The sequence below is a fragment of the Eretmochelys imbricata genome, chromosome 10 (genome assembly GCF_965152235.1).
Source record: "Eretmochelys imbricata isolate rEreImb1 chromosome 10, rEreImb1.hap1, whole genome shotgun sequence".
Taxonomy (NCBI): domain Eukaryota; kingdom Metazoa; phylum Chordata; order Testudines; family Cheloniidae; genus Eretmochelys; species Eretmochelys imbricata.
In genome coordinates, this window is record NC_135581.1 from 32,447,239 (window position 1) to 32,587,112 (window position 139,874).

Genomic DNA, 139,874 nt, shown 5'->3' on the forward strand with positions numbered 1-139,874 from the left:
GGCTGTATTTGTACGATGGTGGTGCTGAGAGAGCCCAGCCGAGGTCAGGGCCCCATTGTGCCAAGTGCTGCACCCTCGTAGGGCGAGTCTCTGCCCCAAGGAGCTGAACAGATATAAGAGCCAGGGGATGGTGGAATAGAACATACCCCATGTCCACTGAGCAGGTCCTTTCTTACTCATCTGCTAATGGAGCAGCCCAGCAGGTATTGTAACACCTGTACGTGTGGGTGTATGTGTGGGTGCTTTCCCAGGCAACACTCGCACAGCAGCGTTCAATTATCTTTGACAAATACAGCAGACAAGACGCTGGCACGTCCCTGAGAAGGGAGGGGTGGCAGAAGGCTGTCAGTCTGGCACTGCGTAGTGCTGGCTGGCCATCTAGTACAGGCCCAGACGACATTTGAGACCAAGGTTCCTGGTGGGGGTTCCTGACCAATGCCTGCCCTTGATGCTTGCAAAGTGTGGGGCAGCCTATGCATATACAACACCCCAAAGGAAGGATGGGCTGTGCTTATGAGATGAGGCTGTGAGTCAGATCTCGCCCCCCAGCTCAGCTACAGATCTTGGGCAAGTCAATTACTCTCTGTGCGTGGTGACCCCCCATCTGTAACTGGGACAGATAATAATACCCATCTGCCTGAGCGACGGTCCTGGCTGGGCACAGCCAGAGCCCTGGGCCGTCATCAGGGCCATGTGTCAAGGATGTGGTTGGCTGAGGAATGGTCAGTGCCTGGGGAGATGGGGTGTGCTTTCTGTGCCCGCCTTGATCTACCAGCTACTGATGCCAGCCAGGCACAGTGATGGATGCCATAGGAATAATGGAGAGGGGCAGGTTAGATTTGATTGTGAGTCTAGGAGCCATGGTGAGTAAAGACTGTGGGTTACGTTGACTTTGGCCAGGCACCCTACACAACTGCTTGAGGGATTATGGTATCACCAGGTATCAGCATCCCCTGCCAATCAACCTCTCTGCTACCTCCCCCAGAAGGCATAGGCCCCGACTCCGTGGGTGCTCCGGGGCTGGAGCACCCACGAGGAAAAATTAGTGGGTGCTCTGCACCCACCGGCAGCCAAGCTCCCCTCCCCGCCCCACCTCACCTCTGCCTCCTCCCCTGAGTGTGCCGCATCCCTGCTCCTCTGCCTGCCTTCCAGTGCTTTCTGCCACCACTTTAGCTTTGAACGCAGGGGTGATGAAATGTTATTATCCTGGTTGTATGACTAAGAGGCAACAGAACTGTATTTATCATGCCTTGATTGAGGCTGTCACTCTAAATTAAGCAGGGGGTTGTGATGTTAAATGCAAGTGAAAGGCAGAGGGTGACGGGAACAGATGCTCTTAGGTGGTGGTGGGGATTTTGTGGAGGTAGTTTAGGTCACATTTGACCTCTCTCGCTCTCGAGTGTTTAAAGATAGAGTTGATCTGAATTAATTGAGTCTTTGTTTCTGCTAAGTGATCACTAGGGCTGAAATCACTGATGAGTAGGTCCAGGGGGCTGAACCTTAGACCTGTTGTGAAAGGCAGCATAGAGGCTGCACCAGCAGTCAGATTCCCTGCTGCCTGGTGAAATCATGAAGAACTGGGCTAAGTGGTGGAAACTCAGAACGTGGCATCGCAGCTAGACACAGGGGCAGCAGTGAGTGGCAGGTAGCAGCAGAGCCATTACCTGCCCCCTACCCCCATTAGTGGCGGGTGGTGAACCCATGCGAATGCTCCCCTGAATTCTGGGACTGCGCTGATCTGGGACAACCAGCTGTGAATGGGGTACAGCAGAGGGAAAGCGGACTGCTGTGTTAAAGGGATATTCGTCTGTCAGACTTCCCCACGGCAAGGTAGAAAACAGAGGCAAAGGATACGGCAGGGTGGGGGGTTACTTATTGTTTGCACACTTTTGACACACTGGTGCCGGGTTTCCCCAAATTCATGCAGAGTTCCCTCTCCCTATTAATAAACGTTTGCTTTGCCTCTTTACAGGCCCAGGAATGGGGGGGTTAGTTTTCCCAGATTTCTAGGTAGGGGCTTGAGCCAGATCTGGTTTTGTAATGTTAAGAGGAACCCCTAGATATTGAAACCAGCCCTTGTACGGACGACGGCAGACTCACCGGTGCGGCGCCTCCTGCTGGTTACCTCAGGAATTAGCTCAATTCGAGCGCTCAGAGCGCTCTCTGCTAGCCTGTGTCTTGCCCCCCTCAAAATCACCACCCTGGGGGTAGAGGAGCCTCTTGGCTTGGGCTCCCCAAAGCAGCTCCTCCAGGGCCATCCACCCCATCTCCGAAGTCTCCCAGACTCAGGGCATCTCCCGAGTGCGTGCCTCCACCTTCTGGTGGGCCTGTTCCGCTGCCTCCAGCCACGCTCACAGGTCAGCATCCCTCTGCCTCTCCACTTTTAGGGTCTGGGTCCATTTTGTGGCCTGCTCCTTGACCACCTGGGTCCCAGCCTCTTGCTGGGCCCACTCTATCTCAGTTTCTTTATTTGAGACCTGCCCAGCAACGGTCTGGGTCTCGATCTCCTGCTGGGTCCCCTTCATCCCAGTTGCTGCCTTGGCCACCTCCTGTTGGCATCCCATCAGCCAGTCAGCCATCATCACTGCGGCCTTGATCCTGTCCCCTTTTCACTCTTCCGGGCCTCCAGGCACCTTCTGCGGCCCCTCCGTTCCCTTGAGGGGGCAGTACCTCCTAATGTGGCTGATGCAGCTCTAGCAGGCTTCCCGCCTCCGTGGGTCTCTCGTGGTCCTTCTGGGGTCCCACCCTCTCACCCGGGCTGACTTGGATCCTCCGCTGCAGGCCTGGGCACGCCCATTGTACATGTCCACGTTGTCCGCAGGCCCAGAATGTCCTCGGCCCCCTGGGTTCCCTCCCCAGGCAGGCTGTCTTAGGGACTTGCCCCTGTCCCGGCTTGGGGTGAGGCGCCCTGCCCCCGTCCCAGTAGGGACAATCCTTTTTTAAATATCCATGCCTTGTACAGGCATAACAAGCACTACGTTCCACGCCCAGCCTCCGGGCCCTGGCGCTGGGCTTCTCCCATTGCTCCCTGCGGTGGCTCCTCCGGAACTTGGCAATAGTTCCAGTCCTGTCCCTGCCCCTCGTATAGGGGGTGACCATCTATGCCTACCTTCTCCACCACATGCAGCAGACTGCCGACTCACTGGTGCGGCGCCTCCTGCTGGTTGCCTCAGGAATTAGCTCAATTCCAACTCTCAGAGCACCCTTGTTGGATCATATTAAAGAAGTTCTGTATTAAAATCACAAATGAGTTTGATTCCCCATAGTTTAAATTCCAGGGTATTACTAATTAAGAGGTCTCTTGGTTTTTGGTACTGTTTCTCTCCCTCTATGTGTGAAACTTGCAAGCTGCTAATTGTGTTAGTACATTCTAACTGCTCTCAAAGCAATTCTTTGTAACAACAACTACTCACAGAGAGAGAGACTCAAAGCAATACTCTGTAACAATAGAAACAGCACCCAGAGACTCCCTGCCCTTTTGTTGTATTCATCTCGCTTTGTTAACAATTGTGATTAAAATAGAGATAGAGGATGTATGGGATGGATGCTTGGTGTGGATAATAACTGAATGATCAGGGAGGTGCCAGCCTAAGAATCCAGTGTCCATCGGCTGAAGAAGGCGTCAAGTGGAAATAATCAGAGGACCCCCGAAGGGCAGACTGGAATCCACCCAACAGCCTCAAGGACGGGAGAACCAAAGAACAAAATAACATCTGGCAGCACAGAGCTCTCAGAAATGTGCTATCTGCTGATTGATTCAGCAACAGCATGATGAAGCAATTCCCATAGACTGGCATAGGAAGAAATTCCCATAAAAATGGACTCTAGAAAGTGAGAACTTTGGGGTCTGATTCTGCAAACCAACTTCCAGGAGCATCAGATGTGCATCTGACGAGGCCCTGCTCCCTCCTCATGTCCAGTCCACCTGGCCAGTGGCTTGGCATGAGCAACTCTAAGGCTGGTAACTATGATAACAACCTTGCAGAACCTGTGTGTATGTATCTATCTGTGTGTGTGTGTGTCTGTGTGTATGTATGAATGAATGTGAATAAATATGAGATTGAATGGAATGTTATAGCTATAACTAACTGCTTACTATGAGTCTTTCTGTATTCACAATAAATGTGGCATTTTGCCTTTTCCCCTTTAATAAGATCCTGCTGGTTTTTATTTTATTGGTATTACACCCTCTGCTGGCCAGGGTCTTACCTGCTTCAGGCCTCTGTGTCCCTCCTGGACCCTGATGCCCCTTACCTCGGGGTTCTGCCCCCAGCAGTCCCCTCACCCAGGTCTCCCCCTCCCAAGGGAACTCCCTTCCCCTATACCCACCTTGCCTCAGTGGCTACTGCCAGTCATCATCTAGCCCCCTCTCACTGGGGCAAACTGCAGTCTGTGATGGCCACTCCTCACTGGCAAAGGGGTTGGACCAACTGCCTTTCCCTGTAGCACCAGTACCTCTTTAGGCCTTTACCAAGGCCTCAACCCGGGGAGTTGCCAGGCTGGAGCTCCCCAGCTCCTCTTGCTCTTCCCCAGCCATGCTCTGCTCTGCATCAGGTACCCTCTGTTCCCAGGCAGCTTGGCCCTTCCCACTCCAAGGCTGGAGCTCCTCCCTTAGCCATTTTCTCCTACCGCTGTGGCCTGATTAGGTGTGACCACAGCTATGGCCACTTCTCCAAGCAGCCTACCTTTTCTCCCAGGAGCAGGGGTGATTGCCCGCGACACCTTGGGGCTGTGACACCCCCTGGCACAAGGGCCTTTACCAAGGCCTCAACCCGGGGAGTTGCCAGGCTGGAGCTCCCCAGCTCCTCTTGCTCTTCCCCAGCCATGCTCTGCTCTGCATCAGGTACCCTCTGTTCCCAGGCAGCTTGGCCCTTCCCACTCCAAGGCTGGAGCTCCTCCCTTAGCCATTTTCTCCTACCGCTGTGGCCTGATTAGGTGTGACCACAGCTATGGCCACTTCTCCAAGCAGCCTACCTTTTCTCCCAGGAGCAGGGGTGATTGCCCGCGACACCTTGGGGCTGTGACACCCCCTGGCACAAGGGTTACGTGCAGCTGTCCAACTCTGCCGTAGCCAGATGTAAACAGTCTTCACTGCCACCTGGGGGCCAAGGGAGATGGAGCAGGAAACTTGTCCCAGTAACAAAGAGCATGGACATGGTAGAAAAGAAATGACTATTTTTCCCCCCGATTTTTTTTCCTGTAACAAGGAATGAAGCACGTAAGAACGGCCACACTGGGTCAGACCAATGGTCCAGCTAACAGTGGCCAATCCAGGTGCTTCAGAGGGAATGAACAGAGCAGGCAATCATCGAGTGATCCATCCCCTGTCGCCTACTCCAAGTTTTTGGCAAATAGAAGCTAGGGCAGAGGGGCAAACTATGGCCTGCGGGCCACATCCAGCCCATGGGACCGTCTTGCCCAGCCCTGGAGCTCATGGCCGGGGAGGTTAGCCCCCGGCCCCTCCCCTGCTGTTCCCCCTCCCCCAGCGGTGGGCAGCATGGCTGGCTCCGTCCGGGCAGCGGGACTGCGAGCTCCTGCCGCTCTGAGCGGCATGGTAAGGGGGCAGCGGTGGCACATGCGGTGGTGGGGGGGTGGGGTGGGTAGAGGGTCCCGGGGGGCAGTCAGGGGACAGGGAGCGGTTGGATGGGGTGGAGGTTCTGGGGTGAGGCAGTCAGGGGTTGGGGAACAGGGGGGGTTGGATAGGGCGTGAGAGTCCTGGGGGGCCTGTCAGGGGGCAGGGGTATGGATAGGGGTCGGGGCAGTCTGGGGACAGGGAGCGGGGGGTTGGATAGGGGGTAGGGTCCTGGAGGGCCTGTCAGGGGGCGGGGGTGTAGATAAGGGTCGGGACAGTCAGGGGACAGGGAGCAGGGGCGGGTTGGATGGGGGTGGCAGGGGTGCCGGGCGGGGGCGGTCAGGGGACAAGGAGCGGTGGGGGGGTTGGATGGGTTGGAGGTTCTGAGGGGGGAAGTCAGGGGGCGGGAAGTGAGTGGGGGCGGATAGGGGGCAGGGGCCAGACTATCTGGGGGGCACAGCCTTCCTTACCCGGCCCTCCATACAGTTTCGCACCTCGATGTGGCCCTCAGGCCAAAAAGTTTGCCCACCCCTGGGTTAGGGTTACTCAGAGCATGGGGTTGCATCCCTGCCCGTCCTGGCTCAGTGGGATATTTTGGTGCCTTATTTAATAAATTAGAAGAATCATTAATCGTGGTTTAATTTGTTCTAAAATAAAACATTTTGTAACACGGCAGTAAAACCCTAGCAGGTGTGTGGTCTCACACACACCCTGCACTAATGCACTCCATCTCCGAGATGCTAGGTACCCCCCCAAATAAACAGGATGCTCACAGCAGCCTAGATGGAGGTTGGCTTGATTCACTCAGGGCCGCCGCTGAGCTGTTCTGGGGGCTCTCCATGCATTGTGAGAGCTGAGTGACTGACTGCAATAGACAGAAGCGTTCCCACTACATGCCCACTGAGCCACGTGCCTCCCCCATCCCAAACCCTGTCCTGTTCCCACAGCCACAGTCTAGTCCCTTCCCTCCTGGGGCTGAGCTGTAGTCTTGCTGTTGCAGTAGCATTTGTTGAATAGGGATGCTGCTGTGAGCAGAAAAATGCCCCTCATTACAAAATCTGGCAGCTCAGATGGCAGAGGCCCTCAAGAGCATAAATGACCCCCCAAAAAACACTCTGAATCAGATACAGATGGATCCATTTGATTCTCCGGGCCCTTTGATTACATACTGATTGCATGTCATGGTATCAAATTGCAGATGACCAGCACTCCCCCTTATTATTCCATAGTATAGACATAGTGTCCTTAGAGTCATAGAATATCAGGGTTGGAAGGGACCTCAGGAGGTCATCTAGTCCTACCCCCTGCTTAAAGCAGGGCCAATCCCCAACTAAATCATCTAGTGCAGGTGGGGCTTATAAAAGGCAAGCCATAGACACAGAATAGAATCTCTTCCCCGAAGAGTTGCTAGGGCAATGCCCCAAGTCAGGATGGGACACCACAATGCAGGGTTAACGCTGTCCTGTAGGGAATGACTCCAGGTGAACAGACAGTTACAAGAACAGTCAGGTTCACAGAGTTCATGAAGGACAGGTAGCCCTCAATGGCTTTAGGTCACGGATGCAACCCCATGTTCTGGGTGTCCCTAAACCTCTGAGTGCCAGGTGTGGGGACTGGACAACAGGGGATGGATCACTCGATAATTGCCCTGCTCTGTTCATTCCCTCTGAAGCACCTGGCACCAGCCACTGTCTGAAGACAGGATCCCGAGCTAGATGGACCATTGGTCTGACCAAGTGTGGCCATTCTTACGCTCCATGTTAAGTGTTCAGAGCTCATGAGTCTGGCTTAAAAATCATGAGAGAGAGAAAATAATCAGTGGTGGGTTCTGTTTATTGGCCTGGTGGGGTTTGAGCGCTGAGAAGTCATTCACATCTTCCAGCTTTTAAACACATGCATGAAGGCTGGAACCTGGCTCTTTTAATGAAAGCCAAGAGTCTGCTATAATCACATGACTCTAAGAGCTAGGGCTTTATGAAAAACACCAGATATCATGCGACTCCAGAGTTGGCTTCTAGCCAATCATCAAGCACTTATAAAACTGCCCCTCATTCAGCCTATGTTAATTGCACATACCCATTGGTCACAAAATCAGCGCCGCCCCAGCCCTGTTGCCCAGCATAACGCTCCAGGATGCCCTGAGACCAAAGATTTCAAAGCTTACTAACTACATTGCATGAAGGGCATTCCCAATGGCATGGCATGGCATGGATATGCCAGTTATCCAGGTACCCAGTAAGTGATGCTGGTGGGCCATTCGATGCAGCACCTAGAGAGGTGGGTTTGTGACCAGCCATGAGGATGTGCCAGGAGCAGCAGGTAGATGCCAGGAGGCTGGTGTTTGGCTATAATCGTAGATGCTAAGGTTCATCCTGGGGAGCTCGTCTGAAGGCGTTGGCGCTGCAGCCAGCAGCAGCCAAAGGGAATATGAATGCGGTAGAGGTTGCTTTGCTGGTAGCTATGGGGGGGATGGAGCAAAGCAGGAGCAGGCGAGCCTCAGCGAGCCCTCAGAGTCACTTCCACCGGGAAATGGTCACTGACGGCCAGGGCCTGGACACAAAAGGGAGAAATCACAGAGCCTAAGTTGTGGGGCTGCTCAGCAGGCATCAGATACAGCTTGTCCATGACCTCGTGTCATGGCTCCTGTTGTCACATGAATCCTGGCAATTCCTGAGGTGCAGCAGGAGGCAGAATGGGCTAATGGACAGAGCATGTGTCTAGATCTGTTCTGTGCCCTGATACCGACTCATTGCATGGCCTTGGGCAAATCACCCAACCACTCCATGCCTCAGTGTCCCCACCTGTACAATGGGGATAACGCTGACCATCCCTATCACTGGGCTCTGCCAGGGTGAGTCAATTAATATTAATGAGGTGGTCTGAGATCCTCCTATGCAAGATGATTCATTGTCAAACGCAGGGTTCCCGTTAGCTCCCTGCCTTTGGGAAGGAGAGATCCCTAGGGGTCTGCATGGCTTTAGATGAGCTCCCAGGCGTGAGCTCCATCAGGAGTGTGAGTGCAAACCAGGGGAAGCCCGGCCTGCACTCATCCCATGGACATCGAGGCCAGTGGCACACGTTGAACAGGAGGCCAATGCCAGAATGAGCCAAGGCTCCCCCAGCTCCTCCCTCAAGCTCAGAGCCCTTTACAGAGGGGAAACTGAGGCACAGAGCAGCAAGACGAACTGGCCGTGCAATTCAAGCCTAAGGTTTAACCCTCTCCTGCCCTGCGCCTTGGGGAGTCATTCAGACCGGTGCAAAGAATGTGTAAAATGCTCCCAGCCTGAGCTGGCCTGGAGCGTGTTACCATAACTTCACACAGCCACTCTAACCAACCACACAAGGGGAAAGTCCTGGGTTATCAGGCCCTCAGCCTCTCGACGCCCCTTCCTGCGCCCTAGCCACTGGGCCACGCTGCCTACACAGTGCCCCCAAGAGCGTTGCCTCCTTCATGCAGTCTACACGCATGCAAAACACAGCCACAGTCCCCAGGGGAGATGGCCTCCCGAGGCGCTGAATGGTTCTGTGCAGCGAGCCCCCTGAGTGATGCCTGAGTGGTGGCATCCAATCACGTAAGAGCACAGATGCATGAGCTGCAGTGGACGGCACTGTCGAAGGGAGAGCCAAGACCTCAGTGTAATTTACCCTCTAATTCCCCAGCGCTGTGAAAGGAGCAGCCGGAGTCTCCTCTCTCACCTACACCCAGATGTGCCAACTTCTATTTTTCTCAAGGGGTGCTCCATCCCTGCTCTGCCCCGAAGCCCTGCCCCCATTCCATCCCTTCCCTCAAGGCCCCACCTTCACTTCACCTCTTCCCGCCCCAAGCCCCCCACCCACCTGCCACTCGCTGCTCTCCACTCTCCCCCAAGACCCTCCACCAGCTGCCAAACGGCTGTTTGGCTGCACCGCCTATCAGCTGTTTGGTGGCATCTCCGGATTAGTTGATTGGGGGCACTGCCGAACAGCTGTGGCTGGTGGGCGCTGAGCACCCACTATTTTTTTTCCATGGGTGGTCCAGCCCCGGAGCACCCATGGAGTCAGCACCTATGGTTATACCAGTTGACAGCTGGTCTGCCAAGAACAATGGTTACCCCAGGGAGAAAGCAGGATCAGGCCCGGGGTTTTAACCCATGGCAGGGGCTAACTGCAGGTGTAGGGATATTCTACACAATATCCATAAGAAAACAGCCACTAGCAAGCACTGGCAGGGGCGGAGCGAGCTGTACAGCATAGAGCCAACAGGACCCTCCAAGTGTAAATGCTGTGTCCTGGCCAGGAGGTGATGTAACCATGTCTAGGGCCCGTCATCCTACCCCTTGGGCAGTCAGTGACAGCCAAGTGTGTGGGAAAGGCTGCCCTGCAGATCCTGCACTCTTACTCTGCCCCGCATTCACTCTACACAAGATGTGGGACAATGGAGAATCAGGCCTGTAGGGTCTCCAGCCTCGTCTACACCCACAAGCGGTACCCCTTTTGCCCTCTAGTGTGGATGGAGTTAGACTGGTCTAAAGGAGCTTACCCCGGGATAGCTCTTCCCATCTGGGAAGGGGAACAAGCTATCCAGCCCCTTTATATTGGTATAACTGCATCCACACGAGTTCCTGCCCCTGTAACTATAGCAGTACCCCCCAAACCCACACAGTTATAGCAGGACAACACCTGTGTATAGAACAGGCCTTAGTGTAGCTGAGCTGGACTAGCCTTTAACCCTGGGAGACTCCCTGCAAAGCTTGATGCAGTGATCTCTGAGCTTGGCCCCAGTCCTGACCAGCTGCCGTTTGTCCCCTGGCTGGCTAGCAGCTATTGTCTCTGCTCACAGCTAGGTGCTCTGAGAGCACGCAGGCAGGTTGTCGGCTTCACTTACATCCTTGAGCTGCAGGTGGAAAGTCTCCTGGAAGTTGTTGACCTTGGCAGATTTGTCCACCGTACAGTGCTGCAGCTCAGAGCCACTCACCACGATCCTGTGACATGCCACAAGGGGCTAGGGTTAAACACTGCACTTCTCAGGCAGCTGGGCTTCAGGGTCACACCCTGCAGGGAATGCCCTCGCCCACCCCAGAGCCAGGCTGGAGCCCAGGGCCAACGATGGCAGCGCTGCTGGTGGGGTTCCTCACCAGCTTCCCTAAGTAGTGGAGCCAGGGAGAGTGCTGGGGGGAGCTGACAGGGTGGCTTGGTTTGTGCAGTCCTGGGGGAAAAATCCCTCTCCCCTGCAGCTAGACCCCCCGGGGCTCTCAGCCAGCTCCATCTGGTGTGGAAGCTGAGCTCAGTGGAGGCAGGTGACAGCTGAACGTGGGGCCAAGTTCCAGCGGCACCTGATTCCAGAACCTTCTGGAGAGAGCCGGGCTTCCTATTGCACCCGGGTGTGTGGGGAGCACACGCCCACAGCACAGCACAGGGCAATCAGGGTTAATAAGTGTCCTGGCTGGGCTACAGTGTCTCTCTGCAGTCTGGGCCAGAGGCTGTGGTTTTCCCCAGCTGAAGGGGTCTCTGAGTATTCCCAGATGTGGTCCTATGAGTGATGACCTTCTGTGCTAGGGCACTGCCCACCTGCGGTCCTCTCCTTGTCCCTTTTCATCCCCTCCCCGTCATTTGCTGTCCCCAGGGCTGGCACTGGCCGCATTAGGCTGTCTCTTGGGGCTGCTGTCATTCCTATCTCTGATGTGCCGTGGTGCTCACATGGTACCCTCCCGCCAGGTGACTGCATTGCTCAGGGACCGGCAGTCCCAGGGACCGAAACCCGCTACTGACTGGTAGAACAGGCACAGCCTGGGCAGAGGCAGCGCAGGCTCCCCCGACAGCCCACTGCCCATCTGCCTCAGCACCAGCCCAACCCCCAAGGGCTGATGGGGAGCCCACAGACCATGGAGCCCTGGGCTTCTCCGTATAGCTGCCAGGCACAGGCCCAGTAGCGGCACTGGGGATGATCAGCAGCAGCTCTCCTCACCGGTCGTAGGCGCAGTCTGTGTACGACACAGTGGTGTCTGCACTGTCTGGGATGAGCCACTGGAAGGCGTCGCTGGTTCGCAGGCGGATGGAAGGCCAGTCCTGCGGCCCGACGTAGGAGCAGTCGGCATTGAAGTCTCCCAGGAAGAGGATGTTCTGCCAAGGAAGTGCCAGGTCAGTGCGGGGGGCCCAGCCAGGCAAGAACCTCATGCACGGCAGCCTCCCTGAGCCCTTCGCTCTGGAGTGTCCCGGGCAGCCCTGCCAGTGCCACAAGCTGAGGTCTCGCTGGCTAACCACTGCTCTCCTTGGCTGTGGCTGTCTTTGTGGCTAAGGCAGGGGCAGGAGCTGATACATGGTGGTCTGGGGGTCTGTCACTCCCTCTGGCTATTCTGCTGGTTCCTTCTCTGAACGGGGCCGGGTGTCGTCTTCTCTGGGGCTGGGGTCATGAGGCTTTCCTTGTGCTCAGATACACCATGAGGTCCTGGCACCGCAGTGACCTGGGCCAGGGGGGCTGATGCTTCATCTGCAGAGCAGGGGCAACACAGGCAGGGCCCCCCATGCCTCCTGCTGATGTACCCAGCCCTGCCCTGGAGAGAGCAGCTCTAAGGAGGGAGCGCAGTGCAGGTGCCCAGGCTCTGGTGCCAAGACCACCCCTAGGGTGATGTGCTCTGTGCACCTCCCTGGCTCAATGTCATCAGGGAACAGCTGGCTTCAGTCACCACTGCCCTGGGCCCGATGCCAGCAGGTGAAAGGGCCTACAGCCCATTCCTGATTGATCGAGCCTTCGGCACATTGGGACTGTGCTGTCCAGGCTGAGCCGCAGAACCCCTCGATTTAGCTGGAAGCGGGTCCGAGATCCTCGTTCGCCATCCGTGTGATGAAGGGTGGAGACCCTGGCAGGGAAGCGGGAAGGAACCCGCACCTCCCCACCTTTGGGCACTCTGCGGCGAGGGTCCCAGAGGGGTTGTGTGGCTCTGAGGCCTATGGGCCGAGGGCTGAAGGGGTTGGGGGCAGTGCAGTTGGGCCTCTCTGCTCCACAGCTTTGTTTAACACAGATCAGTGTGTGGATATGGACGAAGGGAGATTCGCTTCCCCAGAGGCAAACCCTGCTGGTTAGCTCCTGGCTGTTCCCTCTGACCATTCCTGGTAACCTACACTGGCCCAGGCAGACAGAGCAGCTCTGCACAGGAAGTTGGGGGTCGGCATAAGTAATAGACTAGCCAGGACCTTCCACAGCCAAGTTAGCTGATGTCCCATCCTGGCAGCAGCAGCCTTACCCGAGACAAGCAGGGGAGGGAATGCCAGTGAGTTCATTCACACGGCAGGCACTGGGTTTGCATGTGGCTATATCTGCTTACGTCGGTCCCCCACTTGTTGATGACATCTAAGTAGACATCATAGAGGGCGTCGATCTCTGCCACAGCCTCACTGGGGGCCGTATGCAAGGGCACCAGCACGAATTCTGGCACCTCTGCCAAAGACACAAGTTACACAGCCAGCCATTTTCCATGAGCACACGGAGCCATCACCCATCCTCCCTGCTGTCTCTCTCTCACACACATCTGGGACTGTTCCACCCTGGGGTTCCCAAGACCATGCTCTCCGTATGGACACTTCCCCTCCCACTCAGAATCAGGCAGGACTGGGACTTGAACCAGGATCTCCTATTACTTGTGCTTACTCTATTGTCACTTGGCAGTTCCCACAGTGCTAGCAGCTCCAGTTGGCCATGCTGGCCTCCGCCAGAGAACCTCAGTCCTCCAGCTGGCAGAACACGGGGGGTCCTCACTGCTTCACTGCAACTATATAAACCCAGCACAGGAACAGGAAGATGTCTATGCTGCCAGGATCTCCCTGCTCAGGGCTGCTTCCCCTGGCATACCTGCTTCTGTTACCTGCTAATGAGCTCCTGGTAACCTGGCCCTGCCTGACCCCGGACCTTGGTTTGCTCTCTGGCCTGTTCTGGACGCTGACCTCCTGGTATCAGACTGGTCCTGACTCCCAATGCTTGCTCCAACCACTAGGTCAGGCTGCCCACATACCAGTCAGAATAACTCCCCAGAACCGGACCCAGCCCCACGCTCCCCCTATTGGATCTAGGCCTGTCCTGAGTTGAAGCATCATTCCCAAAGACTTTGCCGAACTCTCCATGGTAACGTTCCTTGTTCCCTGGTGGGAGGGGTCAGCGTGTGGGGGAGCAGGGGTTTCTCTAGCTAGATGCAGGATGGCCTGGGGTGCTGCTGCTCCCAGTGCCATGGGGCAGAGAGATCCCTGGGCCCCGCTTACCTGTGTAGGGGGAAGAAAACTTCACAATGAAGGGTTCCCTGCTGAAGGTGTCGCTCCCACAGGGCTCACAGCCGTCATCGTAGCAGTAACTGTCCACCACCGACACCACACCCGTCCTGCCGGGAGGAGAGATGGAATGACCACACGCAGTCAGGTGGCTCCACTCTGGGGTGGGCCCTGGTGCACCCAGGGTAGGATGGCCAGGTGTCCGGTTTTCTATCCGAAAGTCCAGTCAAAAAGGGGACCTGACAGAGTCCGGTCAGATCTACTGACCAGACACCTAATGTCCGGTTACTGTAGGCTGGATAGGAGCCAAGTCATCACCCACACCAGCCCCTATATGGCCAGGGCCACCTCCTACCTGCATCAGATGGCTGCAGCTCCAAGCACCAGCAAAGCAAGTGAGTCCCTCCTGAGCCGGTTAGAGGGGTTGGAGGGGAAATGCAGCAAGCGACAGGAGGGAGGGTGGAAGAAGAGTAGACAGGGGCAGGGTGTCAGCGGGAAGAGGCGTGGCAGGGGTGGGGCCTCGGGGAAGAGGCATGGCAGAGGTGGGGCCTCAGGGGAAGAGGTGGGGCAGGGTGTGGCCTCAGGGGAAGGGGCAGGGCTGGGGAGGTTCCGGTTTTTAAATGTTACCAAATTGGCAACCCTAGCCCAGGGACCTGCATGCAGAGAGCAGCAGTGGTTGGGCAGGAGGCGCTGTGGCTGTTTGCTGGATCCTTACCGGTAGATGAAGAGGTATTGCTCCTTGTAGGCACTCTGGCCCAGGGGCTCGCTGATCACATAGCTGTATGGCTGCAGAGAAGCCCTAGAGTGGGGGTGGCAGAAAAGCCGGCAGTGAGGTCCGTGCTGGAGCAGGGAGGGCCGTGTACACGTCCAGCACATCTCCCTGCTCCTGCACCACCTCCCACCATTCCCATCCCACCCCCAGCTGATCTCCCAGCTAGCATAGGTAGGAGTAACCCTGACTGCTTTACGGCTGAGACGTCTCCCTCCATGCAGGCCCCTTGCCACTCTGTTCCGGGAAGCCAGGTTTGTGGGGGAGGGGAGGGTGTCTCAGGGAGCATCATTCCCATGGGGCCCCTTCAATATGTAGGCTGGCTTGACATGAGTAATTGGACGTGGGTGAGGCCTCATTTCTTGGGAGACAGGATTAGGGAGGTAAGTGGAGCAGCAGGGTGGAACCAGACTGTCTGTGGTGGCTAAGATAAGGGGGGACCCTCAGGGAACCGCTGACAATGGACAAGATAACAATGGGTCAGCGAAGCCTGGAAGGTGAGCCAAGGTAAAGAGAAAGTTGTGCATGGACAGTGCATGTTGTACAGGGATTGGGTCCTCCAAAGGGAGCACACCCATCCCCCAACCAGTGCTTCAATGGCATGTGTACCTGTCTATAAAAACAGAGGGTTGCTGGATCACTTTGGATGGGTGGTACCGGTATGCCCGATCCTCACCCCTTCCACTTGAGTCTGATCAACTCAGCATAGCTTCGCTGCAGGCCCAACGAAGAGACCTGAGTGATGGGAGTGGAGTCGAACTGAGTTCTTGGGAAGCTGAGTGGAAGAGGTCTTGTGGGAACCCCTCTGCCACAGAGGTGCTGAGCACCTGTGACCACCGCCACATCAGGGACATCTGCAAGTGGCCTCAGCTCTCATACCAGAATCAGACCTCGCTGGTGTCATGTTACCCCTGGCCTGAGGCTGTCTGCTCCCTCTGCACTTCCCAAGCCCATTCCAGCCCTCTCCGCCCCTTTGACAGGCTTCTCCTGAGGGGTTGGTGGCCCTTGTCCCTTGTCACCAATTCAAACCTATATGGTAGGGCCCAGTTATGACCTCATACCGGTTTCACACTGGATGGCCTCCACTGGCTGTAATGGAGTTACCCCTCATTTATACCTGGGTACATGAGATCAGAATCAGTGTATACAGTCACTTTGCACTGGTGTAAACGGCTGCACAGGGGGCACAGCAGGAGAGCCCCAGGCCCCACGATTTTTGTCTGCCCTGTCAGCAAACACCCAATCTATTTTCGTAAGTAACCATTGGAATGTGGGGGGAGGGGAGGGGAGGGGCATCTCCTGTGATCTTCCTTCCCTGTTTCCTCTAGGCTCAGCTTGTCACCGCATCACACAGGCAGTGTCACGTGTGTGTCACACCTCGCCCCTCACGCACTACACCCCCCTCCTTTGGTGAGGCCATTCTCTCTTGTAAAGTGGGTGGTGTGGCACGTAGGGCTGCTGGCTGTCTCTGGGAGGCCCCCTGCACATTACAAAATGGGGGCGGTTGGCAAAAATCTACCCTGCGCACATTTGGTCAGAAGCCTAGGTAGCATTGGAGTCAGTGGTGTAAACTAGAGTAGCCACGAAGATGCTGTAATCCCAGGGGAAAGCAGCCATCCAGGGATCCCGCTCAATCCCAGCTTCTGGCCATGACCTGCTTAGTGTCTGCACCTTGCTGATGTCCTCAGTGAGTTCTGTGCTCCTCTGTTTGTGCTGTCTTTTGTATACAAGATTATTGCCCCGAAATATGCCACCCTGGTACCACTGTACCCCATGTCGTGCTCGCTTTGTGAGAATGGCGGCGTGTGGCGCCAGGCAGGGATGCCCAGGTCCCTTCACACGCGTGTGCCTTTCGGTGGTGAAAAGCTCCAGAGACCCACGAGGGTGTTTGTGATGGGGCATTTGTCCCATACTGGCCAGTAAGGAGAGGGGCTGTGAGGAGTGACCGATCAGGGACCGGCAGGCCCATATAAAAGAGCCGCAGAGCAGATCAGGGTCAGTATTGACTGGAATTTGAGGAGGGAGAACTGTGTCTGGAGGTGGCTGCAACCCAGTAGCACACGGGTGGGCAAACTTTTTGGCCCGAGGGCCACATCGGTATTGTGAAACTCTATGGAGGGCCAGGTAGGGAAGGCTGTGCCTCCCCAAAGGGCCTGGCCCCCGCCTCCTGTCCGCCTCCTCCCACTTCCTGCCCCCTGACTGCCCCCCTCAGAAGCCCTGACCCATCCAACCCCCCCTGCTCCTTGTCCCCTAACCGCCCCCCTGGAACCCCACCTCCTATCCAATCCCCCCTGCTGCCTGTCCCCTGACTGCCCTGACCCCTACCCACACCCTTGACAGGCCCCCTGGGACTCCCATGCCTATCCAACCCCCCTGTTCCCAATCCCCTGACTGCCCCTCAGAATCTCCTGCCCCTTATCCAACCCCCCTGCTGCCTGCCCCCTTACCATGCCGCTCAGAGCGACAGGTGTTCGCAGCCCCACCGTCTGGCCGGAGCCAGCCATGCTGCCCACGCTGCCTGGCAGAAACGGCAGGCCAGAGCACTGGCGGCGCACTGAGGCTATGGAGAAGGGGGTTCAGCGTGGGAGGGGCCGGGGGCTATCCTCCCCAGCCGGAGCTCAGGGGCCGGGTGTAGTTTGCCCACCTCTGCTGTAGCACCTTGGACACAGCAGTGCAGGCAGGAACCCGGGGAGAAGAGAAGGAGCTCCGGATAGGCTGGTGAGACTGAGGAAGGGGCTGTGGCCATGGGGAAGTGGCCCAGGGAAATGCAGTGATAGTAAAGGCAAAGGAATGCAGTAAGTAACTGTGGTGTGGAGGGACCCTGGGCTGGGACCCAGAGCAGTGGGTGGGCCTGGGTCCCTCCACTCGCCACTGGGGAAGTGGCAGAACTATTGAGGAGGTAAACCTCCCCCGGAAGCACGGAACCCAGATAGTGACATGGCCCGAGGGCTGAGCCACGAAGAGGATGCTGCGGTACCTGATGCTGCAAGAGGGGTTGCAGGTGGACTGCGGCTGAAGTGGTGGGGTGGGTGCAGACCGTGGATGGGGGTGTTGGCCTCAAGCTAATCCCCAGAGTGACCAGGAGGAGGTGCCAGACCAGCGGTGAGTGATGCGCCCTGTGACACTGTCACTGAGTCAGTTATGCCAGAGCCACCTGCAAAGCTCCAGCTCCAGCACTCCCTTCATCTAAACTGCTGTGGGCAGCCGTGGAACCTTCCCCGTATGGCTGGCTGGGTGCTGCACTCGAAGGAGCCTCGTTTATATCTGCTCTAAAACGCTCCAGACCACAGCAAGGTTTTAGGCTCCTCCCCTTCTTCCTCCCCCCCCCTTCCATGTAGGTTTGGAAAACACCTGTTGAGCTGATCCATCAGTCTCTGGACGGCACTCAGGTCAGAGTCACGGACCTCCTGCACCACAGTGATGTCGTACGTCTGCAAGATCTGGGGGAAACACAAAGCGCCGTGCTGTGAAGCCGAGCCTGGTGCAGGCTGCATGTGCAGTGCCTAACACCCCAGCTTCCCTTAGACATGCACAAATGCTGGGAAAATCGCTGAGAACACCCAGCAAAATCCCAGGCCACAGCCAGCCACCAGAAGGGTGGTGTCCCCAGGGCCGACATGCCCCTTCACACACCAGCTGAGCCAGGCATTTACCTATCTTCTGCTGCAGTGCACGAGCTGGGGGGAAGGAGCTGAGCCCTGGGGTGACTTAGATGGGGAAACAGAGGAGAACATGAGGAAATGGCAGCTTTCAGACTGAAGCTGTTCCAGAAGGGTTCAAAAATCAGCCAGCAGGATCCCAACACAGCAGTGATTGCACAAGATGAGTTTCACTGCCATGGGGAACGCCAGCCAGGCTGCCAGGGTTACCCTCTGTCTGTCTCTGAAAACACTGTGGAATCTGAAAAAAAAAAAAGGAGGACTTGTGGCACCTGAATCTGAAGTGGTGATAGATAGATAGATAGATCTAGATCAGGGGTCGGCCACCTTTTAGAAGCGGTGTGCCGAGTCTTCATTTATTCACTCTAATTTAAGGTTTTGCATGCCAGTAATACATTTTAACATTTTTAGAAGGTCTCTTTCTATAAGTCTATAATATATAACTAAACTATTGTTGTATGTGTAAAGTAAATAAGGTTTTTAAAATGTTTAAGAAGCTTCATTTAAAATTAAATTAAAATGCAGAGCCCCCCAGACCGGTGGCCAGGACCCGGGCAGTGTGAGCGCCACTGAAAATCAGCTTGCGTGCTGCCTTTGGCACATGTGCCATAGGTTGCCTACCCTTGATCTAGATAATGGTCCATCTAGCCCAGTATCCTTGTGCCAGATGCTTCAGAGGGAATGAACAGAACAGGGTAATTATTGAGTGATCTATCCCAGTTTCTGGCAGTCATCAGCCACATGGTCTCCTATAACACTGAGAAGTGAAACCAAGGTCCCAGATAGATAGATATGTAAGCAGGGGAATGGTCCCGCTATTGTGGGGAACTTTCCTGGCTTATACACTACCACGGTGAAATGGGCTAGCGAAAGGCTCTGAGTCCTCGCTCCCACTTCCTTTACCCAGAGGCCTGCCTGACCTCAAGGGCTCCCCTCCCACTCTCCTGGGTGTCAGAGTCCTCGTAACCCCAATAAGGCTGGGCCCAGGATTCCTGGGGGTCTCGACCCCCAACCTTGTTGTGGTCTCTTAGGGCAGGGGCTAGGATGTCCCCATTCCGGGGTGCTCTCTCTGCACCGGATGCTTCACTGATCATTACATATAGTTCAAAGCAAATACAGTTTATTAGACAGCCATCAATTTAAAAAAATAAGGAAAAAATGGGACAGGATAGAGGAAAACACATCACCCCACTCTGTGGCACGGGGACATAACAACCAGTGTCCCTGGAATGTCAGGGAAGTTCAGTCTGTTCCTCACAAGTCCCAGGCCATCTGCTCAGGCCCTGGCTGTGCTGCAGAGGTGCTGTGGGTCAGACACTTGCTCTGGCAGTGGCCACATGCCCTCAGGCTTTCTTCTTCCCAGCATCACCTCCACCCCGTCAGGGTTACGATCCCCCTCCCAGTGCAGCCTGCAAGGGGCATCTTGGCTGGGGGCGTCTCTCTGCGCTGGCCCCGCTGCCCAGGGTCCTCCTTGCTCTCCCCAGCTGCTCACCACACCCAGCTCTGGACTGCTCCAGGTCCAGCTCAGCTCCAGCTCCACTCTGCCTCAGCTCCAACTTCAGCTCCACTTTGCCTCAGCACTGCTGCTGCTGCTCTGCCTCCAGCTCCCTGGGCTGCTTCTCTGGCCCCTCTGGCTCTGAGTTCTTCCCACAGCACAGGCTGCTCTGTGGGCTGCTTCTGTGACTCTGCTCCCAGCACTGACTTGCTTCCTGGGCTGCTTTTCTGGTCCCTCTGGATCTGGCCCAGCTCTGCTCCCCAGCTGAGCTTGAGCCCCTGCTTTTTCCTTAGCTTGGCCCCACTCTGTCTGACCCAGGCAATTCCAGCTTACATGGAGGACAGGACTCCCCTGGCCTCCTGAGTCCCTGATTAGCCTGCCTGCCCTGTCAATCAGGCTGACCTGGAGCATTGGCCTCTCCCCATTGTTCCTGGGGTCTGTTAGTCTCAGGGTCTTGATCTCCCATCGACTGTTCCCAGTTCTTTTGGTACTGGGAGTGAGCCAGCCAAAACACCCCTACTGAGTTTGAATCAGGGGACAACAGTCCCATTACAGATAGATAGATCGATCTATTTATTTATTTAGGACCTTGGTTTCACTTCTCAGTGTTATAGGGGACCGTGTGGCTGATGACTGCCAGAAACTGGAATGGATCACTCAATAATTATCCTGTTCTGTTCATTCCCTCTGAAGCATCTGGCACCAGCTGCTATTGGAAGAGATTCACCATTAGCCTGATCCAGTGTGGCCATTCTTTTGTTCTGATAGACCATCTATGCCCATACATAACCATCCATTGATCTATCATCTCCTCACTTAGACCTTGGTTTTGCTTCTCAGTGTTATAGGGCACAGTGTGGCTGGAAAGTGTCTCCCTGAAGGGGTTCCTGGGCAGGGCTCAGATAGGCTGTCTCCACTTGTAACCAAGAGGTCTAGGGCATAAGCACCATGGAGGAGGAGTCACACTAACCAGCTTTACTATCTCTAAGCCAATCCTGCTGGAGTAAGCAGAGAAACAACCCAGCACTTGGCCCTTCATCACTTCCCTTTCAGTTGGGTTTCTAAGTAGCCTTCGGCCCAAGTGAAAGCATACTTTCCAGGCCCACAGAAAACACACTTCTGAGAGCCCCTGGGCCAGCTGTTTGATGGAGTCCAGGGTACCCCCAGCTCTCAAGAACTGCTGGTATGTGGGAACTCCCCCATACTCACATTCAAGATGATGCCTGTGATGGTTTCATTGGACAGCTTGCTGTCTCCAAAAGTCTTGATGTTGAAAGCGCAGATTCTCAGGGCAGCGGCTGTGTGCAGCAGGTAGGCCAGGGATAGCAAGGCCAGCGCCGGCCTCATGGCCCCCATCCTGCAGGGAGGAAGGGAAGCAAAGCCCCAAGGGATCGGCAGAGGTTAGTTACAGTAAGAACTGCCTCACCTGCCCCCAGTCACTGTGCCATGCAGCGATGTTACTCTGGCACAGGTAACAATCTTGAAAGCAGCCCCTGAGATCCCCCTTCCTCGGAGTTTGCCCTCACTGACATTCGCCCTTGAGACTCCCTGGATTCATCTTCCCAATGTCACTCAGCCCGAGAGAAAGGCTCGATTGTTTGGCAGAGGGATGGGGGCGGAGTGCAGGCTGATGCTGCAGGATCCTTCCCTGAAGCTGCTCATACTTCCGTGCTGTTCTCAGTTCACCTGTGCCACTGGATTAACACAGGGCCATTCCCTGAGAATCCTACACGGGTGAAATGCCCACTGAAATTCATGGAGCCAATCCTGATGCACCGACTCCAGTAAACCCAGCCTTACCCCCAGCACCCTATGCCAACACATCACTTCCACCTGCACAGCTGTCAGGGGAATGATTCCCCATGCTCCCATTGAAATATCTCACACGCTCATTCAAGGGTCATTGCTTTCAACACCTCTATAAGAGAGCTCCCTCCCCATGCACCCTTCTGTCCGGACAATTGGGTGGTACCTTCAGTAGAAGATCACCACTGTTTTGCTACCACCTTGTGCTGGCCCTTTGTTTGGTGTCCCAAGACACTAGATGGTACACGTGGTTCTTACACATAAAGGGTGAAGTCTTGGCTCCATTGAATCAATGGGAATTTTGCTATTGACTTCAGTGGGGCTAGGATTTCACCCAAGGGGTTTGTAAATATAAGAGAAATGCTACGTGCCCTTTTCTGCCCTCTTTATTCAGCTGCAGCTGTGCTACTGCAGTGGAGCTGCTTCCTACAGCGACGGAAGGGGGGTTTCCATCGCTGTAGGAAATCCACCTCTCTGCGCAGCCGTAGCTAGGGTGACGGAAGAAGTCTTCTGTTGTCCTAGCCATGTGTACACCGGGGATTGGGTCATCGTAGCCGCAGCACTCAGGGGTGTGAATTTCACACCCCATCCCACCCCCTTCTGAATGCTGTAGCTATACCGACCTAACTTTTCAGTACAAAACTTCCACTGAAGTAAGGAGGTCAGGATCAGGGCTTATAAGGAAGTACTATAATTCAGAGAACATAGATCTCCTCAACGACTGTTAATTGACTGGTTTACCCCTGCTGAAGATCTGGCCTTAGATACTGTCTGGTGGAGAAAAATCTGATCTCCAGAAAATTAGTTGGAACAGCCGAAGTCTACATCTGTAAGAAGGAAATGAAAGTGCAGCTTACCTTTGATGTCGCTCCGTATGCCCCACGGAGAGCAGAAGTCCCCCCAGCCCCTATTTATGAAAGTTTGTGAAGTCCTGACTTTGCCAAAGGAGGATTCCACTGTTTGCTCAAGGCCTGGTATAGGCTCCATATGGTCATTTTCATGAAAGCAAAGGTTTGCTTAGTGAAAAAATAGCTCTTCCTATCTGAGTTAACAATGATATCTCCAGCCCTGGGGTCCAATGTAACTCTAGGAAACGACGCTAATCAATAGCAACAGCCCTTGTGGTTGCGGAGAAAAACTTGAAAACACAAACCCAAAAGGCTCAAAAATCACAAAGTCAATAAAAAGAACCCAGATGGATTATTCTTTAAAAATCTCATGATTTTTAAGGCAATCTCATGAGATTTGGGGGCCTGACATATGATTTTTGAATATGTAGGATTGGCAATATCCCCATGGTCTGAATGAGCCAGGCTTTCTTCCTAATTCCCTGCTAAAGGTAGATAAGTGGAGTATTTCAATCGTTACCACATTGGTTCAACTATTATTGAAAAAGTTATCACTTCCCAAATATAACAAGATAAAGAGTGGGTTGCTTGGTTTAAACCAGAGACACAGAGTGAAACCAGCTCCATGGTACCCCATGGCTGGGAGCAAACCAAGGCCATGTTCATGTAAAAGAATTGTAATGTCTCAGGGGCCGGTAAGACACACAGAGGTGTGCACACTTCTTCCGAGTAGTGTCCAGGGAGAGAAGCAGTTGCCCTGGGCATTTTCAACACAGAGCTGAAGCCCTGAACTAGAACTCCATTTGGGAAAGCCTGATGCTGCCCCTGATACCCCTTTATGCCCCTAAACCCCAATCAACAACAAAGGAAATGAAATGTGTATATATAACACATCTTACCCCAAGCAGAGTTTTGACTCTGGAAAGGGAGAAGAGCCAGAGACTCCATAAAATCCAATAGGGACTTCACTATTGCTCCGTGGAAGGTGAAGGCAGGATAAAACACATGCTCATTTGTCTTTCCTTGTGATAAGCATTAACAGGAACTATGTTCATGCTGTCACTAAAATAAACTAAGAGAGTCTATCCCAACTTTAAGCATTCCTGACTCCTCCCAGGTTTTACCCCACTCCAGCAGTGAAATCCTGGCCCCATTGAAGAAGTCATTGGGAGTTTGGGCAGCTATTGAGCGGACTTGGGATTCCCAGCTGTTCCAGGGACAGGAAGAGGCAGCTGAGGAGGGGTTTTTCATCCCCTTCAGCTCCTACACAGAACTCAAGGGGCAGGTGCCTATCTGATCTACGGCACCCTTCTCAAGGGGCTCAATCTCCCCAGTCTCCTCTCCACCCACACCTGTAACTCCTATGGCTGCAGACCTAGAGCCCGGCTGCTTTAGGGTTGCCAACCCTCCAGGATTGTTCTGGAGTCTCCAGGAATTAAAAATTAATTTTTAATTAAAGGCTACCTCATGGGATGAAATCTCCATGAAATCTCCAGCCAACCCAAATTGGCAACCCTAGCCTGCTTACTCCCCAGTCCCTAGCCAGGACCCTCCAACCTTCCCAGTTGCTACTTTCCAGAGGAAGGGTGAATCTTTAGCCCCAAATGCCTCTTTGAGTGGCACTGTCAGCTAGAAGAAAAGGAGTACTTGTGGCACCTTAGAGACTAACAAATTTATTTGAGCATAAGCTTTCGTGAGCTACCGATGAAGTGAGCTATAGCTCACGAAAGCTTATGCTCAAATAAATTTGTTCGTCTCTAAGGTGCCACAAGTACTCCTTTTCTTTTTGTGGATACAGACTAACACGGCTGCTACTCTGAAACTGTCAGCTAGGGAGACCTCAGCCTCTATGGCCCATTTACAAATCTTCCCCTCTCAGATGATGGTCAGGAAAGAACCCATCTCCTGGAGGATGTGTCCATCTCCCCACCCAACCTCATTCCCTAGGCTCTGAGTAGTGGCAGGACCTGATTCTCCTTTCCCTCTGTGTTCTCATGCACACCAGTGTGAGTGGGAGCAGAGCAAGGCCCAGAGCCTCCCTGCTTGGTGCAGCTCCCCACAGCCCCACCACCTCGGGAGTGGGAGATGCCTCCAATAGCTGGACCACCCCCATGATTGCAGAATCTCTGAGGGCAGCAGCTGTGGAGGCTTGTCTGGGCTGGGGAGGTCAGTTATGCAACATGATGGAACTCATCTCCCCTGGGCTCTGCATGCTGCTTCTCTGCACTGCCCCGCCACATTACAGCTGTCCCCATGTTGCCTCTCCTTTGGTCACTGTGAGCGCTGCTCTGACTGGAGAAGCTGCTTTTATTTACATTCCTTTATCTACCAAGAGCTTTTCATCCTTGAAATGCAGCTGGTGAATTTCTCACAAGGGTGGGGTTGGATCCTCCCAGTGAGGGGCCTGGCAGCAGAGTAGAGCCAGGGCAGCAAGGAGTGCAGGCGGCAAGAGGTGGCAGAGCTGCTCTTTGCAACGTCAGGACGCTCTTTCCCAGTTCCACAGGTAGAATTCTGGCTGAGTCATGGGCTTCTGCTGCAGCAAGGCTCCCCTACATCCTCTTCACAACTCAGGCCAGGGCTTGAAAAAACCATCTGGCTCTTACTTCCCTTGCTCGCTGTTCACCATTGTTTCGCCTACCTTGAAAGGAGAATGTAAAATAGGATGCTGGGCTGTGATAGTGCCTGTGAAAACATGTGCCACTAGAGGGCACTGCATGCCGCCAGAAACAGCCAAGTGGGAAGAAAATCTTCCAACCATGCAGTGTCCAGAGGACATAGAGCCGGCTACTGGTGCTGGAGCGTCCAGGCAGCTGGAAACATTGGCTGTAAGCGGTATGAGCAGCTCCAGTAATTGCCATAGAATGTTAGTTTTGAATAATGATCGTGATACAGGACAACACAAAAATCTGCAGCCCTTTGAAAATGTGGGTGTAGCGTGGAATGAATTACATTGGATAAGTAACAAAGGGTCTGCTGTGCTGACTACAGTATTCACAGTCAGGTTTCATTCCATAAGCCTCCATTTTTAAAATGACTTGACTCTGCCACAGAGCTTCCATCCTGCCTCTTCTAGTGGAAGAGGAATCTGGGGACTTTGTTGCTGATTGAGGCCCGGCTTGTTGCAAAGTACACAGGGCTGTGATTATAATTTGAACCAGAGCCTTTCGTAGCTATGTTACTGATTCATATCCAGCCTGGGTCAACAGAGGATGATTTTCCAACACAAAGTTAACCATTTTGAACCTAATTATCACAGATAAGGATGAATTAATCATTGGACGGGAAGTTGGTGGTTACCACTGTCCAGTGACCATGACTGGATTACATTCAATATGGGCAAATGAAGGCCACTCCCAACTGGTCACTATATACTTTGTGCTTCAAGAGGGCTAATTTACCAAAGCAGAGGAAAATGATGAGCAAAGTTAACTGGGTAGAAAAATTTAGACAGAAAAATATAAATGAAATTTGAGAGTTCTGAGAGTGCTTTAAGAATTGTTTATTAGACGGCCAAAAAACAGTAGAGGACAACTTTGGCTAAAAACCCATCCCGATTCAGTGACAATGTAAAGACTGCAAGTAGAAATAAAAAAAGCAATATATAACAAAAGGAAAAAAGGGGAAATAGGGGTCACTATAAATTAGAAGTGTAGAAGATTGAAACAGGAAGCTAAAGTCATCAGGGGAAAAATTCATAGCTAACAGGGCTAAGAACAATAAGGACTTTCTAGGATTTCTTCCATTGCTGATATACTGTTAACAATGGTATAAACCCTGCAGACAGCTGTTCTGTCCCTACCACTCAGGAAGGCTTGACCCGCACACTCAGAGACTGTTTCAGGCCCTTTTTAAGGGTTTTGACTTTATTTCTTCTAATTAACACACTTCCACACATCAATAATCCTTTAACCCACAAAACCAGTTCTCTTGCAGGAGCCTTTCTACCCTCCACCAGTTTGATTACAGAGCTCCAAGGCCTGTCATATAAGCTAGCCAAATCCTTGCAACTCTCCACTCCCAGCTAAGCCACTTGCAGGCTTTTATAATCAGCTGATCCCTAGATGATCAGTCTCAGCTGGGAGGTAACTGATCCATCATAGGTGAGGCTTGGCCCAACTTCCTTTAAGGACCAGCTACCTGTGACAGGCCCATAATTACATGGAGATGATAAAGTTGATAATAATGTTGCAAAAAGGCAGATATGTTCAATAAATATTTCTGTTCTGTATTTGGAAAGAAGCAGGATGATGTGCTTGTATCACACAAAGATGATGAAGAACTTTTCCAGTCCATTAGTAACCAAGGAGGATATTAAACACTATCTATTCGTGATAAACATTTTTAAATCAGCAGGCCCAGGTATCTTGCACCTAAGAGTCCTAAAAGAGTTGGCTGAGGAGATCTCTGGCCTGCTGATGTTACTGTTTAATAAATCTTAGAATACTGAGAAAATTCCAATATTCAAAAAGGGCAAGTGGGATGAATCCAGTGGGCATGTACTCAGCACAGCTCAGCAGTGCCTCCATTTCCTGTGCTATTGCTGCTAGACTGCAATTTATACTCAGGCTAACTCAATGACAGTTAGCACAAGTATGTGTACACGAGCTGGGGATTGTAGTGTAAATCTAGCTTGTAGTGTAGATCTAACCTAAAAGTTGTTGCTGTGGGATGGGGTTGAAGATCTTGGTGTGGGTGGGAGGCAGGATCACCATCTCCAGGGACACATCCCCACCTCAGTGGTGCTAACATCTAACAAGCTTCCAGAAGGAAACTAGAAGAAATATTATGACAAGAGCATCCAGCAGTTACCTGCAAGTGAAAGAATGTTAGATACTTGAACAAAACCAAGGAGGACACTGGGTGCCCACTTATGAACTGCAATCTGACCCCTCAACTCCTGAGGTGTGTGAGCCTGGAAAGAGGCTGAGGGCCCCCAGCTAGGAATTCCACTGATGCACAGGGATTATCCAGACAGCATAGGCACAGGCCAGGGATGGGAAGGACCATTTCAGGGAGGCCAGAGCACTCTGCACTATAGTTATTCTGGCAGCAGTGCAGCCCCTATGGCTGGGCGGGGGGAAGCTGCTTGCTTTACTTCTGGCAATGGGTTCAGGCTAACTTCCTTGCCACCCTTCCTGGAGGTCTCAGTTTAGGGTGACCAGACAGCAAATTGAAAAATCGGGATGGGGGTGGGGGGGTAATAGGCCTATATAAGAAAAAGACCCAAAAATTGGGACTGTCCCTATAAAATCAGGACATCTGATCACCCTGTCTCACTTGGAGGGCTGTATTTAATTAACTGGCTGTATTGGTCTGCTGTTGTTCTTTTAGGTGGTACAATATTTCCTTTACATTTTCAAAAAGAGGAAAGCTGTATGAGCAACTACGGAAAAGCGTGTCTGTGGGCTTTGGCATGTAACACCTGGGCTGTGTGTCTGTGATGACTGAGGCAGGTTTGAGTATTATTTGCTTATTAACTAACAACAAGAAATATCTGATACAGTAAACACAGTGCTCTCATTATTATTTATTTGTCTTGTGGTCACACCTACAGGCCTCAAACCCACTGTGCTAGGAACTGTGTAAAAATATAACAAAGAGCCAGTTCCTATCCCAAAGAGCCTGCAATCCAAGCACTAATGGTGCTGTATCCTACCTTGACTAAATCCTCAAGCACCAGCTCTGAGCTGCAGGCTGTATACCACTTTTGCTACCACTGGATTTTGGGGTTGGGTGGGTGCCAGCCAATGTTCCTTCTAATTTTTGACAGGCCCAGTGCGCAAAAAATTTCTTCTGTGCAAATTTTTGTGTGTGCGGTGTTTTGCCGTGTGCATGCGGGGTTTAGGATCTGTGTGCGTGTGCACACTCGCACAGCTTAGGGGGAACAGTGGTGCCAGCCCAGACTACAGCATAAAAAGGGGCACTCCAAGGGCTTCTATAATTTAGGCTGGGCTGCGCTGGTGCCTAGGGGCCATTCCAGCAACTGAGATTAGCCAAAAGAAAAGGAGGACTTGTGGCACCTTAGAGACTAACCAATTTATTTGAGCATGAGCTTTCGTGAGCTACAGTTTGCAGCATCGCTCCAGCCACACCTCTGATGTGCTCCTGTGCTGACAAGGGGATGGCTCAGCCCTATGCCACTGGAGGAGTACACTAGCGGTATTCCCTGGGGGTTAGCTTAGTCGACTTTCATGGTGCAACGTAAAAGAACAGACCCTATGGTGCCTCAGGGTCTGCAGCTGGCTCCGGTCCCTGTGAGAGTCAGCAGGGAGCATGGCGCTGCAGTGCCCAGGGCTGGAGGTAACTTGACACACCCTGCTGCTCTGAACTCACACACACAAGGGGCACCAGCCCTTCCTAACGCCAACCTAGCACAGGGGAAATAAAGAGCAGTCTCTTACCAGCCCTCTGTGTGTCCCTCACTCACATTATAGCATGGCCCTGGCCCCCCCTCCCTGGCACCAACCCCTACACCCCTCTCCCCAGGGACACCCGCCCCACGTACCCCTTTCCCTTGGGCACCATCCCCACAGCCCTCCTCCTTCTCCCCTCCCCAGGCAATGGCCCCACAAGCCCCTCTCCCCCTGCCCACCAGCCCTACACACCCGCGGGCACGACCCCACAAACTCCTCCCCTCACCCCGCCCCTCTCGGGCGCCTCGCGCGCGCGGCCAGCAGGTGGCGCTGTGGGCGGATGGCCGCGCCCCATCCCCCTTTTTGGCCGGGCCGGGCCGCCGTGCCGCCCGCTCGCGTTGCACCGCCCTGGGCCGCGGAAGGCCTCGCCGCTTCCCCTCGCCTCAGCCCGGCCCCGCCGCGGAGGCCGCCCGGATATGCTCGCCTGAGCGGGCCCGGCAGGAGGTGCGGCCGGGAGCGGGTGCGCGCTCAGCTGGGCCCCGGACCGAGCCCCCCCAACCGCGCGGGGCCCCTGGCGCCGGGCCGGGCCTGGGGCGGCCTCGTGGCTTCCCGGGGGCTGCTAGTAGCCTCGACGGGGGAGGGGCACCTGGGGGGCCGGGGTGAGGAGGGGATTTGGGGGCAGGGGACGGAGAGAGGATGGGGGAGGGGCACCTGGGGGGCCGGGGTGAGGAGGGGATTTGGGGGCAGGGGACGGAGAGAGGATGGGGGAGGGGCACCTGGAGGGCCGGGGTGAGGAGGGGATTTGGGGGCAGGGGACGGAGAGAGGATGGGGGAGGGGCACCTGGGGGGCCGGGGTGAGGAGGGGATTTGAGGGCAGGGGACGGAGAGAGGATGGGGGAGGGGCACCTGGGGGGCCGGGGTGAGGAGGGGATTTGGGGGCAGGGGACGGAGAGAGGATGGGGGAGGGGCACCTGGGGGGCCGGGGTGAGGAGGGGATTTGGGGGCAGGGGACGGAGAGAGGATGGGGAGGGGCACCTGGGGGGCCGGGGTGAGGAGGGGATTTGGGGGCAGGGGACAGAGAGAGGATGGGGGAGGCGGCTGGGGTGAGGAGGGGATTTGGGGGCAGGGGATGGTGAGAGAATGGGGATGGGGCACCTGGGGGCTGGGATGAGGAGGGGGTTTGGGGGCAGGGGATACATGTGGGGAGGGGATTTGGGAGGCCTGGGGATAGGGAGGGGGCACCTGCGGGAGTGGGGAACAGCAGGTTTCGTGCCTGTTCTCCTTGCATGTGGGTGCATCACACATCCAACACCTGGACCTGTAACTGCCCAGCGAGCACAACATGGCTCTACCTTGTCTTAGCCTCCTACCCCACAGCTGGAGAGACAGTGCTGTGCTTGGCACCCCAGCAAACGACCTGAAGCAGTGGCACAGAAAGATTACAGGGGTTTTGTTGCGATTGGCCCTGACAATGGAGTGGGGGCTATGCCAGGACTTTCTGCAGTATCTGAGTTTTCATTTACCAGCAAGGTCCCTAGCCCTTGCAGTTACCCAGAAAACCTTCCAAACAGGGCTTGTGTGTAAGTGGCACTCTGATGTCATCTTGATGCTGCAGACAGGACTCCTGCCCTGGCCTGCTCCTGGGAGGTTTGCAGAAGCTAACATGACTGGTCAGTTTCATGGTGGCTGTCTAGAACTTTGTAGCAGTGAAACTCAAGAACCCGGTATATTTAATTCCAAAGCAGTTTGGGAAAGCGCTGAGCTGCAGAAAGAGCTCTGGAGCCACTGGTCTTGGTCTTGTCCCCCACACGCAGAGGCTTCAGGCTGCTAGGTGTCTGGTAAATTTTTCAAGTGGAACCACTGCTGCAGATATACATAGGGTGACATTTTTGTGCTGCCCTAGGTTAGTTTTAGAATGAAGCATGTTTTCTCATCCCATTTCCACAAATTGGCTATATTTGAGGCACATAAACGTCTGTGTGCTGCCTCTGTGCTGTGATCCTGTCTTTGTGACAGCGGTACAGCAGCTCATTCCACATCCTTCAGGGGTTGCTCGTTGTTTTCTCAAGAGTCCCAAGCATATTTAGGAGCCAGTGCCATTAATGCTTTCAGTATGAGAAATGCATTTGTGTTTCTTGGCTTTACTTGTTTGCTTAAAAGTAGGGTGAGGTATGGGCCAAAGAAAACAAAAACCAAGGGCTTTTTGGGAAAGAGTGACAGACCCCTGTCGTCTTAAGTCCTGATTGTTCCTGCTCAAGAGTCCCTACATGCAGATTCAAGAGAACTGCTGCATAAAAAAGCAGAAGCCTCTCATTTCCTTGCGGCAGAAGAACTTAGACAGATGCTGTTGTTGATATTGAGGTTTACTCATCACTTTTTTGTCTCTTTTCTTGCAGGAGCACAATGAGTGACATTCGTCATTCCCTGCTCCGCCGGGATGCCCTGAGTGCTGCCAAAGAAGTGCTGTATCACTTGGACATCTACTTCAGCAGTCAGCTCCAAAATGCACCTCTTCCCATTGTGGACAAAGGCCCAATTGAGTTGCTGGAAGAGTTCATATTTCAGGTTCCCAAAGAGCGCAACTCCCAGCCTAAAGTAGGTAACAGGTCCAATGAGCAAAAATAAACTGCATTTGAATTGGCTGATAATGTCTTGATGATGATGTACTTATAATCTAGGCCCTGTTCCTGTAATCAAATCTACACAGCTGGAATCTTGTATCTCTGTAGAGCCCCACTGATTAAATTGGGGCTACATGTAGGTGCAAGTGTCCAGCCATGTAGATCTGGGTGCAGGATCAGGGCCTAGAAAGATAATAGGCACTGGAAGAACCAGGAAAAGGAGTCACTTTTAGACCTTTTTTTGTATTTTTGGTTTAGTTTCATTTGAGAGTTCTTTTGGGTCCCTCTATAGACTTTATCCTTTGCCTTGACAGCAAGCTCCATGCCGTTACCCTGCAAATAATATGATTAATAAACTTTCTAGCTTGATAAGTAAATGTAGTGTTTGTCTCGGAACTAAGCATGTGCACACTGTACCAGAGAGGAGGCAAGAACTGAAAGATAAGTCAGGCTACACGTGTGATAGGCTAGGAAGTCTGGGAGGCTAGAATTTCTGCTACTGCTCAGAAGCCCTCAAGACCCTCAGACTCGCTGCTGTTTGATCTTTCAACCAAGGAATTTATATGGTCCCTGAAATTGCTGGTCAGTGTGTGTACCCTATTCTAGAGGCAGTTCATGGAGAAGTATGGCCAGGCTTGCCCACGAGCAGGAGATTGAAGTGTGATGGGGAAGGGAGAAAGAGGCATATTTTCATAATGCTTCCTTCTGTTTCTGGACATGCTGCATTGGGATTTACTCTGTTATTTTCTGGCTTTGTTTTTTAGAGGTTGAATTCTCTTCAGGAGCTTCAACTCCTTGAGATCATGTGCAGTTATTTCCAAGAGCAAACCAAGGATTCAGTCCGGCAGATCATTTTCTCAGCCCTTTTCAGCCCTCAAGGAAACAAAGCAGATGATGGCAGGATGGTCTTGCTAGGAAAATTGGTTTCCATGGCGGTAGCTGTGTGCAGAGTTCCTGTTCTGGAATGTGCTGCATCGTGGCTGCAGGTAAAGCTGGTGCATGGATAGGACAGTCCCTAAGAGCTGAGTAGGTGAACATGGTGTGCAAGTGGGTGAACTGAAGAAAAGGGGCTGTGTAGTGGCCAAAGCAACGCAGGTTTAGGACTGAGAGGTGGGCTCTAGAATTCAGTTCACAGAACTCGCAGTGCAACAGTTGTGGACCCTCCACTTGCAGCTTAGGAAAGTTGACAGGGCAGTGCAGCGAGGGAAATTCTCCCTACTGAGGTCTGTGCAGGGCATAACTTTACGGCTCTCCAAGCCTCTCGAACTCTCATGCCCCTGCTCCTGTGGATCTCTTAATGTTTGCCGTAGGGGAGCCCCACCCTGATGTGCCTCCTAAGGTCCACAGGTATGAGCTTTCATTCCTTCACCCTTCAGGAGATGTGCAGAAGCAGGCTGTTCTGCAGACAGGGGGATGGGAGGGGTGGAGAAGGGCAGCAGAGGGGAATCCCCCCACTTCCCTAAAGTCTTCAGTGTAACTGTTTCTCCATATAGGTCTCCTGAAGGCTGCAGGAATAGGAAGGGGTATAATGTGGGTGGCAGGAGACTTTGAGGGGGTCGCTTATTGTGGTGTACTGCCTCCTTCAGACCACTTAAGTACATAAAGGTTTCCATGTTAAAAACTTGATGCTTAAAAAACACATTGCAGGGATGGTGCTGGCCTGATGAACTGGCCTCATATTTCTCACATGTCTCCCACTCAGTCATTTTCCTGAGAACTTTAGGCAGGGGAGCCCTGATCCTGATACCCTCCAGAAATCCCTGGGAGCGTGGCTTTCTTCCTCTGGGCGATGGTGGTCTTCAGAATCAAGTGTCAAGTAAGGGACTATAGTTAAGAGGACTTGGACAGCAGTGGACAGAGGACATTGCTATCCTCAGTTCATAAAAGTAGAACACTTTCATGTGAAGAGCAAAGGTTAGTGTGGTGATGAAACATCACGCTCTGTATCAGATACATGTAACTTTGGCCAGTTGTAGAAATTCTTGCAAAGGTTTTTACTATTCAATTACTGACTTGTGCCCTAGATCTTAAATATTTTTTGTCTGGGAATGGTCAGTTTACAGATCGGTCTTTCATACAGTAATGAATGAGAAAACATTTTTAGAAAATAGGGAAGCATAATAGTTGAAATAAAAAAACTGGCAGGGGGACATGGGTAGGTGTAGTGTCTGAAACACCTTTTAAATCATGTTTGACTAGAATAGATAGTAGATTTCAGGTTGATGGTGTTTCTTTAATATTGGGGTATTTTTTTTTGCACAGAATTATTATAGTCTACTCCAGTAAAGCTAAAAAGTGGCTGATAGATGGGTTTGTAATAGATGACAGTTATGGTAAAAAATGATGGTCTTGTTCCAAAGTGGTATTTGTATCCATTTTAATGAAGTTACCCTCCCTCCAGATGATAATTAGTAAGACTCTTTCTTCTTTGCAGAATAATTCTCACTTGGGATCTGATAAGCTCATGAACCCATTGTACTGAGGGCGAGCCACAGCCATCAGAAGCTAAAGCTGAGGCGCCTGATCTTTGTGTTTTACATAAATCAACCAAAACTTAAAAGTTAGCAAAAAGATGTAGTAACAGCCAACTGATAGTTTCATGTAACAGAGCCTTAGGACTGGTCTACACTGGAGGGGGGAATCAACCTAAGATACATCGACTTCAGCTACGCTATTCTCACAGCTGAAGTTGCCTATCTTAGGTCGACTTACCTCGCTTCCTCACGGTGCGGGGTCGACTGTGCTTCCGCCTCTCACTGTGCTGGAGTACAGGAGTCGATGGCAGAGCGATCGGGGATCAATTTACGCTAGACGCGATAAATTGATCCCCGATAGATCGAGCACAACCTGCCGATCAGGCAGGTAGTGTAGACATACCCTTAGTGAAAAACTCTGTATCTCCCCATGGGCTGGGCTCTGCAGAATTTCTTACATCCTGGTTTGACGTACTTGTCACCACTTGGTACTGCAAATCTCTTTCAGCGAACACCTGCAATCTACTCTGTGAGGTTAGCCCGTGCCTTAGTGGATGACTACTGCTGTTTGGTGCCAGGTTCCATTCAGACATTGAAACAAATATTCAGCGCCAGTCCTCGCTTCTGCTGCCAGTTCATAACGTCGGTTACCGCGCTCTATGACCTTTCTTCAGGTAAACTGCAAAAAGGCAGCATTCTCTTCTCGAAACAAATGCTGCAGTGCCCTTTGACTGTTATGGGCATGTTTGTGTTCTCAGCTACCTATTGGCATTTTAATGGCACTCGGCACCATAGCTTTGCTAGACACGGTGCCGGATGCAGCACCTATCCTTTGGTGTGTGTGGGAAGCTGAGAAGTACAACACAGTGGTGAGTGACCTCAGTCCAGATTGTAATAGACAACTGTCCATGTAACGATTGGTCCTGTTGTTGACGGTCCTGACCAAGGGCAAGGAACGAAGGGGTCTTCTCAAACTAGGTTCAGATGTGGCTACAAAGCCAGTGAAGGGACTAGATCTGGTGGTAATTTGGCTCAGGCTTCCTGGAGTGAGGGTATCTTACTGTGGCATTCTGAAGGTGAGAGAGCCGGGATTTAGGAGGCAATAAAAATAGAATTGCAGTAGTTGGGACAGAAAGAGCGTGATGCATGAATAAAGATTTTAGCAGAGGCTGGGCTCAGACTTACAGATGAAGCATAGGGGAGGAGAATGAAATTGCTGTCCCTATGCCAGAGGAGGGGACTTGCTGAGCAGTGTCTCATATTTTTTATTTTCAGATGATCTCATTCCCCCTTCAGACTTGCTCGAGATGGTTGTCTCCTGGATCTTTGAGGACCCCCGTTTGATACTCATCACTTTTTTAAACACTCCTATTGCAGCCAACCTGCCAATAGGATTTTTAGAGCTCACCCCCCTCACTGGACTGATCCGCTGGTGTGTGAAGGCCCCGTTGGCTTACAAAAGGAAAAAGAAGGCCTCTCTCTCAAATGGTCACCTAACCAATAAAATCGCCAAGGACTCAGCCGCTGGAGCTGACAAAGACTGCCACCTGCTGTATTCCAAACTACATCTAAGCGTCCTACAGGTTCTCATGATGCTTCAGGGGCACTTAACAGAGAAGAACCTATATGGCCGACTGGGTCTAGTGCCCTTTGACCACGTGGTTCCACTTGTTGAGGAAATTAACAGACTGTCTGATGAACTCAATCCACTCAATGCTTCCAAAGAGATTGAACTGGCTCTAGACAGATTGGCTCAGGCTCTGCAGGTGGCCATGGCATCAGGAGCATTGCTGTGCACTAGAGGTATGTCGCTGAAAGCAGCTGGTGAAGAGCCTGGCATGAAATCACTTTTCTCTGGTATGTGGGTAGGCTGTCTCTGGGTGAGGGAGGGATAATACATGGGTAAATGCATTAACAGACGAAATATTCTATAAGTCTTAGGAAATAAGAGATTGTTAGAGCTACAAGTTGGGTGTAGCAAACAGCTCAGGACAGAGAGTAAGAAAGGAAAGACCACTGATGAAAATAAGAGCTATGGACTATCAAGAAAGATTGTTGCTTTGGGGATTTGGGAGGGAATCTTCTGTTCATACTCCCACCATTGCTGCCAGGCTGTGTTGATGGTTTGTAGTTTGTTTTTTGACATGGGAGTATGTTTGTCCTCTTCTGGGCCCATAAACAGAGCCTGAATGGTACAGTTGACATCAAAACACTCCAAAGATGATGGGTCTGTGGCCTGCTTTAGGTCCTGCACAGTTAGATAATTATGGTTCCAGATTCATGTCTTTAAACCCTGTGTCCTAAACTGGTTTAAAACTGTTGAATTAAAAAATTAGAGTGTAGCCATCCATTGTACATCCTTGCAGCATAGGTTAGAGAAGGATGCAGGCTATGATTCTCCTTTGAAGAATGATACAGTGAAAATTAAAGTGACAAGGTGAGTGAGGTAATATCTTTTATTGGTGCGAGAGACAAGCATTCAAGCTATATAGGGCTTTTCTTTGGGTCTGGAAAAAGGAGTCGGAGTGTCACAGCTAAATACAAGGTGGAACAGATTGTTTAGCATAAGTAGTTAACATATTTCAATATGTGCAGTGGTGTTGTAGCTGTATTGATCCCAGGATATTAGAGAGCTTACACGGAGCTCTTCTTCAGGTCAGAAGGAGAGCTCTGTGTAAGTTCGAAAGAGTGTATCTCAGATCAACAGAAGTTGGTCCAATAAAAGATATTACCTCACCCACCTTGTGTCTCATGTATTTCAAGGGACTGTTCAAGGTGAAGTAGCCCGTTAGCACCCCTACAGTCACAAGGGGGAGAGGCTGGAGTGGAAGGTTTAGGTGGGTTACAGATTGAATGTATGGCTCATAACAACAGTATGTCATTTTATGGGGAGGGGATGGCTGTGCGTGTGTAAATTTTGCCCCAATAACTCCAGGGTAAACTTTCCCTTTTAAAAATGTGTGCTAGTCCTTCCAACACCCTGGAATGTGAAAGTCAATCCAGGTTCTTGTGGGCACGTGAATCACATATAATAAAGATGCTGCCCTGAGTTATATTGTACAGCCCATGCTTTCAAAGGGGCTGTAGTGGTGTTAACTGAGGCAGAGTTTTGCACTGCAATTAGAAGTTAGTTAACAATTCTAATTCATGAGCCAGAGTAGAATCCAGTTTGCTATTTGGCCGGTATATTGGTTCTGCGGTTTTAAAGGAAGTCAAATCTTACTTTGCCATATCTGACTCTGCGTACAGGGAGACGGGTTTTTGTGACATTTCAGAGTAGGAAAAAAACAGTTTGTGGCTCTGTGGATGGGGCCCATATGACTGAAAAGAACTACTGGTTTGCTCCCACCACAATCTCTGGCAGGACCACCGTTCTCTAAAGGAGCTCTGAAGGAGCTCTGGGGAAGGACACATTTTCAGTGGTTTAAAAGGAAATGGCATTCTGTTTGTTCAACTCGATGGTTTCTCTGCACTGGATGAGGGCCCCTGAACTAGAGCATAGGGTATAAACATGACATGGAGAATAGTCCAGGTGGTGGTTTTATCTGAAACGTTTTTGAAGCCTACATTTCTAGTCTTTTTCATCATGAGAGAAACAAGATTTGTTTGGGTGGAGGGTTTTTATGTTCCCTAGCCTGTAATTTTTAGTACTTTTTGCACAAGATGGTAAACTTGTTTCATTAGCTAAGCATTAGGATCATTATAAATCTGAGGCCTGTTGAGGAATCTTGGTGAATTTATTAAAGGACACCAACTTGAAAATCCAGTCAATGTCTAAAAGCTGTATTAAAAGTGGGGCAGGTGTAATACCTGGAACTAAAGTCCCCCTACCAATTTGTGTGGCCCAAAAATGTCTGAAAGACCCACACAAACGAAAAGTAAAAGCGGCTGGTCAAGTGATTCAACCCGAACGAAGGGTCAGCCAATCATACCATTTTCTCAGAGCAATATAACAGAACATCTGCTAACAAAACACCAGAAATCTAACCAACCTTCCCCTGCTCAGGGCTTCTCACCCAGACCCAGAGGTTCAGAGACCAGTCTTTTTTCCTAGACAGGTGTTCCCTGAGGCACCTGTGTGAACCTGAATCAACTCCTCTCCACACCTGCTACGCTGACTGTACTCAGTATTAAGTGCACAAAGCCAACTATAAATCAGGTTTTTCTCTAAGATTTTAGTTCTAGTAATCTTAGGTCTGTTTTGTAATAGTAGCAAGCCAAAACGTGAGGCTTTTTTTTTTTAAAAGTTGTTCCTTTAAACTTATTTCCTAACTACTTACTTGGCCCATCTTGTTGGGGGATTGCTGTACTAGAAGAGGAAGGGAATTCAGTATAAATACCGGCTAATCACATTTTTGGGCATTCAGTTTTCTATAGAATTGGGAGGAATTTGTTTAAACCAGCATTAAAAGGACCTCACAACTGCATGTTCTTTAGAGTAGGATTCTTGTTAAATTGGTTGGAAACTGTTTTCCCCAATAGAGCCAGTGTCCCAAATTCCATTACCAGAGTCTCTTAACACAAATCTGAAAATACCTCTTGAGGAGCGTTTCACCTCCAAGCCTGCTCGGCAGGGTGCAGCTTTCCTTGGTGGGTAAATAAAGCAGTGCACAGAGGAATGGGGCATATAAAGATACAAACCGTGCCAGGACTGGTGTCCTACTCCCCAAGTAGCAATTGGGGAAGAGGAAGGAAGGAGCAGCACACTTGTTTGTCAATAACAAACTTTGATACGACAACATAAAGTTCAGTTATAATTACAAAAACCAGTTAGAAAGGGCTGCAAGCAGAGTTCTGCTACAACAGTGGGGAAAAAGCAGAGGCGGGTGCCTTACGAAATGTAAGTTCCAATTTACATTGGGCAGTGATATTTCTGGTATTGCCTACATCTTGGCTGCCTGTTTCCCATGACTGTTGTTGGAATCCTTTGAGAGTACAACTAACCAATTTGTAGCCTTTGATACTGGGGATTTTGGAGATCTGCTCTTCCTTCTTGCCTGAACCATTCCCAAACATGTTTCTTCTACCTCAGCATGACCTGAAGCAGTCTAATACTTGATAAGGAGGTACTTTGAATCTCCATTCCTTGTCTTGTTTTGCTCAAGATGGAGTATTGCATGATGGGACATGTAGTCTTCAGGCTTCCTATTTTTAACTCTACTTCTTGTTAAAGATGAGATGACCATAGCAGTCTTCCCTTATATCAGTGGTTCCCAAACTTCAACAGCACATGAACCCCTTTCATTAAATTGTGAAATCTTGTGAACCCCCTCCTAAAAATGAATATTTCTAGGGATTTAAGATTAAATTTCCTCCACACTCCGTGGGAGTCCTGCTGCTGGACCCCATTGGCCGCCCCGGTCAACTGAGCTCCACTGAGCTTGGGCTGCAGGTCCTGCTGACCTCCGGGGCTCAGGCTGCCAACCCCAACTACCCGGCCCCACTCTGCCTAGGGCTTGGGCTGTCAGCCCCGCACGGAGTGCTGAGGTTTGGGCTGCCAGCTCCCCCACTGACGGGGGCAGGGTTCGGGCTGCCAGCCTCAACTGCCCGGCCCCGCTCTTCCTGGGGCTTGGGCTGCCAGCCCCGCGCGGAGCGCTGGGGTTCTGGCTGTTGACTTCCCTGCTGATGGGGGCAGGGCTCGGACTGCCAGCCCCAACTGCCCTGCTCCGCTCTCCCTGAGGCTCGGGCTGTCTGCCCTGCAACCGGGTCCCACCTGCTGCCTCCAATGCCTGGGGTCCTCTGGCCACCATGAGTGAAATTTTTCTGGCGAACCCCCTGTAACGTTCGGCGAACCCCCAGGGGTTTGCGAACCGCAATTTGGGAACCACTGCCTTATATGAATTGGGTGCTGCTCCCCTGGCTCTAGTTGAGTTGCCAGTGTGGCTGCCCCAGTTGGGCAAAGTTCTGTCTGTTTAATCCGCTGAGAATTTCGTGCTAGGGTTTGTCTGCCTTGCAACAGATGTGAATTTCTGTCCATTTAACTTAATATAAGGCAAGTGAGAGAATGCTCAACTGCAGATGGATGATGTGCGAAATAGTTTGTGATATAAAAGTTATAGGGAAATGTTCTCTATACATATCTTACGCATGAAAGGATGAAATTTTGGGTCTCTACTAATCCATTTTATGAAATCTGACTAAAACTTCCCAGAATGAAGAGTAGAGGGGAAAAATCTTTTATTTTGCTTTATCCACACTCTGTTTTCTATCCTCTTGAATTTCAGATGACTTGAGAACAGTGTGCGCTCGGCTACCACACAACAAGTAAGGGACCTTTCTAAACTTGTATTTATTTTAATGCATATTTCAAGGCATTTCCTAGATGTTTGTTGAGGCAGACATCTGCCCTGAAGAGCTTATAATGTAAGTGTGCTTTTTTGGAAGGTGTGCTTTAGTCAAACACAAGTTTTGGGGATCAATACAGGAGCAACTGGGTGAAATTTCACAGATGTATAGATTCCAAGGCCAGAAGGAACTTGTGATCATGTATAACACAGGCCAGAGAGCTACCTCCAAAATAATTCTTAGAGCATATATTTTAGAAAAACATCCAATCTTGATCTAAAAATGGTCAGGGATGGAGAATCCGCCATGACCCTTGGTAAATTGTTCCAATGTTGAATTATCCTCACTGTGAAAAATTTAACATCTTGTTTCCAGACTAAACTTGCTAGCTTCAACTTCCAGCCACTGGTTTGTGTTATACCTTTCTCTGCTACATTGAAGAGCCCTTTATTAAATATGTTTCCCATGTAGGTACTTATAAATTGTGACAAGTCATCCCTTAACCTTCTCTTTGTTAAGCTAAATAGACAGACTCCAGGAGTTCAAACACTAAGTAGGGCATATTTTTCCTAATCCTTTAATCATTCTCATGGCTCTCCTCTGAACCCTCTCCAATTTAACATCCTTCTTGCATTTGCGAGCACCAGAACTGGACGCAGTATTCCAGCAGCAGTCACACCAGTGCTAAATACAGAAGTAAATTAACCTCCCTACTACTGGAGAGTCCCCTCTTTATGCATCCCAGGATGGCATCAGCTCTTTTGGCCACAGTGTCACAATGGTAGCTCATATTCAGCTGATTATCCATCACGGCCCCTAATCTCTTTGAATCACTACTTGGCAGGATAGAGTCCCCCATCCTGTAAGTATGGCCTACATTCTTTTGTTCTGAGATGTATGTATTTACATTTAGCTGTATAAAAATGCATATAGTTTGCTTGTGCCCAGTTTACCAAGCAATGTAGATTGTGCTGAATCACTAGCCTATCCTCTTTGTTACTTACCACTCCCCAAATTTTTGGGTCATCTGCAAATGGGTTACTAGCGATGAGTTTGTTTTCTTCCAGGTCATTGATAGAAATGTTAAGTAGAGTAGGGTCAAGATCCCATTCCTGCAGGGGCCCACTGGAAACACACCTGCTTGATGATGATACCCTGTTTACAATTACATTTTGAGACCTATCAGTGAGCCAATTTTTCATCCATTTAATATGTGCCATATTAATTTTATAGTCTAGCTTTTTAATCAAAATGTTGTGTGGTATCAAGTCAAATGCCTTAGAGAAGTCTACGTATATTAGATTAACACCATTCTCAACCAAATTTATAATCTCATTAAAAAAAAGATACCAAATTAGTTTGACAGAATCTATTTTCCATGAACACATTTTGATTTGTATTAATTACATTACTCTCCTTTATTCTTTGTTAATTGAATACTGTATCAGCTGCTCCATTATCTTGCCCAGGATACAAGTCCAGCTGTCAGGCCTATAATTACCTGGGTCATCCCATTTACCCTTTATAATTAGTACAACATGAGCTTTCTTCCAGTCGTCTGGAACTTCCTCAGTGCTTCAAGACTTACTGAAAATCAACACTAATGGTCCAGCGAGCTCGTCAGGATGCTCTTTTAAACTCTTGGATGCAAGTTAACTGGACCTGTTTATTTACAAATGTCTAACTTTACTAGTTTTTGTTTAACATCCTCCAGAGACTAGTGGAATGGAGTGTTACCACCATATGATGAGATTGTATCACCTATTTTTCCCCAAATACAGAACAGAAATATTTATTGAAGCCTTTAGCATTTTCTGCATTATTATTAATTCTATCATTTCCATCTAGTAATGGACCAATACCATTTTCAGGATTGTTTTTGTTCCTAATACATGTTTTGAAAACTCTTCATTGACCTTGACCCTGCAGGCCACAGATTTCTCCCTGTGTCCCGTTGCTAGCTGCCTTCATGTCCCCTATAAACCAGCATGGCCTTTTTCCTCAGTTGTGGAATTATGGTCTTTTTGGGAATCTTAAATCAGTAAATTCTTAAATGGTTCCCAACTATAATTCAAGATAGTTTGACTTCTGGTATACAGGAGGTCATATTAAATGATCTAATCGTTCCTTGTGGCCTTAAAATCTGTACAAATCCCCAAGCCAGGCAGACCCCATTAAAGTCAGTGAGACTCCTCCTTGGTCCACCCAGTTTGCAGGATAAGAGCCTGGATTAAGACAAATAGACAAACAAGACTGTGAAAGTGAAATGCAATTTTGAAAAATTACCTCTGCCCCATCCCTAATTCCCACCTATTATACTTAGACTCCATGCTTAACCATGCTATTTTTTGTTTGTTGTTGTAACCATTATTAGCCAAAATATTAAAACCTGAGTCTCTAAAGGTAGGCTTTGATATCTGAAAATCAGGCCATTTCTGTTTGGGTTTCTAAGTGTGGATTTAGCTTAACTTTAGGCACCTGGGGTTGAAAATGTTGGCCTTAACATTTGCCTATTTTTAAAAAATTAACCCTTGCTGATTTTGGGTATTTAACCCTAGCTTATATAAATCATTGACAGTCTTGCTCCTTTTTATCATCCCTCTGAAACCTGAGCCCTCTCCCTCTCTCCTGCAGCCTGGCCATAGAGCCTCACAGAGCATTGCCCTTTGGAGAGATGGTAACCAGAGCCCCCTCTTTCTTGACAAACCAGCTGTTCAACAGGATTACTGAAAATACTTAACTCTGTTGATTGTCATGGACAGTGGTCCTTTGAGAAATATCACTGTGCATGTACCTTGCACCATACACATCAGTCTGCAGGATGTCATAAGCATAATGCCACCATCTCTCCCTAAGGCACTTTCCAGTGTTTGTTGCTACGCATTGGCAGGGGCTTTTTAGTGACTCTTCTTGTCATGGAGCAGGACTTCTGCCAAACTGCTCCTTGTTCGGACAATTTATTATTGGAGTAATACTTACATCTATCTGGATCTTCTTTTCGCAGCCTACTCCAGCTGGTGATTTCAGGTCCAGTGCAACAACCAACCCATGCTGCTTTGCCACCAGGATTTTATCCTCATATCCACACCCCTCCGCTGGGCTATCCTGCACATGCAGCACACCCTGCGTTGCCTGCACATCCAGCTCATCCAGCACTCCCAGCCCATCCTGTGCAGACATTTATACCAGGCATGACTTTCCCATACAGGCCTATTCGCTAAAGAACCTAACTGAAACTGTACAATGTGCACACATTTTTCCCTGACTGGGGAAGCCTTACAGAGGAAACCAAACATTTATGGAACCATATTTTCCTCTTTAATATTGTGTTGTGTGAGTTTCTTCAGGAGTAGGGGAGAAGCAGATGCTAGGCTGCTCTAGCCCTAAACATGGACAATTTCTTATTAATCCATATTTATGGATGAGAGACAAAAACAAGCCCTCTGGAATGTATGGGTTTTTTTAATATCAACTCTAACTCCTCTAATGAGCAGTACCACTGTATTTCTTGATCTGGTGTTTCTCACATGTACACGTGTCTGACTCTGTAGGGAGACCATCTACTTTCTTGCTCCTTCTCATTTGTGAGGGACAGAGAGAAAACCATACCAAGACTTGCAAGTTAGTCCCTTGCCCCTGTTCTTTCTCTTTGTAAACATTTGTATCCATTGTATATTTTTGGCACTGCGAATGCTTGCTTCTGAAGTGCAAGGTGTAGGGGAGGGTAGCACTTCCTTTGAGAGGAAACCACTAAAGAAAAGAGTGAGAAGGGATCGCTTGCCTCACTGTTATCTCTCAAATGGTGTTCAGCAAATCCAATTTTTTTTAGCCCTCTGCTAGGAAGGAACTTACTTCCTTTGCAATTGCAACCTCCTTGTGTTTTTTTGGTAGGCCTCTGGAATATCCTTTTCACATGTTCAAATGAACAAATTTGTGAAATGTAGAGATCAAATCTGGTATCACTAACTAATGCTGGTTGGCAAAAACGGATCAACAGCTTACTGCAACAAATTAGTTACTGATGTTTACCAGTTTAACCTTTTACTGCAATTAATTTGCAGCCACACAAAAAATACATACTGATATTGTTCCAGAGAAGTACCAGTACCACAGGCTTTTAATTAGAAATGGTGTACTCTGTGGAAAAGTGTTCTAGTCAAGATAATACGTTTGTCTTCTGTATCACTGTAGTGAAATACATAATGTATCCCCACTCAGAATTGGGTAGTTTTCTAGCACAGTGAAATTCTCTAAGCCCCTTTCATTTGCTTTAGAAGGAAGCAAGGGCATCCTTTTTCTAGGAGTCAATCACTTTATTTCTTTATACATATTTCAGATGTCATGTGTGGCAATAATAGTTATCCAATTACACACTAAAATCAAAGGACAAAGAGATGGAAGCTGGGGCTTGGCACTTGTAATTCACTCAATAAATTACAACTGGAGAGTAATCCTGATGTTTGTCTACTTCTCTTTCCCTGGAAAGATAAAATTAATCACTTGGTAGAAGCTGCAACAAGATGAAAAGGTCCTGAAGCTAAGAACTACTGAGCATAAAGGAGTATGAAAAGATATTTATCAATACACATTGTACCATATCTCCTTTAAAAGATTACTTGAAAGGGGGAAGTAGAGGTGGTGATAACCTTGATGTGTAACACCCATGTTTATTTTGTTTTTACCTGTAGTTAATTGATTTTAAATTGTCTGCAGCCTGTTTTCCAAAATTTGTGCTCAAGGATGGGACTCCATTTTTTTTTTAAATTAAAACTCTTGGATTTCTTTCTTGTTTTGTATCTCTGACCTATTTCAGACACTCAAATTAAAAACCTTACTTTAGACGTTTCCTATCATCATCCCTTTGAAGGATTATAGTTTCAAATCAGATGGTGTCAGCAGACAATTAACCTACCAAATGAATGGGGACTTTTGTTATGGTGGAGGGACCATTAACCTCTACCTCCTGATGATTTGGGTTTGAGAAAGGGTGTCCTGGATATGCATAGCATGATGATGCATATCTGGATTCCATGCTGCTGTCAACTGGTTCTAGAAGGAATTTAAATACTCTCGTTCAGCAGTTTTTAACAAGGGGCCTGGAGTCCCCTGGGAGGGCATGAACAGGTTTATGGGGGGGCTATCAAAATAAACCAGAGAGCGGGGCCAGTATTAGACTCATTGGGGCCCAGGGCAGAAAGCTAAAGTCCAAGCCTGGGACTGAAGCCAAAGACCGAGCAAGTTAGCTTCATGGGGGCCCACCATGGTGTGAGTCTCTGGGCAATTGCCCTGCTTGCTACCACCTAAGGCCAGCCCTGGCTATTAATCTACTGTATTTGCCAAAAACCAGTTGTTGTGGCACATGTTGGCTGTGGAATTCTTATAGCATGGTGGGGGGGACTCAGAAAGAAAACCGGTTGAGAGCCCCTGCTCTTGTTCCTATGTTAAGCCGGTTGGCATGTCATTTACACATCTCTGATGTCAGTGAAGTTTGTAGTAATTTTGATTATGGTATTCAACCAGTGTAGAATGTCCCATGATGCTCTCTCCATTCAAAACCAAAATGTGCGTGATGGATTCTTGCTGTGTATTGGGGACCATTCTGGCCACTGGCTGAACTTTAAAAGGCAAAGTTTACTGTAGACTGAGTAGAATAGTGAGAGCAGCCACTGTTGCATCAAACTGCATCTGGCACAGGAAGGGCTTACATGATCTTCTGTTTATCATGTAGTGATCTGCACAGTTCTTAGAAAAGCTAGCAAGATAGCTTACAGCAGCAGTGCTCAGTTTATGCATGGTGACCCTTTCGTCATTAGCAGTTGTCCATAGTCATCTGCCCATTTGCTCACTCGTAACAAGATCCTGTCATTTGTCCCATACACCTCTGCACTAATTGCCATTGAGCCACCTTTGAAGCACTATGGCTCCTGGAGCAGAGGCTTATGGGGTGCAAGGGGCTTGTAAAAGGGTCTCTATTTACGTTAAAATGCATTAACTTATCTCACTGCAAAAGTTTGTGTATGTCAGCTTTGTGATTGTAATAAATTCTTCCAAGGTACATTTACAAAGTTCCAATGACACAGCTCTTTCATCAGAGAAATTCTGTCAGGCTGTGTTTTCCCAGTGCGTGGGCACAGAATCATAGACTTTAAGGTCAGAAGGGACCATTATGATCATCTAGTCTGACCTCCTGCACAACACAGGCCACAGAATCTCACCCACTCACTCCTGTAACAAACCCCTAATAGTTTGAGCTATTGAAGTCCTCAAATCATGGTCTAAAGACTTGAAGATGCAGAGAATCCTCCAGCAAGTGACCACGCCCTACTCTGCAGAGGAAGGCAATCTGCCCTGGAGGAAAATTCCTTCCTGACCCCAAATATGGCTATCAGCTAAACCCTGAGCATGTGGGTAAGCCTCACCAGCCAGACACCCAGGAAAGAATTCTCTGCAGTAACTCGGATCCCACCCCATCTAACATCCCATCGGGCATATTTACTGCTAATAGCTGAAGATCAGTTAATTGCCAAAATTAGGCTAGCCCATCATACCATCTCCTCCATAAACTTATCGAGATTAGTCTTGAAGCTAGATATGTCTTTTGCGCCTACTGCTCCCCTTGGAAGGCGGTTCTAGAACTTCACTCCTCTGATGGTTAGAAACCTTTGCCTAATTTCAAGTCTAAATTTCCTGATGGCCAGTTTATATCCATTTGTTCTTGTGTCCATGTTGGTACTGAGTTTAAATAATTCCTCTCCCCCCCTGGTATTTCTCCCTCGGATATATTTATAGAGAGCTATCATATCTCCCCTCAGCCTTCTTTTGGTTAGGCTAAACAAGCCAAGTTCTTTGAGTCTCCTTTCATAAGACAGGTTTTCCATTCCTTGGATCATCCTAGTAGCCCTTTTCTGTACCTGTTCCAGTTTGAATTCATCCTTCTTAACCATGGGAGACCAGAACTGCACAAAATATTCCAGATGAGGTCTCACCAGTGCTTTGTATAACAGTACTAACACCTCCTTATCTCGACTGGAAATACCTCACCTGATGCATCCCAAGACCGCATTAGCTTTTTTCACGGCCATATCACATTGATGGCTCATGGTTATCCTGTGATCAACCAATATTCTGAGGTCCTGCTCCTCCTCTGTTACTTCGAAATGATGCATCCCCAGTTTATTACAAAAATTCTTGTTATTAATCCCTAAATGCATGACCTTGCACTTCTCACTATTAAATTTCATCCTGTTCCTATTACTCCAGTTTACAAGGTCATCCAGATCTTCCGGAGGCATGAAGGGGAGATGTTCATCTTAAAAGTCTCCATGAATGCATGATTTTGTCTCTGGACCTAGAGAGAAATCTGAATTATGCATGAACTACATTAAAGTGTTTTGTATCAAAGGGGTAGCTGTGTTAGTCTGTATCCACAGAAACAACGAGGAGTGTGGTGGGACCTTAAAGACTAACAGATTTATTTGGGCTTAAGCTTTCTGTGGGTAAAAAACACCCCCTGGAGCACTGCAAGGTTCAGTGCTTTAAAGTGCCAGGGTGGACAGTGCACCAGCACTGCTAGCTAGTCCCCTCCTGGAGGTGCTTTAACGGGCAGTGCTTTAATGTTGCTCCTGGAGATGTGCCCAGCAGGGGGCGCTGCTGCCCAGGGCCAACTCCCCAGCGAAGCCTCTGGCAGCTGGGGTGGGGGGAGGGGAAGCAGTCGCAGACACTGCTCAGGTCGGCCGCGCCCCAGGGACAGGCGCAGAGCCTTGAGGCTAGTGCTGTAGCGGGACGGCCGCGGGTCTACAGCTGCCTCTCACCGGCGGGGCGCTCACAGCACGGGCGGCCCCCCGCCGCTCTGCGCTCCGGCCGCTGCCAACCCCCGAGAATCAGCTGGTGCGCATGCGCGAACAGTTCCGGCAACGACGGCGATCCGGGTGTCACGTGGGGCCGGGGAGCCTATGGGGCGGCGGCTTGCTGCGGGGTCGCCGGGAGTCGGTGTCTGGGCCTGTGGCGCCTGCTGGTTCCTCAGGGGCGGCCCCGCAGCCTCCGCCGGCCCGGAATGTGCTGAGCGACGCCGCCGCCGCGTTCCCGTAGCAGGCCGAGGCAGCCGCCGCCTCGCCCGAGGTGAGTGACGGGGGCTGGAGCCCCGGCCGCTGGTGCCGCTCGGCCCGGCCCCGCCTGACGGAGGGACCTGCCTCAGCGAGCCTGAGGTGCGGAGCCCCCGACCCGCCCCGGGAGTCGCTGCCCGGCCTCGAGTCCGTGCTCCCGCCGAACTGCTGCGCCGGGCCCGGGGAGCGCCTTGAGCCAGCCGCAGCCGGGCGTCCCTCGCCGCTCACACCCCTTCACCCTGCGGGGCAAGGAGCGGCGCGGCCCGGAGCGCCGGGGACTCCGGGCCCCGCTTCCGAGCGCGTAAGGGTTTGTCTGCAGGCGGAGCTCCCCCTGACCGACCTCGCGTCTTCTGGTGCCTTGCTCGGGGAGAGTCCCTCAGGAGTGACGCCAGGTGGACACGCGCCCTTAGTTTTGGTTCCAGATGTTTCTCTTGGGCTGTGGGAAGAGGTAAAGGAGGTGATTTCCGAATTCTCTGCCATGACACAGTCCCAAGTCTTCAGTGCCAGCGCTGGGATATCTGGATTCCCTGTAGAGACCACTGTCAGGCAGCTCTGTTCGTCTTGTTTTTATCAAATCTGTGGTTTGATGTGGAGAATTCAAAGATCACACACTTCTTGGAATTCATTTCCTCCTTTCATCTCACCATTTCATGGAAATTATTGTTGTAATTTGTAAGCTTTTTTTGGCAGTATTAACTAGCCTAGTTTAATTGGGACACTTGTTGCTGTGATACAAGTATCTAGAGTTAATGGAAAGATTTGGGTCAGGTCTTTAGTGGTTTGAGATGTAATCCCAACTTGGTCACTGAGTCACTAGGTAGCCCTGTGCAAATTACTTATGGCCCAATTTTCAGAGGTGCTGAACACTTGCAGCTCCTGTTGACTGCAGTGGTCCAGTTCCTTAGAAAATCAAGCTAATTTCTGTGTGCCTTGCCTCATTTGTAAACTTGGTAGTAATACTACTTCCCTGCTCTAGAGGGATGTGTTTACTTAATGTTTGTGATAGTGGATATGTGTGGAGAGTTTTTTTTTTTTTTACTTACTATGGTTCAGTTTCATAATTGTTTAACTATCTGATATGAGTGTGACAACTTAAATTCTCATTGTCTAATATAAACTTTAGTGTGAGAAATAGAAAAGATCTATAAATCAAGTTTAAAGGGAATTACACCTTGGGCATGGCTACACTTGAAACTTCAAAGCGCTGCCGCGGGAGCGCTTTGAAGTGTGAGCGTGGTCACGCGCCAGTGCTGGGAGACAGCGCTCCTGGTGCTCCACCCCCATGAGGGGATTAGCTTAGAGCGCTGGGAGCATGGCACACACTGGCACTTTACAGCGCTGTAACTTGCTGCGCTCAGGGGGGTGTTTTTTCATACCCCTGAGCGAGAAAGTTGCAGCACTGTAAAGTGCCTGTGTAGCCATAGCCCTTGTCTCATGGCTAACTATTCAGGAAAAGAGGATGGAACTGATTTTAAATTAAACGTTTCCTATTGTTTCCTGCATAGTCACTCTCAAACATTGATTCCTGGTTGGAAGTGTTTGCTGCTCTAGACTACCAGGCTATACTTTCGTAGCTGCTGTAAGGTACAACTTTATTTTACCTATAATTTAGTGAAGGGAGAGTTTGCTTTTAAAATTAGATTAGGCAACAGCTACACGTTTTAAGATATATTCTCATTCTGAAGGGCTCACCCCCACATACTGAGGTGAAGCAGTTTTAGTTTGTTTCTTGTCTTTCAGTCTGAACGATCTCATAGCATTTTACAATTTTTCAGATGTTGCTGAGCCTGGGATATGTGGCTGGAGTAGATTCCTCCATTGAATTTGTTCTGTTTTTTTAGTATGATTGTATTTTAATATTGCAAATATACAGAACAAAAAGCACCTGTGTACATCTATACATATATACAAGAATTGTTTTCACCCTCTACTGAAATGCAGCCATTTGGGGTACATTGCTGAATTTTTTTGTAATGGTTCACAGCAATGCTACAACAGGTTAGGACTAGGGATGTAAAATATTAAACGGTTAACCAATAAGCATTAGTCTTACTTCGAATGTATTCAGTAAATGTTTAAAACAGCTTGGTAAAATAATTTTGTGACGTAATACCGAATGCGCACATTAGAAATGCCGCAGCAATACCATTTCATAGTGTATGTGGAACTAGGTTCTGCATTGTTAGGAGCATTGCTATGGAACTGATGTCACTCTTTGGTGGTAGTAAACCTTCAAACAGCATCATGTAGGTTATCGTGATTTTTGGTAACTACTTTTCCCTAAAAAGAAAAGGAGTACTTGTGGCACCTTAGAGACTAACCAATTTATTTGAGCATGAGCTTTCGTGAGCTACAGCTCACTTCATCGGATGCATACCGTGGAAACTGCAGCAGACTTTATATATACACAGAGAATATGAAACAATACCTCCTCCCACCCCACTGTCCTGCTGGTAATAGCTTATCTAAAGTGATCATCAGGTTAGGCCATTTCCAGCACAAATCCAGGTTTTCTCACCCTCCACCCCCCCCCCCCCACAACCTGGATTTGTGCAGGAAATGGCCCAATTTGATTATCATGCACATTGTGTAAAGAGTTGTCACTTTGGATGGGCTATCACCAGCAGGAAAGTGAATTTGTGTGGGGGGGTGGAGGGTGAGAAAACCTGGATTTGTGCTGGAAATGGCCTAACCTGATGATCACTTTAGATAAGCTATTACCAGCAGGACAGTGGGGTGGGAGGAGGTATTGTTTCATATTCTCTGTGTATATATAAAGTCTGCTGCAGTTTCCACGGTATGCATCCGATGAAGTGAGCTGTAGCTCACGAAAGCTCATGCTCAGATAAATTGGTTAGTCTCTAAGGTGCCACAAGTACTCCTTTTCTTTTTGCGAATACAGACTAACACGGCTGTTACTCTGAAACCTACTTTTCCCTAGTGAAGATGGAGCGATCGAAAAGGAGTAATGCCTGGAATCATTTCACAAAAATAACAGAAGATGCAGTTAAATGTAAACTGCGTAAGACAGAGCTGAGGTATGCAAACAGCATCGGAGCAATGCTGAACCATTTGAAGCTGAAACATCCCTCTGTTTCATGTGAAAAAGAAGGCAAAACTCAAACAACACTGACAGTGTTTCTGATAGTTCAAGAAAATGCAACACACAAAGTGGCAAAAAACTAACTGAGGTGTTGTGCACCATGATCACTACAGATATGCTGCCTCCAAGTGTTGTTGAGGATACAGTTTTTTGTGCATTGATAAGTTTGGTAGAATGTGAATACTGTGTGCCTGTGAGACAGACTATAACCTTCTGACTAGAGAAGTGCTATGAGGACTGTGTGAAATCTGTCCAGGAAAAATTGGAAAACACAAAGTAGCTTTCACCACCGACTGCTGGACAGCATTAACTACAGAAAGCTACATGATTGTCACTTGCTATTATATTGAAAATTGGGAGCTTCAGTCCACGGTTCTACAAACCAAAAGTATGGCAGAACGACGTATAGCGGAAAACCTTGCTGAAAAATTAAACGCTACAATGGAAAGATAGGGTCTGGCAGGCTGTGTCTTAGTGTGCATATACGATAATGCAAGCAACATTGTGTTCGTCAACACACCGAGGTATGTTACATGGGAATCTGTCAATTGTTTTGCCCGTACATGGCAGCTAGCCGTAAATTATGAGTTTTCTTCAAGTAGCGTGAATCGTGCTGTTGCGGCTGCAAGTAGACTAGGTGCACACTGCCACCACAGCACCGTGACTGCAAAAGCACTCGAAAGAAAACAAACACAGCTTCAGGGTAGGCGATGCTGTCTGATCCAGTCATGTAAAACTCACTAGAATTTGTTTTATGACATATTCAGCATCTGACTCAGTGAGCAAAGGTGGGCTATAACAGCTGCGCTTTCAGATAGCCCTATAACAAAACAATCTGATACCCAAACACTTCAGCTGCAAGATGAGCACTGGTAATTAGTAGAGGATATCTTATTGCTACTTTCCACTTTAAAATGCACTACAACTGCCATGTCTGCTGAACAGTCAATCTTCTCCAAACTGACTGCAAAAGCAAAGCTCCTGTTGAAAATGGAAAAGTTGCTAATTTCAGGGCTGTTGTTCGTCACTCTCTGGAGCATCACATGAAACCCGATGATCCGGCCATAACTGCCAAACCTGCACTTATTGCCTCCTTTTCAGATCCATGTCATAAACACATGCAGTTTCTTTCGCCGGTTGTCCAGATGGCTGCTAAAGCAAAGCTTCTGCACTTGCATCGATGTTAGAAATAGAAGCACCTCCAAGTGCTGTGGCTGAATTGGATGAGCCGATAGAGCCAGCACTGAAAAAAATGTGTGAAACTGAGAAGTGCTGTAGTGATGCTTTTAGGTGAAGATTATACCAATGAGGAGAATGCAGTACAAAATGAACTGGAATGTTGTTATTTCAGGGAGCCTTGTCCTTCACTGGAATGCAGTCCATTGGCATGATGCAGTCCATTGCACAGCGTTTTTTAAGGCTTGGAATGTACATACCTGTGCATTCTAGCATTGTCTATGCCTATAGAACATGTTTCCAATGCTCGCCTTACTGTTGTTTATCTGTGCATGAGACTGACACCAGAGCATGTAAACGTGTTAATTTTTCTTAACAAAAATCAGCAGTAGAGTTGAAATTCTAATTGGATTTTTTGTGTTTTTGGACAGCTCGGGGATATTATGTAAAAAGTTAAACAAAAAAGTGGGTTTTACACATAAGACTATTTTTGTTGTTAGTAAAGACACTTGACAAAGGTAATATGTACATAGGGTAGATTGTGAACTTGTTAATGATTAAATGTTTAGCCGATACAGTTTCAGTAGTTTAAATGGTTACTTTTTTAAATGCTATTTAGATCCCTAGTTAGGACAAGGACTGAAGAAGAAGATCATGTCCAGTTGAAATTGCAGGTGGAGGTTTCAGTTGGGAGAATGTAGTCACACAACTTGGAATTTGAGCAGGATGCCAGATGAACACCACGTTCTTTCATGAAATGTTATGAGATTTTTAATCACAATAGGTCAAACTCAGTTTTGTGTCTGATCTGAAAGATAGCACTTCAGCATAGTGCCCACCAGCACCAGGTTGGGGGGACTCGCTCAATTTTGACTTGGAAAGAAGAGTACAGAATGACCAGCACCATCTACAAAATAACCAGCACCTTTCTCGAGGTTTAGAGCAGCCTGTTTTCTAGCACTGTAAACATATGCAGTTTCAGTACAACATTTAAAAAAAAAAAAAAGTTCCCTGTTCTGAAGAGTTTACAATCTAACTTGCACATGGGAAAGCATATTCAATTTCTTATTGCACTAGAATGATAGTTTGTCAGCTTTTCTTTTAGCAGTGGATTGTACAGTGGTTTGATTTTTTTTCCCTTTTGCTTGTTGAACAGCACAGAAAATGCCCAGTGCATTGGCATCAAAAAGGATTCTGCAAGTACACTGTTATGCATTCTGCATGAGCATCCAGTTTCATCTCCAAGTACTTAACCCATTTCCAGGGTTTCAAATTCATGTCTTTGCTTTCCTGTGCAGGGTTGAGTGGCTTAATGTCTCATATTTTAAGGCCAGAAGGGACCATTATGATCTAGTCTGACCTCTTGCATCACACGGGCCATAGTTTTGTCCCAGTGATTTCTGTATCCAGTCCAACAACTTGTTGAACTGGAGCATACCTTTCAGAAAAAATCCTGTCTTTATCTATAGACTCCAAGTGATGGAGAATTTACCATATTTCTTGGTAAGCTATTCCCATGATTAATTACCTTCATTGATAAAAATGTGCATCTTATTTCTAGTTTGAATGTTACTGACTTAACTTTTAACTGCAGGATCTCATTTGGCCTTGTCTGCTAGGTTAAAGAGTCCTTTGGTATGGAATAGCTTCTCCCAGTGAATTTACCCGTGGACTAATCGGATCTCTTAACCTCTTCTTCTCTAGTAGAGCCCTGATGATTCCTCAGAATGCTGCCACAAGGCTGGGTTCCAAAATAATATTTTAAGTAGATGATTTTAATTACAGTTTGTCAAATAATCTGTGTCTTGCCTTGCAAACCAATGCTTTAACCCAGGGATAGTCAATAGGTGGACCACAGGCCAAATCCGGAAAGCCAGAGACCATGAAATCTTTTTATTTACTTATCGTTGTTGTTGTTATGTTTCGTATTATTTTCTCTGGAGTCTGCACCTTGGCTAAATACCTTGACCAAGAAATTTGCACTTTGAAAAAAATAGATTACGTCTTCTTTAACAAGTCCTTGTCTGACTGGTAATAATGAAGAATCATACAGTGATATAGTAAACATTACTCTGGTATACTGTTGTCCTTTTGGAGTAGCTCTTCTGTTCTGTACTTTTAGCTGACTACTTCTTACTAAAAAGTAAGTTTTTTATTGTGGGATATTATTATTTTATTGTGAGATCTTGCAGAGAAACTGAAAAAGCATTTGGCTTGCAAGGACATCTTTTATTAATGCCACTTGAAAGATTTGGAGTTCCTCACCCTCATATCTTTATCTAAGCTAAGAAGTATTATCATCACCTTCTTTATGGAAGTCTGAGTCGAGATTATGTTGCTCAGATATTGCAAATTCAGAGGAGCTGTGACAGTGGAATTCAGAGTATCTGTTTTTGCCTGTGGAAGGACAAGGTGCCTCCAATTTAACATTATGCGTATGAAAAAGACAGAATCACCCACGCTTGTTTTTGTATCAGGGAACAGTCCAGCATTTCTTTTAGGCCTACTGTTAGCTCTTTGGGGCGGGGATTGTCTTTACTTTTGGGTGTTCTTCAGTACTGAGAACACTGATGCTGCACAAATAAATATATTTTGACTCAGTCAGTGGTGGTATCCTGTGCACACAGCACAGATACCTCCCTGTTAGCAATCTGCAAAGCAACCCATATAGGCCTCAGTGTGCCTATCTTCACCATATGGTACAGACTAGAGGTGTGGGCTTCAGCGAAAGCAGCCTTTGGTAGGTGAGCTTTAGTGCCTCTATTGACCTCTAACGCCTGTAGGGTTACCATTAGTACTTCATTCTTATGATAATCACATCTTGATTTTAGTAAAGCTTTTGATACTGTCACACATGATCTTCCATAAATAAACTGGGGAAATGCAACCTAGATGGAGCTACTATAAGGTGGGTACAAAACTATTTGGAAAACCGTTCCCAGAGAGTAATCATCAGTGGTTCACAGTCATGCTGGACAGGCATAACGAGTGGGCTCCCGTGGGGATCAGGTCTGGGTCCGGTTCTGTTCAATATCTTCTTCATTGATTTAGATAATGGCATAGAGAGTACACTTATAAAGTTTGTGGGCGATACCAAGCTGCGAGGAGTTGCAAGTGCTTTGGAGGAGTTGCAAGTGCTTTGGAGGATAGGATTAAAATTCAGAATGATCTGGAGAAATGGTCTGAAGTTAATAGGATGAAATTCAATAAGGACAAATGCAAAGTACTCCATTTAGGAAGGAACAATCAGTTGCACACATACAAAATGGGAAATGACTGCCTAGGATGGAGTACTGTGGAAAGGGATCTGGGGGCCATAGTGGACCACAAGCTAAATATAAATCAACAGTGTAACGCTGTTGCAAAAAAAGCGAACATCATTCTGGGATGTATTAGTAGGAGATTTGTAAGCAAGACACAAGAAGTAATTCTTCCACTCTGCTCTGCACTGATTGGGCCTCAACTGGAGTATTGTGTCCAGTTCTGGGCACCACATTTTAGGAAGGATGTGGACAAATTGGAGAGTTCAGAGAAGAGCAACAAAAATGATTAAAGATCTGGAAAACATGACCTATGAGGGAAGATTTGAAAAAATTGTGTTTGTTTAGTCTGGAAAAGAGAAAACTGAGTGGGGACATACCTTTTTCAAGTATGTAAAAAGGTTGTTACAAGGAGGAGGAAGAAAAATTGTTTTTCTTAAGCTCTGAGGATAGGACAAGAAGCAATGGGCTTAAATTGCAGCAAGGGAGGTTTAGGTTGGACATTAGGAAAAACTTCCTAACTGTCAGTGGTTAAGCACTGGAATAAATTGCCGAGGGAGGTTGTGGAATATCCATCATTGGAGATTCTTAAGAGCAGGTTAGACAAACACCTGTCAGGAATAGTCTAGATAATTAGTCCTGCCACAAGTGTAGGGGACTGGACTAGATGAGTCCTTCCAGTTCTATGATTCTGTGTTTGGGACATCTTAAAAAAGAGAGACTGGAGAAACTTAACTTTATTTTCTGGCATTTTTCTCTCTCATTCCAGACACTTCTGCAAAGTTCAAAGTTTAGCACAGTCTAAAACCTACATTAAATTATGTACATCATTCCTGCTTTCTTGATGATACTTGGAGTGCACCGTCCATCCTGTGATGCCTTAAATACAAATAATTGCAATAAGGCTTCTGGGATTTGATATCCTAGAATGTCTTTTTTACTCTTCTGGAAAGGTAGGAATACCAAGATAATCCAGTTTTTAAAAGCTATCTAAATCGCCATTCTATTTTGAATTCTTCCCTTAGCCTGGTTATTTGGGACACTGGCACAAATCTGTACCAGACTCTCTTTGAAATGTTACGATGTTGGAAGAGCTACAAAGTGTCTCAGAGCTGTGCCTACATCACTGATGTTGGAAAACTCCATCAGGGAAGAAATTGGAGGAGCCATGTTGGTTTACACCAGGGGTTCTCAAACTGGGGGTTGGGACCCCTGAGGGGGTTGTGAGGTTATTATGTGGAGGGTCGTGAACTGTCAGCCTCCACCCCAAACCCCGCTTTGCCTCCAGCATTTATAATGGTGTTAAATATATTTTTAAAAAAAATTATAAGGGGTATCGAACTCAGAGGCTTGTTATGTGAAAGGGGTCACCAGTACAAAAGTTTGAGAATCACTGGTTTACACTGTATTTGAAATGCAGGATCTGGGAGAAGAATGTGTTTACCAAGGCGGGAAAAATATTCTCTCTAAGCCTCTTGGAGGCTACTGCAAACAAGGTATTAAAAACCATAACCAGGTACTTGGCAGTGTCTCTTATAATGGCATGTGTGCTAAGTGAATGGATTTGATTAATTGACAGGTAGTGTTCCAGAACTGCCACTACAAATAATTGCTCAGGAGCTCAAGTCTTGAATTTCTAGATCCTGTCCCCTTTAGATAGATATGAAATTCTAGCCTCCGAGTGTGTGCACTGCTAACTGGATTGAGACTAGCTGCTTTTTTGTTAGTCACTGCCTGTTCTGATTTTGCAATGCCAGCGTGCACACTGAGTGGCTTGGGTTTGGAGGAGGAGCAGCAGCTGCTTATTGGAAAATTGCCGTATTCAGTCTTGGCATTAAATCTCTTCTCTTGTTGGCAGATCTTGTGCAACAGACTTGGCTTTAATCTGACCCTCTTGCTTCATCCCCCATTAACGCTGTTGGCACAAAGTAAGTTTCTTTTCCACATCTAGCCAGAATAGATTTAACAGAAAAACCCTCTCAGTGACTCTTGTTCATCATTCCCTGAGGGAATGCTGTATCTGGGACAGCAGAAAATTAAACCATTTGCAACCTGCTTTGAAGACAGAATGTTACTGGTGTATGGACTCCAGCACACCCTACCACTTCAATAATGTAGTTTAAAACTGTAGCTACATGGCAGAAGAGCTGGTGAAGTTTTGATTTAAATTGATGAGACAGGAAGATAATTCACATTGTCAATGGCACTGATATTTTATGCCATTGAAAGACAGTGTAAGACAGGGCAAACTTTTTGGCCCAACGGCCACATCTGGGAATAGAAATTGTATGGCGGGCCATGAATGCTCACAAAATTGGGGTTGGGGTGCGGGAGGGCGGGAGGGCTCTGGTTGGGGGTGTGGGCTCCGGAGCAGGGCCAGAAATGAGTTCAGGGTGCAGGAGGAGACTCCGGGCTGGGACAGGGGAGTAGGGTGCCGGGGGGAGGGCTCTGGGGTGGGGCTGGGAATGAGGAGTTTGGGGTGTAGGAGGGTGCTCCGGGCTGGGACTGAGGGGTTCAGAGCGTGGGAAGGGGATCAGGGCTGAGGCAGGGGGTTGGGGCGTAGTGAGGGTCAGGAGTGCGCTCTCTGGGCCGCGCTTACCTCAAGTGGCTCCTGGAAGCAACGGCATGTCCCTTCTCCAGCTCCTACATGGAGGTGCGGCCAGGCGGCTCTGCACGCTGCCCTATCCACAGGCACCGTCCCTGCAGCTCCCCTTGGCTTCAGTTCCCGGCCAATAGGAGCTGTAGGGGCGGCGCTTGGGGCGGGGGCAGCATGCAGAGTGGAGCCCCCTGGCTGCTCTTACGCGTAGGAGCCGGAGAGAGGCCATGACGCTGCTTCCGGGAGCCTCGTGGAGCGGCCCCTGACCCTGTTCCCCGGCTGGAGCGCCAGAGCGAGGCCATGCCGCTGCTTCTGGGAGCCGCGTGGAGCGGCCCCCGACCCTGCACCCCAGCTGGAGTGGGGCAGGCCCCAGACCCTATTCTCCAGTGGGAGCTCGAGGACTGATTAAAACGGCTGGCGGGCCGTAGTTTGCTCACCTCTGGTGTAAGGAGTCAAGGCTTGAAATGTTCACAGTATTAGGGGTTTGCTATAAATGGGTTAAAGGCTATTGTTTTGACTCCAAATATGTAACTACTGTGAAGAAGCACTTACTGCGTAGGTTGGGCGGTGTTTTTGAATGTGCATTTCTTGATATCCTTCTGAAGTCAGTTTCATACTCAGGTTTTCTTCCTGCCACGGAAAATCAAAGGTGAGAGTTAATGGCTCTGGTTTTGTGCATTCTGCTCTGAAATTTTGGTCCAGGTTCTGCTGTGTGCACACGGTAATCGGAGCTGGCTGAGAAGTTTGGGGCAATAGGAGGAAAGAAGCGTCTACTACTTATTTGTGTAACTGTTTTGTAGGTAATTTAATGTTGGTGAAAGACACTGGTTTTGGTAGCACTGAAGGCTTTTATTCAGAGAAGAGATACAGCAGTGCAAGTTTCCCCAGACTGCGAGCCCAAGTGCCTCGATTCTGATTGAGATTAACTATCTCTAGGTGAAAGGTCAAGCACTGACTAACTCCTCGATCTGTTGAAGCTTCCAATAAGTAGGATGCTGCGGCACTGGCGGCAGCTCTGGCTAGGTACCTATGCTTAAACCCCTGAGGTCATGTCAGGTTGGACTTGAGTGGCTAGCCTGAGCGGCTGCCAGTGCTGTAGCATCCACACTGTTATTTTTAGGCACCAGCTCAAGCTTAGCTAGCACAAGTCTACTCTCCCCATTGGGAATATCACCTCCCAGCTATAGTGTAGACATGCCTTGGGGGAGACTCCTGAGATTCTCGAAAGAAATAATCACTTCTAAAGAGAGTAAGTTCTAATCTCTTGTCTCAAACTCAAAAAAGTGCTCTTCACCAGTTTTAGCTGATCATAAACTCTCCCCCTGCCTTTTGAATATCTCTTGAAGCGTTCAGTGGGTTTTTAGCTGTGCCTGGTGGTGTACGAGAAGTGAAGAGGAACAAGCAGGATAAACTAAAGGAAGGATGAACCGTTGTACGTAAGAATGGCCATACTGAGTCAGACCAGTGGTCCATTTAGCCCAGTATCCTGTCTTCTGACCATGCTGAGTGCCAGAGGGAATGAACGGAACAGGGTAATCATTACATGGCCCATCCTCTGTCACAGAGTCTCAGCATGTGGCAGTCAAAGGTCTAGGAACACCTAGAGCATGGGGTTGCATCGCTGACCATCTTGACTAATAGCCATTGATGGACCTCTTCTCCATGAATTTCTTTCTTTTTTGAACCCAGTTATTTTTGGCCTTCACAACATCCCCTGGCAACAAGTTTCACAGATTGACCGTGCATTGTGTGAAGAAATATTTCCTTTTGTTTGTTTTAAACCTGCTGCCTATTAATTTCATTGGGTGACATCTGATTCTTGTGTTATATGAAGGGGTAAATAACACTTCCTTATTCACTTTCTCCACACCATTCCTGATTTTATAGACCTCTATCACATCCCCCTTTAGTGTTGTCTTTCCCAGGCTGAACAGTCCCAGTCTTTTCAATCTCCATACCGATAATCATTTTTGTTGCCCTTTTCTGTATCTTTTCTATTTCTAATATATCTTTTTTTGAGATGGGACAACCCGAAAGGCATGCAGTATTCAAGGTGTGGGCATACCATGGACTTATATAGTGACATTATGATATTTACTGTCTTATCTATACTTTTGCTAATGGTTCTTAAGGTTCTGTTCGCTTTTATGATTTTCACTGCACATTGAGCGGGTGTTTTCAAAGAGCTATCCACAGTGACTCCAAGATCTTTCTTGAGTGGTAACAGCTAAACAGTTGTGCTCCCCATGCAGAGCAGCCATGCCTGGTAATGAAGATCCACAGTAATTCTCAAGGTTGGGACCCTCCACAACTAACGAATGACTTGTAGCACTAACTGATTCAGCTGTCCATAAAAACAGAATGGCCGGCTCATGGTAAAATCAGGATAACATTCCCTAAATTATAGGATTCACTAACCTGAAGAAATCTAGTTGTTCTTTATCCTTTCATCCACCCTCATTTCCTTCCACTTTTCCAATGTTGTTAGGCCTGGTCTACACCTAAAACTTAGCTACATTGGTCAGGGGTGTGAAAAATTTCACACCCTGTGTGCTGTAGTTAGATTGACTTAACTCTCCACTGTAGATGCAGCTAAGTCAATGGAAGACTTCTTGGTGAGGTGGATTTGCTTCAGTGGTGGAAACCCCCCTTCCATCACTGTAGTAAGTGTCTACGCTGCAGCAGCATAGTTGCAGTGCTGCAGCTGTGCCAATGTAGCACTTGTAGTATAGACATACCCTTAGTAATAAAGTGGTGTAGATGGCGCTGTAGAAATTGTCATGTATCTCCACCTACAGGAAGATGTTTCTCTAACCACAGCTCTTGTATGTTGTTGGTAAATTGAGTTACATACAATGGCTATTATAAAAGAAACAAAACCAAGAGAAGCTTGCTATAGAAAATGTTGGTCATCCATCTAAGTTTGTGTGGGGGCAACAAGAATAAAACCTGACACCTAAGCTGAATAAATTCTGAGGTTCAGATCAGGGAGTTTGCTTACAGGGGATCCCTGTGCTCAGGGTGGATAAAAATCAGTGATTTTTTTAAAATTAAAAAATCCAATTTTTTTATTTAAATCAGATTTTTTTAATAAAAATGCTGTTTGAGGGAAAAAAAACATCTAAAGATAGATACATTATAGCTCAAAGGTATCTCCTCATGGAATAAGGATTCTAATTCTATAGTATGAGACAATATATTCATGTAATGTTTAAGAAACATTTTGTAAAGGAGTTCCAATAGTTCATGGATTAAGAACCCAATTTTATGGAGTTCTAGGGGCATCTGTATAGATTATTTAGGTTAATCTTTCTATCTACCCAATTGGACTCAGTTCTCAGCCTAGAACAGGGGTTCCCAAACTTGGTTTGCAGCTTGTTCAGGGTAAGCACCTGGCGGGTCACAAGACACTTTGTTTAACTGAGCGTCCATAGGTATGGCAACTCCCAGTGGCCACAGTTTGCTGTTCCTGGCCAATGGGAGCTGTGGGAACCTGATTTTAAAAAGCTTGAATGTTTAACTAAATTCAAAAATTCATATGCTTGTTCTGTTAAAATACTAGGTTTGCTGTTGAAGAAAAGATCCAGAATACATAACGTTGTTGTTTTAGTTAAATAAAACAATTTAAATGTCTGTCTGGTGATGTTCTCCTCCTAACACAGCATGGCAAGAAAATCCTCCAAATATTAATGATAGTTGACCTCCCAATGACTTCATAAATATCTGCTTCAATTACCTTTGTAAATGAAATAAACAATCATTCATTCATTTTCTGATACAGCTGTAAAACTAATCTGAAAATTTTTCAAAATAAATCGCTTTAAAAATGTATAGTTTGTACCTTCTAAAAATGAAACCTTCATCTTTCTGAGTTGTGAAGAATATGTATTAAGGTTATAACAGCCAACAAGAATGCACTTCTATGTAGAAATCCATGATTAAATTGAGTCTTCCTGGCTAGTGATTTAAATCAAATCCACCCTGCCTGTGCTCCTGCTTCTTTGTTGGCTTGTATGCTGCTTCTCTGTCCCCTGACCCCCCCGCTTGCTCTGGCTCTTCTCCCTTCCTCTCCACTGCTGGTGAGGCAAATTGCCACCATCTCCCTGTCTTCAGGAAACTCCCTCCAGCTGCAATTGATTCCTGTTAGACAGTTGAATTTAAAAATTATTTATTTATATATATAAAAAAAAAATTGGTGAGTTCCCTTATAACCAGTGCACATTGATGGGATAAAAATCTGCTTCCTAAAACCAGAGTTATTTTGCTGAACTTTTTATATCACTGAAGGGGGAGGCATAAAATTAGTTTGGATGCACATGATCCTTGTCTTCCTATATTTTTCACAGCTTCTCTGCAGTCTATTTAAAATTCAGTGGCACTATCATATGTTGTATCCTCCTGACGTCTGTAGGCTTAGGGGAATATTAAGCCCCTTCCACTAAAATTTAGATCAGTGCCATTGTTCACAGGTATAAGGGGAAGGAAAAAAATGGATTGTCTCTTTCAAATGCATAACCGCATGATCCAGGCATGCAACAAAAAAATGTTGGTGGAAAGGGAAGTTGAGAGTAATGAATATAAATCAGAAGCTAGGGATTGTAGAAAATTGATAAGGAAGCAAAGGGGCATAAGGAGAAATCCATGGCTGGCACAGTTAAGGACAAAGAGTTTAGGAACAAAAAATCCTAACAATGGTACTGGTCCGTTACTAGATGGAAATGATAGAATTATCAATAATAATGGAGAAAAGTAATAAATGTTCAATAAATATCTCTGCTTTGTATTTGGGAAGGGGGGAACATCACAGTACTCTTTCCATTCCACTAGCACCTCAGGAAGATGTTAAGCAGCTACTAAAGTTAGACATTTTAAAATCGTCAGGTCTGGATAACTTGCTTCCAAATTGGTTTAGGAGCTTGTTGGACTGTTAATGGTGGTGGTTCCTCTCCCAGGCCCTATAAGCCTTGGCATACCAGGGAAGGTCCAAAACACTAGAAGAAAGCTAATGTGCCAGTAAATTAGGTGACCCAGATAATTATTGGCCTGTCAGTCTGATATTGATCCTGGGCAAGATAATGGAGGGACTGTTATAATACTCTGTTAATGAAAAAAGAAAAGGAGTACTTGTGGCACCTTAGAGACTATCCAATTTATTTGCGCATAAGCTTTTGTGAGCTACAGCTCACTTCATCGGATGCATACTGTGGAAAGTACAGAAGACGTTTTTATACACACAAACCATGAAAAAATGGGTGATTATCACTACGAAAGGTTTTCTCTCCCCCCACCCCACTCTCCTGCTGGTAATAGCTTATGTAAAGTGATCACTCTCCTTACAATGTGTATGATAATCAAGGTGGGCCATTTCCAGCACAAAACCAGAGTTTAACAAGAACGTCTGGGGGGGGGGGAAACAAGGGGAAATAGATTACCTTGCATAATGACTTAGCCACTCCCAATCTCTATTCAAGCCTAAATTAATTGTATCCAATTTGCAAATTAATTCCAATTCAGCAGCCTCACTGGAGTCTGGATTTGAAGTTTTTCTGTTGTAATATCGCAACTTTCATGTCTGTAATCGCGTGACCAGAGAGATTGAAGTGTTCCCCAACTGGTTTATGAATGTTATAATTCTTGACATCTGGTTTGTGTCCATTTATTCTTTTACGTAGAGACTGTCCAGTTTGACCAATGTCAAATGCTGGGGGGGGGAGGATAACCTGGATTCGTGCTGGAAATGGCCCACCTTGATTATCATACACATTGTAAGGAGAGTGATCACTTTACATAAGCTATTACCAGCAGGAGAGTGGGGCAGGGGGAGAGAAAACCTTTTGTAGTGATAATCACCCATTTTTTCATGGTTTGTGTGTATTAAAACGTCTTCTGTACTTTCCACAGTATGCATCCGATGAAGTGAGCTGTAGCTCATGAAAGCTTATGCTCAAATAAACTGGTTAGTCTCTAAGGTGCCACAAGTACTCCTTTTCTTTTTGCAAATACAGACTAACATGGCTGTTTTTCTGAAATCTGTTAATGAAGAATTAAAGGAGGGTAATGTACTGCCAAGTACTATGCAGTTATGGAAAACAGATCCTATCAGACTAACTTGTCTTTTTCAATGAGATTACAAGTTTGGTTGATAAAGGTAATAGTATTGACATAAAATACTTGGACTTCTGTAAGGCGTTTGCCTTGGTACCACATGACATTTTAGTTAAGAAAAACTAGAACAATTTAAAATAACATGACACACATTAAATGGATTAAAAGCTAGCTAACTGATAGGTCTCAAAATGTAATTGTAAATGGGGAATCATCATTGAGCAGGTGTATTTCTAGTAGGGTTCCACAGGGATTGGTTCTTGGCTCTATGCTATTTAATATTTTTTAAATTTAATCTGGAAGAAAACAAAATCATACTGGCATGCTTTTCTGTAGTTGCCTCTTCTGGTAACTTAATTTATTTGTTTCTCCCCCTGGTTGGCAGTAGCTCTTCTTGAGTATACTTTCCTATGAATTTCCAGACCCATCACGAGTGGAAACAATTGTTCTTCTCGCCGGTTACATGTCCTTGGAGAACACTGAAACCCTTCCCAGCTGCTGTAGAAGGAGCTTGAGGGTTACGTACAGACCAGACTAAACCTGGCTTCGAGAGTTCCCAGGAGTCAAGATACACGGTGAACAATTACACAAACAGAGCACAAACCAGACGTTGTAGTAATAAGATACAAATACTGTATTTCCGTTGGAGACTGCTGCTGAATGTTGTGAAATGATGTAACTGGATGGGTATGTCCATGCTTGCTTTAGCTTAATCTCTTGTACCTTTCATATCTTGGCTCAAGAGACATGTTAGGTTGTCGTCTTTCAGAACGCACAGGATCTGCCAGACTAGAAAGGACCAATGATCCTTCTAGTCAAGTGTCACTTCTGTGATAATAGCAATATGGGAGGTAGATGTAAAACCCTTCAAAGTATCTAACTGTGAATACAATGCTGTTCCAGCTGGTAATCTGCTGAAGTCTGAGGATTTGATGGGTCTTGTAGTTGTTAGTCCAGCTCAGGGGTGGGCAAACTTTTTGGCCTGAGGGCCGCATCGGGTGTGAAACTATATGGAGGGCCGGGAAGGCTGTGCCTCCCCAAACAGCCTGGCCCCCTCAGAACTCCCCACCCATCCAACGCCCCCTTGCTCCTTGTCCCCTGACCACCTCCCTGGGACTCCACCTCCTATCTAACCACCCCCAATCCCCTGATTGCTCCCCTCCCCCCCCCGAACCTTCCTCTCCATCCAACCGCCCCCTGTCCCCTGACTGCGCCCCGGCACCCTCTGCCCCTTATCCAACCCCCTGGCCTCCTTACCATGCAGCTCAGAGCAGCATGTCGGGCCACCACGCCACCCGGCTGGAGCCAGACACACTGCCCTGCATGAGCGTGCAGCCCCACCACCCAGAGTGCTGTCTGCGCGGCAGCGGGGGAGGGGGAACAGCAGGGATGGGGCTGGGGGCCCAGGAGCTCAGGGCAGGACGGTCCCGCAGGCCGTAATTTGCCCACCTCTGGTCTAGCTGGTATCACTGCTATGCTGTTCCTGCTCATATGTGACCAGTCCTCTTTTGAAACTTACTAAGTTATTTCCTTTAATATCCTGAGATATGTTAATTATAGGCTGCATAAAAGTAGTTTCTGATCTGTTTAAATGTTTTTTTTAATTTCATCTGCCCTCTTATTCTTGAAGTATGGGACTGAATGATGGAGCAGTAGCTGGGCCAGACCTGAATGGCATTGCAACCCTGTGCACCATGTCACAATGCCACTCAGGTTGGGGGCCCGGGTCAAACTGCCCCTCTTGCCCCTGCTGGGGGTAGGGTAGGGTACTTCTGACGTATGCACAGGGCATGATGGGAGGGGCAGTGACAGGCAACCCAAGACCCTTCTTGTGACCTACTGATGAAGCCACCATTTGGGAAACGCTGCCCCAGGTCTGTTTAAAACTTTTCTGACTTTTCTGGATGGGGAAGGGTTAGCAAAGTTTTGTTCTTAAAAGTGAGATAACTGCAGAAAACACTAATAATAATACTTAGTAGTTTGGTATAGTGCTTACCATCCTTGGATCTCAAAGTGTTTTAAAGGATAGGAAAGTACACTTATCCCTGTTGTATTTTGGGGTATCTGAGCCTCAGAGGTGTTGTAACTTGTTCAAGGTCACACAACGAGCCAATGGCTGAGCTCCTAGTTCCCAGCCTGGTGCTCTGTCCACTAGGCCACAACAGCCCCATATTATTGGAAGAATGAGGTATGGTCAGCTGTTCCCAAGTACTGTTCAAGGAACATGCCTGTGGACTGCAGAAGTGCAGTGGAAGAATGCCAGGGTCATGGCTGAAGGTTGTTCTCATTAGTATCAGTAACTGTATCCCTTTCTTAGGGTTTTCACTGTATTCCAAGGACCAAGCATCCTGGGAATCTTGTGGTCTTGCACGGAAATATTCTGCATTGTGATTGTAGCTGTTATTTTTGGATAGCTTCAATGGCTCTTCAGCAGGGAGTTGAATTAAATGCCTACTTTGCTACAGCCACAACTTTAAAAAAATGTTTTCTCCATGTTCCTTGAGGTCCCTGGGAACAATTTTGTTGTTTCCAGTTCCCTGGAGGGTTGGTCAGCACTGAATGTCCTGTCAGAGCAACTCAAACTCAAATCATTGCTGCAATTGCTTGCTTCTCTTTATTTGACAGCGATAGCGAGCTCTATGCAGCTGAAGTGATTTTGTAATCATTACTGTTTTAAATCGCACACCCTGCACAATCATGGCATTGACTGGAATTGAATCTGTTCCGTCTCAAGAGTACTAGGATCAGAGGTTTACTGGAGCACCTCTAAATTGGGCAGAGCCCCCACTTCAACAGTAGGGGATTATGCACTTGCTTTCACACACTGTTCTTTTCAGTATCACCAACCCCAAGCAATCAAAAATCAGTGTTAGCCCTCCAAAAATTAGAAGACAGAGTTTAAAATCTTTGTTTAAAAAAAATGTGGATTTTTTTTTTCCCTTTTGGCCTTCTGATTTCTGGACATTTAGGTTTTACTCTGTTCATGTTCCTGGCTTTTCTCCAAATATGAGGGCTAGAAGCTTTTTTTAAAGATGTGGAGATTTTTGGTTATATGAATCTGGGAGCTGAGTCTAAGAAAAACACCATATATTGTGAAATTTGCAGTAAAATTGTCAGAGTTGGTAACCGCACCTCCTGCGGCAGTATAACTGACCAAGATTGTTCAGTGGCCTGGGTCAGATGATTTTTTTGGCCTCACTCCACTTCCGATCGAACAGATATCTACATTACAAAAACCACACTTGAATTAGCCCCCTCTAAGCAGAAGGATCAAGGATGAATGGACTGTGGATCATGGACTCTCCTCTCTGCCAAAGAGATGAGCCCTCCAATTTTTGTTGAGCCGTGGTTGGGGAAACTTTGTGTTTCTGCTCTGGCTCTATCCATTCTATGCATAGGACTGTGAGACAAGCACCTCTTCATTTAGAGAAACACACCCGCCATAAGCTGACCACATGGTGGGATTGTGTCTCTGCTCTTGCTGGCCCAGATGGGGAAGCACTGAGAGCATCAGTCAGTGTAGACACAGCCTTCTGCTTTGGGGATTCCCTCAGTGGGATATCATCAGGATAATGTTAGGTCAGGGGTTCCCAAACTTGGTTCGCAGCTTGTTCAGGGTAAGCCCCTGGCAGGCTGCGAGACGCTTTGTTTACCTGAGCGTCCACAGGTACAGCCGCTTTCAGCTCCCAGTACTGGGATTCGCCGTTCCCGGCCAATGGGAGCTGTGGGAAGGAGTGCAGCCTGCGCCACCGCTTCCCGCAGCTCCCGTTGGCCGGGAACGGTGAACCTCGGCCACTGGGAGCTGCGAGTGGCTGTACCTGCGGACGCTCAAGTAAACCAAGTGTCTCGCGCCCACCAGGGGCTTACCCTGAACAAGCCGCGAACCAAGTTTGGGAACCCCTGTGGTAGGTCAAACTAGATTATCCAGTGGTCCCCTCTGGCCTTAAAATCTATGAAAGTGAGAGCATGATCCTCCTGGGTTTCCCACAGTGTTACAGATGGATCAGTAATTTTCCTGATTCTTAATACTAGTTGGTTTTGTTCTCTGTCTCCTTGTTACTCATCTACCATGTGCTGTGGACCAGCCCAGTACAAGAAGGTTAATGGTGGTCCTTCTATTTCCAGCAAAACAAAATACAGACTACAGGATGCTTTGTCTCTGGGGTACCTTATTCTAATCCTATACTTAACTCCATGCTTTCTAAAGATAACCTTTTTCTGTATACCATTACCTGTGATAATGTACCTGTAATCCATCAAAGCCATGAGACAAAAGGAAAAGGGCTTCTGTCTTGCAGTGGGGCCTTTGGTCTTTACACTATCACTGGGCTCAAACAAGTTAATGGGGTGACAGCTGATGAATGGGTGGAGTGACTGCAATCAGTGACTTGAGTGTCTGCATCCTGTCTCATTGCTCGTTTTGAATCTGTGTGCGCTGTAGTTCTGAGAGGGACCCTCTCATGAAACATCCAAGTCTGTAGGACAGGGTTTCTCAGACTATTTTATGCTGTAGCTATAGACCATGTCTTGACATAGAGATTCTCTGGTGGACACCACCCCTCCCCTCCGGCTCTATGCCTTTCTGAGCAGTTTAAGTCATTAGGACAGGATCAGAGAGATCAGATGAAAATAAACTCGCAGCAGTGTGATGGGTGTTTTGTCTCTAGGTGCGTGTCTACACTTGCCACTTAAAGCGGAAAAAGTCCCTTTTTTGCACAAAAACCATGGGAGCGACTACACTTGCCAATGACTTTTTGCAGTTTCACTGCACAAAGAAAACCACTTCCATGAGAGGCATACAGCTTTTACCAGTGATGCTTTTGCAGTGATGTGCAAGTGAAGACATGCTCTTCCTGTTTAGAGCTTTTAGCCTCCACAGGATATCCCACAGTGCGTAGGTGACTACTCTAGCCAGCTGCTCTGCTGCCAGGTAAACCGACATCTACCCTTCCCACTGTAAAGCCCTGGGGACTTTGAAACTCCCCTTCCTGGTCTCTTGGCAAGTGATCACTTCTCTGACCAGGTGACAAGGCCTGCTCCAGGGGAGCAAATGATTCCCCGCTTGGAGCAATGCTGAGCTACTGGAACTGACCAGTGTTTGGGGAGATGAGGCTGTGCAGGGACCCAGGATGCCCCCTTCCCCCGCCCCCTCTTCACACAAGACCCATCCTCAAACTGGAGAGAGCTGCACTGTGGGATAACTGACCTAGAGGGTTGCTCTCATTGGTGATAGAAGTGCTGCTAATGTAAACACTCTCTGATGCCTGAGGGATTGAGTACACAAACCAGTGCTTTTCAAAGCAAAAACTCTGCAAGTGTAGACATACCCTAGGATTTTACAGGTTGCCTGCAGCCCCCATTATGTCCTTCACTGCTTTCCCTTCCAGTTCTGGTGTTCAGGTATTTGATCACTTGAATTTGACACAGAGAAGCACCAGACAAAAAGAGGGAGCTGTCTCATTTTGAGTATTCATCAAACAAGCATTTGGAAATCTTGAGAGTCCCGAATTGGATTAGGAGTACTTGTGGCACCTTAGAGACTAACAAATTTATTTGAGCACAAGCTTTTGTGGGCTAAAACCCACTTCATTGGATGCATGCAGTGGAATCTTTCCCTGTTTGCTGTATAGGATGTTGATCAGGTGGTCCTGTAGTTTCTTTGAGAGTGTGTGGCACAATCTCTCAGCATAGTCTGTGTGATATGTAGATTGTAGTGGAGTTTTTTTTTACCTTGTCTTTTTGGTATGATGTCCATCTGTTTGCATTTGGAAAGGAAGATGATGTCTGTCTGTATTTGTATGAGTTTTTTTTTTTTTTTCATGAAGTTGATGGATTTCCACTTCATACAGATAAATGCAATGCCCTGCATGGTGGCAGGTTTCAGAGTGGAAGCCATGTTAGACTACTACTCTGAAACCTGAATTGGATTACAACTAGTAGAAGGCATTGCTTGAAGTCCTGAGGAATGCTTCATGGCTGTGACGGAAAGCTCAACAGATCATCTAAGAGCTGCTGTAATAGGGAAAAACTCTGAAGCTATAGGATACTGGAGACCAACAGAAATACTAATAACTAAAGATGGCTTGTGGGGATTCAGATTAAACAGTTGCTTTTCATTCACCTGTTGTTGCTCTGGCTCTGCATAACTTGTTTACTACTCTAAGCCAGCGGTTTTCAAAAAAATTTTCCTGCGACCCAGTTGAAGAAAATTGTTGATGCCCACAACCCAACGGAGCTGGGGGTGAAGGGTGTGAGAGGGGCTCAGGGCTGGGGCAGAGCGTTGGGTTGCGGGGTGGGGCCAGGAATGAGGGGTTCAGGTGTGGGAGGGGGATCTGAGCTGGGGTTGGGGTGTGGGAGGGGTGCAGGCTCTGGGCTGGGGCTGGGAATGAGCGGTTTGGGGTGCAGGAAGGGGGGCTGGGGCATGGGGTTTGGATGTGGGGTTACCATGTGTGGCTCCCGGTCGATGGTGCAGTGGGGGTGCTAAGGCAGGCTTCCCGCCTGTCCTGGCACTGCGGACCACACTGCACCCCAGAAGCGGCCAGCAGCAGGTCCGGCTCCTAGGCGGAGGTGTGTAAGCAGCTCTGCACAGCTCTCACCCGCAGGCACTGCCCCCCCCCCCCCATCTTGGAGCCCTGTGTGGAGCCGGTGCTTAGGGCGGGGACAGAGCACGGAGCCCCGTGGCCCCCCGCCTAGGAGCCAGACCTGCTGCTGGCCACTTCCAGGGCGCAGCGTGGTGTCAGAACAGGTAGGGACTAGCCTGTCTTAGCCGAGCACCATCGCTGCCGTGACTGTTAATGGCCTGACCAAAAGCTGTGGCAACCCAGTGCCTTACATCCCGTGACCCAGTACTGGGTCGCGACCCACAATTCGAAAACCCCTGCTCTAGGTCACCTGCCACTTGGCATCTTGTAGAGAATGCTTGTTCTGACTAGCAAATATAACCTGGCTCTGCGCTTCCTTTGTGCATACCAATGTGTATATTCACTCTGCCACCTATTGGCTGCTTTATTCTGTAGTACTTAAATACATTTGACAATATTGTCCTAGAAAAGTTTCATGATAGTTTTGCTATAATTACACTGATTCTGGGGTGGGAAGAGATGGTGTCAAGGTTTGTATTTAAACATTCCCTGCAGGGTGGATTGATTTACATCAGTCACTTAAATCCTGATTTAAATCATTAAATGGAAACTTTGATTAGAACTGATGATTTAAATCAGAGGTGGGCAAACTACGGCCCGCAGGCCACATCCGGCCCGTGGGACCAGCCCCTGACCTCCCAGCCGGGGCGGCTAGCCCCCAGCCCCTCCCCCGCTGTCCTCTCTCCCCTGTAGTTGTGGTGCGTGCAGGCAGCATGACTTGCACCCGCCCACCTCCCAGGCTTTCCAATAAGCCTGTCCTGCTGCTCTGACTGGAATGGTAAGCGGGGGGGGGTTGGATAATGGGCAGAAGGTCCCAGGGGACAGGAGGCGGTTGGATGGGGTGGAGGGCGGTCAGGAGACAGGAAGCAGGGGGGTTGGATTGAGGGTGGGGTCCTGGGAGGGGGGGACAGGTGCAAGGGGGGTTGGATAGGGGGTGGGGTCCGGGGGCGGGGCAGTTAAGGACGGGGGTCCCAGGAGGGGGCGGTAAGGGACGGAGGGGGTTGGATGGGGCAGGGGGCAGGGGTGTGGATAGGGGACAGGGAGTAGGGGGGCTTGGATAGGGGGTGAGGTCTCGGGGGTGGTTGGGGCAAGGGGTCCCAGGAAGGGGTGGTCCGGGGACAAGGAGCAGGAGGGGTTGGATGGGTCGGTGGTTCTGAGGGGGGCAGTCAGGGGCCAGGAAGTGGGAGGGGGTGGGGGCCAGGCTGTTTGCGGTGGCACAGCCTTCCCTACCCAGCCCTCCATACAGTTTCGCAACCCCGATGTGGCCCTCAGGCCAAAAAGTTTGCCCGCCCCTGACTTAAATCAATATTTCCATTTGTACTTCTTTTATTTTCTAAAGAAAGGTGCTTCTTATTGGTTGAGAGTTGGTAAAGATGTTGTTTTACAATTAAATAGATAGAGCCTTTACACTGGATTTGATGATTTTTTTTTTTTTGCCATTTAGGCGGGTACACTATAACTAGAGTAAGTATCCATGATGGGTGGAATCATAAATACTAATAATTTGAGAACTGAGCCAATCACAGCTCAGGTAAGGAGAAGCTATAACATAGGAACATGAGATCACCCAGGTGGGCTCAGCAGATGATCGTGATGAGATACAGGATGGTGTCTCCTGGAGTTAGAGGCCAGGTCTCAAAGCCTGTGATGACTTTGCAAGTCTCTTGAATCCAGTAGCACAGGCCTGGATCTCCCACAGGCTCAAGCTCCTAATACAGTACATGACCTATTGTGCCATATTTATAAAGTGTGACCTCCAAATTTGAATGTTTTCCCCCCTAATTCTGTCTTTATTTAGAAAAGCAGTCTTTAACCCAAAGCTTTTTTTTTATGGAGGCTCATGAAGTCAGAATATTTATTTTTTTAATTAACATATTTTGTACTAACTTCAGATTTAATTTTAAACAGATTTATTTTTAAAAGAAAAACTTGTAATTTAAATGAAAAAATCCATTTTTAAAAAATCATGATTTTTATCTCCCCGTGCTGTGCAGATTCAGATTGGCCTAAGAATGACTTGCCTGGCAGTGAAGACTCCCCCTAGCCCCAGTGTTGCCTTTGTTCCAGATACTAACAGGTCTCAAACCTGAAGCTTTCAGGTGCATCCTTCTTAATATGCTTCCTTTTCCTTCGCAGGTGTGAATGACAGAGGAGGTGCCCCCAACTGCAGTTAGTGACATAAACCTGCGTCTTCTCTGCCACGATGACATAGATGTAGTGAAACAGCTCTGCGGTGACTGGTTCCCAATAGAGTATGTAACAGTCCTGCGGCGGGTGGAGGGGGCGCGTAGAGAGACAGTCTATAAACAATTGGTGTGAAAGTGCGGAGCTGAGAGCATAGGCAGGTACTGTGACAGCTGCCCCACGTGCTAATGTACTTCAGTCCTGACCATCACCCACTGTCCAGTCCTGTGTCACCTATACAACACTGCCAATGGTCCATCAGTATTCAGGGGGTCTTGAGAATGAACAGCAGAAACAGAAACTCTTGTTTCTTCAGCACCAACATCCTAAAGAATGCCAAAGCCCTCACCAAGGGAACTGTGGGCATCTTACAAGGAGCTTTGTAATAAAGGGGGGAAATCTTGGAGAGGGCTGCTTTTCTCCCCCCACCCCATTAAGGGAATACTTGTCGGATGGGTTACTGGTAGCATAGAATGAAATTAGCCAAGCTGGGATGTGCTCCAGACACCTGGGTCAACACTCACACCCTTACGAAAAGTGCCAACAGATCTTTAATGATTACATGCGGAGGCCTTAGTTTTAACTCCATCCAGAAGAGACTCCCTCCATCAGCAAAGCTTCCTAGCTTGCATATCTATTGACTCTTGTAGAAGAGTGCTGCCTACTAGACTACCAACTACTTCCTTCAGCATCTGAGTGTTTATTGCAGGTCTCCCACTGAAGTCTTATTCTGGCCCAGCTTATTCTGTAACCCTGCCAGATTCCACAGGGTGTCCTGACTGCAGGCTCATGGCTCAATTTGAAATGCTGTGTGTCCCCTAAGCATTCATGGGTATTGTTCGTTTTTCTTCCCAGGTACCCTGACTCATGGTATCAGGACATCACTTCCAACAAGAAGTTCTTTTCCCTTGGAGCCACCTACAGAGGCACCATTGTGGGAATGATAGTAGCTGAAATAAAGAGCAGAACAAAGGTGCATAAAGAGGTAGGCAAGCCATAGTCTAAGCCATGATTACCTGCTCTGGGGCCCATTGCTCACATGAGTAGCCAGGCAAGGAGAGAAGTCAAAAGACTACATTTTTCAGGATCTTTTATTGTGCACCACCAGCAGTTCATTTTACTAAGCTCCAGTTGGTTACACCTGTGCAAATCCCATTGAAGGCTGTGATGTTGCTGAGGGCATAACATGGCCTGTAGAACATTTGTATTACTATTGATGTGTAAGAGAGGATCCCAGTTTGACTCAAAGCCTAGAGTCTGTTTGCAAAAGCTGGGAGCGGATGACAGGGCATGGATCACCACTGTCGGAAGACAGGATACTGGGCTAGATAGACCACTGGTCTGACCCAATAGGGCCGTTCTTATGCAGGTTGGCAGAAAAAGCACATTCTAGCTGGTAAACTGCTGACGTTTGATCTGGACACTCAAATGTGGAACCCCACAATTCTATTTAACACCTTTCAGTAAACGACTAAACATGAAACAAGCGTGTTTAGTTAACAGTTAACTGTGGAGGACATTAAAGGAACTAAATGATTACTATGGCCCAACTGGCAAGAAATATGAAAATAGCAGAAACCCCTCCCCCAGCCCAAATAGGCTCTTTCCTTTTCCTCCATTTAGGGGGCTGTGTTTATCTCCCCATTTCCAACAGCTCCATAAAGGCACCTGGTATAAGAAAACTCTTCTGTAAATTGATGCTTGCTTTTGTTTTTACATTATACACTGTTCTATACACATGTATCCTACTAAATGCTTTGTCATGTCTCTGCTCAGGATGGGGATATTCTAGCTTCCAATTTTGCGGTCGATACTCAAGTTGCTTACATTTTAAGTCTAGGAGTGGTGAAAGAATTTAGAAAACATGGAATAGGTAAGAACATTCTAAATAGCTTTTCTATGTCTGTTGCTGAGCACCAATCCATTGTGTGGTTTATTTATCCCTCGTGACTCATGTTTGGTATGTGGGTGAAGGTTATAGAACTAAGAATGCCTTGACTCTGCCCACTTCAGAGACTAGCTTGTGCGCTAAGCTTGTATAGAACTTGTCATGTCTCACAGAATTGGAAATGGGATACAGATTACATCACAGTAGCCCGCTGTTGCATATACAGAGTGATTGAGAGTCCATACCATCTGGTTGCTGTTCAGTGGCCTCTGAAAAGAGTAAGTGGATCTCAGTCCAATTCCCAGTGGATAGCTGACCATGCTGAAAACACTGTCATAACTGTCAAACTTGCTAGCAGTGCCAGCAGATCTGCTGTGGACTGAGTGGCCATGGAAACAGAACTCCTCAAGCCCATGAAGCTGGTCCCTCCAGGACGGGTTTGAGGCATGCTGATAATGATGAGGGGTGGGGAGTGGGCACCGCCATTGATCATACCATGCCTGTGTTGTGCTGTGGGGGAGAACTACAGGCCCCAGAGGTTGCAAATGTGTGATGACATCTCCAGCTGTTTTAAAAAAAAAAAAAAAAAAGAGGGAGAGGAAACAAGGGGGATTCAAGAAATAACATCATAATGTGGATCAGAATATGTCCATCAAGTGAGTGCAGTGATCAGTTTGAACCCCAGCTACAGCACAACAATTTCACTGCCATGGGGAAATCCTAAAGTAACAAATGTCTTACCCCTTTGATGTGGCAGAATGTATGCTTCAAGGCCAGATAAAATACTTTTTCTTCAAGTGATTTGCACATGTGTATTCCACTCTTGGGAAGTGTGCATAGCTGGTGGAAAAATTTTCCCTCAGCAGTATCTGTTGGGACAGCTCAAGCTCCCCCTGCTGTCACTCGCCACTACATGCAGGTATAAAGTGGGGAGCTGCCCCAGCCCACTTCAGTTCTTTCTTACTGCCTATGACAGTTGTTGGAATGTATTTGTCTTGCTTTAACAAGTATTCTCAGCATGTTATAGTTACCTGTTTGCATGGGTTTTAGTGTTAGAACTTGCACTAACCAAAGTTTACTACTTTCTTGGTTCCCCAATATGGGGTTCCACTGTTGGGACCAAGGAATGCCTCAGTCACTGGGCCTCAAGGCCTGTCTTTCATGTTCTAAATCGATGCTCATGAGTGACCTGCACTCTAGTTGTTTAAAGTGTCTGGGTGAGTCTCACATTAGGGGGTTGGTGTCAAATTTGTAAGGACTTCAAGGCAAGGAGCAAGAAAGATAGAGAAGCCAGATTGAAGTTTCTTTTGATGTAGACTGCTCTGAAATGACCTTAAGAGTCTTCCTGGTTCGGGGAGGGTGCTGAGCACTTTGGCTTCTGTGAGAAGCATACCTCCAATGTTGGATTAGTCCTAGCACTCCTTGCTTTCTCTGGTGCCTGGGAAGAAACAAGGCTTCCACAGAGGCTGCTGGGACAGGAAGATCATCAGTTCCCAAGTCCATCAAGCAAGGGGACAAAGGGTCAAATAGAGTGCAATAAAAAGTGAAGCACTCCACCTCTCATTCATCAGCCAAGAGAGCACCATCAACTCTGGCTGCAAGGCAGGCACCATTGAATCTGGGGCCCAAAGTTTTTGTCTCTTGTGCACCAGTTAAAGACAATTCCATTACCATCCATGACAGACACATGTGTAGGAACAAGGAACTTGTTGAGCTTGTTGGTGCCAGTGTCCCCAAAGGTGCAGGAGATTGTTTCTATGGTACTGGCAGATCATCAGGCTCCATGGTGCAGCACCTAGCACCACATCAACCTCCTGTATCCCAGACCTCTTACCTGTCAGTACCATCGAGGAAAGATGGTGGTGATGGCTTCTCTTCAGTTATCTCTGGTTTCTTGACACTAATCTTCAGCAGGTGTCAGGAGAAGGTTATTCTTCATCTTCTGACTCTTGTCTCCCAACTGCAGTGTCTTGCTGCTCCCCTCCCACATAAAAACAAGCGGAGGATAGGTATTGTGTTCTCTCTCAAGGCTTCCAGCATTTTTATTCCCAACCCTCTCCTGGATCCTTTGTTGTCTCAGCTACCAACAAGAGGGAATGCTGGGGCAGCAGGCGGCTGTCCCTAAGTTGAAGGACGCCAAAAAGCTTGACTTATTTGGTAGAAAAATGTGTTCTACGGTGGGGTTACAGCTTAGAATCACCAACCAGCAGGCTTTGTTAGGGTGATATGATTCTAACACCTGGAACTGTGTACTGAAATTTAGGGACAAGCTGTGGGAGGATGCTAAACAAGAGTTCCTTTCGCAGGTGAATGAGGGGAAGTTAGTGATAAGAACTTCACTTCAGGATAGTTTAGATGCAGCTGAAGTGGCTGCTAGGACTCTGGCCTCTGCCATCATCATGCACTGGTGCTCATGTACTCTTTGGGGTTGGCCTAAGAAGTACAGCAGACTATTCAAGACCTGCCATTTGAAGGGTCATCCCTCTTCCTGATGCAGACAGGTTATAAACTTCACAGCTCCAAGGTGACTCTGAACTCCTTGGTATGTATACTTTTGACCCGTCAAGGAAACACTTTCATCCTCAGCAGTTCCATCGATACCCTACTCTTGCACCTTGCCAGGACCTAACAGACACTTCCTCAGTGCTTGGTCCTGAATTACTTTGGCCCAATGGGTCTTAAGTGCCTTGGAAGTGGGAACACTCTCTTCATTTTGTTTCTTCCCCTCCTTCCCACCCTCCCTCGCCATCCCTCTTCAGGGACCACTCTCACAAGGAACTCCTCTTCCAGGAAGTGCAATCTTTCTTTTGCGTGGAAGCCATAGAAGAGGTTCCCGAATGTCAAAGGAACAGGGTTTTATTCCTGCTATTTCCTAATCCCAAAAGCAAAGGGAGGTCTCATATTTTTAGACCTCTGGCAATTCAAAAGATCTCTAAAAAAGATAATTTCGCATGGTCACACCGGTTTCCATTATCCCTGCCCTGTAGGCTGGAATGTCACGCTCAACTTAAAGGACACGTATTTCTATGTGGTGATTTATCAAGGCCACAGGAAGTATCTCAGATTCCTATAAACCAGTCTAATTGCCAGTTCATGGTGCTGCCTCTTAGCCCTGTCATCAGCTTCCTGGATTTTTACAAAATGTGTGCCTTCCTGCGAAAGTTAGGAGTTACTCCTGAGGGCAGTCTGCACTGCAGCATTTTCAAAAATTTTTATTTGTCAGATAAATGTGGAAGCTACAGCATGGTATTGGGGAGCACAGGCCACTGGCTGCACAGAGGTGGGAGATCACTGTGCAGCTCCCCACTCTTGGGACACTGACTCAGCAGTGAGGCTGCACCCAACCCTGACACAGCGCAAGGACCGGGCCTGCCCCAGAAACACCCCAGAGCCTTGCCCCTCCATCCAGGTGCACCAGGTGTGGGTAGGCAGGCAGGATCCAAGAGTGGAGGGGCTTAGCGTAGGGGAAATCCAGATGTGGGTTAAGAGGGTTCTGTGTGGGGCAATCTGGATGTGGGCAGCTCAGTGGGGGATCCGGGTGCGGGGAGAATCTGGATGCACAGCAGCTTGTTGTGGGGTTCTGGGTGCAACGGTAATGGGACTCTGCAGGGGGGTCCAGGTGAAGGTGGTTGGAGCTCAGTAGGAGGGTCTGGGTGTGGGGGAATAGGGCTCAGTGGGGGGTCCAGATGCTGGGGGAATAGGGCTCAGTGGGGTTGGGATCCAGGTGCAGCTGGTTGGGGCTCAGTAAGGTGGGGGTGCGGGTGGCTTGTCAGGGTGGTCCAGGTGCAGGGGGGTTTCTGGGTATGAGGGGGTCTGGATTCATGGGGTTTGGATGGATGGGGGCGCAGCTCCCTGTAGAGTGATCACTCCCCCTGCAGCTGAGGAGCAATGGGCGCAAGAAGCGTGGAGGGGGGAGTTTGCAGAGCTTCCTGCAGCCAGGGGAGAAATCCTGGGGCTGGATCTGATCCAACCCTGGATGCCATGCAGGGGAAGAGGAATTCCCGTCCCCCCCAGCCCAGCTGGGACTAGCAGCTGAATCCAGCGCAGGGTAGGAACCACCAGCCATGTCTTCCCCAGTTCCACCCCTGCCCCACGGTGATTTACCTCTCTACTGGCTGCCCTGGGCACCCGAAACATACTGCTGGGGAGGGTCACGTGACTGCTTTTGTGGCTTCCCTTTGCTTACCTGCCAGAAAATCATTTTTCTGTGGAGAAACCAAGAAATCTGCAGGGAACATAAATTCTGCGCAGGTGTGGTGGCGCAGAATTCCCACAGGAGTAAGAAGTGCAAGTCTGTCTTTACCTGGATGACTGGTTTGTGAAAGGTGGTTTCAGGTGCTGTTCAGAGTAGTTTGTATCCAGTCAACTTTCAATGCATTGGGTCTGTTGATCAACTCAGATGTCTATCTTCTGAACTGGGGAGAGGATAGAATTTACAATAACATTATTGGGCTCCGCTCAAGCCAGAGTTTTCATTCCAAGGTCAAAGTTTCAGACAATTTGTTCCATTGTTTTAGATCTCAAGGTTCACTCACTTAATTGTATGAGGCTTCTTAGGCATATGGCCTCTTGCACTTGTATAATCTGGTGTGACAGACTTACATCTCGGGCATCTACAAAATTGGCTGTCTTCCATATTCTTGCCAAGCCATTGCCCTCTAAACATCTTGGTGAGGGTGCCTTCTCATATTTTACCTTGTAGATTGGGGAACAAACCGTGTCAACGTATACCTAGGTGTTCGTTTGTCCACCCTCAGCTGCCACTGATGGTGGTGGTAGACGTGTCTGCCTTGGGTGTTGAGCAGCTCATCTGGTTTCCCTGCAAATGCGAGGGTTATGGTCCACAAAGGACTTGACTCTGCACATAAACGTCAGGGAGTTGAAAGCCTGACACCAGTCGGATAGCTCTCCTACACCATGTCAAGGGGAAAAGCCTGCTCATTTTCAGAGAACAGTGGTAGTGTTCTAACTGAGCAGCCAGGGAGGGGGCCACTTGTCCCTGCTCTGCCAAAAAGCAATGCAGCCACACACACAGGTCATTTACAACTCAACACAAGTGGTCTTTCTGTTTAGATGTAGCCAGATTCATTTTCAAGCTGTGGGAATTTGTTCACATTGCAAGCAGGCCCATTTGCAACGAGAACAAACAGGAAGTGCCAGCGAGATCACAGTCTGGGTTCCCTCATGGACACTTTTCTTTGCCCTGGACAGGCAAGCTCCTGTATGCTTTCCCAACAGTTCCACTCCTTCACAGAGGGTTGCTAAAAATCAGACTGGCCCATGCTCGATTCATGTTTATAGCCCCAGCTTGGCCTCAGCAGCACTGGCTCTCCACCCTCCTATCCCTTTCAGTGGAAGCTCTGATATCACTTCCATTGGCCCCAGAGCTAGTATCTCAAGATCATGGTCCCCTGCTCCACCCAAACCTGCAGGCACTTCATTTAACAACCTTGATGGCCCATGGTTAGACTCTAGGGAGGAGTAGTGCTCAAAAGAGGTTCAGGATGTGCTTTTAAATAGTAGGAAACCACCTACTAGATCTAGTTACTTCTCGAAGTGGAACCGTTTCTCTGTCTGGTATTGACAATCTAGAATTTGGCCGAATCCAGCATATCTTGGCGTATCTGTACCTAAAACAGCAAGAGTTGACTGTTTAATTCTATCAAAGTCCACCTAGCAGCTCGCTCTCCTTTCCCCTGTCAAGTTGGTGATCACTTTCAAAAATCTTATTGACATCTTTTTAGAAAAAAAGAATGGCCTGGAACAGTTGTATCCTCAGGTACAAGATCCTGTTTCTCCGTGGGACTTAAACTTGGTGTTGTCAAAACTTATGGGGCTCCTTTTAAGCCTTAAGACAGTTTACCCACGTCCTCATCCAAAGTTTGAGTCAAAATTGAGTTTCTAACTTCCACGTCAACCAAGTGATTTACCTGCCTTCCTTCTCCTCGAAGTCCCTCTTGAATAAAGATGGGGAACAGCTGCACACTCTGGATGTCAGGAGAGTGTCGGCATTCTAACTCAGCAGATCCAAGCAGTTCCATTTGTCTTCCCAGCTGTTTGTGGTGGTCACAGACAGGATGAAGAGCCTCCCACTCTCTTCTCAGTGGATTTTGTCTCAGTTAGCCTCCTGTATTTGCTTGTGCTGTGACTTGGCTGACATGCTGCCAAATGGAGTGATGGCATATTTGACAAGATTGCAAGCATTCTCTGTGACCTTCCTTGTTCAAGTTCCAAGCATTTGTAGGGTGGCAACATGGTCTTCAATGCACATGTTTGCATCCCATTATGCCATCACTCAGCATTCTGCCATATTTGGGTGAGTTGTCCTCCAGTGCTTGTTCAGATAGACTCTCTAATCTGCCCTCCTGATTTCCTGAGTTGTGAGCCACCAAGAGTATTCACATGGTCAATTGCTAAAAGAAAAAACTGTCACCTGTTCCATAACTGTTGCTCTTTTGAGATGTTCTACATGTCCATTCTACATCCCGCCCTCCCATCCCTCTGCATCAGACTTTTCCAGCAAGAAGGAACTGATGGGGTTTGTGGTCGGCTCCACAGTTTATACCTTTGTGCAGTGGTGCATGGCAACAGAGGGCACTCATGCCTCCTTGATGGGTATTGCTGAGGGAAAAATTTCTGACAACTGTGCATGGGGGACGCACATCAAGAGTGGAGTGGAGATGTGCAATGCATCTCGAAGAACAGCACTTACAGAACAGGTTAGTACGGTTTTCTGGTGTGAGAGCATGTACCATCCTTGTCCTTAAGCATCCAATTCATAGAAAGAAATGTGCCATTCAGACACTAGCAGCTGGGACCCATGCCAAGTCTGAAAGCAGTGACCACGTTAAGGTGTCGTGCAGCTGGGACCATGTTAGACTTGACTTGATTTATTTGACCTGTTCAGTAGTGTGACAGGGTCAGGCCAGATGGCTACAAGAGAGTGGTCGAAGGTAGATACGTTAGTTCCAGCTTAAGCAGGTCCCTTTTCCCTGGGTAAGATAACAGGGACTATTCCAGAACACTCAGGAACTTTCTAGGACTAATTAAGGCAGGCAGGCTAATTAGGACACCTGTAGCCAATTGGGAAGCTGCTAGAATTAATTAAGGCTAATCAGGACACCTGGTTTAAAAAGGCTGTCACTCTAGTTAGTGAGGTGTGCGTGTGAGGAGCTGGGAGCAAGAGGCACTAGGAGCTGAGAGCGAGAAGGCATACTGCTGGAGAACTGAGGAGTACAAGCATTATCAGACTCCAGGAGGAAGGTCTTATGTTGAGGATAAAGAAGGTGTTGGGAGGAGGCCATGGGAAAGTAGCCCAGGGAGTTGTAGCTGTCACACAGCTGTTCCAGGAGGCACTCTAGACAGCTGCATTTCACAGGCCCTGGTCTGGAACCCGGAGTAGAGGGCGGGCCAACTCCTGATCAGACACAAAAGGAGTTGACCTGGACTATGGGTTCACGAAAACAGCCAAACTGAGGGCTGCCGTGAATCTCTGAGGTGAACAAATCCGCCAATAAGCGCAAGACCCACCAAGGTAGAGGAGGAACTTCGTCACAGTAGATGGGATTATAATTGTCCTCCCCTGAGTGCTCACATCTGCAGACCCAGGCTGATATGATATGCCATAGAAATGATCTGGGTTGTGTCTGTGTGGGAGAGCACCAAACTGAAGCCTTGGTTCAAGCGCTGTCTTGGGACAAACTCTAGGTTATCCGGAGAACGGAATTCAGGGAAGTTGGTAAAGGGAGGGATCTCCTATTTTCATAAGGAGGTCTCTGAGTCACCTTCAGATGCCCCAGCTGGTTGGTGCATCTTGCTGGAGTTTCTCCGTTAAAGTCAACATTTCTTGCACTTATTAAATTGGGACAGAATTTAGGAACACATTTTTCTGAAAGACCCTCTCTAAAGTCCATCCATTGCCTTGGATCAGCATTCAGGATTAGATAGCTATTACAGACTAGTACATTGAAATGTTCCAGAACTACATAACGACGTTTGAGGGATTGATGTTTTGAGAGCCCTTCTTTTCTTATCCAAGAGCTCTTCCATTTCCACTCAAGAGGAAGGGGGAGGGATAGCTCAGTGGTTTGAGCATTGGCCTGCTAAACCCAGGGTTGTGAGCTCAATCCTTTTGAGGGGACCATTTAGGGATCTGGGGCAAAAATTGGGGACTTGTCCTGCTTTGAGCAGGGGGTTGGTCTAGTTGACCTCCTGAGGTCCCTTCCAACCCTGATATATTCTATGATTGTAAGAGCAAAACCTTTCATGCAGGAGACTTTTTGCTCCAGGCATTTTCCACCTTTATTGTAGCTCTGATTTCTGTAGCAGATTCTACATGGCTTCCGTTTCTGGTTCTTTCTTCTCCCGCACCTAGAAAGGAACGGGATGGAGTGTGGGATACAGACAAGTGCAATAAACTGTTGAGAATTAAACTGCTCTTATTTTATTACTCATTTAGATTTCCTGGGATGGGTGGGAAAGTGTGCAAAATCTTAGCAATGCAGTACTTATCTTTCCAGGTACACAGGAGAGAAATTACCATGCAGCTTCTATATTTAAATACTCTTCCACATTGAATTCCCAAAACCAGGTTCTGTATTGCTGATATCTAGTTTGTTTTAATTCTACCTCAGTGCCAGGGGCTGGACTGGGTGACCTGTTGTTTAGGACCAGAAGAGATCTCTTGTTTTATATCAGCCTCCTTAGCTGGCCTTGTACTTAGGCAGAGGGGGTAACGTTATGTACTGGGTAGGGATTTTCAAAAGCACCTACATGGCGTAGGGGTACAGCTCCTGACTTTCAATGAGACTTGTGCTCCTAAACTACTTGGGCACTTCTGAAAAATCCCATTCACTATGTGGTTCTTTACACATGGATTGTAAAACCGTAGCACAAATGAGGTTCATGTGTTAGGACGTCTGCTAGTGAATCATGTCTTTACCATTGCCCAGTGGTACCTCTACTGGGAGAAGTTAACAATAGCTTAACTTGGGCAAATGTGTTTTGTTCAGTTATTGTAATGTGGCCATCCCAGATTCACACTGGAAGTCATGCATGGAAGCTGTGCCCCTTGACTGTATCCTGGGCTGTTCATATGAGACTTGGGGCATTTAGGGGTACAGAACCAGTAGAAACCACTTCAGGTCAAAGGAGCCTCTTAGTGTGTGAGGCTAGATATTCAACATTAGAGGCGTGTGTGAAGACACGTAAAGCTGGGTCCACCACACGGTACTGACTGCTCAGATGAACCTCCAGACCTAGTCTCCCAAGGCCAAGTGCATGCACTGTGCCCCTTCACTGACAAGTGCCAGATGAAAGATTCTAGATGGCTGGAGCCAAACTCCCAGGAGCTGATGGAGAGCTAAAGCCCTCCCTTATCTTTTAATTAGAGTTTAGCAAGACAAGTGCATGTGACCTGTTTGTCAGTTGCATTTTGCTCTTTACAATTTCAAAATGACTTTAAAACACTGAGTGTTCAGACCTGAAGAAGAGCTCTGTGTAGCTCAAGAGCTTGTCCCTTCCACCAGCAGAAATTAGTCCAATAAAAGATATCACATCACCCGCCTTGTCTCTCTAGAACACTGAATGTACTCCTGTGACCTAGCTGCTGCCAGTCAAGGTGACAGGTCAGCCATTCTAAAACTAAATGGTTCCAGCAACCACCTTGCCAGCCCAATGGGAGTAGCTGTTTGGCTGGCAGTGGGCTATTGCTGGTAAGTCCTTGTGCCTGGAATGCTCATAACTGTGGGGGCCACAGCTGCATGTGTAAACCTTGTTACAGTCTAAATCCAGCCCTACAGACTCCCACCAATCAATGGCTTTTAGGAGGGACCGCTCCCACCCTATACAGCCTTGAGTTTTCTGAAGCCCAGTATTGTAGAGAGGAAGGAGCCTATTAAGACCACCCAACCCAGGTTCTGCTGGCTGTTCTGAAAAGGGTGAATGAGAATGAGGAAAGATCTAGGAGCAGTGTTCCCTCTAATTTTTTTACATCCATGTGCAGAATGAATTTTCTTATGTACACCAATATGGAGTTGATGTGTGGTGGAGGAAGGGCCAAGGGGTTCAGAGTGTGGAAGGGGGCTTGGAGGTGGGGCTGAGGGTTGGTGTGCAGGGGGTGAGGGCTGTGGCCTCAGGAGCTTGGGGCTGGGGGAGGGGCGCCTCTCCCCGCCTACCTGCACGGCCCTTGAGAGCCTGCTGCGTGGCCACGCAGCTTACAGGGAACTTAATCTAGGAGCTTTGTTCAGAGGCAGTGATGGCGCGTGCAGAGGCTTGGCTGCACTCTCCACCCTGTCCCAGTGAGAGCACTGCTGCTCTGTGTAATGCTGTTCTTCCTTCCTTTGATAGGTTCCCTCTTACTTGAAAGCTTGAAGGATCATATATCGACAACTGCCCAAGACCACTGTAAAGCCATCTACTTGCATGTCCTCACCACCAACAATACAGCAATTAACTTCTATGAAAATAGAGACTTTAGACAGCACCACTACCTGCCCTATTATTATTCTATCAGAGGGGTCCTCAAAGACGGCTTCACCTACGTTCTATACATCAATGGCGGACATCCTCCTTGGACAATCTTATATCCTTTACCTTGGATTTGATTAGCTGCAGAGCGAGATAACCAGACACATGGTATTTGGAGTAAAACAAATCCTGCAAAGCAAGTCTGTTTGCATTTGGTGACTCATCCCAATTTAAGGGTAGGCTTCACTGAACTGGATTCCTTGCTTTCCAGAAGAGATTTGGATTTGTCTCTGGCATGTTTGTGCCGGACTTCCTCAAGGGTGCTGTGGGATCCGTTCAGTAGAACAGTACATGTCTCTTGTGAGGTTAGAGATGTATATCTTGTCTACATTGGGTGACTGATGGTAATGCAACTGTTTAGCTAGGACTAGGTGTGGTGTGGATGGGCACTGTGCAAAACTCCCTCAGCACAGCTCTGCTGATTGCACCTGAGGCAAGACCTGCAGTTCCTGCCCTGCTATTCCAGTCCTGGGCTCCCCACATGGCTCTGTCAATGTATCTAAAGACTCCTGTACAGTACATAGTTTTCAGAGTAGCAGCTGTGTTAGTCTGTATCCGCAAAAAGAAAAGGAGTACTTGTGGCACCTTAGAGGTTAACAAATTCACGAAAGCTTATGCTCTAATAAATTTAACCTCTAAGGTGCCACAAGTACTCCTTTGTACAGTACATAGGCTTTGCTGGCATAGCTGTGTCAGCAGAGCCCCCTGGTGGAGATGGAGCACAAACCAACAATTGTTCTGTCAGCATAGCTAATGATGTTCGGGGAGCAGAAGCACCCTTCAGTCAGCATAGTTGTGTCTACACTGGGGGGTTGCCAACATTGCTGTGCTGGCTAGGGGGTGTGATTTCCCACCCCACACGCTCCTAGCTGACACTGTTGTGCTAGCAACACTTAGTATCCAAAGCCTTAATCCCAACCTACAGCATCATCTTCTGATCCGGTCTTGGCTTCCGCTTGAGCAGAGACTGCTCCATTGTGTGGTGGCTTCCACCCGGTGCCTTCCAAATGGTTTCACTGCTGACATGTCTGGGGACTTGAAGTCAAGTCTCAGAAATGAAGGGCTAGTGAGCTCTTTTCCTCCTGTCCAGAGAAGTCAGGCAATGTCTGCCCTTTTGTTGGGCATATCAGAAACTTGCTAACCATCGTAGGTCATGCAGAGTGGAGCCTTCCCAACGCTAATGGTGTGGTGGGCTCCAAATGCAGCTGGACGCATGCTATTCAGTGACCTATCTTACTCCACACTTCTGAACGGCTCTAAGGATCCACACTCTCCTGAGGGAGGCAGAGTGGGTACAGAACAGAGATGACAAACTAAATTATAGGATATACTTCAGGTCAGTCAGTCTCGGTGGAGCATAAAGAAGTCCCTTCTCCCTAACTCTTTATGGTAACGTGGTTGTATCTGAGCAATCAAAATGTCTCTGCTGTCAGAGGGCCATGGCTCCAGCAGCTGGAGTGCTGTGGAGTGAAAGGGACACTAGTGGTTATTCAGCTAAAGCATTTCCTGGGCAAATTACAAGGAATGTTCCCCAAGTGTCCTCCTCTTACTGTGCAGTACAGACCTGCTTATTTGTACCTGAGCAGTTAGATATGAAGGGCAGGTAGCTGGCCAGTGCTGCTTTGCATGGCTTAGCTCTCATTGCCTATTACTGTCCTACGGGCTGCTGTCAATACAGTGTTTTAGGTTGTTTCTTACATTTCACTGTAAATGTCCCTGTTCTCCTTAACTGAGGCTCACTGACTACCTACAGCACATTGGCTCAACGCTCGCCAGCCTGAGCCCATGTTCGATTCCTCACCGGATATACCGCCAAGCCCAGAGTCTCCTCCGCAGCCTGCTGCCATGGTCTGGCATTTCCGCAAAGAGTGGTATTGAATACAGCCGGGCAACGTGACACAGTCAGATGGTGACAGCAAAGCGAGAGGTAGGGAGCTGTGAGAATGGGGTTTATCTTCTCTCTGGAGCACTGCACTGCAACAAGTCAGTGGCATAATGGCTCCACTGAAGCGTCTGGGGCATATGAGGCAAGATGCCTAAAGCAAGGGTCACTGCAACATAGACTGTGCGGCTCAGCATACAATTCAGCCTCTTGGAAACGGCTAGAGCCCAGCTTCTGAGAGAGCTGCACCCTGGGATCCCTCTGTGCAGGGCTGTAAACGGGCAACTATTTAATAATCTTGCCTCTTTTGTTTTTGACTTTGCTCCTGCTACAGTTGATGGCAGAATGCCTATTGACTTAAGGCCCTGATTTCCTCCCCCCCCCCCCCCGAGAGTTAATGTGATGTAATTTATTTGAGCCCAGTGAATGTTGTTAAAAGCAATCTGCTGCTGCTGCAGGTGACCCCTTTCCTTGAGCTTTTAGAGCACCTCAGCTGGGCCCTGAGCATTTGAGACGGCCCCCCCAGTTCCACAGGGTCTGGAAATCAGAATAGCAAACTCCCCATTCTCCTTCCACTGGCTCAAATGCGCAAAGCCCCGGCGTCTTAGACTGTAAGCACAATGTCTGTCCTGTCCCTTCCATGGTTTTCAGACAGCTGTTCTCTTGTCTTTAATAGGATCATTCTTCCCTTTATCTCCTGAATCATCTGGCTCTGCACTGATTCCAGTTATGCGGGCTTCCTATCAACAACCCAGCCTCTTAAAATTGACCACTCAGCGGTGGATTGACTGAGATTTGGCAGACCGTATGCTTGACTTGCTGCAGCCCTGATTTGCCATCTTCTTGCGAGAGTCCCAAGGCATCCTGTGTGGATTGACAGTCATTACTGTCTTATAAGGGGTGTCACTGTGCTGTAGGCAAGTGGCCCTTCCTATTACAGCTCTGTGTGTTACACCTCCCCTCCTCTCCCTCTCCCCTTGCTTTTGGCCAGTACTCACGTAGATGCACATAGTTGTACATGAGATGGACAAGGATGCAGTCATCTGCTTTGCCATAGCATAGCTAATGACAGGAATGTACAATAAGGCAATCAACATGCACTGATCAACCATGTTAGAACCCACACAATACATCAGAGGGCCAGGGCTGGGCCATGTCCTCTTAGTCCAAGGTCCAATGGAAATGGGGCACATTTCTCTTGGGCTCCCGTGCTCCTGCTGAGGAGTCTGTGTTGCTGCTGGTAACACTCCTGACCACTCACAGGAAGGAAATTGCTGCTGAGATGCCCAGAGATAGTCATCACCCCATGACTTAAAAAGAAGTGTCTGATTCACGATGCTCCAAAGTAGAAGACAGGGATTGAAATTACTGTTTCATAGTGAAATATATATATACTGTATAGATCCTTCTGCCTTGAGTCTGAGCTAGAGCTCACCAGGATATGAGTGGGGGAGATGTATAGAGTTATTCCTGTAGTTGGAGCCCCTGAGGAAAGAGTGAGACATCTCCATTCCCTTACCTTGTCACCATTGGAACCTAAGTTAATCTCCCGCAGGCTCTCTAGGAATGAGATTTGTGCACAGATCGCTGCTTTTGAAGTAAATTAGCTGCTGCCCCTCTTGTGTTTGTAGAGACTGCAGGCCATGAGAGATGTGCAGGGGATGCGCTGATGGGCAGCCTCCCGGCGTCTTTCCCAGGAGTCTGGTATTGAAGTCCCTGAGGAGGCTGCAATGTGACTGTCAATAGTGAAATGCTTGCTTTGTTTGTACAAGACTTGTGCAGGACACTTGTCTCCCCATGTGGAGCTTGCCAGACATTGACCTCCCCAATAGGCAGAAGGCCCCAGACCCTCCCCACATATTAAATTAATGTGCAAAAAGATCCCATAGCCACAGGAGTGGCACCTGAGTGCAAGCAGGACATTAGAATAGTGCTGTCCCTCAGCTCTGCTAGTGGGAGCATTTAGAACAGAGCAAATAGGAGCAAAGCATACACTGTTGGTAAATGCCTGGCCTCCTTCCAGCAATGGTCAACAAGCCCCTTCTTCCCCTGGCGGAGGCTGTGCTCCCTTGGCTCTGCACCCCTGTCCCCACTGTTCATGTACCCACTTTGAAACTGGGAGTTGGCAGAGGAAGTCTTGAACTAAAGTTGGTGTGTTGTCTCCTGCTGCTGGCAGTGTGGGTGGCAGGTATCTAGGAGGTTACTATTGAGACAGGGAGTGATGGGGTCTTACAGCACAAAGTTGCTTAAAGTAACTTAAATCTGCTGGAAGAACTAGCTCTCCAGATGTCACTTAAAGACAAGTCAATGTCTAACTGTAGAGGATAACTATCCCCTTGCTATTACCATGCCAGCTGCTATCTAAATAGGGTGAGAATAGCATCTGTCTTGTCAGGGGCCTCTGCCTGGCACTGCCAGAATCCCAAGGGCAGTCTTGGCACCCCCCTTCAGGAGGCCCTGAGAAGCCCGTTTTTTAAATACAGAATGTGTGCTGCAGATACAGCTTGCACTCTAACCCTGTCCCATGTGGGTTGGAGCCAAGCCCAGGAAGTTTCTTCAATCAGGCCCTGGGATGCCACTGTGTGTCTTCCCTTGAGGCAGCAGTGGGGATCATTGCTGAAGGTGCTGTTCATTTCCCAGCTCAGCAGGACATGCTCAGCTTCATTTGTTATATTGCTGGAATAGATTGTTTAATCACAAAAGAGACTGTTTCTCAGTCAAAGCATTCTAACTATAATGCGTAAGAACAGCTGGGATTTTAGCAGGAAAATTCCTTTTGTGGAGCTGGTACAGATGCACAAACTGCTGCTGTGCAGTGGGGAAATGTCTGAGCTTCAAAATGGATGCTTCACTTGGTGTAGATCATGTGGGCTGAAGGAGGCTAATGACTCGAAGGGAGAGGGCCTCTGGGGAAAGCTGGAGAATGGGTTGGTGTTAGGGCTGCACAGTCGTCATTGTGTGTCTAATTCAGTGCAGTGGGGCAGGTAGAGCCCCTACCTGAGAAAGAGGGCAGTGACTGACCAGCATGGGCTGGGACCAGAGTTTTATGGGCAAACTTCCCCCATTCTCTGTGAGGAGGGGAGATCTAGCCAGTGCCATGCAGTGATCTCACCAGGTCCTGCAATGGGATGATCTTCACCCATTCAGACTGAGAATCAGCCCTCCTACCCCACCAGCTCTGCTTCATTTTTGTGCATGTACCTTACGTCTTTCAGGTCTTTTGGCTGGGGAGCCCTTCTCTTGCAAAGTTGTCTCCCAGGAAGGAATGGAATCTCTGTACGTGTATGTGCACTCCGTGCTTTGCAGCCAGGGCCACCCCACCCAGCAGGCTGGGCAAGATGACAGTCCTCTCCTGACACTGAAATGTCTTAGATCCAGCATGACAGTTAAGCTGCTTAGAAGTGGTTTTTTTAAAGGGCTACTCTGAACCAAGCCTGTTTCCTTGGGATGGGCTGACACCTCCCCAGAGAACTTGTCAGCCTTGTTCTCCTGTCACCTTGTTTTTCTTGTCTCCCTGGCCCACCTGCCTGGTATGGATACCAGTGTGCTCTGTATGGGGGGCGGGCGAGGGAGGAAGAACTGTTTCCTAATCATCCAACAGAAACTTTTAGCAAATGTTTTCAGCGTAAAGAAGTTCTAACCCAGTATTCATTATGCACTCAGCTGCTGGGCCACATGGGATGTTAAGGGCTGCAGCCCTTGTGGGGTACATCCCTTTGATCTGCCCAGCCCAGGTCTCCAGACTCTGGCTGATTTACAGCAGCCTGAGATTTCCTCTCCCTTCAGTGCCCATCTGTATTCTAGTCAGGAAACGCCATCCTGCTTCCCCTGTTGGACCTGTGCTGTTGGTGGTATGGGAGCTAAGAGGGTGAGGGGACCAGAGATGTCTGTAATAGACTGAATCTGCTTCTCACTGGCAACCTGCTTTCTGTGTAGTTAGGAATGGGTGCCATCCAGCCTCCTCCTGCCTGCCATAAGACTTGTACTGCTCCTGGTTGGGCCTCTCTAGCTTCTGTGTGCAGGAAGTGGAGGAAATGTGGGCATCCTAGGACTGATGGGCTTTTCCTAGGGAGGGGAAGTTACCCTGTGGAACCTCCTTGTTCACTCCCTTGTCCTATCCCCATGCACATGTCCTAGTATTGCATTTTTAATTTGTGTGTGCTAATGAAGTGCAGGGCCACATGGCTGAGTTAGCCTGCTCTTGTACACACAGGAACCAAAATAGGGAGTGATCAGTCTGTTGTTGGTGCAGCTGCTGCATTAACATGCGCCACAGAGGAACAGATTCTCTAGCTGCCAGTAAGATCACCAACAATCCTTCCGTTTTGGGGCTGCCGTAGAGGCACTCAGAGGGGCAGGGTCTGATTGGCTTGAACTCCTATTACAGACCCTTCCTGGAGAGGCCTTGCCATTCAGTCATTGTGTGACAGATGGCTTTATTCTCAACATGTTTTTAGATGGGGCTTGTTGGTTCTTCCCACTGTAAATGAGTTGGGTCCCCAGTGGGAAAAATCCTGAGCTCTCCCTTCTGTGCCAGTGAGATCTTCCCAGGCAGAGCAGCCATTGCCAATCTGCTTTGGCCAAGGCCTCTGGCTGAAAGGATTTGTCAGTTGAAACTGTTCCTGGTAATGCTGTATGGAGGCTCCCAGCTGTGAAATTACAGGGGCACCGATTCAAGCCCAGCTCCCTGCCCAAGCAGTCTTTGCCAGGTGCTCTGTTTGAGCTTTCAATCATGTATCCTACAGTGTAGTATTTAGGACTGTGAATTTTCCAATGTAAATGACCCTTGATCTAGTGGCTCCAGGTAGATTCCATTTCCTCACATCCAGAGGGAGAGGCTTTGGTTTCTCTCAAGGCATCTTAACCTAATTTGCAGTAACTGGTTTTGTATCCCCCCCCGCCCCCCATGTAGCTCATTTTTTTTAAGTGTGCACACTTGTGCTTGAGGATTTAGTTGCTAAATATACTTCAGTGTGCATGGGGTTTGTGTTCCTTGCACTTTACTATCTCTCTGAAATAGCTGTACAATACAGAATGTTTTTTCCCATGGGTCTGGGTTTGAACTCTTCCAACTGTTTTTGTACCCATAGCTGTTGTCCATGCTAACTACCAGTGCTCCAGCAAGAGGAGACAAGCTACTTGTCCTACCTGCGATGCCCCTTTATGAACTCTGTCCTCATTGCAACAGCTTGTCAGTCACACCACCCCTCCTGCCCTGTTATTTATTGAAGAGCATATTGCTGCCACAGTCAGCCTGTCTCTCTAAATGTCTTTAATTAAAATGATTTTTTCTTTTGTGATTCTCCTGCTTGTTTTCAAGTACAAGTCTGGATTTAAACTGCTGCTCTTGCCAACGGCAACCATGCTGCAGTGTGCTCCATAAACACAGGTGCCAAAGGCAAAAAGCACCTGTTCTCCTTAGAGTGCTGGGTGAGTTAGCTGGGCCATCCTCCCAGACAAGCTTTGCCCCAGTCAGCCCTAGCAGAGAGCATTGCTGAGGGGCTTCAGTGACGCCATTGCTGGAACAGCCATTTCCTTTCAGAAAGTGGCTGGGGAGAGCCCTGCCAAGAGTCAGCACAATCCTGCACACCTATGAATTTTGGTTGAAGTGACTTGCACTACTTCCCATTGACAGTGGCACCTGGTAGTGTTCTGGGCACTGTCAGGGCTGTCTACGTAGCAGCTCTTCTGTCTCATCATCAGGTCTATTTGCATCATTTTATCAGCAGGTCTTTCTCCTGGGCGTCAGTAAGATTCATAGTTCACCCTCTTCTTGCCCCTTATCCCCCTCAAACACACTTTCTGGATGGCTGCATTAAGGGGGTTGTACTGACAAGCATCTCACTGCTGCTGATCCAAGCACATCCCTTGGTGCTGCTCCTATTTTTGCCTCTTCCCCCCCATGTAGCTGAAGGGGGGAAATGGCATCTTATGTGGAAGTCATACTACCCCTCTTCCTGGGCAAGTATAACCTGAGCATTGGCTCTCTCCAGCTCCATGGGGGCTGGCTGATGCAATATTTGATGTCACTTTATCTCAAGACCTTCCCATCTTCTCTGGTCATTTCATCAGAGCTGACAGCCTTAAAGGACCTAGCAGAGCCTTGCTGACTACCCAACCAGCACAAGTATGATGGGAGGTGGCTTCTTCCTCTATTTCAGCCCCATGATAGCTGTCACTGATCTCCAGTGCAGCCTCACCAGAGCAATCTGTCTGAACTAACCAGATCCTGAGTGCAGCGCTGCTGGCTGCCAGTTACCCTAGCCCCATAGCATTGGCATTAAGCAACCATAGCAATGGATCTGGCAGGTTACAAGGATAGACTGAGAGGGGTGACAGCTATCACTGTAGTGCATTGGGATGAGACACATGTTGCAGAGAATGTCCAGGATTGCTATTGTGAAAGAGGTTAACAGGGACTTCCCTAAAACTACATACATCTTTGCTGGGTTGAGGTAAGACTTTTAAGGCTAACCTGACCTCTTTCCCCAGGCTCCAGGGCAATCTAGCTAAGGGCCCCTGCAGTGATGTCAGGGGAGCAGGAGCTGGACCTAGCACCTCTCCTGCCAATAACAGTGGACCCATCAATGGAGTGGACAGGCTCTAGCAGAGATGGTTAACATCTCTCTAGGGCAACTATTAACTACTCCACATGTCCATGCTGGTTGTCTGCCTCTAGCTGACTTTTTTTAAATTCCAGCTCTCTCTCAAAAGCAGGCAAGGGGCAAGACATTTTGTCAATATGAGAAAACAGATTTTTTTTGTGGAACAGGGATATGCAAGAGGCATAGGCCTTCATGTCAGGCATGTGTCTTTGTCTGAAAATCCACCCACAGTTGGCCACTTAAGCCTTTCGAAAAATGAGCTTGCCTATGCTTTGTGAAGACTTGCTAGAGCAGGGGTGGGTAAACTTTTTGGCCCAAGGGCCACAGCAGGGTTGCAAAACTGTATGGAGGGCTAGGTAGGGAAGGTTGTGCCTCCTCAACAGCCTTCCCCCCCCTTCCTGCCCCCCTCAGAACCCCTGACCACCCCCTCCCTGACCCCTATCCACACCCCTACCAGGCCCCCTGGGACTCCCCACACTTATCCAACCCATCTCCTGACCACCCCCTCCCTGACCCCTATCCACACCCCTACCAGGCCCCCTGGGACTCCCCACACTTATCCAACCCATCTCCTGACCTCTGCCCCATCTGACTGCCCCCCAAGACCCTCTGCCCCTTATCCAACCCCCCCCACCCCAATACCATGCTGCTCAAAGCAGCATGTCTGGCAGCCACACCGCCCAGCAGGAGCTAGCTTGCTTGCTGAGCTGAGGCTGCAGGGGAAGGGCTGGGGGTGCTAAAGTTTAACTCCAAAAATCTCCAGAGAAGTGGATCCAATAAAATGTGACTCACTTTGTCTAGTATCTAGCACCAACCCTGGAAAGAAAAGTCTCTAAAGACTGTTTTTACGGTGCATGTTCTCTTCCCCTACATCACCTCACCCCACCCCACCCCACGTCAACCTGACTACATGCACCAACCCTACAGCCCCACTGAGCATGCTCCAGCCCAGGGCTGCAATGGGGCTAGGGAGCAGAGAAGCTGTCTTTCCTGTGTGCTAGGTGCCATCCCCTGCCCGCTCTCACTGGCGATCAGGCACAGTAAAGGACAAAGCCATCCCCTTCAAACACTGAAGTGACTAGCAGACATAAGGCGCTGTAGAAGAGGGCTGGGGGGATTAGATGGAACAAGGAGCCTGGGAGCAGAGACTGAATGTGGAGGCTGGGTGTCAGGGAGGAGGGAACTGATCAGATGAGGAACCTTGGAACCAGCAGAGTATGGGGGGAGATGGAGCTGACAAGAAGCCAGATGCAGGGGGAGTACTGAGTGGCTGGCACAAGGAGCTGGGGGAAGCATGAAGGATACAGACTGAATGAGAAGCCAGGGGGAATGGAGAATATGAGGCAGGAGGCAGAGTAGGGAGTTGGAGGGAACTAGCATCAACTGAACAAGGAGACCAGGAGTAGGGAGAAGAGTCTGGCTAGGTGGGACAAGAACTTACTGGGCAAGGAGACAGGGGGTCCAAGGCCCAAGTAGAAACAAACAAATGGAGGGGTTGGTCAGCTCACAGGCCCACCAGATAATAACTTGGTGACATTTGGTGTGAGCTGTGGGATGTCCTGGTGGGGCACAAACCAGGAGATGGAGACAAGATGTCAGAGATGACTCTAGGGTCAGACTCTGGCTCTCAAGCTAGAGAAAAAACTCATTCCACTCCAAGAGGCAGAGGGGGCTGGAGAAAGAGGGAGTGGAGAAGAGGATTAATGGGAAGAAAGTGAGGTACTGGCCAATCTTAGAAGGAGAACACCATACCAAGCATCAAGGAATCTATTCCTGCCTTGAGCATCCTGTTACAGCAATCTGAGCTGTCAGGAGAAGAGGGATACAGAGACAGGCCCACAGTGGAGAGCTACAGGCTCAGTTTAGAGAGCTCCCTTGGCTCAGAATGATTGTTCAGTGACCAAAGCAAACAGCTTGGTAGGAGAACCTGAAACACAGACATGGCAGCATCAGGCTCCACCCTATGACCCTTGGTAGGGCAAGACTGGGCTGCAGAGGATCTGCTGAAGGATAGTTCATAGAGCTGAAATTATCTCATCTGTTGAGCAGGAAAACACAGAGCCAGATGTGAATGAATGGAAATAACATGCCTGACTACAGGAGGAGAAAGGGGCCATCTGTTTGGTTCCCCTGTTGTCAGGGAAAGCTCTGGATGCAACTCGTGCCGTCAGCAAGGATTTGGTAAATGATTATGCAGAAGTGAAGAAGGCAATTCTTTGAAAATACCAAATTACGAGACATTGACAGTGGTTCATGGCCACTGAGAACTCCAGACACTCATCTCTCCCTCCCCCACCCCCGAGACTGAGACCACAGGCACTGGCTGCAGCCAAAGAGGAGACCTGGGAACAGTTCCTAACCATATTGGGGAAGGAATTCAATATGTAGGTCCAAGAGTGGCAACCACAGTCCAGCACAGACATGGCGACGTTGGCAGACCTATAGTGGTGATGCCTGGTGGATTTCCAAATAAGGACTGCTCCAGTTCCACCTAAGAGTTTGAAGTGAATAAGGGAACAAAGACTGTGGGCCAGGGTGGACTAAAGGAAAAGGGGGTGAGAAATATAAGGGTAAACTGAAAATGGCTAGTCCAGTGGAGAAAGGAAAGGAACCAGTTAAGTGCTATTACTGTAGTCAGAGGGGACACAAAGCCCAGGCTCACCCTACAACAAAATCAAAAGTTACTAACCTCTTATGAGTCTGGCAACTCAGCAAATGGAAGCTCCCAGCAATCAAGTGCTGGCTGCTCCATTCCACACAGATGCAGACACCAAGGCGTACAGCCACACAAATAGCTTTGCTCTCCAGTTTTCATTACAAGAAAGAAAAGATCTCAAGTGCGAAGAAGTACAGCAAAGCCATTTATTTAATTTTCCTGCTCCCCCAACTCACCATACGCAAAGCCACACACTACCTTTCTGCACCCCACAGGGACACCGACAACTAAGCCACCTGGGAACTGCCACTAGCCAGGTAAGCTGCCACTGTAAACGCTTCCATGTGATACCAAAGTCACGAAACCTGGGAAAACTAGGAGCATCCCTGGACTGTTCCTACAGGAGGGCAGTTTCATTTCTGCACATGGCATGGAGCTAGAGCTGGCAGACTTGCCTCTCTTCAGTTGGGTTCACTTATTTCCCCCCACCCCCACCCCCCCAACACAGCTGTGATGGGTTCACAATACTGCAGCAGGGGGCTAAAAACCCTGCTTGGAACAATTTAAAAAGTAACATTTCTGTTCATTAAAACAATACCCAAGCTGGGACCTGAATGGAGCAGAGCATCCCTGTAAATTAAAGCATTCTAAGAGAGTCCTCAGGTAAGCACATGGACTCCAGAGGGGGACAGTTAAGAGAGATCTGGAAAGCTTGGTACTGTGTATGGGCCTTACAAAATATAGCTTTCCATTGCTTCAGGCAAATCTAATCCCATTCCACCTGAGGAGCACTGAGGTGGAGTCAAATGGGCAGCATTTGCAGCCAGTGACTGTCTGGAAAGTAAGAAGAAAGTCTCTTTACCCATTATTAACCAAGTCAAACAAAAAATTCATCACTCAGCCATAGACTCAGCCGCTGGCTCAGTCACAGGCTCTGCTGCTGACTCAGCTGCTGGCTTTGCTGCTGGTTCAGCCACTGACACAGCTAAAGGCCGATTTGCCAGCTCATTTGCTGGTTTAGCCACCATCTGATTGGCCGTCACAGCAGCCGTCACACTGGCCGTCACAGCAGCCGTCACACTGGCCGTCACAGCTGCAGGCTCAGCTGCAGGCTTTTTTTGCTTCTGGGTGGCAGCCACTGCTTCTGCCAGCTTCTCCTCAGGCACCATATTCAAAACCTTCAGGGCAAAGAGCAGCTGGAATTTAGCAGTCCCGATGAAGGAGTTCCCCAGGAAGTTTGGCAGTCCGCCCATGCGGTCCTTCTGGGTGTACAAGGGGACACGGACCATTCCCATCACCTGCAACAGCACACACAATTCAGTAACAACAAATTACACTTTCAGCCCACCCTCAGTGCAAGCCCCACCAGCCACCATGATCCATGCAGGATGAGCACCAGCTTATCTGCAGGTGCCATACCTCCCCAGACCACACCCTAGCTCCCAGACCATATATGCCCTCCTCATACCAGCCCCTCTTATTCCCCCAGGATGAGCACAGGTGCCACATCCAACACCCCAACCCCCAGCATGAATACCACACCCCTGCCCATTACTCCATACCAAACCCAGGTGATGCCCCACATACCCTCTGCACAAGCACCCTAGCCCCAGTCTGACCACCCATCCTACTTACCCATTCCACCAACCAACCCAAAACACCACCACTTCTTCCCTCCAGCGTACCACACCTTACCCTTTGCTCTATCCCATCCCCCAGTATAAGCACCACAGTTTACCACCCCACCTTTCCCTACCCCATGTTCCATACCACTCCCCACCACCACATCCCAGGTGTACCACCAACTGCCCCCAGGGATTATCTATGTTCTGGGTCTAGGCCGTGCCCTTCATACCACTCTGCAAGAGTGCTGTGGCTCCATGTCCCCCTCAACAGGTGCCACAACCCAGGGTCACATTTAGTGCACACGCAGCATCACTCCTGGCAGATCACAGCATCGCACCCAGGCTGTACAAAGGGTCCTCCACCATCTGTGTTCTACATCAGGGGCATTAGATGACCTGGCACAAGCTCGCCAACCCTGCCAGAGAATGCTGTAGCACCAGATTCCCCAGAAAGAAACTCATGTCTCTTTCTCTGACTTCTTACGAACTTGTGTGCAATCCAAGCTGGGCCCAATACCTTGTTGATTAAAGCAATGCACTGCCACACAGAAGATCACAGTTCCAGTCAGACACAACACATCCAGACCTCGCATGATGCTCACCAGAGCTGACGGTGACTTGAAGTTCACCCAACCCGCATGTCAGAGGCACCATCTTTATGACTGACAAGCAAACAGGACTCCCCTTCAAAGTGCAGCACAAAGCCCTCCCTATGCTACCGCATTCCTGCCAGCTCCGCAGTGAAAGGCCAGGGCTCACAACTAGGATTGCCATGTGGCAGTGCGTAGCACTTGCCAGTTGCCACTAGTAGCTGTTAAATGCGGTGCATTCCCCCGCCCAGCTGCACCGGATAGCAGCCCAGCAGGCCTAGTGAGGGAAGCTTCATTCCCCGATGATGTGAAGTCTCAGAGCTTCCAGACACCCCCCCGAATACCCCACCTCCAGCCCGTGGTCTCGGGAATGCACCGCGCAGATCTCGATGGTGTGCAGCTCCTCCAGGGTCAGCTGCCTGGCGTAGAAGTGCGCCACCACGCGATGTGGCCCCTCTGTCAGGTGCGAGCACAGATAATCAGCTTCCGTCAGGCGCACACAGCCCAAACCCAAGCCCAGCACCCGATTCAGACCATCCTCCAGGGACCAGTAACGGCGATCCACGAACCCCCCAGGAAAGCCCAGTAGTCCATCAAATCGCATCTGCATCTGCAATAGAGGCGCATTATGTTAATGGGGCACAGCACATAGCCCCAGGGACCCTGTGGGAGAGGAGAGGGTACCCCCAGCCAAGAGCTGGACACTTACCACGACAGGAAACCTCTCCAAGACAAAGGGGCTAAAGCAGGTGAGGCACAAGACAGTCTGTACCCTAATCAGAGAGGTTTGAGGCTTTATTGTACCCCTCTTCCATTGCCCCACTTGCTTTGGCACAATATTAGCTTCTTTTTAAATTGCCTTTGTGAAGGAAAACCTAGAACCTGACCCAGTGCTGGGCTGTCAGACAGTTTTTGCAGCTGAGAGGCATGAACTGCCCCACTCATCTCACTAGGAAATAAGTGCTGAAGGCCAAACAGCTCTTTCACTGTGATCATTTTTAGCAGAAAATCCTTGGTATCTGAACAGTTTGATACTGTCCATTTTGCCTACCCCCTCCAATTTTAGCTTAGTGGTACCCCCAGAAAGCCCATTCCTACTTCTCTGCAGGATGAAGCTGAGCCTCAAGCGGGTCGCCTTCTTATGAGATACCCACAGAATGACAAAACAGTACTGGGGAATCCTGACACATCAGTACTGCACCATATGAAGAGCCTAAAAGGGAAACCCATCCAGCCTCGTGCTACTGTTGGAGTCAGGTGACCTGCAAGCAGCCAGCATCAAGTCTTGACAAGTGCACCAGACACATCGCAGCCAGAGGACCAAGCCTACCAACCAGAGATACACAGAAAAGACACAGCCACTGGTGAGCTCAAGGGGCACATTCAGTCCCCACCTCCTAGCTACTGTCCAGGAGTGGCATGCCAGTTTTGGAGCTCCACGTTTTGGATCAGCCTCAGATAGTGGATGGTTGAAAAATCTGAAGCTCCAGCCCTTCTGCCTGCAGGAAGGGAGATGGATCTCTCCTCTGCAGGCTGCTATGAAGGGGGCATTTCTGCTGCTCTGCCCCTCCCCTACATCTGGGTTTGAATCCTTCTGGGTGACTACCTCTGGGCTCTGCTCAGCCCTTCCCAAGGTGCAGCAGAGTGAAACGGACATGACTCTTGTCAGTTTCAATGTCACTTACAGCACTGTGGAGAGCAACAGCAAAACCAGCCAGACTTGTTCAGTTCCCTTTGTTCTTGCTCAGCAAAATCCTGTGCGACAGCAGAGGCAATGGAACACCCCGTCTGCAAACTCAGGCAGACAGCATTGCAGAAGTTCACGTCTGCAAAGCCATAAGGGCCTTACAACTGTAGGTAGAGACACATGCGCGCACACGCACACACACACACCCTCTCTCTATGGATTAAAGGGCCTATTCTGCAACAACTGCCAGCATAGAATCCACTGGGCTAGAGAGACCCCGCTCAACGCGCAGCATGAGCTGGGAGGGCTAGTGGTGTGTAGGGGAAGAAGGTTAGCCACTGTCCTCGGGCCGGCTGCTCACGCCCTGCTAGGGCGAGGCAGGGCCAGGCAGGGTAGAACTAGCAGATCTGTGCTCGAGCAGCGACAGGCAGCCACCCTAGGGAGTTGGTGCAGTAGCGCGGGGAAGGCCTCAGCCCTAGCCCTGGGCGGGGGTCCCAGCTCTCCATCCCGCCAAGGGGACTCATGGCGTTCCCGCACCCTGAAGGCCGGCTCCCCACTCCCCACCGCGGGCCCCAATCGCCACCCAGCCACTCCCGACTCCCGCCCCCAGCCCTCGCCCAACCGGCCCCGCCCCCGACCCCACCCGAAACCCCAAACCCGGCCCCAGGCCCGGCTCCCCACCTCGCCCAACCGGACCTGACCTAGGCCCCAGCCCCCAACCGGACCCCAGGCCCCGCCCCATGGAACCCGCCCGAGGCCCGCCCCAGGCCCCGCTGACCAGCACGGCGTAGCGCAGCGGGATGCGCCCGAAGAGCATGCCCGGGTTGGGCGCGTACAGCATGGCGTGGCACGAGTGGCTCCAGCCGGGCCCGAGCCGCATGGCCTCGTAGCGGCTCAGCGGCTTCAGCTCGGTCACGCCGGGCACCGAGAGGGAGGGCAGCAGCCCCGCCGCGCCCGCGCTCCCCGTCAGAGCCGCCATCACCACACGGAGCCGCGACGAGAGAGAGGCTAACCCCCCTGTGTGCGCTGACCTATCACAGAGCTGCGGGGCGGAGCCACACCTGAAACAGCCGATCACCGAGCCCACTGTCCGCATCCAGCCAATCAGACCACGGCGTGTGACACGAATGCAACAGCCATCACCCAATCCGAGCAATTCCATTCCCAGGAGGCGGGCGCTGTAGCACCACCCGTGGCCCTCCTAGCGAATCAGCAATCAGATCAAAGCCGTGGGCAGTGAGGCGCGGCCGCGCGGCATGCTGGGTTCGGTCCAGGCCGGGGAGGGGAGCAGCTCTTTACTCCCAGGCAGAGCTGACCAGAGCCCACTTCCCGGGGGGTGGGCAGCGAGGAGAGGTGGCGGGAGTAGCTCCTTAGCGCCGCCCTCCTCGTGACCCCTGGCTGCTGCCCACAGTCGTGATTGGCTGCTGCGACCAAGAGGTGGGGCAGTGAGGAAAGGCAACAGAGGCGGTTCCCAGCCACGAAAAACGCGGTCGCGGGAGGGGGCGGGACTCTCACTGAGCTCGCGGGCTTATTACCTGCGAGTGCGCCTGGACCGACGAGACGGGGGAGGAGCTGGGGGGGGACACGCGCCGCACTGTGACCCCGGGCAGGAGGAGCTGGGGGGGGATTCGCGCCGCACCGTGACCCCGGGCGGGAGGAGCTGGGGGGGGATTCGCGCCGCACCGTGACCCCGGGCGGGAGGAGCTGGGGGGGGACACGCGCCGCACCGTGACCCCGGGCGGGAGGAGCTGGGGGGGGGGATTCGCGCCGCACCGTGACCCCGGGCGGGAGGAGCTGGGGGGGGACACGCGCCGCACCGTGACCCCGGGCGGGAGGAGCTGGGGGGGGGATTCGCGCCGCACCGTGACCCCGGGCGGGAGGAGCTTGGGGGGGAGGGGATGGGACACGCGCCGCACTGTGACCCCGGGCGGGAGGAGCTTGGGGGGGAGGGGATGGGACACGCGCCGCACTGTGACCCCGGGCGGGAGGAGATGGGGGGGGGAGATGGGACACGCGCCGCACTGTGATCCCGGGCGGGTGGAGCTGGGGGGGGGATTCGCGCCGCACCGTGACCCCGGGCGGGAGGAGGGGGGGGGGGGGAACGGGACACGCGCCGCACTGTGACCCCGGGCGGGAGGAGCTGGGGGGGGGGAACGGGACACGCGCCGCACTGTGACCCCGGGCGGGAGGAGCTTGGGGGGGAACGGGACACGACCCGCACTGTGACCCCGGGCGGGAGGAGCTGGGGGGGGGGAACGGGACACGCGCCGCACTGTGACCCCGGGCGGGAGGAGCTGGGGGGGGGGGAACGGGACACGCGCCGCACTGTGACCCAGGGCGGGAGGAGCTTGGGGGGGAACGGGACACGACCCGCACTGTGACCTTGGGCGGGAGGGGAGGGGGACACGCGCCGCACTGTGACCCCGGGCGGCAGGAGCTGCGGGGGGGGGGAACGGGACACGCGCCGCACTGTGACCCCGGGCGGCAGGAGCTGCGGGGGGGGGGAACGGGACACGCGCCGCACTGTGACCCCGGGCGGCAGGAGCTGCGGGGGGGGGGAACAGGACACGCGCCGCACTGTGACCCCGGGCGGGACACGCGCCGCACTGTGATCCCGGGCAGGAGGAGCTGGGGGGGGGGGATTCGCGCCGCACTGTGACCCCGGGCGGGAGGAGTTTGGGGGGGAGGGGATGGGACACGCGCCGCACTGTGACCCCGGGCGGGAGGAGCTTGGGGGGGGAACGGAACACAACCCGCACTGTGACCCCGGGCGGGAGGAGCTGGGGGGGACACGCGCCGCACTGTGATCCTGGGCAGGAGGAGCTGGGGGGGGGATTCGCGCCGCACTGTGACCCTGGGCAGGAGGAGCTTGGGGGGGAGGGAATGGGACACGCGCCGCACTGTGACCCTGGGCGGGAGGAGCTGGGGGGGGGGAACGGGACACGCGCCGCACTGTGACCCCGGGCGGGAGGAGCTGGGGGGGGGAGATGGGACACGCGCCGCACTGTGACCCCGGGCGGGAGGAGCTGGGGGGGGGGAGATGGGACACGCGCCGCACTGTGACCCCGGGCAGGAGGAGCTGGGGGGGGATTCGCGCCGCACCGTGACCCCGGGCGGGAGGAGCTGGGGGGGGACACGCGCCGCACCGTGACCCCGGGCGGGAGGAGCTGGGGGGGGACACGCGCCGCACCGTGACCCCGGGCGGGAGGAGCTGGGGGGGGGGATTCGCGCCGCACCGTGACCCCGGGCGGGAGGAGCTGGGGGGGGACACGCGCCGCACCGTGACCCCGGGCGGGAGGAGCTGGGGGGGGGGATTCGCGCCGCACCGTGACCCCGGGCGGGAGGAGCTTGGGGGGGAGGGGATGGGACACGCGCCGCACTGTGACCCCGGGCGGGAGGAGCTCGGGGGGGACACGCGCCGCACTGTGATCCCGGGCGGGTGGAGCTGGGGGGGGGATTCGCGCCGCACCGTGACCCCGGGCGGGAGGAGCGGGGGGGGGGGGGGGAACGGGACACGCGCCGCACTGTGACCCCGGGCGGGAGGAGCTGGGGGGGGGGGGAACGGGACACGCGCCGCACTGTGACCCCGGGCGGGAGGAGCTTGGGGGGGAACGGGACACGACCCGCACTGTGACCCCGGGCGGGAGGAGCTGGGGGGGGGGGAACGGGACACGCGCCGCACTGTGACCCCGGGCGGGAGGAGCTGGGGGGGGGGAACGGGACACGCGCCGCACTGTGACCCCGGGAGGGAGGAGCTTGGGGGGGAACGGGACACGACCCGCACTGTGACCTTGGGCGGGGGGGGGAGGGGGACACGCGCCGCACTGTGACCCCGGGCGGCAGGAGCTGCGGGGGGGGGGAACGGGACACGCGCCGCACTGTGACCCCGGGCGGCAGGAGCTGCGGTGGGGGGAACAGGACACGCGCCGCACTGTGACCCCGGGCGGGACACGCGCCGCACTGTGATCCCGGGCAGGAGGAGCTGGGGGGGGGGGATTCGCGCCGCACTGTGACCCCGGGCGGGAGGAGATGGGGGGGGAGATGGGACACGCGCCGCACTGTGACCCCGGGCGGGAGGAGCTTGGGGGGGGAACGGAACACAACCCGCACTGTGACCCCGGGCGGGAGGAGCTGGGGGGGGACACGCGCCGCACTGTGATCCTGGGCAGGAGGAGCTTGGGGGGGGAGGGGATGGGACACGCGCCGCACTGTGACCCCGGGCGGGAGGAGCTGGGGGGGGGGAACGGGACACGCGCCGCACTGTGACCCTGGGCGGGAGGAGCTGGGGGGGGGGGGGAACGGGACACGCGCCGCACTGTGACCCCGGGCGGGAGGAGCTGGGGGGGGGAGATGGGACACGCGCCGCACTGTGACCCCGGGCGGGAGGAGCTGGGGGGGGGGGAACGGGACACGCGCCGCACTGTGACCCCGGGCGGGAGGAGCTGGGGGGGGGAGTTGGGACACGCGCCGCACTGTGACCCCGGGCGGGAGGAGCAGGGGGGGGGAACGGAACATGCCCCGCACTGTGATCTTGGGCGGGGGGGGGGACACGCGCCGCACTGTGACCCCGGGCGGCAGGAGCTGGGGGGGGGACGGACACGCGCCGCACTGTGACCTTGGGCCTGGGGGGGGGACACACGTGGCACTGTGACCCCGGTGGGAGGAGCTGGGGGGGGGACGGATACGCGCCACACTGTGACCCGGGGGACTGTGCGGTGTCTGGGGCAGGAGTAGCTGGGGGGGGGGAAGACTGGGGGGGGGGGCTGGCCATGGGTACAATGGTTCCTAATCTGCATTATACTGTTCAGCCATCAGGTGGCGCTGCATGTAAATATCATACTTAAGCTCTCCACAGCTGTCCTTGGCAAAGCTTTAGGGACGAACACATCTGGGGTGTGAGGGAGTGCTGTAGCAACATCTAAACATCACATTCCCTCCTCTCTTAAGAAACTCTCCCAATTATAATAAACGTTGTTCTAACCCTAGGAACAAATAGGAAACAAAACACTAGACTGTAGACAGAATTATTACACTAAAAACACTATAGATACTACATAACATAGTCTCTAGTCCAGACAGGTGGTCGTCTGGGTCTGACAGGCCATCTCTCAAGCCCCGGTTCCAGGGCACTGTCTTGTGTTGATACTACGGTGAAGTCATCCAGTGCAGACTGGGTTTGTATGATCTCCTCTTGATGCATAGACAGGTGCAAGACTTTCATACTCTCCCGTCAGAAAGTCGATAGGTGTAAGGTCCCTTCTTCTCTATGATTTTAAGAGGAGCTGTGAATTTATGGTCCCCTTTGCGTAAAGTTCCAGGTTTTTGTATTCTAGCAAAGGAACAACACTGAAACTTTGGTTCCTTAGCACCGCACCGCTTGTCTGTGAAAGCCTTATACTTTGCTTGGTTCTGTTCAACTGTTTTTCTCACATCATCCTCGGTTGGGGCCTCAGGTCATGCCTTTAACAATCCAGCAATGTTCAGTTTAGTATTCATCTGTTTCCCGTGCAGTAACTCTGTGGGTGATCTTTGCGTTGTGGCATGTCGTGTAGCCCAGTATGCTTGCAAGAAATCAGTAGTGAAGGTTATCCACAATTAGCCGTTTGCAAACTCTCTTTCAAACTTCTGTTAAACCATTCAGTTTCCCCATAGGCTTGAGGGTAGTATAGGGATGACCTTCTGTGTAAAATGTTCCTCTCTACTAGAAAAGTTTCAAACTCTAGGGAAGTAAATTGACTACCATTATCTGGAACCAGTTCTTTGGGGTTACCTTCCCTGCTAAAAACTGAAGAGTGGAACTTAATTACTGTAGCAGAAGAAAAGCAGGACTTGTGGCACCTTAGAGACTAACCAATTTATTTGAGCATAAGCTTTCGTGAGCTACAGCTCACTTCATCGGATGCATACTGGGGAAAGTACAGAAGATCTTTTTATACACACAAACCATGAAAAAATGGGTGTTTACCACTCCAAAATGTTTTCTCTCCCCCCACCCCACTCTCCTGCTGGTAATAGCTTATCTAAAGTGATCACTTTTCTTACAATGTGTATGATAATCAAGTAGCAGAAGAGATTTGCAATGTAAACACTACCTCAGGCCATTTACTGAAATAGTCTATTAAGGTGATGGCATAACGACAGTCAATTGGAGCAGAATCAAAGGGTCCTATAATGTCAATCTCCACTTTTTCCCATGCAGATTCAGGAAGAGGAACAGACTGTAATGGAGGGGTACATGTCACTGCTGTCTTATCATGCATTTGGTAAGTGACGCAGGATTTTATGAGTGCTTCAGTTTGAGAGTCCATCCCTGGCCACCAATACAGATCCTGTGGTCGTTGTTTGGTTCTGACAATTCCTTGATGAGTATCGTGTGCCAGGTGTATGAATTTTGACAGTAATTCTTCTGGCACAAGTAGCCGGTGTGTACCTCGTAGCACACAGCCATCGAGCTAAGAAAGTTCATCCTGAACTCTAAAATAAGGCCGCAAAACTGGGTCAAGGTTTTTGGGGATAGTGGGCCATCTCTTTGTCAGAAATTCCTGTAGTTTTTGTTGAATTGGACACGCTGAACAAGCAGTTTGAAATTGTTCTCTTGTAACTGCAGTAAGAGTGCTTGTAATAAGCGCAACCACTACATCCTCATCCTCTGGTGGATAATCTGGTGAAGGCAAAGGCAGGCGAGAAAGGCAATCAGCTACCACATTTTGGTTTCCAGACATATTCCAGTTCATAACTGAAAGAGAGTGGTCTTGCAGACCACCTAGCAATACGATATCCTGCTCTTCCCAGTCCTTTCGTGGCGAGCAACGTCATCAAAGGGCTGTGGTCTGTGCGCAACTTGAACATGCAGCCCCACAGGTAAGTTCTCCATTTTTCAGTAACCCAGACACAAGCAAGTGCTTCGTTTTTGACTGTAGAATATTTTCTCTCAGGATTACTTAGTGTCCTTGAAGCAAATGCAACAGTGCTCTCTTTGTTGTCCTCGTGAAGTTGTATGACGACAGCCCCAAGTCCATAATCAGAAGCATCAGTAGTTACAATTGTGGGCAATGCAGGACTGAATAGTGCAAGTACTGGACTATGTACAATCAAGTCTTTCACCATTTCAAAACTAGCTTGTGCATCTGTTGTCCACACTAAGGTTAAACTTCCCCATAGTATTTCTCGTAATGGTTCAATGACAGAAGCATAATTGGGAATGAATTTTGCATATCAGGAGGTAAGACCCAAGAAGGAACATAAGGTTTGCAAATCTGTTGGAGGAGGAGCATTTGAAATTGCCAGGATATGAGCCGGATCAGGTTTTAGGCCAGCCTGTGAAGTTGTATGCCCCAGAAAGGAGAGTTCAGTTTGTCTAAATTTGCATTTGGACCTATTGAGCTTGAGGCCTGCTTTGCTGATGCAGTTTAGTACAGATTGCAGATTACTGTCATGCTCCTCCAAAGTATTTCTAAACACCATAATATCATCCAAATAGCACTGAACTCCATGTTGATTCTTCAAAATCAATTACATCATTTTTTTGGAAGGCACTTGGGGCTGATGCGAGACCGTATGGAACATGTTTAAAACGGAATAGTCCCTCGTGTAATAAATGCTGTGAGGTCTCTGCTATCTTTATGCCACATAACCTGGTGGTATGTGCACTGCAGATCAAGAGTAGAAAACATCTTTGCTCCACGGAGTTCTGCAAATACTTCTTCGATTTGAGGAAGAGGATGGCTGACCGTCACAATGCTTTATTTGGCTCCCTTACGTCCTCACAAAGGCGAATGCCTCCACTTTTCTTCTGCGTCACTACTAAAGGTGAAACCCATTCCGAGGAGTTAATCTCTTCAATAATGTCCTCTTGAACAAGTTTTCTAAGTTCCTCTGAAACAGCTTCCCTGACTGAAAATGGTAAGTGCTGTAATTTCTGTCATACAGGCATCACATTATTCCACATTTTAACTTTATGCAGAAACCCATAAGCACAGCTGAGTTTCTCCTCAAGTTGGTGTTGGGTCCCAGCTGAAACTTGTCTGTGTACCGCAAGAGTGCTTTGCTGAGCAAGATCAATTCATCCATTAACTACCCTGAGATTTAAAGCAGCCAATAAATCCAAGGTTAGGAGTGCCTTTGTGGACAATGTAGAACTCTGCAATTACACAGCAATCACCAAAAGTAACTATTGCTGGCAGGCAGCCATGTACTGGAATATGGTTTTTCAAATAGCACACCAAGTGAAGCTTGGGTTCAGTAAGAGGCACATCTTTAAAGTAATGCAAATAGATGGAATCAGGTAGTGTAGATACTGCTGAGCCAGTGTCCAACATTAGCTGAATAGAGTGTGTGATTTGCCTGAGGGTATGGCTGAAACGTTTACCATGCACTTTATTTGTTCTGGAATATGTGCAGTAGTGATTTTGTCCACGCGCAGCACAGTAACATCTAGTATTGTAACTGCATGTACCTGTTGATTGAACTGGCTGCTGCAACATACTTTAGCAAAATGCCCAATCTTTTTGCAATGAGTGCACTGAGCTACTTTTACCGGACATCCTGTGTAGCTTGCAAGATGTTGCGGGGATCCACAGTGAAAACATGCTTTTACTGTATTTTGAATTTGCTGATTTGGTGGTTTTTCATTAGTTTTCCTCTTGTAATTGTTTGTCTGCAGCGCTGGTGAACTTTTCTGCAAAGGAGTCACAGCCCGGACTGTGCCTCCTGTATCCATGCTCATTATTTTGGCTTCAGCTGTAGCTGACTCAATCTGGGTAGCAATGGTTATTGCTTTTTCTAGTGTAAGTTGTGGTTCTAGAAGTTAACATTCTCTTACAAGAAGCATGTTTTTTTTCTCAATGAGCTGGTCTCTAATCATCTCATCTGCCATATTCCCAAAGTCACAAGTTACAATCAGATTCCTCAGGGAAGCAATATACTGCATTATAGTCTCCCCTAGTTTCTGCTTACTCCGGTGAAATCTGTAGCAATTAGCTACTACATTCACTTTTGGTACAAAAACGTTCTTTAATGCAGTGAGTGCAGTCTCATATTTATTGTCTGCAAGGGGAAAAGTGTAAAATATACGTTGCCCTTCTGCTCCAAGGCAGTGGATTGGCAGAGCATGCTTTCTTACTTCAGAAATCTCTGTAGCACTGATTGCAAGCAGATAAGTCTCAAACATATGGATCCAGGCAGTAAAAGCAATTGGAGGCTCACCTGGGCTTTGTAGAAAGGGTGCAGGTGGGTTCAGAGGCAGAAGATCCATCCTCATCACCAAAATGTTGTAGTAGCCAGGCAAGGTACTAAAACTTCAACAGGACTTTATTTTTTGAAGTGGAAACCTCTTTACCAAGCTGCTGCTGCTGCACCCTCAATAGCTCTCCCTCAGCCTCTTCAACTCCTCCCCCCTCCTTCCTGTTTCCTGTCCTTTCAGACTCCCATCAGCCAGCGCTCCCAATTCTAATAATTACAAGCAACATCTAAACACCACACCTCCCCCTCCCCAGATCCCTGTTCCAGCCCAGCCCAGAGCATTGCTCCTGTTACAGACCTTGGATAGCGCTGTGCAGATACTGGGGTGTGGGTGTCTGCTCCTGGCTGGGGTTTCAGAGGGAGCACGGTGGCCTTGGCTGGAGGATTACACCCTCCACACACACCCGGATCTTCAGTTATTGCAAAGTTGAGCTCGGAAAGCTCCAGCCATCCCATTCACCCAGCCATGGGGATGACCTGTTTGCTCACATCGCAGTGCTGGAAAGGATTGACTAGAGCTGCCTGTTCTAACTGGGCAGGTTCCTTTCTCTACAGTTGGTACTGAAATGTTGGGGGGAAGAGGAGACTGAGGTGGATATTTCCTTCACAAATCAAAGGCAAAAGCCCAGCTCCCTGGTGTTCCAGCCATGGCTGAAATGTCTCCAGATCAGCTGGCTCTGTGTCCAAGTTGTCGTTAGCATTCACTCATCCCTTCTTGTTGGGTTCTTTTCAGAGGTTCTGGAGGGAATCAACGCTCAAGTGGCTGGGATTGAGGGGGATAGAGGGATTGGGGGGCTGGGGAAGAAGAGAGTGCTCTGCCAACACTGGAATGATACTGTCTTCTTTCGTTACGCCATTAACCAAGAGAAGGTGCCTGCAGTCTGCCTGGGGAGAGATTGCACAGGCATATGTATGGGCTGCCCTGAGGGTGCAGCCTGGTGCCCTTCGATAGCTCAGTGGGTCGTGCAGGGTGCTATAGTGTGCTTGGAGTTATGCCCTTATGTAACTCTTCTGCCCGTCAGAGTTGGCAGCAACAAGTGCCGGGTTCAGTATCTAGGGGATCCATTCCAATAACACAATGCAAACTGGCTCGAGCTCCCACCCAGTGACCTGGGAGAAATATATACCACCCCCGCTGGGCACCTCCCAGAGGCAATACTTCCCCTCTCGCAAGCACCTAGTCTGAGTGTAGCAAAAAGCCTTTTAATAACAGAGAGAAACAATGTGGCATTATGACAGGAGCTCATGCTCAAATAAATTGGTTAGTCTCTAAGGTGCCACAAGTACTCCTTTTCTTAATGTGGCATTATGTTGGGGAAATACCACCAACAGGATTCATAACACAACCCATGAGCAAAAAAACCCACCCCAAGCAAATTGGGGCATGCCCTTTCCCTTTGGTTCTTGAGTCCAGCAACCCCAAATCACCCAAAGTCCCAAAAGTCCAATGACCCAAAAGTCTCTGTCCCTGGTCAGGGCAGCCCCAGAGTTCAAAAGTTTATCTGCAGAGCTTTACCTCCCAACCTGGGTGGAGATGGGGGCAGGGGATAAAAGGCACCTTACATGATCTGAAGCTTACCGCCCCACAGCTCCATAGGCCTCCGCTCCGCTCCACCAGCTGCCCCACAAACTGCTCCGCTCTGCAGCCCACAAGCAGCTCCCGCCCTCCCACGAACTGCTCCGCGTCCTACCAGCAGCTCCCACTGTCCCATGAACTGCTCCACCAGCCTGTCCACAAGGCACTCCAGCCGTCCTGCAAACTTCTCCACAATATATCTTCAGGCTCCCCCACTACTTAACACAATGCTCAGTGATTTCAGCTCTGAGTCAGTTCAGCTCTTTGATGAATTCAGCTTGTAGTAGAGGAGCCTCAGTGCTGGTACACCATCAGCCCAAAGAGAGCTCAGCAGCATGTAACTAGACTCCTAATGCAATCAAAATTAGCTCTAATATGCCACAGTGGAGAGAGGAGGAAGTGCAATTAGCATGTAAGGCCCTCACCAAGGGACCCATGCCACCAAGTATTAATACTTGTCCCCAACCTCTCTCAATTCACAGAGTTTTGGAACCCATGACCCTTGCCTAGCGAGTGCTCCTTAGTTGATGGTGAGTCCCTCCATCATAACAAAAGGCCAAGTACAATTCCAAGCACAGTTCCCATAATCAGGGTAATAACAATTTATTCTTCCTGCCCCAATAACAGAGACACTGGGGATCCCACAGCAGCCAAAGTGACCATTTGGGCAGCTATGGCCTCATTCTAGGCGGGGTGGGTGTGCCTATGCAAATGAGATTGGCCCCTGAAGTTCTTTTCCACAACTTGCCACACCTCACCACCAGATGTCAGGGTGGAGCTCACCCTGACACTGCTTACACTTAGATCTCTGGTTTGAGTCCAGCTGGGAGGAATGGTCCCTCCTGAAAAACAGCTGTCCCATAGCCGCTCGCACAAAGCATGTTAACAGCTGCTTGGCATTTGCTGCCAAAGCCTTAGGCTTCCCTTTGGAAGCAGAGATGTAAAGGAGATCTGTGAGTGAAGGAGTGATGGGATGAAGCAAGGACACCAAGGGCCTTCTCTGAATAGAAATGTGGAGGTTGTACCTCGAGGGCGGCACATGAGGTGAAGGTGGACTTGTCCCAGACATCCCTGTCTGGCTGTAGATGTTGCGGGAGAACCAGTTTGGAATGTGCTTTTCCGACTGTAGGTCTGAGGGAGGTGGCAGCCCCCCTTCCAGATGTAAAGCAGTCCAAAGCCAAACCAAACAACATTGGAGCCCACAAAGAGTCCAGGCTCCCCCAGTAGTTATCTGAAAGGTAAGAGGGCAGGGGTGTCTGGAAAGGCAGCTTGGCTCCCTGACCCGTCCTATCCAGAGGATCCAGGCTGAGAGCCCTGGATTCCAAACAAAGTAAAGATGGTCCCTCTACTTCAGGGGTGCAGGCAGCAGAGGCTCTTCAGCCATCCTGGTAAGCAGCCCCCTGGGCTAGGGAGTTCTGCTCTCTGAGTGCCACCCTGCATATGGCTTGGATCCTCCCTTTTAAAGGGCCACCCCTCTCCAAGGTTGACAGGCCCCCCACCTGTGCCAGGTCGGGACTGACTTTGCTCAGCTGAGCTCTGTAACCTCTACTTGCCTGAGGGGTGAGAACTGTCCTGTTCCACCACAGGAATATAAAGGGTTCACATCTCCCAGGCAGCAGGCACAGAGCCAGGCACCCAGAGTACTCCTGCAGCTGGTTGGTTGGCCATAAGGATTCCTTTCCTTCCACCCCTAGGTAGAGGCAGAAGCTCTTTCCTTACCCTCCCTATCTCACAAAGGGGGGAATGCACTTAGCTGTCATCATTGAAAAGGGCCTCCTTTGGCAAAGGCACTTGATGATGGGCCTGCCAAAGTCAGGACTGAACCAAGGACCTTCAGGTAGTCAGTGCTATGTTTGCCTGAGGGCACTAAAGTGCTTAACTGTAGCTTTTTCTCTTGGAGGGGGAAGGGCCTTGGTAATGAGCCATGAAGCTTTAGTGCAAAACTTGCTTGAGACTTCAACTGTCACAACTGCTGTGCAGGTTCTTCTAGCAGCTCTCATGCCCAGAGTCAGAGCCTTGGATCAACAACCCCTCTGCTTCCCAGAGTGCTGAGAGGAATGAGTGACCTATGCACCACAGGTATTTCAGAGTTGGGCCGACACACTCACCAGGAATTGACCCCTCCTTTCCTACCACAGTCCGGCAGGTATCCCTAGACCAGCACAGCCTGTGGTGTGCGCTGAGTGTCTGGATTTCTGAACACTGTTCGAAATCATACACTGGAAACACCTTTATTTTCACAAGCTCTTTTCGGGGCTAGGCCCCACAGCCTGTTTCTTGCAGAAAGGAATTGGTTATCTAACACTCAGCCTGCCTGGATGCAGGCAGTAGATTCTGCCGGGATCTTTCTGGGGCCATGGCTCTTTGCCTCTCACTCAGACCTTGACCTTATTCAGCCCAAAAATCCCATAGTGTAATCTGACCTTGGCCCCCCATAGCCAGGACGTTCAGTGATGTATACTGACCTGTATGCCAGGGGGAGGGGGTGGTCCGTTAACGAGTGACAGCAATAAGAGCAGTGTGGTGGCACATGGGTGAGGGGTCATGTACCCCTCTGGAGGCCCATGTGCATTGGATGAATTTGTGGCTGCAGAAAGGTCCCCAGGATGCTTTGGCAGAGCTTTGGTTGGGGGGGCCCCAGTGTTGGTCACCTGTAGGTCCAGTGGCTACTGGTAACCTTGGCAGTCTACACAGGCCAAGAGTCAAGGGTGGGGCAGGGGGGTGCTGCCAGCTAACACCCAAAACCTTTCAATCACCAGCATATTCCAGCCCAGCATGATCCCTGTCCCTGCATCTCACAAGCCCTTCAGCATACCTGGCCATGTCTGTACCAGTGCTGCAGAGCATGAGGTGGATTCCCATCCCATGAGCTCCCCTCACATCCTGGACAGCCAACAACATCTAGTCACAACTTCCCTGGGCTAGGTCAGAACTGGCGACCTGGCGATGGGTCCCTAGCCCAGGCCCCCTTCCTGCCTCCCTCTCCCCAGCCCTTGCTGGCGGTTGGTGGCTCCCAGAGTCCAGCTCTGGTGGCCAAAGCTCAACATCTGGCCTCCCCTTTGAGGCCTTGGGGTAGGGAGAGAGGGGAATATTGAGGTTGAAGTGACTAGGACTAGAGTCCAGGGGAGAGTGAATGTGTCGGACATTGGGACCAGCCCCAGGAGCTGCTCCAATAAGTTTGGGTCAAATGAAAGCTGCTCAGGCAGAGTCCTGCTGCCAGGCAGAGGTACACTCCTGCCTAGCCCTACTCTGCCCCAGGGCCAAGGCTCACCAGGGAGTGGGTGCAAATAGGAGACTCCAAACACAGTGTGACTTGTGGGGAGCCAGCAGTGTGTGTATGCTCGTGCATTGAGGTCCCTGCCAGTGTCTCTTGAGGCAGTTTGATTTCTTTCCTTCCAAGAGACCCCCTCTGCCCTTCCCTGCTCCCCCGCTCTCTGGCCTCTGACTAGCTAGGGCCGGGGCTGTTTAGTTTATCAGACTGATGAGGGGAAGTGCTGAAGCAGGGGCTAAGGTGTCCAAACTTTGCAGCCCCGAAGACCATACTGGGACCTGTAGCATCCAAGAACTGGACCATGTGCTCTGATAGGGAGGGATATGCTGTAGCTGGTGTTTAAAATGGGCTAAGAAAAGTCTGGGGTCTGTCATTGTTCATGGAAGGTTAGAGCAGGGGACTGGGAGCCAGGACTCCTGGGTTCCATTCCAGCTCTGTCCTGAACTTGCTGTGTGATCTTGGGCAAGTAACTTTCCCTCTGAGGCTATGCCTCAGTTTCCCTATCTATGGTGTGTAGATAACTCCCCCCTTTCGAAGCATGGGCTTTGTCTGTGGATGGAACATGGTGAAGGTGCCACATTTAAATACAGTCACACTGTCCTTTGCCAGCAGCCAGCTCACCTTTTGATGCAACACATGTGGGATAGGATATACACCACCCTCTGTCATCCCCCATGCTTGGAGCTGTGCCTGTGGTCTCCATGGCCCCTGCTCTGGCCAGTATGGGATACTGCATGCTGGGATTGCAGGCTCTGTGAGCTGCAATATGCATTGCAGCTGGCATTGCTCTATAGACCTTTCTGGGTCTCCTCTGAAGGGCTGATTTTCAGAGGTCCTGAGGCTTTGGAAGCTGCAGGTGGTTAAACGTCTCTTATCCCCCAGCTCTCACACCACTTCTTCGCCCTCCCACACAAGCCGGACTCATCCTTGCCACTGGCCAAGGACCTATATGGAAGACGCTTTCCCCTCTTCCTTAGTTTCACAGGCAGCCGGCTCTGGAGATTTCAGCATGGGCCTCCCAACAATTGGTGTTTTTCTTAAAGTCTGGGTTCCTGGAGTTAGGTGATGATGTGAGACTCAGCTTGCATTTTAAAATCCATTCCTAGCCCTGGTGGTTGCGGAGAAAAGGTGGAAAACGTGACCCCCCAAAGGCTCAGAGACCAGGAGACCAACGGGGAGAAGCCAGATTTAGGATTTCTGAAAATCTCCTGAGGTTTAAGCCAATCTCATGGTCTGGAGGCCCACCTTGTGCTCTTGCTCCTGGCCCCTCAACTCAAGGCACTTTTCTTTGTCCAGAATGAGAATTTATAGAGGCTCCCTAACTGCTGAGCGGGCTGGGAGCCTCCCTCCGGGCCTCATTGGCCAGAAGGCACAAGGGACTCCACACGCCATCAGCCAATGAGACACCCAGGATCGGTTTAAAGCCCCCCCCTCCCCCCGCCCTACAAAAGGCGATACGGGCGCCCTCAGCGTCTCCCTGCCAGGCCAGCCGGGCAGGTGGGGCGGTAGCAGGAGGCGCGGAGTGTCTCTCTACCGGTCCAGACAGGTGCCCCCTGGGGCCGCCGCCCCCAGCCCGCACCTCTCTGCAAAGGTAAGAGCCCCGCTCTCCCTGGCCAGCGCCCGGCTCTGGCTTCACGCCCGCCCGCCCCGTTCCAGGCTTAGCCCCGCAGCTCGACACGAGGTTTGGCAAGTTTGAGGAAGAGACGTCTCCTTTGATACCCCCGCCCCGCTCGGGCGCTGCTCCAAGAGGCTGCTGTTCCCAGCACCCAGGCTGCGAGGCACGCAACGAGCGCATCCGCTAGGTCCGGGCAGACGTGCGGGCATCGGGTTTGGATCTGGATCTCGTCTGAACGTGGCTCCTTTCCTGATCTGCCCCCAAAGGAAAAGCGGGGTGGGGAGAGCAGGTCCCGGGCGGGGTTAGCCTCGCAAAGCTGGCTCTGTCTGGAGGCCGCTGGAGCTGTGGGTCCGATCGGATCCGCACGCACCCGCGCCTCTAGCCTGGTTGCATAACCGGCGTCGTGTTCATTTTGTGGGTGGGGGCAGAGGGGGCCTCTCAGACCTTAGGGGCTGTGACGGCCTCCATCCCCTGCCGGGGGATGGGACGGGAAGATTGCCTTCGGCAGAGGGTCTGGGGCTTGACCGGGATCTCCTGTGTTCCAGTCCCAGCTCTGCGTGGCCTGGAGACACTAGCTCCGTGCCTCGGTTTCCCTGTCTGTAACAGGCTAAGCTTGACGTTGCCCTGCCTCCCAGGTGGCAGTAACTGGCCTCTCAGGAAGCCTGCTGTGGGTCCAGCTGTGTCTGGCATAGAGTAGAACAGCCCCTCTTGTAGATGCCCCAGGTTGGCTCTGCCTGGCTGCCATGAGGTTTGCTCAGGAGCCACTGAGTGAGAGGGGACTTTCTGAGCTGCCCCATCCTGCTGCCGCTCGGGCCCTCCTGGCAGCTAGCGATGGGTCTGGCTCTCCAGGCTCTCTGCCACGCATGTGGCTGCTGGTCCATTCTCAAGCTGCTAGCGCCTGGGGCCACCCCGAGCCGCCCTCCCCGGTGGCATTGTGTTCCCTGTATGCTGTGCAGCGCCCCCGGTCTGTCGGCGCACAACCTTAATGAGCGTCATCATGAGCCCTTTGGTGGCAGCACCTGGCCACCTGCGGTAACAGGAGAACTTCTCCCTGGAGGCCGCCTCAGCACTTTTGTTTTCCACACTGCACGTCCCAGGTGAGCAGGGCAGAGCCAGGTGCCAGTGTAACTCATCTCATCGCAGGTGGCAGCTGCTCGGCCTTTGTCTCCCTGCCGGCTGCACAGCTCCGTCCCTCACCTGGGGAGCAGGGGACTCAAAGCCTGGGCACTGCCCTCGCTCAGTGTAAAAGGGGACTGTGCATTTGAGGGTGCATTTCCCAAGGGTCAGAACCAGCTGATTCTTTGCCCTTCTCCTTGGCGCTCCCTGAGCAGGTCCCTGTGCTGCCTCAGTTTCCCGTGTGTAAATGCAGATGGTAACACAGGGTTGGAAGGTGCTTTGAGGTCCCTGCTGGAAGGTGTCAAAGATATGCCTGTTCTATTGTGCTGGAGCCTCCTCCAGCAAGGTCTGACTGAGGTCTTCCTGGAGACCTAATAATGAGCTGGGGGTGGGGGGTTCAGGGCCAGACTGTATTTACATGAACACAGCCACTCTTCTAGGTGCGAGCAGACAGAGCTATGTTGCCCAAGTTATCAGTTCTGGCTGGCACTGGAGTACAAATCACTTTAATGATGAATACAGGGCTCATGAAATGTTATCCTTTATTGTACCAGTGAAGGGCACCAGGACTGTGCATAGCCTGGCCTGACTGAGGTGGGGCTCACCCTCAACTGAACTGAACTCGCTAAGCAGGGGGTTTGGATGCCCTCTGCCAGCAGAGGTGGGGAGGATTTTGTGCCTGTAGGTGTTGACTCTGCCTAAGGGTTACAGGCAACATCTGACCTGCCGCACTCCACTGTTTAAACACAGAACTGATCAGCTCTAGCTGTTCACTTAAAATGAAAGATTCCCAGTGGAGCTTGAATTTCCTGCTAATCAGGTCTTAGTGTTGACCGGGTGGTTTCTGCAGAAGAGACTGTCCAGCCTGCAGCAGTGAGGTTCCCTCCCTGAGAGCTGAAATCACTGAGTACCAGGGGAGAGGCCAGGGGCAGCAAATGAATACAACAGCAGGGAAGACGTTGCTTGAAGTTTCTTTCTGTGAACGCTGGGTCTCTGCTGACCAAGGACAGCAGCTGTGAGTGGGGGGTGGTGTGTTACAGGGGCATTTGTTGGTTGGACTTGCACACCGCCAGTTGAGAAGCAGAGGCCAAGGGGACTGCCTGTACTCCGGGGCGGGAGTTTTGCTCATGGGCAGACATGTTCGAATCACGGTTGTGGTGGTTTCCCCTTTGACTACATTTTCTCCACTACGCACAGACTCTACTTGCGAGTGGGGTGCTGTTGCCTCTTAGAGGCACCAGGGGAGGGGAGTGTTTAGTTTTCCCTGATTACTGGGTGGGGGCTTGAGCCAGTTCTGTGTTGCATTGTTAAGAGGGACCCCTGGATGTTGAAAACCTGGCCCTGGTTGCTGCCAACTCCCTGGGAGTGTAGCCCTTCTGCCAGGTGGAAAGATCCACATCCTCAGGGCTGTGCTGGCCCCAGCAGCTCCTTGAAACCCCAGCCCTAGCTGTCCACTCCCTGCAGCCTGGGTCTCTCCTCCCTCCACCCATAGATGTCCTCCCCGGCGGTGTGTCTCACAAGGAGCTGTGCAGGGCATGGGAGAGGGCTGGCCTATGGCTGACGTGCCTCTGTTCTGCCCCGCAGTGAGAGTGGAGGGAGCCTATCCGCGGAGGATGCCCATCCTTGCCTCACCTGACATCGCTGCCCGGTTCAAGGAGAAGTGGCTGCTGCTGCACCCTGAGGACCGGGACAATGTGGGTGGGGCTGTGACCTTGGACGACAGCCTCACCAGCCTGCAGTGGCTCCAAGACTTTTCCATTCTCACTGCTGATCCGGAGAGACCACCTGTCCCCAGCCACCCTCTCCACCAGCCTCCCCAGCAGCTCTTCCAAGGGTCTGAGGCCCCGGCCAGCCCACCAGCAGGAGACACTGCGGCCAAGGGGATGCCCCCGCGCCTCGGCAAACCCACCTCCACAGCCACCTCCCCTAGCACCAGCTACCTTCCCGGCCTCGGCGCGGCAGTGACTGATTACAAGAGCAACCCTGGGGTGAAGCCCCCTTACTCCTACGCCACCCTCATCTGCATGGCTCTGCGGGCCAGCAAGCAGGCCAAGGTCACCTTGTCAGCCATCTACAGCTGGATCACGGAGAACTTCTGCTACTACCGGCATGCTGAGCCCAGCTGGCAGGTGAGTCGGTGGCTTGAATAATTAACAGCCCTGTTGAGGCAATGGACAATGGAGGCCTCCGTCTGTCACCAGGAGGACCGGGGCTCCACAGGTGGATAAATGAGCTGCGGCATTTGATTCCTTCTGCCTCGGTCACCCCCCATTGAGGCTGCATGTGCCGAGGGGTGGGGGTGGGGAGTGCAGGGTACTGTTTCTCTTTCTCTGTTGCTGCTTGGTAGACCCCAGCAAACGCTGTGTTTAGCTGTGTGGCTGCTCCTTCACCAGGTGTCTTCTGGAGTGGGGAATACTGGAAAGGTGGCTTATCCACCCTTATTTCCATGTGGCCTTTCACTCTACAGGTGGTAGAGAGAGTGTCTGCTTGGGACTGAAATGCAGCCACCTCTGGGGCGGGTCACAGCTGTGGGGAGAGCTCCCAGCAAACCCATTGAGCGGTCTCCTTGCTCAGTGGGTCAGCTCTGCCCACTCGTCATGGTGGCCATGCAAATCGCTTCCCCACCTCCGCTGTGCGGAGAGGAGCTTGCTGGGATTTCAGAGGGATAAGTGACAGGACTCGGGGGGAGGTGGGCCTCCAAGAGCCAATGTCTCTGGGTTCATCAAAAGCCCCTCTCTATAAAGAGCGGGGGATGAACACACCAGGCTTGTTTGTCTAGACCCAGGAATGCTAATGGGGCCACCTGAGCTCTGGCAGGGAGGGCTCTGGGCCAGGGGGGTCCCAGGAGGCATTGGCAGGTCTCTGACCATGCTGACAAGTGAGCAAGAGGCAGATTTGACCCCAGGCATGTTGTTCCTGCTCCTGGGAGCTGGACATGGACAGCGTAATGCTTCCGGGCAGCCCTGCACCCATGCGCACCATGCTACCCGCCCCAAGTGTTTTGACACCATCGCTCCGGTCCCAAAGACTCGTGAGACTGGCTGAAAAAGCCTGTGATTCTAACACAGGAAACAGTGGGTGTTTTTTCTCGTTGGGGTGTGGAAGCTGCTGGGGGGGGGGGGGGGCGGGGAGAAGCTGGAAAACATGGTCCCAACACGCATTCTTCTTAGACCAAGCTGAGGTCCCCATTAGCAACACACCAAGGCCGTGTGCACCTGCTGGGCAGCGTCAGGGCAGGCTGAACTAAGCAGGGCTAATCCGCGGGGCTGCTGCCAGACCCCCTGGTGACTGCAGCTTAATTCCAGCCCAGCCATCCCCAGCTCCAAGGGGGAGCCCAGCCCATGCAGCCACACTGCCTTCCCTGAACAGTCCTGGCTCCACGCGGCCCCTTCCTCGGGCCTTCCTGCTGTGGGCAGCGGGTGCTGCTCTGCCCAGCCGGCTCTCTGGGGGCAGGGCAAAGACCCTCCGAAAGACACAGGACTAGTCCATGGTGTCTAAGCCCACACGGGCTCTTTGCTGGTCCCTGCCTTGCTGGGATGCCTGGGAGTGTCTCAGGAGAGGAGCTGGGTGGGGTGGGTGTATGGGGGGGGGGGGGGTGACACCTGCCCAGCATGTCCAAAAGAGCCCTTGCTGCCCAGATGGCAAGTTCAGCCCAGCACTGCCCCCACAGGCTGCACCTTACCTTGCTTGTGGTCTTCTTATAAGCCTCAGGCTCAGAAAGGTGCCAGGAGCAGCTCTGGGGAGGAGCATCTCCCTGGCCGCAGCCCATACACCCTTTGCTCCTGAGCCCAGCTGCAGGGGAGAGGGGTCCAGCGTCTGTGGCCCATTCAGCTGGACAGGGCTGTGTGTGACGTGAGCAGTTGGTTTCGGACCTGCCCGTGCTTTTTATAACGGCTGCTGCATAGCCCTGGGGGTTGGGGGTGGTTTGCTGCATCAGGAGCAAGGGCAGCCTCAAGTGGACAGGCTCTTCTCTGCACTTGGTCCAGAGCTGCTTGTCGGGGGGCAAGGAAGGGCCCTGGATCTGTATCTGGAGGCTGAGGAACGGCCCTGACTGGTGGAGGATGCTTGAGCTCCAGCACAGCCTCTGCAGGGCTGCCCCCAGAGCAGAGGGGCTTGGTGTTAAGGACCCATTGAGATGCATGGGGCATTTTCCTGTCTCTGAGAGCACCGGCGTCAGGCTCTCAGCAGACTCAGGCAGGTGCCCCGCGTTGGTCGCCCTCCGGTCACGTTTCTTCTCAGCCAGGAGGACCAGAAAGGGACATTGTTAAGACTGAAAGTGGAGATTCTGCTCCGCACGTGACTGAGGCCTTCTCTTGGCCTGTAGTGCCTGAATTTCCTGGCCCCCAACCCCAAACGCTCACATGGTGAGTCACACATGGGGCCTGCAGAGGAACATATATCTGTACCATGAAGCCTGGATATTGGCAATGGGCAAAGCTGGCAATCCTGCAGGGCTATGGGGCCACCCCACGCACATTAGTGGAACATGGAGAGGTGAAGGGACTGGCTAGATTGGGTAAAAGGTGCGAATGGTTGGGACTGGGAGTCAGGAGGCCTGGTTCTGATCCAGTTTCCTTCCCAGGTAAGTCACTTAGGCCCAGATCCTCAAAGATCTTTAGGTGCCGAACTCCATGGTCCTTAAAGCCCACTGCCTCGGTTTCCCCAGCTGTCCAATGGGGCGAGTGCTATGCACTCTCTAGGTGCTGGGAGGACTCAGCACGTCCAGGTACTGCTGGCCCTGCTTTGCCACCGTGTCCTTCATGGGCCTGTTCCTCCTTCTCTTGGCTGCAGAACTCCATCCGGCACAACCTGTCCTTGAACAAATGCTTCCGGAAGGTGCCGCGGCAGAAGGACGAGCCAGGCAAGGGGGGCTTCTGGGAGATCGACCCGCAGTATGCCGATATGTTCGTCAACGGTGTGTTCAAGCGGAGACGGCCCCTGGCCACGCCCTACAGCCCGCCACGGCAGCACCCCGCCGTGCCCGTCCCAGAGGCTGGGTGCAGCCTCTTGTCCCCCATGCCCCACCTGGGGGACAGGCAGCCAGGGCACACCCCTCACCAGGCTGCCCACGGCCCTCTGCACCAGCATGGCCAATGCTGCCCCCTGCTGGATGCCCCCAGCCCCCTGCCGAAGCGCGGCTGCCTGGCAGCCAGAACTGCCTCGTCCCCTCTGCTGCCCTCTAGTGGCGGAGACGCAGAGGCCCTGCGGGGAGATTTCGACTGGGCCGATGCCTTTGACGACGTCTTCCAGGGAAACGGCAGCAATTTTGAGGACCTGGATATTAACGCAGCGCTCAGCTCGCTGGCTACAGAGGTGGACCTTGCCATGCAAGGCAGCTACATACCCCCTGCTGGCAAGTGGGGCGCTCTGGCTACCAATCACCCGAGCCCAGGGGCTTCCCACGGGGAGGATTTCACCCCCTTTGCCGACGCCCCCCAGCACCCCTGGGAGGAGGCGAGGGGGGAGGCACTCGGCAACCCCTGGGGCTTTGAGCAGGGTTTCAATTTCTGTGACAGCTTCCTCAGCGAGACGCAGCCCTGGGACAAAGTCGATGCCTTCATGTGATCCCCCTCTCTCCTCTGGGGCAGGGCCCCAGGCGCCCGTGGGCTGCAGCGCCCAGCCCCCCAACTGATGGCTCTTCTCTGACTGCCCCTCACTCAGTTGAGCTGGATCCAGGCCCTGGCAGGTTGCTGAGGTGCAACCGTTCCCCTGTGGGGAGCGCTGGGCCCCTGCCTGTCTCCTACCCCCTGGCGTGAAGGCAGGCCGAGTCCCTCCTGCTCTCTCAAGTGCTCTATGGGCAAGGCCCTGTCTCTCTGCTGTCCCCAAATGCCAGCACCTGCGGCTTCCTAAGCCCTCGTGCAGGGGTCGCATGGGGACTCGTCCCCCCACTCCCAACCCAGCAAGCTGTAATGCCCCAGAGCGGCGACTTGGCTGTGCAGTGACCGTTGCAGGGCAGGCCGGATCCTGGCCCTAAGCCACAGGAGGCTCTGTGCCCTATTGTGGCCCCCAGGTTGCAGGGGGGGCCAAGGCAGCAGCAGCTGTGGGGCAGGACCACAGGGGAGGCGCCTGAGGAAGCTGTAGGGGAAGGGAAGGGGTGGGCAGGAGGCTCGCAGGGAACTGCCATGAATGGCGTCGTGCCCAAAACACACCAGGATGGCCCAGGACAGGAGGGAAGAGCTGGCACCAGAGTTGTGTAGCCTGCCCCAGCAACACCACTGTGGGTGACCCGCTTCTTGGGCTGGGAGGGGCCTCTGCTGGGATCGCCCCAGCCTGGGAGGGAGGAGGGAGCAGCTGTGCCATGGCGTGAGTCCCACTGCCAGGACTTGGGTATTTGGCAAGTGGCCTGGAGACCCAGCCGCTCCTCCTGCTGGGAGCTGCTGATGTCCAGCCACGGAGGGGGGTGAGCTGGCAGTGAAATTCCCTCCTGCAGTCGCCCGTTGCAGTAGCTGAGCCTTGAGCTGCAGGTCTACTAGGCAAACCAAAGGAGCCTCCCCTGGCTGCATGGCTCCAAGTCAGTGCTGGCCACTTTCCACCCCTGAGGGAAGCACCTGGCTCTGCAGCAGGGCCCTAGCCAGCTTCACCGCTCCTAGGCCTCATCTGGGTTGGCGGCTAGGCATGGCAGCCTCCCTTTCCCCTCAGGGTGAAGATGGCAGAGGTCACCCTGCCTCAGGAGTGGGCAGTGCTACCCTTTGGAGCAGGCAGCCAGCGAGAGGCAGAGGCAAATGGGCCAGCTGGGTCCTGTTCCTGCCTCTGACATTATCCTGCACTGTGAGCTTGGGCAAGTGCAGCTTGGTGCCTCAGTTTCCCCACCTGTGAAATGAGGAAAATGATGAGCCGGGGGTTGAGCAATGAGCACCCCCCAGCACGCTGGAAAGTTTATGCCTGTAGCTCCAGCCCCGCAGTCCTATACAAGGAGCTGCATATTAACTTCTGAAGAGCCGCACATGGCTCTGGAGCCACAGGTTGGCCACCCCTGGGTTAACCGACCCTAACCTTTAGCCCCCAGCCCCATGGGCCAGCCAGCCAGAGCAGCCCCAGCCGCAGAGGGCCCAGCCCCTCTCCGCTTTATTGGTTAACCGTTTAAATGACCTAATTGTAATAGTTTAAATGGTTAACTTTTAAAATGGATATTTACATCCCTAATTAAGAGGGAACAGAGGCAGGGTGTGAGAATGAGAAAGTGTGTGTGTGTGTGGCTGTGAGTCCCCTACAGCCATTCAACGGGCAGCCCAGCTTTGCCAGGCCAGGCCGCAGGCGTTCTTGGAGATTTCACAGAAAACAAAGCACAAAATCTCAATGGATCTATGGACGCTTCTCAAACCGTGCCCGTCGGAGCCGTGCCTGGGCACCCAGACGGCAAAGGAGCCGGGCTGAAGCACATCCTTGTAGCCTTTGGCCTGAAATCCCTGGGCCTGCGATGGCCCTGCAACCTGGCTGAATTTGTAAACACGCCCATGCACATTCATGCGTGTCAGGAGAGTCCGACTGAACGTTTCCCACTTCCACCCACATCCTCCCATCCCCCGCCCTGCCTGGGCCGTGGACACGCAGCGTCATGCAAACGCTCCATGCGTGTCGCTACGGTCACAGTGACGACTCACCCTACACCAGCGCTCAGTGCACCTGTGCCGAAGCGGCATTGACCGGGCAGCCCCTGTTCCCTGGATGATGCGCTGCTGACAATGTGTTCTTTCCCTGCCGGCGTCTGAGCGTGCAGCGAACGAGCCTGCCGACCTGGCACGGCACTGAGGCTCCTGGGAGAGGCCACATGCTGAAGTCTCTGACTTGTGCAGCTTTTTGTGTTTAATTCCCTTGGGTTTTTGTTTGTTGTTTTTATTGTAAAAGACAAAAGGAATAAAAATGGACCCCTCCTACAGCGTAGCGTTCAGTTCCAGTTCACGGCCCATTGCATGGGCTGGGATCGTGTCCAGCTGCCCCCCAGCACACAGTGGCATGGCTCCTAATGCCAGGCTGAGAACACACCAGCCCATCGGTGTGCCAGGCAGTTCTCACCCCTGACGGAGGGGCGGGGCGGGTGGCAGGGCAGCCGAGGTGAGCGAGCCCCGTGTGGCGAGCAGGGCTGACGCCAGCTGGGCCAGCTCGTATGGGCATTGCTGCATCCAGGGGTGCAAACCTCCAGCGCAGGGTTCCCTGGTCCAGATGTGAACACGCCAGGGGCCTCTGTGTCCCAAGGCTGCCAGGCCTTACCCTGCTTGAACCATCTGGGCAGCAATCTGGTGCTCAGCACCTCCAGCCAGGTGGAGTCCAGCCCCTCTGCCCCTCCCACCTCATGGAGAGCTTCAGGTCATTCCCCCTTCACTGCTCCCCAGCCCCACCTCCCTCTCTGAGCCTCACCCCCCCCTCCCCCCACCATCCAGAGCCCTGGCACCGGCTCACCTTGCCCAAGGCAGGCTTTGCCAGGTGGCTGCTGACCCCCATGATCCTCCACTCCCACCCTATTCTGTGTGCTGAGCACTGGGCTGGACCCTTTAAGCAGAGCTGAACGGCTGCCTTCCACGCAGTGGCATGGAAAGGCAGGGGCCTCCTTGGGGTCTGCCCCTTTTATCCATCTCAGCTCACCCTGCAGGCTGAGGGACACCACGCAGAGAGACTGCCCCTGGGCTGCGGGAGATGGCGCCATTGCTCTGGGTGTCGCACTGAAATTTGGCTGGGGCTGTCCTCTGCCCAGCGGGCACTGCCCTTGGAGCTGCAGTCGCACCCATGCCCGCTGCGCGCTCTGCCAGTCTCCCCCCGCCTGGCAGCAATGCCATGGGAATCAGGACAGAGGCAAAACCCCATTTTGTCCCCACCCCTCCCCACTCCCTATGGTACTGTTCAGCCTAACCAGTTTAGCCAACAGCTCACTGACCCCACAAACCAAAGCCAAAGCGCCTTGCAGCCCAGGCCCCTTGACCCCACATAGCCCCAGTGGGCACGGCCTTTTGAAGCCGGGAGCTGTAAATTGACGCAGGAGGATGAATGGCATGAGCTGGAACTGGCTCCGAGTCCCTCCCAGGGCAGCTAGCGGGATCCCCAAGCAGTGGGGCTGGCTCAGCTGGCTGGAGCTAGGACCAATGGCTGCCTCTCACCAGCGGGCAGCACTGCCCCAAATCCCCCTCACTGCTCTCCCCTGCCCATCCCTGGGGCTGGTCAGCAAATACTCAGCACAATGTGAAGTGGGCTGAGCCCGGAGGCTCAGCACTTGGGCTGGCTGCCGTGGGGGGTCCGCAGAGCCAGGCTAGGAACAGAGACTGAGGCTTGGGGGGCGGGCGCTGGCTGGGTTCAGGTTGCTGGGAATGCTGAGCTTGCTTCGCAAGACCTATGGCCTGGGCCAGTGAGCCACAGACTGCCACGCGCGAGCCTCAAGTGGCTCTTTAATGTGCCTCCTGCTGCCCTGTGCAGCCCATGTGTGATTTCATTGTTAACTGATCAGCGTTATTAACCAATCAGGAGGCTTTAGTATGTAATTAACCAATTGCAGTTGATAAAATAATAAACCTTGTCAGTGATTTTGCTGTGAGAATAGTAGCGAGAGACACACACAGATATATGTAGAGAACCTCAGTATTTCCCCTGCCATGTTGTTTAAATAGGATTTGCGCTCCGGTGCCAGAAACAATGAATGCACACGACCGCCGCTCTTTGGGGAATGGTGAGCGCTAATTTGTCTCCTGAACCACTGAGGTTTAGCACACTGGCCTAGGCTATTTGCATTGCCCACTCGAACCACTGTCCCCTCTCCGGCTGCGGGCTGGCTTAGGCAGGTGCCCCGTGCTGTCACATTTTGGGCAGTTCCAGCTTGGGCAGTACCATGGGTGATATTTTAGGTAAATCATTTAATGAGCTGATTGGCATATTTGAAATGAACGGACACATACCCATATCTGCTGCTGCAGTTGGTGAGGGCGTGGGTGACCGCCCTGGTGGACACGGCCCTCTGAGTTCCTGCAGGGCATCGGGGCAAGCTACCCTGCCCCCGCCCTGCCAGCCTGGCGCAGCCTGATCTGGGAATTCTGGGGGCAGTGGGAGCCTGAGGGGTCACTGGGGGATTGGGGTTTAGGGTGACTGCCCCCCATCATACTCTGACCCCTGGCCCATTCTCCCCTCTTTGCTTCTGCCTCTTCTCTGGCAACAACTGTGCCCACGGCCTGTGGGGGGTGGGGAGGAACCCTGCAGCTGGGCACATGATGTTGCGGCTGGCTCCATCTGCCTCCCAGGCTCCCCATTGCCCCCATCTCTAGGCCTCACCCAGCACGTGCCTGATGTCCTGCCCATCCTGCGGGTGTTGGAGCCCAGTTGGAGCCCAGCAAACTCCCACCACGAGGCTCAGGGCCAGCCCTCCCACCCCGCCCCCCCATTGGCAGGGGGCTCATGCTAGGGCATCTCTGCTTTCAGTGCCATTTTATAATCCGTTGCATTGAGTCCCTAGGCACTTGGAGAGCCAGGGCTGGGCATGGGGAGGCTAAGGGGTTACAAGCCCTGCTGAAATCTCAGCACCTAATCCTGGGCACAGACCCACCCAGAGCACCCAGAGCTCCAGGCACAAGAACCTATGTACTGCAGCGAGTGCCCCTGTGGGGCCTGGGAAGCCCCAACCTGCTGCCTTGTGGGGCCCTCTGAGCTCCCCACACCCAGTGACTCAAACCACCCCACCCGGCTGGGCCTTTCCCACACATCCCTGCAGGACAGGGGGCACGCAAACCTACATGGGGGCAATTCGCCAGGGCTGTTCACAACCTGCCAGAAACGGTGAGACGGAGGCCCTGTGATTGGCCAGGCTAGGCCCCGCATTTCCTTCACACGCTCTCTGTGCAGCCCTTACTCAGTTCCCCCTGTGGCAGACGGGCAGTGAGGACCCAGTAGTGTGTGTGTGTGTGGGGGGGGGGGGTGCCTGGTCCCCCTTCTGCTAAGGGATGGGGTTCTCATAACAGGCCTGTGCTGGAAGCGCTAACCCAGCCAGACCCCCTAGGGCCTCCCCACTGCCCCCAGGCTCTGTACAGGGCCCTTTCCCCTGCCCTCTGTGCGGGCTGGCTCTTGGTCTGGGCTCGCTGCGTGGGGCTGGCAGGTGGAATGTGGGTGGCATGTTTGCACGCAGGCGGTAGCTGTGAATGTCATGCACGAGTGCACAGGACTGCATGGCGCGGGCTGCGAGCGGGAACGGAGCCCAGCAGGTGGGTGCTGGCAGCTCCTGCCAGCACCGGAGTGACCGGCACTGAACCCGGGCACACAATGGCTGATTAACCCCCTGGCTGCCGGGCTGTGGGACAGATGCAGAAGAGGGGTGCCGGGAACAGGGGCATGTCACCTGCAATGTCACGCTAAGCTACTTGCAGGAAAGAGCTGGCTGAGCTTCAAGCCCTGCTTCCTGGAGCCCAGCAGAGCAGGCAGAACTGGCCTGGCCAGCCCTGCCTAGGAATGGGGCTGGGAGTCCCCACAGAGCACATCCCACTGGGGGCTAGGGCCAACCTGAGCTCTTGCCCCACTTCACTAAAGCAGGGCAGCATGATGGGGTCCTGCACAGCCCCTTCCCCTTGAGGGGCTGGGTTTAGTGTGGGACCGAGAGCAGTGAGCAGGAGCTGACCCACCTCCCTTTGCACACCTGGCAGCTTCTGGTCCAGACTAGCAGGGGGTGGCGGGGGCTGCCTGTAATGGTTGAGGGGCAGCAGCTGACCTGTAAGCGTGGGGAGCCCTGGGCTGGGATAGCGGGGGGTTGAGGGGCAGAGCTGGGGACAGAGGAGAGCCCAGGGCTAGAATAGCAGGGGGGCTCCGGGTCAGGATTGAGGGGTATTGGCAGAGCTGGGGGGCAGCCTAAGGCTAGACTAGCAGAGGAGCTGAGGGTCAGGATTGAGGGGTATTGGCAGAGCTGGGGGGCAGCCTAAGGCTAGACTAGCAGAGGAGCTGAGGGTCAGGATTGAGGGGCACCAGCAGAGACAGCTGGCACAGGTGTAGTTTAACTTCTATATTTCAGGGGTGGGGGGGCAGCTCCAGTCACCGCTGGAGAGCTCAGCTCTCCGGACTGGGCCAGAGCCGCTCCAGAGGCAGGGCCCCAGGATTCAGTGCCAGGCGCTGGAGGGAGCCCCAGGGAGCAGGCTGTGGGCTAACCCAGCCCTGGGACCAGGCTGCATGGGACACAACTGGGCCCCTCCATCGCTCAGGAGTCTTGGCCCTTGGGCATTTCACAGGTCAGGTCCAGCAGCTTCCCAAGCTCAGTGTCCCAGGTGGGGCTGGGTGGGGGGAGGTGCCATGCGTGCCACCCTTGTCCCTCCAGGTAGCCTAGGGCACCAGCTTGGCCCTGGGGCAGGGAGCGGCTCGCTGAAGAAAGGCCCCATTAGCGGGTGTCTGGTGCCATCCCTGCCAGCGCTGGAGCCTTAGGCCTCCCACGCCCCCAATGCTGAGACAGGGCAGCCCATGGCTATCCAGTCCTCCCAGCATCACATGGGAGACTCTCCAAAAGCCAGCACCCCCTGGCTTTCCATGCAGGAGGGCATACGAAAATGGGGTGCACAGGCCCCCAAGTATTGGGGGGGCACTTGTGGGTCAGTGTGAGGTATGCGTGTAAGGCCCCCACTTCGCCCTCCCCTACATTGCTGGGGCAGGGACCACGGGTGGGGGGATAGGGCTGAGGAGAGAAAGCCCCCCTGGTAGCTGCAGGCAGGCCATGACCCTGAACCCACAGACTGGCACCATGCTGCCCTGCCTGAGCTCCCTCCCACAGTGTGTCCTTCCCCCTCTGTGTGTGCCTCCCTCTCCCTTCCTCTGTGTGTACCCCCCCCCGCCCCCATCAGGTGCACTGTACGTGTCTGGGCTTGCCCTGCAGTGCCCGCCGCGTCTCGTGGCACTCAGGAGAACCGAGCATGCCAGGGCGCGAGTGAGCGGGAGGCGCAGGCCCAGTGAGCAGCATGGGGTGAACAGCGTCCCGGCCCACGTGGGAGTGGCCCAACCAGCCGGGTGCAGCCTCATTCTTCCTGCCTATTTGTCTTGGCATAAACAAGGCACTGACTAATCCCATCCCATATGAGACCCTCCTGGCTCCAGCACGTGCAGCTTCTGAGGGCATGGCCTCTAGCACAGCCCTCCTCCCCCCTACCCCGGAGTCACCAGACAAGTCAGGCTCCTACACCCCCATCCACCCCCTTCTCTCACCCCACTTCCCCCTCCTCCACTCTCCCCCACCCTCAAGATGTTAGTCCCCCCCACAGATTGCTGGAGAGGCACGAGGGGCTCACACCTCAGTGAGGGTCCCACATCCTCTGGGCATGACCCAAGGGGATGTGATGGGGAGGTATCAGTGGCCGCACTGCAAAGTAGGACCCTGAGCCCCAAGCGGCTGGGCTGAGACACTTCCAGACATGCCAACTCTCACAAATCTGTCACGAGAGACATGAGTTCTAAGTAAAATTAAGCCTCATTCAGGATCCCGTGATAGAACTCGCAAATCTTTGGATTTTTTCACTCCTGGAGCAATTCACATGAACAGTGCTGGCCTTAGGAGTGGGTGACTGCCCAGGGCACAGTGCGGCGTGGGGTGAGAGGGCATCTGAGTATCACACAGTGGGCAGGGGGAGTTACTGCAGGTGAGCCTGGGGTTGGAACCCCTGGCCAGCTGGGTGGGAGTGGGCAATGCCCCTCGGAGCTACCACAAAGTAACCAGGGAAAGGCAGTCTGGCAGAGTTGCCAACGGATTGCGAGCCACAGGAGTTTGGGGCCTGCAGGAGCCAGGAGCTGTTGTGATGACACAAGACGATCCTCCAGCCCTGTGATTTCCAGGCCTGGGCCCATGACAGAGCTCTGTGCTGCAGCCTTGGGGCTAAGGAAACAGACTTGCCATGCCACTGAACCAGGCATGGTCCTAGCGCAGAACCCAAGGGCAAGCTGCGGCTGGGGCCTCCCACTGCTTTGGACCCGCTCCTCCACTTGGGAGTTGGAGAGAGGAAAAGCCGGGGCCGGGGGGAGGCGGTGAGCTGGTGTTGGTGGGTCAAGGGAAGGCGAGAAGCCCAGGGGGCAGCCAGCCAGGGGAGGACGGGGTGGGAGTCAAGTGGACGGCAGGTCCCCTATCATAGGCATGCGGGGAGGGTAAGTGGGGTCTCCATCTGAGCAGCCAGGGTCAGGAGATTGTTGTGTGTGCATTAACGGCTGAGTTTTCAGTCGGAACCTACCACACCTGGCCCGAAGTGGGGAGAGGGGGAGAACCAGTGATCCCACTGGCGCTACGATGAGGCTCCCACACGAGACTCACTGGGGTGGAGTTAAGGGTGCTGCCAGGGGACTGGGGCTGGAGGAGTGGCCCGACGTGGGTCGCACGCCGGTGCTTTCCTCCTGCTTGCCTTGTCTCGACACCAGGCCCCTCTCGGTGTGCTCTGGCTGATGTCTTTTCCCTCAGCACCGGAGCTGGAGAACAGCATCGAGACGCGCGGTGCGGTTGGGGCACTTGGTCCCGGAGCGCTGAATCCGAGCGGTTTCCATGCAGCGAGCCCTCAGTCTAGCCTCTCTGTCTTGCTTCGTACGAGGCTTAAACTCCTGACCGATCTGACAGAGCTCTCGATCGTGAGCCTCTCCCAGACACTTCGGCCAACTGGAGCGTGGGTCGCTCACCAGTATAGGTTTGCCACAGGTGGCACAAGGTTTGCTGCCCGGGGACCACGGCATGCCCGGCCCCAGGGGCAAAGGGAGCCCCTCTACACTAAAGGCAGCGGGCTATCTACACTAGCACTGTTTACACTATTTACACTGTTGCTACTACATTAAGACTAATAAACTAAGCTGAGAAGAAAAAACACTGAAAACTCCTTGCCAAAGCAAGAGGAGTTGTTCCAGCAACCGTCACAGGTGGTAAGAAGGAACTGAGCGGGTCCAGGGCCGGCGGTGCTCCTTATACCAGCGCCTGAGCGTACGGCACCAGAGGGCACTAGAGCCGGCCCGACGGCTACCACTGAGGGGACAATGCGGCGTGGAACGGACATGTGCGAGAACTCGTAGAAGAACCCCAAATAACACCTAATGGGCTATATCCCTAGCAACAGCAGAAAAAAAAACCCCTCATCATTTCTACTAATCGGCAAAGCAACTTCTAGCCACAAGAGTAACAGTCAGACACCCGGCCCCAAGGTCAGCTAGTCACACTCCCATTCTCATGGCTGTCACTTATTAGTCTGATTAACCAAAGCTACAGCTGTGTTGGGCTGGCTGCCTAAGCAAGGCCACATTATCTTTGCTGACTATGTGGGTTTCTTGTTCTCAGCTTCTGGTGGGAAGAACACAAAATGACAGCGGGTTATGCCAAGTCCAGGGCTTTTGCACCACCAGGGCTCAGGTCTGATAAACCTTTGCCAGCGCCCCCCCCTCTCCGCCCCCCCCGACCTGCCCCCAAGCCCTGGTGTTTGGGGAAGCCAAGCTGTGGCCAGTAGCAGGCTGGGAAGAGATTATACGGGGGGGAATAGGCAGCAGGGGGCTACAGGGAGCGTGGAAAGTGCTGGCAGGGAGGGAGGGTCCCCAGCACACAGCGGTGTTCCCAGGTGCCATCCCCACCTGGCCGTGTGAGACTGATGGCCTGTGCCACGCACTGTGCCACTGGGCATAGTAGGAGTACGGGCAGTAGCTGTGCTCCCCACGGCACAAAGAAACACCCTGCGCTGGCTCCCTGCCCGGCCCGCTCTGGCACTCCATACTGAGCAGGCAGGACAGGGAGCCTAGCCAATCAAAGCTCACTGCCCTTGCTCCGTGCCAGTTACAGGGCACAGGCACAGAGCAAGGGCAGTGAGCATTGATTGGCTAGGCTGGCCTTTTTGGGTGATGGCAAAGCCACACCGCAGCTGAGACTCATCACTGTATTGAGCTGTCAGTCCTGAGGTCTCCCCGGGATGCCCTGGGTCCAGGTGGTAAAGGCCTGTGGGTTGAAAGCAAGTTCTATCCCTGCCTGAGACCCTAGCAGGCCTGGCCCTGGCATGCACCGTCTGCTCTGAATTATTCCACTGGGGGCGCTCGTCCCTTCAAGTCACTGCTATAAAGCAGGTCAGGGCTGTTATTTTCGTTTGACTGGTGGAGAACTGAGGCAGAGGGAGATCTGGCCTAGGTTGCACAGAGCGTCTATGGCAGAGCTGGGGCCTGCCCGGCGAGCTCCCATGTCCCAGGGTTGTGCTCGCAGAGGTTGGGCTGCTTTTTCATATGAAGGAAACTTGACCTCTCCTAAGCATGTGACTCACAAGGGGTCCCCCAGCACAGATCACGAGCACGGAGGGGCTGGATAAGTTGTCCAGACACATTCCACCCTGGAGGAGTATTAGAGCGGCTCCAAAGGTATCCAGCGAAAAGGTTTCCACAAAAAAACGGCCAAGTTTAGAAAAGAGAAGTTGAGCAAAAGAAATGGCCAAATGTTTTGTGAAAAAACTTTTTCCATTTAAAAAAAGAAGTTTTTTCCCCCAGAAACGTCTCCAAATGGTTCTCCAAACAAACAAAACTTTTCAATAACGTTTTTCAATAGAAATATTAGGGGGGAAAACACAGAAAATGGCAAACAATGAAAAACGCTCCGTTTCAAATGGAACCAATGCCAAAAGGGCAGTATTTTTGGCACAGAGTTTGATTTTTCAGTTGGCTCTTATTACTGTGTGTGCCTCTCCAGGTCCCTTCCTGCTGCAATTTGGAGACAACGTTCTTCTTTGCTTCCTGCTTCCTGCTCTGAACTGTTGGGTGGTGCTGGTGTGTGGTGTTAAACAGCTGCCGTGCTCCACCCTAGAGATGGCTGTAGTTCTGTCGTGGGCAAAGTGATTTCTGGGGCTATAGTGGGTAAAGCACTTCGGGATAACTCAGGCCTAGAGACGAGCCTGAAGCAAAACTCTGGCTCGGAAAAGGCCCCTATGGGGAAAGTTTGGATCCAACTCAGCATCTTGTGGCTTGGGCCTATCTTTAGTCCAGGTGAACAGGGCTGTGCCAGGCAGGCCTCGCTGTCATGAGCGCCAGAGTGTGTGGGCCCCCTGCTGCAGTGGGGCAGCTCCTGGACGTCCCTATGGCAGCCGGCAGAGTGGGGTGGGTGTCCACATCCTGCTGCTTCCTCTGAACTCCAAGGCGGAAGGAATGAACCAGCTGCTCCCCGACAGAAGCAACAATCCTCCCCAAAGGGGCTGTTCAGACTGGGCCTCCCCAGCTCCCAGAGCGCACAGGGACAATCCCTGCTCTCCTAGCCCCCTCACCTGTTGCTGAGACAGGAGCAATGCCAAGGGGAAGGGGAAGGGGCAGCTGCGTGGGAGTGGGGTAGTCCATGGAGAGGCTCACAAAGGCCCAGCAGGGCTAACGGTATATTCCTGGCCTGTGTGACGCAGGATCAGCTCCTGGGACTCACCAAATGTGAACCAGGAGGGTTTTTAAAGTAAACAGGGTCATTTCTTCTTTGAGAACAGGTCAGCGTTGAACAAAATCTCCCCCAACCCCCACCCCAAGTGAAAACGGTTCCATTATTCATCCGCAGCCCCTTTCCCACCAAGCACACGGAGACTCAGCTTTGGGGGAGAGACTAGCTGCCCCAGTGGCACTGAGATCTCATCCAGAGCGGGGGGCCAGACATGGGCAACTTGGTGATAACATTGGTGCCCAGCACTGTGCAAGGGGCTGTTCTCACGGTTAACATTCAGGATGCCTAGGCACTAGTCCCTGCTCTACCACTAACTCAGGCAGGTTCCCGGCTCTCTGCGACTCAGTTTCCCTGACTGTACAATGGGGATGCTGCTGCTGACCTGTCCTGGGGGGCTATGGGGATTAATTACTGCTGCTTGTGAAGTGCTGGGAACCTAGGGGATGGAGGCTGTGGAAGGAGCATGCTAGAAAATGTGCCCTAAGACCAGAGTGTTCACCCCATCACCACTGTTGACCCTTGACAGGTCCAGTGCAGAGCCCCCCGAGCCTTTGGGCTGGGAATCTGCTCAGTGCAGGCTCTCCCCCCACATTCTCTCTTCCAGAGAGAGCAGGCCAGGATAACCCCCTTCCTTGTTGAATTTCTGCTTCCTGGGGATGTTTGTTCCTGTCCACGTGCAAAGGTTTGCTCAGCCCCTCTAGGCCCCCCAGCCCCTGCACAGGCCGGGCTGTAACACAGCATGGAACCACCACCAGGGAGATGCCAGGCTGGGGTTGGCAGCAGCTCTGCACCGTGGGGTGGGGTCAGGGGCATGGGGGTGGTTAATAAGAGGGTCACAGCCTGCCCCAGCACTGAACCACCCAGGATACTTCCAGAGAGCAGCTGGGACTTGATGCAGAGCCAATACCCAGGGCCCGGTTTTCCCCTGGCCACAGGCCCTTAGCGTCATCTCACCTACCAGCTCCCTGCCTTAGCTGCAAGCAGCATGGGCCTGCCCATGCCCCCCAGCTAGCATGCAGTTACAGTGCTGGCACCACCGGCCAGGGCACGGGGAACCCTGCTCTAGATGGCAGGTGAGGTGGGATGGGCCGGGGGTTTGTCTAGGAACAGGCCCTGACAGCCCTGAGAGCTCAGCCTAGGCCTGGCCAGGGATTGCCTGGATGGGTTAATGTTGCCCTATGGGTGGTCGAGATGCTGCGTTTTGTGACCACCCGCTCCCCCGAGGTGTGATTTACCCTCCTACATGTCACAGGGAATTTCCTCGGGGGACCGTCTGCTCCTGACAGCAAACCCCAGAAACCAGCTCGCCTGCACCTCTGCAGAGATGCGGTCCCGGCCGATTGGCCAGGCAGCCCCGATTGCAGAGGAACCCTCTGCTCGGTTGCCTTTCCCCTCACAGCCCCCAGCCTGGCCTGTCCCGACTTGATCAGCCACCTCAAGTCACCTTCAGCCCTTGTCCCTGGGATGGGAATCAGCAGTGTTCCGTGGCTGCAAGCATGATGTGGTCCTACAAGAAGATAGAGGGAGGGTTTTTACCCATCTCCACTAGCTGGCTCAGCTCTGGGAACTGGCTGAGACTGGCGGAAGCGCCTCCTGGCTGAGCCAGGACATTTCATAGGGCCACAGGGTTGGAGGGTTTGGTCTGTCTCTGCTTGGCCCATCATTGTATCTTTTCTGCAAACTGAGTCCCCCCGTGACCATCACCTTCCAGAGCTCTGGGTGAGGGGCAGCCACCAGGGTGAGTGATCGGGTCCTGACATGGAGAGCCAGGGGAGTCCCCAGATCACCCCCAGAGTGCCAGGCAGAATGGACAAGTAGCTAGGGCCAGGTCTGGGGCTCTGGATCTGGGTTCTGTCCCTGGCTGAGCCAGGCACTAAGTCCAAGCTAGTGAGCTCTGACGGAGGAGAGACCAGCCCTGTTCCCTTTGGCTGTTGCTCCTGAAGTGGCTCCAGGCATCACTTCTTCTGTTCCTGGCACCTCCAAGCCGCAGCACAATCAGCCTGCCACTGCACCTGGACCTTCTTCTTAGAGTGGGGCACCTGTTCCTAAACCTAACCCCAGGGATGGCACCCCCAGGGACTCTGCTTGCTTTTCGAGCACCTTGAAGCCCACAAGATTGCAAAGTGCTTTGCAAACTACATGCCCAAGAATTGCTTCCCTCCTGGCTGAGATGCAACAGCCTCTGGGGTGGGACGTAGCAGCTGCTGAACAGAGCATAGCAATGCTATCCCACAGTTCAAGACAGCAGGGAAGCGTGCTGTTTCCCACTGAAACTGCTGGGGTGTACATGGAGAGGAAATTCAATTGCCCATGTTTGCATTTGGCCAGTGTGGGCGGGGAGGGCTAACACCCCTACTCTGTGTCATGTGGACATTAACGAGCCCAACCGCCGTACGAAATCCCCTTCAAAAGGCTGCGCTGTGCCCCCCGTGCTGAAACCAATGAATTACCAAAGCTGCCCCAAGCAGCACCCACCAAGAACCACAAAGGCCTGAGCCATCTCCCAGGGTGACACCCGCCACTGCTTGGCTGGCGGCACAGAGGCCGCATTGAACTCGCAGCCCCATTGCTTGGCCGTAACTGCTGCTTGACTCTTGACACTCTAATAGTCTTGCCTTGTTCTGAGAGACGGGGCGCCTGGCTGAGTGGCTCTGGGTATCAGGGTGGGGCTTTCTCTGACCTGTGGCTCAGTAGCCCCTGCGCCCTCATCTGTTAAGAGAGGGGCAGGGGGAGGGATGGCCTAATGCAGCAGCTGTCTGGCCTGTTCTCACAGGGTTGATGAGGTTTGGTCTTAGCACCAAATAGGGGTGTCTCCCCTTAGATGTGTGGGACAACATACTCCAGGCCTTTCAACCCATGGGAATCCAGCTGTGCCATCTGTCACGTTCCCTCCACCACGCCAGCACAGGGGCCAACCCCCAAGCTGGGGTAAGGAGCCACAGCGCTCTGGGCTCAGCTGATGCCAGCTGACCCCGGGCCAAGTCCGGCCTGTTGCCTTGTCCCTGCTTGGCTCTAGCCCGGGTGGTGGAACCGCTGACAAGGCCTGAGGCTCCTCCTCAGCACAGGCTCGTCCTGGGGTGAGAGGTTGCTAGTGGGGATTGTAGGCTCAGGACCCTGGAAGGGGCCGGGGGGCTCCCCTGGCCCTCGTGCCCATCCAGTGGAGTCTGTGACACACACAGCCTGGCTGGTTCAGAGGCTGTGTGAGCAACCCCTCGCTAATGTCTGGCTGGGTTCAGGATGCAGTGAGAGCGCTAGGGGCTGTCTGTGCCCACTGGGCCCAAACAAGAGGCTTGCCTGGCTTGTCTCTGCCAGTCCAGATGGGAGCACTGCCAGGCTCTTATTAGCTGGCTAGTTTGGAGGCAGATATCTCCCCCTTCCCACCGATTTCTCCTCCCGCGCTCATTTGGGGCTCACAGAGGAGAGTCTCTTGCTCAAAGTGTCTCTTCCAGCCCAACCCCTGGGTGTCTGCGCCCTGGGCCAGTGCGGGAGAGGAAGAGGAGTCCATGCACCCGCCCCATTGTGGCACCAAAGCCATGGGCCAGAGCAGCAGCAAAGGAGGCTGTGACGTTATTGACTTGTACTGGGACCATATAGAACATTGTTGCAACCAAGGTCCTGTAATGGCACCAAATCTTGTATAAAGGGGGTCAAATAACATGTCTAAGACAAGATTATGGTTTGCTGGTTATGATTATGCTGTTTGTTTGCATGTATCATTTTTGTATTTAAAGATATAAGTATTGGCTCTATACTGTCTGTATTTCAAATTTATGCTATGCTTCCAGGTGACACCCCAGACAAGTTGGTGTCAGCTCTGCCTAGCCTGCTTGATGGCCAATTAAGGACCATCAGCTAGACAATTGACCCACTGAGAGAAGGCAGATATGCCTTGGGACTCAGCAAGGCATGCAGGGACATGCCTGTGGACAGAACTCTGAGGTTTTTCCAGGCCATGTGATGGACAGCTTGTCTTTGGAACAAAGAAAGAAATACCACATGGCAAGAGAAGTAATAATTTTCTTAAGATGATGTTAAAATAAAAAGAAAACGGTACAAAGTTTAAGCATAGAAGTTTCTGGTTATCAGGGAATAAGGTACAGATTATCAAGGGGTGCAAAGTTCAGTTTAGGAACGGGTGGCGTAAGGAATACATAATCTGCAATATCCCCGATTGGGGGTAAAAGGTTAACAGGTCAACGTACAGCCATTGAGATATGGGGGTATATTGTTCATATAATGGCTATGTTCAGGTGTGGAGTATAACGAGTGGATACGATGATGAGGATGGATTTACCCTCATTTGGTGAGATTTAATGTTCAGTGAGTTTATGGTTCCAGTTCATATGGTCCAATGGAAAAAGTCTCTTGGTCCCTTTCCCATAGTGGATGCACGATGTCGTACCGGCTCACACCTCCTGGTACTGTCGGTGGCCGGTGATGTGTTCGATGTCGATGTCCCTGGACCATCGGATGGTGTCCGAGACCATGAGGTGCCGCATGAGCCATGTGTAGCATTGACCGATCCCACAGGTCCGCAGCGCACGTTCGTTGCAGGGGTCCCAAGTGCCCAGGGCTCCGATGATCAGGGCATCCATCTGCACCTCGTAGCCCTTCACTCTCAGGGTGTCGGCCAGGGAGGCGTATTTTTTCCAGCTTACGAGCTCAGGCTTCATGGGAGGCTGGGGTCCTGTTCTCAAAGGAGACCGTGATGTCGACGAGGATGATCTTTTTCTGGGCCTCGTCGGTGACTACCACGTCAGGTCGTAACTGGCTGTCAGTACCGGGGATGGCGCAGTTCACGGCGACCTCCCCCAGGCGCGGTGCAATGGCTTTCACCAGGCAGTTCTGGATGGCGCTGTGGTGCAGCTGCCAGGCTCTGGAATGGGGCTTGAGCTACACAGGATGTGGGGCAGGGTCTCGTTGAGTAGCCACACTTCCTGCAACACTTGTCTCGGTTCCCGTGGCGGA

General features: G+C 51.2%; 5 protein-coding genes across 9 annotated transcripts; 3 read left to right on the forward strand and 2 right to left on the reverse strand.

Moving 5' to 3' along the window:
- Positions 1–8,068: 8,068 nt before the first annotated feature.
- On the reverse strand, positions 8,069–21,086 carry LOC144271201 (deoxyribonuclease-1-like). The gene is made up of 8 exons (XM_077828384.1): positions 20,940–21,086; positions 17,928–18,016; positions 14,523–14,606; positions 13,802–13,917; positions 12,874–12,986; positions 11,517–11,671; positions 10,437–10,533; positions 8,069–8,122 (listed from the first exon to the last, which is right to left on the reverse strand). The coding sequence occupies exons 1-8, from the start codon at positions 21,084–21,086 to the stop codon at positions 8,069–8,071; spliced, it is 855 nt and encodes a 284-aa protein (XP_077684510.1).
- Positions 21,087–29,084: 7,998 nt separating this feature from the next.
- Positions 29,085–44,902, forward strand: INTS15 (integrator complex subunit 15). Of its 3 annotated transcripts, none has more exons than XM_077827883.1 (7): positions 29,085–29,241; positions 31,134–31,332; positions 32,123–32,344; positions 34,341–34,506; positions 35,108–35,635; positions 40,057–40,096; positions 43,122–44,902. In XM_077827883.1, the coding sequence occupies exons 2-7, from the start codon at positions 31,141–31,143 to the stop codon at positions 43,336–43,338; spliced, it is 1,365 nt and encodes a 454-aa protein (XP_077684009.1). In that variant the 5' UTR covers positions 29,085–29,241; positions 31,134–31,140; the 3' UTR covers positions 43,339–44,902. The 3 variants fall into 3 exon arrangements, with proteins under 3 accessions (XP_077684009.1, XP_077684010.1, XP_077684011.1); XM_077827884.1 differs by having other exon boundaries at positions 29,109–29,241; positions 35,108–35,689; XM_077827885.1 differs by having other exon boundaries at positions 29,120–29,257; positions 35,108–35,689.
- A 3,200-nt stretch (positions 44,903–48,102) lies between these two features.
- Positions 48,103–92,881, forward strand: NAA60 (N-alpha-acetyltransferase 60, NatF catalytic subunit). Of its 2 annotated transcripts, XM_077827743.1 has the most exons (7): positions 48,103–48,235; positions 73,237–73,352; positions 74,140–74,269; positions 75,061–75,157; positions 85,520–85,754; positions 87,440–87,626; positions 88,258–92,881. In XM_077827743.1, the coding sequence occupies exons 2-6, from the start codon at positions 73,243–73,245 to the stop codon at positions 87,594–87,596; spliced, it is 729 nt and encodes a 242-aa protein (XP_077683869.1). In that variant the 5' UTR covers positions 48,103–48,235; positions 73,237–73,242; the 3' UTR covers positions 87,597–87,626; positions 88,258–92,881. The 2 variants fall into 2 exon arrangements, with proteins under 2 accessions (XP_077683869.1, XP_077683868.1); XM_077827742.1 differs by lacking the exons at positions 87,440–87,626; positions 88,258–92,881 and adding an exon at positions 64,882–65,034 and having other exon boundaries at positions 48,137–48,235; positions 85,520–85,825.
- A 4,153-nt stretch (positions 92,882–97,034) lies between these two features.
- NUDT16L1 (nudix hydrolase 16 like 1) lies at positions 97,035–101,747 on the reverse strand. Of its 2 annotated transcripts, XM_077828390.1 has the most exons (3): positions 101,523–101,747; positions 99,407–99,667; positions 97,035–98,140 (listed from the first exon to the last, which is right to left on the reverse strand). In XM_077828390.1, the coding sequence occupies exons 1-3, from the start codon at positions 101,721–101,723 to the stop codon at positions 97,736–97,738; spliced, it is 867 nt and encodes a 288-aa protein (XP_077684516.1). In that variant the 5' UTR covers positions 101,724–101,747; the 3' UTR covers positions 97,035–97,735. The 2 variants fall into 2 exon arrangements, with proteins under 2 accessions (XP_077684516.1, XP_077684517.1); XM_077828391.1 differs by lacking the exon at positions 99,407–99,667.
- Positions 101,748–119,097: 17,350 nt separating this feature from the next.
- LOC144271427 (forkhead box protein J1-B-like) lies at positions 119,098–123,615 on the forward strand. Its single transcript, XM_077828773.1, has 2 exons — positions 119,098–119,691; positions 122,354–123,615. Exons 1-2 carry the CDS (start codon positions 119,098–119,100, stop codon positions 123,125–123,127), a joined length of 1,368 nt encoding a protein of 455 aa, XP_077684899.1. The 3' UTR covers positions 123,128–123,615.
- Positions 123,616–139,874: the final 16,259 nt, after the last annotated feature.

What these genes read in the sequence shown, in the direction of transcription:
- LOC144271201 (XM_077828384.1), bottom strand. Translation starts at nt 21,086, where the DNA reads ATGGGGGCCATGAGGCCGGCGCTGGCCTTGCTATCCCTGGCCTACCTG. An exon ending in CTGATGGATCAGCTCAACAG is followed by an intron (nt 14,607 to 17,927) that starts GTGTTTTCCAAA and finishes CCCCCACTCTAG; the next exon opens with GGCTTCTCTGCAGCCATACA. An exon ending in TCAACAAGTGGGGGACCGAC is followed by an intron (nt 11,672 to 12,873) that starts GTAAGCAGATAT and finishes CTTCCTTGGCAG; the next exon opens with AACATCCTCTTCCTGGGAGA.
- INTS15 (XM_077827884.1), top strand. Translation starts at nt 31,141, where the DNA reads ATGAGTGACATTCGTCATTCCCTGCTCCGCCGGGATGCCCTGAGTGCT. An exon ending in GCTCTATGACCTTTCTTCAG is followed by an intron (nt 34,507 to 35,107) that starts GTAAACTGCAAA and finishes TTTTATTTTCAG; the next exon opens with ATGATCTCATTCCCCCTTCA. An exon ending in GCTCGGCTACCACACAACAA is followed by an intron (nt 40,097 to 43,121) that starts GTAAGGGACCTT and finishes TTCTTTTCGCAG; the next exon opens with CCTACTCCAGCTGGTGATTT.
- NAA60 (XM_077827743.1), top strand. Translation starts at nt 73,243, where the DNA reads ATGACAGAGGAGGTGCCCCCAACTGCAGTTAGTGACATAAACCTGCGT. An exon ending in GGTGACTGGTTCCCAATAGA is followed by an intron (nt 73,353 to 74,139) that starts GTATGTAACAGT and finishes TTTTCTTCCCAG; the next exon opens with GTACCCTGACTCATGGTATC. An exon ending in GAACAAAGGTGCATAAAGAG is followed by an intron (nt 74,270 to 75,060) that starts GTAGGCAAGCCA and finishes GTCTCTGCTCAG; the next exon opens with GATGGGGATATTCTAGCTTC.
- NUDT16L1 (XM_077828390.1), bottom strand. Translation starts at nt 101,723, where the DNA reads ATGGCGGCTCTGACGGGGAGCGCGGGCGCGGCGGGGCTGCTGCCCTCC. An exon ending in CGCTGCGCTACGCCGTGCTG is followed by an intron (nt 99,668 to 101,522) that starts GTCAGCGGGGCC and finishes CCTCTATTGCAG; the next exon opens with ATGCAGATGCGATTTGATGG. An exon ending in CCCGAGACCACGGGCTGGAG is followed by an intron (nt 98,141 to 99,406) that starts GTGGGGTATTCG and finishes GTGCTGTTGCAG; the next exon opens with GTGATGGGAATGGTCCGTGT.
- LOC144271427 (XM_077828773.1), top strand. Translation starts at nt 119,098, where the DNA reads ATGGGAGAGGGCTGGCCTATGGCTGACGTGCCTCTGTTCTGCCCCGCA. An exon ending in ATGCTGAGCCCAGCTGGCAG is followed by an intron (nt 119,692 to 122,353) that starts GTGAGTCGGTGG and finishes TCTTGGCTGCAG; the next exon opens with AACTCCATCCGGCACAACCT.